This window comes from Rhynchophorus ferrugineus, unplaced genomic scaffold (assembly GCF_030347505.1).
Source record: "Rhynchophorus ferrugineus isolate W39M unplaced genomic scaffold, kcgeb_rfMv2 rfM1, whole genome shotgun sequence".
Taxonomy (NCBI): Eukaryota; Metazoa; Arthropoda; class Insecta; order Coleoptera; family Curculionidae; genus Rhynchophorus; species Rhynchophorus ferrugineus.
In genome coordinates, this window is record NW_027472580.1 from 13765948 (window position 1) to 13887843 (window position 121896).

The 121896-nt window shown below is 31.7% G+C and overlaps 1 protein-coding gene and 1 non-coding gene across 3 annotated transcripts; one reads left to right on the forward strand and one right to left on the reverse strand.

Moving 5' to 3' along the window:
• Positions 1–40355: 40355 nt before the first annotated feature.
• LOC143195344 (uncharacterized) lies at positions 40356–113178 on the reverse strand. Of its 2 annotated transcripts, none has more exons than XM_076403621.1 (5): positions 113015–113178; positions 104666–105529; positions 75176–75376; positions 41279–41461; positions 40356–41220 (listed from the first exon to the last, which is right to left on the reverse strand). In XM_076403621.1, the coding sequence occupies exons 2-5, from the start codon at positions 105030–105032 to the stop codon at positions 40544–40546; spliced, it is 1428 nt and encodes a 475-aa protein (XP_076259736.1). In that variant the 5' UTR covers positions 105033–105529; positions 113015–113178; the 3' UTR covers positions 40356–40543. The 2 variants fall into 2 exon arrangements, with proteins under 2 accessions (XP_076259736.1, XP_076258939.1); XM_076402824.1 differs by having other exon boundaries at positions 104660–105529.
• On the forward strand, positions 81968–82074 carry LOC143189389 (U6 spliceosomal RNA). Its single transcript, XR_013003848.1, has one exon. It is a non-coding gene; the product is annotated as a U6 spliceosomal RNA (small nuclear RNA).
• Positions 113179–121896: the final 8718 nt, after the last annotated feature.

The following is a 121896-nucleotide window of genomic DNA, read 5'->3' on the forward strand; positions in this document are numbered from 1 at the left end:
CTTTCGTTTGACATTGCTAATAATAAAAGCCAATAAATTTCTTGGTTACTGAACCGCATGCGCTCAACTGCAATTACAATTCGATTCACTCATATCACATCATATTTGACGTTACTTTTAACTTGATTTCCACATAATGGAATCAATATATCCATAAAAAAATGCTTATATTTGTATGAAATATAAATCGTGGTAATAAAAAAGATAATTAAACGGTCAGTGATATATATATAGAGGGAGAGAGAGAAAATAATTAGGAAATTTGTTTTATTTATTTTTAAGTAAAAATGTTGAATGCTGATAAAAAATACGTATCACTATTATTAGACCCCGACTCAGTTATTTTCTCTATATACAGGAATATTTAATATGCAATGCCTAGACTTCTATAAGAGTAGTAGTTAATCCCACTAAAAGACGTAAAGGCAAACACTCCAAACCATCAGCCAAAAAAAGTCTCAATGGAGCACATCTCTTATAATTGGAATAAAATTACCTAATATAACTAATTTGTACATGTCAATAATGTCGTAATATTGCTGGAGGCTTTGAATTATCAGGGATATAAATAGCAGTTTATTGAAGATTTTAATATGGTTATAGAATTTTAAGTAGAATTTTTAATAAAACTATAATGTGAAATTGCAAAATATATCGTTGTTTATAGGATAGTAGAGCAGACGCTCACACCTTCTTCACTGATAATGGTGCTATGAACTGAATTTTGGACCAATTGATGTACTTAAATAAAATGTACTAATTCCGCCCTCTCACAACAAGTTATAGCTTATAAAATGTATAAAAAAAATTGTAAAAAAAAACATGAAATAGTTTTTCATTTTTTAATTTTTTTTTCTAAATTTGTCAGAAGCAAGGTTTTACTGGAATTTTTGTTAACCCAATTAAAACACTAGCATTACGTGTCCCAAATTTCCAAAATTACTTACTAGTACTGAATAAAAAAATTGGAATGGTTTCCTAGGAATAATATCGAAATATTTAGAGAGTACTCATTTGAAAATACTGAAAGCTAATTGATAATTTATAAGAAAACTAAAATTATGGTTTGCAGAATGTCTCTTAAAGTACATATGCAGCATGATCATCTAAAAGAAAAACATATATATAGCTCCCATATGTCTTCTCAGAAGAACATTTCCATCAAAAATGTAAGTTTATTGAGAAAATGTACTTATTTGCTTCGATTTCTCAACAATGGATTTGTTAAATATATTTGTAAATAACTATCCACAATATGTTAAGTTTAACGAGCAACGGTTGGTTCAGCAACACCAATAACCTAGTAAACTAATTAGAATTTTAGTGGACAGTCCTCAGGTAGTCCTACATAATTTAAGATCTCTTTAATTCTATTGAGTTCCCGCAAAGACATAATGCTTCTTCCTCCATGCAAAGAACAAAAAAACTTTAAACACACTAGATTCAGTAAACAACACTCTTGAAAATAATAGATATAAAGTAATATCTTGTATTGCTTTATTAATGCTTTCTATGGGTTAATCTAGGGGTTACACTTAATTAAACTCTGATTTATATAATATATTTTAACCTGGTCACACGAATATCAGAAAATAAATAAAGAAAAACAAAAATTACGTAAGACACCGAAAATGTTAAAAATAAGCCTTTGATCTATTATGCCTTTTTGATTTTTCATGGTTTGTTGAATTCCGGGAGGATAAAATATATGGTCAGTATTATTACTCTCCAATTTCTCTGGATATTTTCTCTCACATTAGCCATACAGGGCTTTTAAAACCTCGATCTTATTGTACTGAATGTTGTAACAAGTTACAGTGAAAGCTGTGACCGAACCGTGTGTCCATTTCTCACACACAGTTTTTAACCCGTATATTTATTATACACTTAGTATATACCCTTTATCACACTCACAGGGAACCTTATAGATACCTGTGTACTTTGCGAAACTTCTTTAGCTTTAGCTAATTGGATAATATTTTTATTTTTATCCCTTAAACTGTATCTATTTTGAGGAACGACATGTCTGAAATAATTTAAGTTTCTTCTAAAAGGAATATAGTTAGGATGTGATGGAAACCCATGATAGAAATTCAGAACTGATAATTTTAGTACTGTCATCATGATATTCTAGTTTGTGAATCCATGGTGAATTTGCCTTTTCTTGATGTTGCAAATTTAGTACAGTCAGGAATTAATTAAGTATATCTGTTCAATGCTTCTTAAAGGCATGCGTCCGCGCATCTATATTTAATCTAACCGAATCAGTACGTCAATTGTGCTAAATCACAACAAAAATTATTTCTCATATGGATACCTAACAATTACACAAATTATCTCTTATGTTTAAACTTGATAAAAATTATGACTGTTTTAAATGAATTAGCTCTTAAATTGCTGCCTTGCATACCATATTTTCTGGATCTGGCCTTAAGCAACTAGCGCTTTTCTTACAGTGAATAAAAACTTGCTCTAAAAATGCTCAATATTTTCCTTTGTGTGGAAAAATAAATTACTTCCTGCTTTTCTTAGTTCAAGACTTGTGGTATACGCAAATAATACGACGTGGAGTACATAAGAATCAAATGATATTTATGTAAATCTCAACAAAGGAAACCTAAAGCCAGATCTAATGTTAAAAAATAGTCGAAAATTCCCCAACCAGTCTCCCCCATTTATTCCCACCTATCTCATTATCAAAATCGGGTTTGCAGTTGGGCCGTGAAAATGAGGCGGGGTAGAGGGGAGCGAGGGTGAAGGCGCCCGTCGGACACCCATGTGCGAATCTAATTTGCTTAGTGTGTCGACGTTCATTTGTTCAAATTACGCAGAGGCTACCGTTCCGTTCCCAGCAGGCCAGGCCGAGGCGCGACCTTCATTTGTTACGAGACGCCGGTGCACGATTGGTCATGGCCGACTGCGTCAAGTAGCGTCATGTTAGACGAACAGAAGAGACCCCAAATTCGGAATTAATGATTGCTTTTATTGAAACTTCAATTTCTTGATTAGAATTCGGTAGTAGTCGGATCCTCGCCCTTTTGTTTTTCGGGCTGCTTGATGTAAATTATTTCCCTTCGTAATTCGGAGAGATCGGAAGAACACGAAAAATAAATACGAATCAACAGCTTTCAAATGTTTATAGCTTAATTTCATTCACGTATGTACAAACTATAAACCAATATTTTACACATGTGCAGAAAACTAAAGTGTGGTAAAATAAATCTAAAAATGTTCCAACTGAAATTGATCAATAGAGTCAATAAAAATAATAATGTCACTGAACTGTAAAAGTCCTCCATTACTTTTCATTGAAAGCTACCGCAGAGTAATATATAATAAGATATATATTATATGAGGTGTAACCACTCATACATTAGACTACTTTTATGATTTGAAGACCCAAAATCCTCTGATATATTTTAACATAAGCGACGCCTTATTGATCAATCTTTTGGAGAAAACAGATTTCAGTTTCACAGCTCCATAGGTCTTTGTGAAAGTTTTTTTAGATTATTAATATCAAGAAATGAAAGTTCATTTGTTTTGTTCTTATTTCGATATATATATATATATATATTATATACCATCCCATCTCAATTTAAACAGAATGATATATATACAGTAGGAAAATGAGAAATAAAAACCGGCTTTTAACGTTGAACTTGTAATGTTTTTCAATAGATGTACCTGGAATAAGAATATTTGTTGTCTTGATGCTTTAGAGTCGTATCGTTCGTTTTGAGCTTACAGTTCCGTAATCTTCTTTTTCTTATTTGACCATCGTAATTGTCATTTTTGCTAACATTTTTTCAACAACAATAAACTATCTCTTATGAATAAATGTTTAACATAGCATTACTTATTGTTTTATTGCTTATCACCTGTAAAACAATAAACGATAATTAATATATCAATTGTATATTAGAAATTATTTATATATTTAAGCAATTGTTAACTAAAATACAATAGTAACATTGAAAAACAATGTTGAAAATGATAATTAGGCATATATTGAAAAGCATATTAATATAAGGAAAAATGAAGGATTATATTGGTTCTTTTTAGTTTATATTTTCATATTTTAAGGTTAGAGCATGCTTACTCAAAAATTATAAAAGAAAACGATGACTTTCAGGTAAAACATGACAATTAAAAAGTCCCCGGCCTACCATAATAAACCACATTTTTTTGGCAAAATTAGTTTTTATTTATTCAACATAATTCCCTTCAAGGGTGATACACTGATTATAGCGACCTTCCAACTTTTCGATACCATTTTTGTAGTACGATTTGTCCTTTGCTTTAAAATAAGTCTCAGTTTAGGTGATCACCTATTCATTCGCGGAAAATTTCTTCCCAGCGAGCATTCTTTTAACATCTGAAAACAGGAAATAGTCGCTGGGGGCCAGATCTGGAGAATACCGTAAATGAAGAAACAATTCGAAACCCACTTCATGGATTTTTGCCACCTGTGACACGATGCATTTTCTTGGTGAAGCAGAACTGTTTTTCTTCAAATGTGGCCGTTTTTCGGCGATTTCGTCCTTCAAGCGTCCAATAACGTAATAGTCGCTGTTGATGGTCCTTCCTTTTTCAAGGTAGTCAATGAAAATTATTCCATGCGCATAACAGAATACAGACGCCAAAACCTTGCTAGCCGACTATTGTGTTTTCCCACGCTTTGGAGCGGGTTCATCGTGCGCAGTGTCGGAGTAAAATGATGGAGCCATATTTCATCCATTGTCACAAATCGACCCAAAAACTCGGGTTTAATACGCTTGATCATCTTCAAGCACTGCTTCGAATCATCAACACGTCGTTGTTTCTCGTCAAAGGTCTCATACCCAAATATTCGTGAATGATATGATGTACACGTTCAGTTGATATCTCTAGAGTGTTTGCTATTTTATTCAATTTTAATTTATGGTCATTCAAAATCATTCCGTGGATTTTTGTAATGTTTTCATCAGTAACAACCTCTTTTGGGCGTCCATTGCCTTCACCGCCTTCGGTGCTCATTTCACCACGTCTAAAACTTAGCGTACCAACACTTGATGGTTGATTTTCCTGGAACGGTGTCCGTAAACTCGGAATCAAGCCAAGTTTTTGCTTCAACTGTATTTTTTCCCTTCAAAACGCAATATTTTATCAACACGCAAAGTTCCTTTTTATCCATTTTTTTCACAATAACAAAAGTTGCTTCACTCAAAATTTTATAATTCACAAACTAATGATCCGACGGCTATAAAATTTATACACGCATCTTCTGGGGGTTAAGACTAACTAAAAACATATGTATATAATTCTAGTAGCGCCATCTACCTATATATCTATTTCTATCTATATATATTTATATCTATTGACTTGTTAAATCTATGACGGTGTCACTTTCATGAAATGACACATGCGTCAAATCATAACGCTACATATTTAAACTTGGATACACCTGATATATAAATAATTTTTTTTCTCATTTAGAAAAATTTCTTTTGTAAAAAGAAAATTAGTACATTGTTCGAGGCACATTTGCGGCCGTCACATTCACACAGCCACACACCCAACTTCTAGCAACGTTATTTTAGTAAACCGAATCTGGTGGATTTAATTGACCTTCTCGGGTCTGCAGATTGGCGTCCGTCGGCGGCCATGTTCCCGTCCGGTTCGACCGCTGAGAATGTGCCGGACCGACGCTGGTCAGCCGCACGCAGAACCGTATCGGTCACATTCTGGCCAGCGGCGCGGTTCCCCGGCCAACAACTTCAGAAGTGGGACATTTGTTACTTGAAAATTTGATTTTCCGCATTATCGACCGCCGCGATGAGACTGGCGCCCGATTACTTCGGAATTTATGGGCCCGATGGAGTTGCCGAAGACGGTGCGAGACGGAAGGGATGGTCAGGCGGCCGTGGCGGTTCTTAATTTTCCGAATGACCGACATTCGAAATTGCAGCTTTATTTTATTACGACCACTAAGAACGGGAATTAAATCGTGCAGTGCTATCTATTGGCCTCATGAGACCTAACCAAGATTTGTGCTATTAGATGCGAAGGTTTCAATATATGTCAACCAATCTGTCAGTCATTACCATAGAATAATATATAGAGTGTTAACTCAATACATATAATTTCAGAATTTATTTGTGTGGTATATATATATATATATATATATATATATATATATATATATATATATATATATATATATATATATACTAGCGACCCGCCCCAGCTTCGCACGGGTGCAATGCTGATACTAAATTAAATATACTACAGAAAAAATATGAACGTTGTATATAAAAACATAGCGGCCCGCTCCGACTTTGCACGGACATAAAATATATATGCCTATGTCACTCAATGAAAACATGATTAAAATCGATCCAGTATTTTTGGTTCATTCATTACTGCCCTTGGCCTGCACGCATTAAATTTGGAGTAAAACAATTCCTCTTCCCCTATACTTACTATGAAGATTTCCTGCTATCTTTGGAATATCTAAATTCATACAAGTTTTATTACATTACACATTTTTAAACGCAAATTTTAAATTTGCAATATCTCCGAAAATATTTATTTAATTTACATGCTGTAAGGAACCATATTGATCTATATTAATTGCACACTGTATTTAAGGTACTTAATTCGATAAGGATTAATGCCGTATTGCTTAAAATAGCTTCGTAAATAAGCCATTTTCTCACGTAAAAAGTAAACAATAAAAATGGTTAATGTGGGTTATCCCTAAAAGGTAAACATATACCATCGCGGACTTTTTTGTAGACCTTTTTATGGTGTACAATACTGTAGTACGTTAATTTGATCTAACTCGTAGGGTTAGGCAGCGTTTTTGCTAATTGCTAAATAAGCCTAAAAAAATAGGTTAATTTACGACATCACGTTAGAAACCTCTAAAATTAGCAATGTTGCCTTAGTATATTATGCATGTATTATACATATAAACCTTCCTCTTGAATCACTCTATCTACTGAAAAAAACCGCATCAAAATCCGTTGCATAATTTTAAAGATTTAAGCGCACATAGGGATATAGGGACAGAAAAGGCGACTTTGTTTTATACTATGTAGTGATATATATATTTGTATTAATTACTAAATTATCTATAATGCATTTTTCCGTTTTTGTATTCTTTTAGTGGTATTAAATTTAAATCAGATGTATTAGAGTTTCTATATTTTTTTTCCTTCATACTGAAAGCAGTCTAGGTATGTGTCTGTTAAAATTTTATTTACTTGTTCAACAAAAAAATGTATTAAGGCCATTTAAAATTATTTTTACCATATTATTTTGAAAATTGTGGAACGGATGATATAAAATATAGGAAAATATATTGGCTAATTGGAAGAAAATGAAAATTATCAGTACATAATAATTTATTATTGTATAAGAAAATGCTGAAACCTATATGGACATACAGACTTCGATTATGGGGACGTTCTACCAAGAGTAGCATAAAGAAAATAAAAATTTTTCAGAACAAAGGCCTGAGAAGTATTGTGGGCGCATCCAAATACTACAGGACTGACTACCTACCTTCAGATGTCCACACTCAGCCAAGAAATCAAGAGAATTGCAAGACGGCATGAGAAAATACTCCATTCTCATGAGAATATTGAAGTATTGCAACTTTTGGATACCACCAGAGCAGGACACAGGCTCAAAAGAATCAAACCATCTGATCTTATGTAGTGCTGTATAGTGCACATAACAACATATACACCAGTAACATGTATAGACATTATTTCATCAGAGACTGAGATAGAGCCGATGGGTTCTCCTAGTTATATACCTGGATTTTAATTATCATAAAGGCAAACTGTAGGTTAGTCGGAAACGACTAGTAACAATTTAATAATTAAATAATAATAAAAATATGATATACGTCAGAATGGAAATAATATACCAACAAGTAATACTTTAAAGAACAGCAACAAAACACTAAAATGTATGATATATATCAATATTACTGCTGTGCCCTTATTATGGTAAAATCGAGAGGTTCAATCAAAGAGACAGCTTAGAGATATTAACAATATAGTAAAACAATCATGAGATGCTATCTAGTCTATAAAATCAGTCTCCACTTGTTGGCGTACAAACTGAATTATTTTATTTTGTACTAATGCATTTCTTTTGAACATACATGTTGAATAATTAATTTTTATAACTCCACGTATGGGGTCAAAAAAATTTCACCTATCTCGGTTAAGTAGCCTTAAGCCAAAATATTAATGATAAGTATCTTAATTAATATGTACAAATTAATTATTGCTATCGCCATATATAGGCACGTTTTGGGTTTAAAATGTGTGTAATATTTTCACAATATTTTCTGTAGTATTTTTGTTAAAGCAATATATATATATATATATATATATATATATATATAATTATTTATATGCTCTATATAAATAATTGTATACATATAATGTAAAGACATTGCTAAATCTATCTTATAGTTAATCTAATTAAGCTAATATAAAAATTGGCTTTATAAACAAGCTGAAACAAACAAACGTTTTGTATAAATAAGCTAATCAAATGCCTTTGTAGGGCAATTCAAACAAACCAACCAAATAATTATGTCAGTGTCGGCATTGATGACACTGTGGAAAACATTTCGTCGGTTTCGATTATTTAAGTTAAAACTCTGTATAATACTCCATGATCATTACTAATCAAAGAATAGTCAGACTAAGAATGTCTTACCTGTGTAAATTTGCAGCCAATTTTATATATACTATATATATATATATATAACGTTCAAAATGGCATATTCCCTCCTTTTCAACATTTATAATTGTACAAAAAGGTTCAAATCATAGGATTTAACGATTAATTTAAGTCTTATTATTTCCTTCAAACATTTATTATTTCAACATTAATCCACCTTTATGGAGCCCATACAAAAATATATTGTAATATTGCTCTGTCACATCCTTGCAACTTAGCCAAAGAAATTATTTTGGTATCAATAAAAGTGTCTCCTAACAGCTAAAAAAGATTAAAGAAAAACCCAAATCTCAAAATAAAATTGATTCCATAATTTGGATAAGATCTAAAAAGAAAGAAAACAAAAGATATCTAATATTTGGCAAAGGAAATGGTAGTTTGACAATATAAGGTAAAATCGAACCCCCCGAATATATTACTTAGTAAGATACGTATATATAATATTAACACCGTATCAAAAAATGTTGTTTTCAGATAATTTAAAAAATATATTTAGGGTTTATATATATATTATATAAATATTAAAGATAAAAAAATTAAATATAAAGGAAAAAAATCATTAATATTACCAAATAAACTTAAAACCAGTAAATTTAGCATGATTTCGGGTCTTGTTTTCGTATTTTCACTGTTAAATTAACAATCAGCCAGTTGAAAAGATGGACAAAACATGGCTCAAGATCGATGAGGAACTTCTTCATCAATCAGATTGATAACAAGAGGAAGTGACGTAGCCCGCACCTCTTGCGTCGCTAACAAAGAGCCTTGTTGATGGATGATTCGCCGCTTTTCATTGTTGATAACGTGATAAATCTCCCTTTGCTCCTTTAACCTTTAACGATTTCCCCGAATTTGCCGCGTAACTTTGGCAACATATTAAGAAGTTTCAGTGCATAAATACAGAATGGGAGTGCTATGTAAAATGTTTGTATTTGTAAAACAACCAAATTGGCCATAAGACCTTTATTTAATTAATTTAAGATTGTTATATTATTATTAAAGAACTTATTACTTTCTAATATGATGAATATATAGTCTCTTCAAAACTGTAGTGACGCACATCATCAATATATGCTTGTCGAAAGTGATACGTTCAATTCGTACTACAGTCTAACAATATTTTCCATCTCATTTTATTCTATTTAAAAAGAGATTGAATACCGTTAGAAAAGTTCGAACATGTAACCGAAAGAGCCTGAAAAAGTTGCCCGTTTGTCAAACGTCGGAAAAATTCTTCAAAATATCATTATTACAGGTTATAAACCAGCAAACGCTCTTTTAATGCTTTATTTTAATGAATTTCAAATCGTCGCGGTTTTTATTGAAAATATATTTTGTGCGTTGCAAAATATGTTGAAATATGCAAAAAATATATATAACCCTAAATTCATCAAAAAATAAAACAGTGTTTATGCAAAACAGGTGACGAATCAACATCAGCTTGATGTTAGCTGTATTAGCTGTATCAGAAATCAAATATACGAAATGTATAAAAACAGTAAGTAGTTTTTTCAATCGAAACATAATTTAACACAACTATTTCAGAGAAAATTGTTTGAAATGTTTAGGGATGTATTATATGTGTTTTAAAGGTAACCCACGAAGGGGTGTAATGGAACTTCCAGAGATTGCTTTCAAATGAATACAATTTTTTAAAACTATATAATAAAATCAAGGAAGAATTATTACATTAATTTGTGTATTTAGGTGAGGTATGAATATTTCAGAACGGTACCTGGTAACTCATAGCAAGATGATAATAAATATAGTGTAGAGACAACCATTCATGGAAAAGGGTAAACGATAAAAAATAATTTATTGCAGACATGTAGTTCTTCACGCTGGAAACAGGAATGGTTTTATTCCCGGTGCAGAATTAGTATTTTCCTCTAAGTTCACGGGTGACCACCATGGAGAAATGAACCATAACTTGTTTTTGCAGTAGCTAAAAATTAGCTTTTAAAGAACTTGGAGGAACCATTAGTTATTGTTATGTACAATGCACTATATCATAGTACACTGGTGAAGAATATTCCAACAAGTGCATCAACAAAGGGTGTAATTAAGGAATGGTTAAAGTACACAAAATAAGTTTCGAAGAATCATTCAAATTATTACTCCGTAAATATATATGTAATGTTTAATTGCATTCTATGTAATTTATTTTTTTAGGAATAAAACTGAGAAAAGATACATGGTAGATCAGATTTCTGAACGTTATGGCTAGAGAGTATTACGTCTTCCTCCCTATCATTGCATATTTAATCTAACTGAGTTGATCTGGGGCAATATACATTCAGGTCGAGGAGGATATTCAAACCAGAACTGTATGAATTAATAGAAAAGTAACACAAATTATTTTATGAGTTGTTAGAATTTAATGTGTTAATATATATTGTTTTCTGAGAATTCAAAAACAAAAAGCACTAGGATGGACTACTAGGACAGGAAGCACTAGGACTCCATGATGGAAATTGTGGTACATAGACAATAAAAATATTTTTCAGACATTACGCCTCCAATCTTAGATCAATGCCTGGTCTGACAGACTAATATTCCAAAAATCAAAAATTTATTAATTGTTAAAATTGAGAATTAATGATGATTTATCATAAATTCACCATTAGTACTTTATATTAATAACTAGAATTTTAAATAACATTAAACTAAAGTAAAAATAAACAGACGAAATATGAAAATTAATTATGTTTATAATTATCAGGAAAAGTATAAGTAATTTATAGTAATCTTCTTTCAGAAATCAGTTTATTTCAAATCGCTAAAATTAAAAGGAGAGCTGAGGAAGGTCCGCAGTGTATCATACCAGAAAATCGTGTGTAACAACAGTCAATCTGATTTGCCTCATTACGAATCTGTGAAAGGATGCTAAAATCAACAAACTGCATCTTTATAAATCGTCACATGACGGTCGACTTCAAAGAACGAGAAAATTCATCTTAACTTAGTTTTTTTTAAGAAAAGCTAGTTTTTTGATGAGACATCTAATTTTTTGGTTCTGCTGCTAAATTTATCACCGTAAAATGTTGGATGGGTTTTATACACGGTTGACGAAGTTAAAAATCATATCTTAGCCTACGAAAAATGTGTGTTGCTTTAAATGAACGCTAATATGGCACTTACGATATTCGGTGAGGTCCATACTGTTTGATTAATTAATTTTTAAAGAGACAACGTAAGTAACGTTTGTTGAGAAACAAAGAAACTATTTAATAAGATTATAAAACTCTCCATCCTCCCTTAACGGTTGCTTCAGAAAAGTTTCGGCATAAATTTAACAACATATTAAAAGATTTCGGCATATAAATATAAAAACGGATGACCTTATTTGCCGAACGCTCGTAAAACCTTGAAAATTAAATAGCCAAGTCTTTGGTATACGTTTGATTTGTGGTGAAAAACACATTAATCTGGGCTGCGGAAGAGTTGAGGAAAATGGTAGAAAAAAATAACGTTTCGCCGCGCCGTAATCTAATAATCGAACTGGAAACGCCGGGTCTTATATCAAGCAATGGACACACAGCAATTTGCTAATGGAATTTGTTTCTGTTATTTTCTTTTCCCCGGTTTTCTTAACTAGCATTAATCGCATTAGAGGATCCGAGCTGTTTTCTCCTTCGAACGGAGGAAGTTGTCGAAGAAAACTGAAGCGAAATAAAATGTCCTCCATATATTAGTAAATTATTACAAAGTATTGACGATAATTTAAATTTTTAATTTATAGCTAAATTTAACCAATAAAAACTTTAAAAAACTTAAAAACATGTAATTATAACTTAAGATTGCGGGTTGCATCACATCGAGTATAGCCATTAGACTGAAAGTATATTTATTTATCACCAAAGTCCAACAATGAATTGTGAACTAAAGGAAAATATTACTTTTTTAAACCAAAGCAATTGATATACTCTTTTAAAATTTACGGAAAGACCAAGATCAACTTGGATCAACGAAATTGAATGCACCCATAACAAAATTCTACAATTAAATACCAATGCTTATCAATGCGTAACCAATGAAGAACTACACGACGATCTCGAAATCAAGTTATCCATTATTTTGCACACTGGACAACACGTAGGAAATCAGAAGATTGAAGCCAACCAAACCACATAAACTTGAAGTAGTATATAAGTGTATTATTATCTTAAGCTTAATTCGTATTTTTGGAAATACATACTGATAAATTAACCCCGTACTTGATTTTGTATTAATACAAGTACAACAGACCAGTACTAATAAATTAATTTGTAAAGTAAGGTTGTATTAAGCATATCTAATGGAATATGCAATTGTAATTGTATCTAATGTTATTGTAATTGTATCTAATATAAGATGTAATAGATAACCTAAGGATTATTCAAGAAAAATAGTTTTTTCTTTGCTCTGGCCTAAAACCATGCGGTAGAATGCATGACACATACCTGGTCGCGGAGACTTGCCCTGGAGTGACAAATTGGACCGGGTTATGTAGGACTGACTCTGGGCTTACCAAGACACCAAACCAAAACCGCCTCACAGTTGACTCCTGTGGATTGCTACTGCTACTGTATTAAATTTGTGGATATGGCACCCGCTAATCGGGAAGCCGTTATTGGGTACGAGGACCCGGCGAAATAACAGATAGTGAAAATAACTATTGATTCGCGAACTTGAGTTAAAACATGACTGGATACTGCTGCATTGGGGCAAAAGTTATAAATACAGCAACGGATTAAGTCGTTTCAGCCTGGAAAAGGGAGACGTTAGCTCCCAGCATGTCGACCAGCTTACGAACAAACACGTTTTCAGAAGAACTTGAGGTGAGCTGTTGTTTGTAGAATGATTGAGATATGAAGTGCTTAATTTCTGAAGTGTCAATTTCCATGGAGCGTTTAGGATTCTCCTGAGAAGCTTATATTCTCCTGAGAAGCTTTACTTTCTCCTGGTTGGGTTTAACAAACTTGAAGTAGACATAAGATCCGTAGAGGAGTACGGATCGAATTAACACGTTGTAAAATACACATTTGTTGGAGATGGGTAGTCTGCTAGAAGGGCAGATCAGAGAATATAGCAGATTTGCTAACCCCAAACCTTTCTGAATTGCTTTCTGGATTTGAGAGTTCCAACCCAGCCGTCGGTCGAAGTGGAGGCCTAGGTACGTGACGTTATCCAGCCATGGAATTATTGTTGTGTCGATCGGAAGTTCCGAGTCGCACAGTGTGTAACGCTTCTTATTGCAAATAATAGCCTGGGTTTTCAGGGGGTTGACTTGAAACCTCCAGAATTTGAACCACTGGACCGCATCATCGAGCTGCTTCTATAAACGTTCTTGAATTGTAGCTTCGAACCTGAAGGCCGTGAAGGAAGCAGTGTCGTCAGTGTTAAATAAGGCTGAGGCCAGCCGGGAAAAAAAGGTATTAATGCATTTAAAATCGATAAGAGATGTCTAATTGCGAGAATAATTTAGTAGCAAAAAATTAAATATTTTTGGATCGTGTGACTAATTATTAAAGTTAAGCAAATCATATATGTGACCTGGAGGACAATAAGACCAGATGTGTGTGATATAAATATCACGTTATCAAATTATTATTGGTATAATGAACTAAACAAATATAATCATATCACCGTCACTTAATACCATCTGAAATATCTATGTGACGATTGTGGTTGTAGAAACTTGTAAGGAAACAAGAATTTGAGCAAACACGGTATAATTAAATTTTTCACTAACTATGAACGACCTTTTGCTTGTACCCGGAGATAATTTCACTTGATATTGCTTTGCTGGATTACTAGTTATTCTAACTATTGCAAAAGAGTTTAACTAAAATAACACATAGCATCGATGCGTAATACTTCACTGAAAGTCGTGGAGAATAATTAAAACAAATTACTACTTTGTTCACTCATTACGAATAGCATTCAATAAGATGAAAATGTATGTTTTCTGTGAGATACGGGAAACACTAGACCGAAGTCTGGTGGTGAAGATGAATGTAATGGCAACAATTTATGTTTTAATTTGCTGATACTCCTGATGGCGTTGTAGGTTATTTAAATCGGTACAATATCTTCATGAGATATTATATTTTTATTCCTTAAATTTGGTCTTTTCTCATACATTTTTATAGCTTACTGTAGTAAAACTTGTTTATTTAATCTAGTTGGATTATTGGAAGTGCCCAAGGTTAATCCACTATAATGAGAAAATGCACACTGACATTAATTTAAAAAATATGAGAATGACCCACGCACAAAAATGATGTGCAAAGCCGTAAAGTGTTCTATATTTATTCGCCGAGAGTTAAGAGCTCTCATCAAGATTTTAGAGATTATTAGAGAGCGACCATCTAGAACTTTCCTTCTCTTATCAGAATAACACTTAAATGGTGCCTTAATTACATGGTACAACTCTAATGTTTACTATACATAAAACGTTAACTTGTCCTAATGATTCTATGAGCTCCCTCTAGGGTTTAGTTTTATTCCATATCACTTATTTTCTGGATTTAACCATTTGAAAATTATTATTATTTTGTAATTCTAATATCGTTTCTTTGGATAAGCCTTTGAATATTTTATGTGCTATTATAATACCAAATCACAATTAGAAAAATCATATCCAAATCATTATTTAGAAATCTCATAATTCACATACTATATTTTTATTCATAGATCTTTAATATTTTAGCTTTTCAATAAATAGTGATGGCGTATTACACATGTAGAACAACTATATTTGACCAACACCCTGAGTTCACCAACACTGGGTATATCGACTCTGCATCAATATACTACACAGTTGTAGGTTTATTAGTTAGACCCCGAATGTCCCGAAAGTGTATTCTTGGAGCAGTCACCAATAGTATTCACCACTTTCTGCATGCGCGTTAGTTTTAGTTTTGTAATTCTCCTACAATAACAATAGCCGCTTGTCAGATAGTATATTATGCTGTTTCAAACATTTGAACTTAATCGTTGTTATAATGAAGAAACGTTTTCAATTCTTGGATAACAGCTTCACTTTTGATCACTAAATGTATTCTTGGGGCAGTTACCAATAGTGTTCGTCTCTTTCTGAAATCCAAAGCCTCATTCATTCATTTACAATTAATTTGCTTGACACAATAAAACTGAGTGATTCTGTAGTGCTGCCGGGATCCAGGAAGCAGCAGCATTCTATTGGGACCTATTAGGAGCACTGTTACCACTACTAGATGCAGATCATCAATTCTTACAATATTTTTTAAAGGCAATTCGAATGCTTCCAATCCAACGGTGAAGTGTACTATTCTCCAGAATTTGCAATCGTTTCTTCATCAAAACAACACTTTAATCAAAATGTTTAAAATAGCGTTGAATCGAATGTCGTCCATCAGTCATAATATCGTCATCAGACATCAGAACGATGGTTTAATTTACCAACAATTGACGAAATGACTATCTTTATTATCCTAGAAAATTTGCGAGATTTAGATTTAAATCTTCAATATGCAATAAAATCGCTAATAATATATATAAAACTAATAAATAGATAGATGTGTCCACTGTATGTTATAAAATTAGAAATATCTGAACATTTCTACAAAATAGTGGGTATTCGATTCGTTAAAAACATCGATTAAAGGCTTTTACTTCATTTAACCATAACCATCATCCCCATAATCTCCATTCTTTTCCTTCGTTCCTACTATTATCTCAACCCCTTTCACTAACCCTTTACTTCAGATGATCGCTACATAATGGAAAACGTGTTCCGTTCAGAACTAAACACTTTAAATAATTATTATTCCATTCCGAATCCCATTTAGGTAAATTAAAAAAAAGGGCGAGCCGAAGATTTTTTCTCGGCTTTGTTTCTGTTCGTTTATCGGTTGAAAGGAAAGGGTTGGTCTGTGTCTTAGCGGCAATTAATGCTTTAATTCTATTCCGTTAGATTTCGAGGCAATGAAGAGAAAATGGGAAGAATTGGTGGAAATATATCTACAGTTTAATAACATATACAATAGTTTCAGTTAAAATATGATTGAACCTACGTATTCTAGTTTTTTATGATTTAATAAATTTATTTCCAGGTATTTTGAGATTTCCAAATTTGACACTTTTGGTATTTTTGTCATATTTCATAGTAGAGAAAACAAGAATTTAAGGTAAGTTAATCTTTTGACATTTCATCTGTTTCTTTCTCTCGGGCAGCACCCAGCCTATCTGGCTTTAGGCAGAGGTTGCGCTTAGCAGTGCGCATTCTATCTGTGCAGGTAAAAATACTCAATTTTTATATTAATTAGGAATGGATAATTTTTATGAATTTTGATAGGCCTAACGAAAATATTTAACTAATTGCCAGACATTTCTTAGATTGTCTATAATGTGCCAGTTTTTTATTTATAAAAAACTTTATTTCAGTATGGCTGTAATTTTTATAAGATCTTATTTAATTATCAATATACATAAAATTAATTTTCCAGACAATAATTCTATTGTTACGTAACAAGGAAAACTGATTAAGGCCCGAAAAATAAAATAGATATGTTGAAAGAGTGCTGTCAGTAGAGGTGTTCGGCAGTTAAAAAAAATATCGATATTTTAAATAATATCGATATATCAATTAAGTATACTGAATTTACTTTTATTTAATATACTTAGATTTAAGTACCAATTTAAAAAGTTTATCAAAAATAATTACATAATTTAATAATAATACACTGTCATAATATAGTTAACCACAATCTGCGCAAACAGTGGGGTTCGTCCTTCAAAAAATGCTTATTCCTCAACCTGAAGTGGCTGGTTCTCGCTCTTGTGATACACTAATGATATATATTTTGTTATAGACTCTAAAGATATCAACTGAAAGTGTACATCATATCATTTACGAATATTTGGGTATGAAAAGGCTCTGTGCAACTACGACGAGTTGATGATTCGAAGCAGTATTTGACGATGATCAAGCGTAATAAACCCGAGTTTTTGCGTCGATATATTTGCGTTTCACTCCGAAGTCTAATCGACAGTTATCCGAGGGGACTGCACACGATGAACCTGCTCCAAAACGCAACAATCGGCTGACAAGGTTATAGCGTCTGTATTTGCGACTCAACGCGTAGCGTTATTGGACCGTTTGAAGGACGAAATCGACGAAAAACGGCCGCATTTGAAGATAAAGACAGTGCTGCTTCACCAAGACAATGTACCGTGTCACAAGTCAGTGAAAACGCTGGCAAAAATCCATGAATTGGGCTTCTGAATTTCTTCCTCATCCACTGTATTCTCCAGATATTGCCCCCAGCGAATATTTCGTGTTCTCAGATCTCAAAAAAATACACGTTAGGAAGAAAATTTTGTCGAATGGATTGGTGATCGCCGAAACTGAGGCCTATTTGACAGGGGGTTGACTTGAAACCTCCAGAATTTGAACCACTGGACCGCATCATCGAGCTGCTTCTGTAAACGTTCTTGAATTGTAGCCTCGAACCTGGAGGCCGTAAAGGAAGTGGTGTCGTCAGTGATAAATAAGGCTGAGGCTAGCCGGGAAAAAAGGTGTTGATGCATTTAAAATCAATAAGAGATATCTAATTGCGAGAATAATTTAGTAGCAAAAATTTAAATATTTTTGGATCGTATGACTAATTATTAAAGTTAAGCAAATCATATATGTGACTTGGAGGACAGTAAGACCAGATGTGTGTGATTTAAAGTTATTATAGGTATAATGAACTAATCAAAAGTAATCGTATCACCGCCACTTAATACCATCAGAAATATCTATGTGATGATTGTGGTTGTGGAAACCTATAAGGAAACAAAAATTTGAGCAAACACAGTATAATTAAATTTTTCACTAACTATGAACGACCTGTTGCTTGTGCCCGGAGATAATTTCACTTGATATTGCTTCGCTGGATTACTAGTTATTCTAAATATTGCAAGAGAGTTTAACTAAAATAACACAGCATGGAAGTGTAATACATCAATGAAAGCCTTGGAGAATAATTAAAACAAATTACTATTTTGTTCACTCATTACGAAAAGCATTCAATAAGATGAAAATGTATGCTTTTTGTGAGATACGGGAAACGCTAGACCTAAGTCTGGTGGTGAGGATGAATGTAATGATAATAATTTATTTTTTAATTTGCTGATATTCCTGATGGCGTTGTAGGTTATTTAAATCGGTACATTATCTTCATGAGATATTATATTTTTATTCCATAAATTTGGTCTTTTCTCATACATTTTTATAGCTTACTGTAGTAAAACTTGTTTATTTAATCTAGTTGGATTATTGGAAGTGCCCAAGGTTAATCCACTATAATGAGAAAATGCACACTGACATTAATTTAAAAAATATGAGAATGACCCACGCACAAAAATGATGTGCAAAGCCGTAAAGTGTTCTATATTTATTCGCCGAGAGTTAAGAGCTCTCATCAAGATTTTAGAGATTATTAGAGAGCGACCATCTAGAACTTTCCTTCTCTTATCAGAATAACACTTAAATGGTGCCTTAATTACATGGTACAACTCTAATGTTTACTATACATAAAACGTTAACTTGTCCTAATGATTCTATGAGCTCCCTCTAGGGTTTAGTTTTATTCCATATCACTTATTTTCTGGATTTAACCATTTGAAAATTATTATTATTTTGTAATTCTAATATCGTTTCTAATATCTATCTAATATTTTAAATAATATCGATATATCAATTAAGTATACTGAATTTACTTTTATTTAATATACTTAGATTTAAGTACCAATTTAAAAAGTTTATCAAAAATAATTACATAATTTAATAATAATACACTGTCATAATATAGTTAACCACAATCTGCGCAAACAGTGGGGTTCGTCCTTCAAAAAATGCTTATTCCTCAACCTGAAGTGGCTGGTTCTCGCTCTTGTGATACACTAATGATATATATTTTGTTATAGACTCTAAAGATATCAACTGAAAGTGTACATCATATCATTTACGAATATTTGGGTATGAAAAGGCTCTGTGCAACTACAACGAGTTGATGATTCGAAGCAGTATTTGACGATGATCAAGCGTAATAAACCCGAGTTTTTGCGTCGATATATTTGCGTTTCACTCCGAAGTCTAATCGACAGTTATCCGAGGGGACTGCACACGATGAACCTGCTCCAAAACGCAACAATCGGCTGACAAGGTTATAGCGTCTGTATTTGCGACTCAACGCGTAGTGTTATTGGACCGTTTGAAGGAAGAAATCGACGAAAAACGGCCGCATTTGAAGACAAAGACAGTGCTGCTTCACCAAGACAATGTACCGTGTCACAAGTCAGTGAAAACGCTGGCAAAAATCCATGAATTGGGCTTCTGAATTTCTTCCTCATCCACCGTATTCTCCAGATATTGCCCCCAGCGAATATTTTGTGTTCTCAGATCTCAAAAGAATGGTCGTTAGGAAGAAATTTTCGTCAAATGGATTGGTGATCGCCGAAACTGAGGCCTATTTTGAAACAAAAGACAAATCGTACTACAAAAGTGGTATCGAAAAGTTGGAGGTTCGCTATAATCCTTGAAGGGGATTATGTTGAATAAGAAACACTAATTTTGCCAAAAAAATGTGTTTTACTATGGTAGGCGGTGATTTTTTAATCGACTTGTTAACTACAGTATTTTCAAATATTTGGGAAGAAATGGTTAGAGTAATTTCAACTGATTTATTGGCACAATATTTTGTTCCGCGCTACCTCTAGGAATCTTTCACTTTCAATGGGTTATGTTCCGTTGGTATTATGTTTAATGAGCGCTATTTTCTAAGCATATTCTCTTTATTTCCAATTCCTTTCGAACGCAATTGTGAGATACCAAAACGACTAATATCACTTTCGATTACTCGCCCTACTATTTCTCTATTACAACATTTTTGTGATATATATTATTTTATTTATAATGTATCTTCAGTCTCTAAAGTGTTATGTATCCAGTATATGTGCAGAAATAAAAAACAAGACCATATTTTTAAAATAGATGTACATATTAACTTGTAAAAACTGATTTTATGTAAACAGATTCAAAGGATATTACGATCATGCTCTTATACAAGTTAAACTATTAAAATTATGCTATAGATATTAATATTACTCGAATTTATTGAACAATCTAACATTGTTAAGTGCAAATATAAGTATTTATTGGACCATACTTGGTCCGCATCTCCTCCTGATCGATTCCGTTCGCTCGTCGTCAGATTACAGACGGAGAGGCAGGCCACCGAACAAGATTTTTACCTTTTCGACCTAACGAACTGCCTCGCCGACCGGAAACGGCTGTCGAAAGTTAAAATTAGAGGGCCCTAATAAGACGCGGCCGCTTCACAAGTTCGGTCCCGTCCGGGACTGTCTCCCGTCCCCCCATCGACCCACCGTTCGTCGGCGCCCTAATTGTGAATCCGGCGGGGGTTGCGCGCCACCGTTCATTGTGTGTCACCTTGGAGATCATCTTCGCAGGCAAAAGGTTGCCATAGAGGACGGAGCTGGCCGGAAAGCGAACTCACCTCGACCGGAAAATATCAATTTATTTCGAGTGTGGCCCGATGGGATTGATATTAAACCGGGGGGCAACTGGATGTAGGCCGTTTTAACGCCATTTAATGGAAAAAAGTGCTAATGAATGAGATAAATTGATGTAGATATGTGCCGGGTACTATTATTAGAACCGGAGTAGGTGTTGGAATTTATTCGTAGCGTTTTTTATTGTTTTAAATGAAACTGAAAAAATATTGTTAAAAAATTTTTACGCATTGGCATACAGTACACAAACAAACAAATATTATGATTATATTTTTGCTTTCAAAGAATATTTAGACATCGATAGAATTATTAGAATACAAAGACATCCAATGGTACCAATGATATTGGAGATGAAAGTCTACTCCTCACTGTCTACTCCAGAGCTCCTTGGCGATTTTGCTTGCCAAATGCTTGATGATACTCTGGTACTACTCAAACTAAGGAAATTTTGACTGTGTTTATAGACATATTATCATCTTGGAGTATGGAAATGTTTGTCCGCTGTATATTAGTAATGGTAGTATTGAAGATATCGAGATATTCATTCGTAGTAATCCGGTCAGTGATGAGAATGAGAGAAGCAGGTGAATCATTACGCAAGCTTAGTCAATAATATGATTCTAGGAAACAAGCATTCTGGATCCTAGACTACTTCTGGAGTTCCCCATATATAAACACAACTGTTTAGAGGAAATAGTGTACGTTATTTCAACGGACTATGTCATGTTCGTAAAATCATCAAGTGCCTACGTATTATCATCGCTGCTACACTTATTTAGTTACTTAGTGTTGGCTTCGTCGTAAAGGATTTCTCAATTGCAGCGCTTTCATGAGTATTACTTCTTATTGTCTAAACTGAAACTATGAAAATATTAAGCACTTGCACGTATTCTAATAATATTTTCATTTTGAAATAAATATTTATTGAGAAAAACGGGTGCAGCATACCAGGTTTCATATAAATATGGTTCGTTATCAGTAGTATTATGATAAAAATTTATTTTAAAAAAATATTCGCCATATTTTAGTAGACGTTGCTCTAATTTCTACTTCTCCTGCCGCCAACCAATTGAGGAAGCATCTTTGACTTCATAGTCGCTCCAGAAGCGTTTGCCACTAAAGTGTTCCTATAACTTGGAGAAAACAATTATAATCAAGACAATCAGAAGTGATAATAAGTGAAGACAGGTGAGTGTAACATGACTATTCACACAACTCACCAGAGTTTTGTTAATATTGTATAATAACTGTCAAAATATTGCTGTTCCAGGTTTTTGTAAATCAAACAGCAGTATCCTCTTACGATGGCAATAATTATGTCAGCATTTTTTTGAACTTCTTTGTGACTTGTAGCCTTAAATCAAGCCTGTAAATTTTTGTTTCGCTTGAACAGTGAATAATGATGTTACTGTTGTTTTTGTAGCAAAACATTAGTTGATTTGATTATTTGAAACATTTGCAGTAATAGTTTTATTTAGTTTTAGCAGCTCACTACATAACGCCTTCCTGGTTCTACAAAATTCGAAGCAATACTTTATGAATATGAACTGTCTACTTCGATGTCGATATGGATTACTCCCGGGCCAATCCATAACTTCGTTCGCTTGAGATTATCGTATTAGATTCACATTTGATTGCCATTTTTACCTGAAAGGCAATGAAACTACGATGTTCCTTCTTTTTCCCTACCTTTCTTCGTGAAAGTATCATTGTTCGTAATAACAAATATTACAGTGTTACAAAATAACAAGTAACAACACTTTGCGGGCAATTAATCCATATCATTGGTATAGGTCTATATTAGTTACTAAAATTGTCAGAAGTATTATGTAAGTAGTGTACACAGAGATATCTTATAAATAACTATTTAAAAGCAGGTTTAACATTCAGTACAATGGAACAAAATTGCTAATGCAGGAGATCAAATACTTTGAATCAGTAATAGAGGAAGCAAATTGTCCAGGCTGCAAAAACTTTTACCTCTCAGATAGTTCGTGTGGAAAAAAAGAAATATTCTAATTGAGACTAGAATCTGTCTCTTTTAAATGTTTGTCTTGGCTCGGACACTTGGACACTGTTACAGTCATCCTCAAAATTGTAGTAGAAATGAAGTAATTCTTTAATGACGTGCCAATCGAGCACAGTTGAGGAAAAAATTCAAAAATATCTGTAGTGAAATCGACACTGGATGGAACACCCAGCATACAACTCTTCTATGGACATCACATTGGATACCAAAATCCTGCTGCACCAACAACGAATATTGGTTAAGAAGTAGATATTTTTGGCGAGCGCTGACTAAGGATTAATGATGGTAATGATGGTGAAATCTTTTAATTGTTTTTAGGTCATTTGTTTAATAAGAAATATGTTATACTTAATATTATTATATTTCTACACATTCCCCTAAAAACAAACGTAAATAAAAAAAAGGTAACAAAGCAGAGCCCGTTGCTTAAGAAATCAACACAAATCACAGAGTAGACAGAGTAGACAAATCTTGAAGTCAGAGTAGACCTACAGTGTGCAACTATGAGGTTACACATAGAAATTCGATATGAACATAATACAAAGTTACTTAAAAAGATTCACCGCCTTTAGCCAATGCTATATTAAAAATTAAAACATCCACAAAAGTCTATAGATACTAGCGATCAGGTTTATTTCAAAAACTTAAAAATGTCGAATTACTATGACTAGTTGACATTAGTGGACTTGCCTTGATGTAAGAAATAAAGTGATAACACTAAGTCTCAAAGTCCCAACGTAAGTATCCTTTTATTGATTGAAATAATTTTGAATAATTTTTTCTAAATAAATGTTATATTTATAGAAATAATTTGGTGTGTCAATTGCGCAAAAAACATATTTGTCGGTATAATCCATTATTTCAACTAAGATTATGAAAATACATCTACAGTATATTAGCCACCAGCTAGAGGTCAATTAATTAATGGTGTTTGTCCATCAAGAATAGTAGCATACAATGGAGTCACTGAAAACAATTGGAATTATATTTTAGTCGTTATATGTTTTAGTAATAACATATATTGCAGGTGAAGTATCCGCTAAACATATTGAGACACATGTGGCATAAAGATGAAATTTGTTTAAAAAAATTGACAAAAGCTGAAGAGAAAAAAATCAAAGGTCAATTGGCTGCAGGCGTAACTATTGAGCGGATTTTGCTGTTTGAATGCTGTAGTAGTGAGGAATAATACTCTTAAAACTATAAATGTGCTGAAAAGAGTTGATTTAAATCGCATCATAAAAACATATAATATTAAATGTCAAAAGCACCCTAATGATCTAACGGCTACTGCTCTCAAGGTAGAAGAGCGAAAAAAAGAGGGATGAAAACAAGCCTTTCTTTTTAAAATAAAATAGGTAATAAGTTCATGTTTCATACAATGATGTGTTGACTAATAATTTAATTCCTTTTAGAAATTAGATACAACTAAAAAGATACGTAAATAGTTATTCTAATAAACAAACTGAAAATAACTTAAGTGTTAGTAATTATATGTTATAATATTTTTAATGTCATTATATATTCAAGGCTAGCGGTCATTAATTTGTAGAACTAATAGTGTCTTGCAGACAAAAAAATGGTATATCCAATATTGATGCTTGGGGCGATTTCAGTGAACGGAATCAGGATTTAGATAATCTTGTGCAGGTTACTACAAAATTTTACATTAATATTTGTTAAATACCAATAAAATTTTACATTTGAATATGTATTTTTATCATTGTTATTTAATTATTTACTTTTGAACTTCTACCCTTGTAGTCTCTGAAATGCGTATATATCATTATTTACTTATAATAACAATCAAGTCTACATACATATTACTTTAACATACTTCCATTCATGTTTACAATTTGACAAATTTATTGGTCCTCAAGTCTTTTATAATACATTTATTTATGTCATTGCTGAAAACAATGGAGTAGTTATATACTACCCTAATTATTGAACTATATCAATGCTTATAAGTCAAAAACTCTATTAAATATATTTATATAAAATGAGATTTAGATGTTACCTTTGCCACAACATTCAAAGTCATTATTTTGATTTTAAATTATAATACATTTACTTGTGTTTAATTCTACCAATTTAGTCAATATCAATATATTATTTGTACAAATGAATTAGTTCATAACTGATATAACGACAAGATAACTTCAAATATTCCTCAAAAATTTTTCATCAACGTTATTCAATAAAATTTTGATATTTTTTAATAAAAAGTCAACCAAGCAAGTAGTGAAATTAAAAATGCCCTTCACTCCTTCTTCAAACATGATTAATATTCAAGACGAATCTAATACCTACTAGTAAACATCAAAATTCAGAAAACATGAATAATGAACATGGAAAAAAATAATAGAACAGCAGACAACTTTTATTATTATAAAAATACCCTTAGAAATACACTTTTCGAATGCACCGTTGTAAATGCCGACCATATTGAAGAAAAATAAACTATAATATAATTAACTGTTAATTATAATGAATTATAATTAAAAGAAAAATAGAATTAGATAAATACACTATCGCAACTGAAAAAAAATTCCGATTCTACCCGATTATACACAATAATGATTGCTGTAATATATGTAAATTTTAAGGAATGAAAAAATAGACTTTGAAGTTTGCAGTCATATTTAGATAATTTAACTAATAATTATCTCGCGACGTCGACTTGATTTTTCTGGAATAATTTTGTGTCACTTCTGCGTCATTATGTTACAACGTAAGAAATATTTATAAAAACAAAATAAAACATTTCGAAATAATTAGGCCGTTCACTCGACGAACCCCATAAAACGTTCTTTGTGTACTTAATTAGCAGGCAGAAAGCCAAAAGGGCATAATAACAATAATAATATAAATCAATAGTTATGAGTGGGGACAGGGGGAGGGGGCTGACTTCAAGAACCAGCAGGCGGTGGCGGCGGCGGTGGCAGTAGATATTAGCGGCAGGAATTCGGGGTCTCAGCTACGAGGTGTTCATTAGAGGCTAATTAAGACGCAGGTTATTACCCCGCAGAGGCAGCTTTTGACGTCTATTAAAGGGACTTATTCAACGTTTTCGGCGGCTTTCAATTGCTCTCCGGTAAGGAGTTTCAGTCTTTCTCTCTCGGTGAAAGGCGTTTTCATCAGCTCCGGTTAATTTTCCATCTGACGCTAACTCATTTTAAAATATCGAATTGGCCGTGTTCGCTGCCCATAAATAACGAACGGCGAAATTTTGTTTTAATTAATTACTGTTTTTAATTATGGTTTACACTCTGTATTTTATCATTTGTACCGCTTAATGTGAACACCAAACCACAGTCCCGGGTATTAAGTCTGCCAACCAGCAGATGACCAAATATCACAGAAAATATCCTTAGCCTATACTTGATCTACTTAATCAATGATCACTAATTATGCTTTAAAGATCTTCTCCAAGTTTTCTATAAATGACCAACTATTATATTATATACTAGCGACCCGCCCCGGCTTCGCATGGGTGCAATGTTGATACTAAATTAAATACACTACAGAAAAAATATGAACGTTGTATATAAAAACATAGCGGCCCGCTCCGACTTTGCACGGGCATAAAATATATATGCCTATGTCACTCAATGAAAACATGATTAAAATCGATCCAGTATTTTTGGTTCATTCATTACTGCCCTTGGCCTGCACGCATTAAATTTGGAGTAAAACAATTCCTCTTCCCCTATACTTACTATGAAGATTTCCTGCTATCTTTGGAATATCTAAATTCATACAATTTTTATTACATTACACATTTTTAAACGCAAATTTTAAATTTGTAATATCTCCGAAAATATTTGTTTAATTTACATGCTGTAAGGAACCATATTGATCTATATTAATTGCACACTGTATTTAAGGTACTTAATTCGATAAGGATTAATGCCGTATTGCTTAAAATAGCTTCGTAAATAAGCCATTTTCTCACGTAAAAAGTAAACAATAAAAATGGTTAATGTGGGTTATCCCTAAAAGGTAAACATATACCATCGCGGACTTTTTTGTAGACCTTTTTATGGTGTACAATACTGTAGTACATTAATTTGATCTAACTCGTAGGGTTAGGCAGCGTTTTTGCTAATTGCTAAATAAGCCTAAAAAAATAGGTTAATTTACGACATCACGTTAGAAACCTCTAAAATTAGCAATGTTGCCTTAGTATATTATGCATGTATTATACATATGCACCTTCCCCTTGAATCACTCTATCTATTGAAAAAAACCGCATCAAAATCCGTTGCGTAGTTTTAAAGATTTAAGCGCACATAAGGATATAGGGACAGAAAAGGCGACTTTGTTTTATACTATGTAATGATTAACAATTTTACATACATTCATAATGTTCACCATTGAATAAATAAATAATGAATGTTCAACATTGAATAATAAAACTAATATTTGTGAATTTTATTCAATTTTATTTTACTTCATTCAAATTATAATTACAAGCGGAAAAATGTATCTTAACTAATTTTCCTTTGAAGTCATTATTTCACCATCTCGACTATTTAATATGAAATCCAAATTAAAGTTCTGCTGGCGGATGACCACCTATCACAAAGGATATAACCCAGCCTGGCTACTGCCTCAACTGCAAAAATTTTTTGTCGGATTTTAATAACTGTTAACAGAAGATGTTGTTTGTTGAAAGATGAAATTGTTTTGGTTTGTAGATATTGGAGATATGTGTTCTAAATATCCCTATTAATGCTCAGTTTGTAGAAGTTTGGAGATAGTGCTAGCCAGGGAAGATATTTGGTGAGTTGGTTTTTCGGTTTGCCTGATGACGATTACTCTGATGCTCCTCAAGCCAAGACTAAACTTTTTTTCTCTGTGTATAGATGCATCAGCATAGTAGTGTTTGGCAACAACATGATAGTCATAGGATGCTGCAAAAAAACTAAATTATAACAAAAGTATGCTTGATTATAGGAAACCGGCGATCCAGATCGTAAGCTTCTTAGAGGGGTTCTCCATACATAAAGCCGTTGTAACTGCTTGCAGAAAAAAAACTAAACTATGACCCCCAATTCTTCCGACCGTCAAGTATCGAAGATTTATGATCGTTACACCACTTACTTGGCTCAGAATTCTTTTAATTCGTTATAACGTATTCCACAATTACAACCCTTCCGTGAATATTAGCTTTTTAGAGCTCCCGTCATACTGATTTTGAATTTTCTGAGAGTTCAGCTGTTACTTTTGCCGCAATAGCTTTAAGATATTCTATATATTAATATTTTGAATGCTGTAATTTACTGTTGATACTGTCGCCCGTAAACCTGTTGAGCTGTTTTCATCACAGATAGTCTTACTCACTGAATATCCACGATTTGCCCTCTTTCGAAGTCTAAGAGATCACACATTTCTTGTTTTAATCGTTGCAGAAGCGTATATTTTACTGAAATATAACCTACCAGACGGCGTGTAAACTGAGCGTTACATACTTGTCGCATTATTTATCCAGAGGCAGTGTTGGTAATAAGCAACAAAATATACTATATTGCATAGGGTACATATATCCATACATATTTTCAATATAAACAATTATAAATACAAATTAAAAAACATCTATAATAGATTAATTTTTCGCATATTGCTTCAAAATTAGTAAAAACATTAATAAAAAAATTAATTGACTTCGAGTATTATACTTTTAAGACGGCTGTTAGGTATATTCATAATTTCACTCTGAGACTTTCCCATCACTATTTTAGATAATATGCTTCCTGCAATTTCTATTTGTTTCTCCACATAGTGATATTCAAAACAAAACTGTTTAATCAACATAGGGTGACCAATGTACCATAACTTAAAAATGAAGGCAGATAATAATTACTTAGACACCTGGACTATGTTTATAAGTAATTTTAGTTGAGAAATTTCATTACGAATGAGAAAAAACAGAGTAGCATTAGTGCCACTATTATCTAAAAATTATATATCGAACAAAAATAAATAATGCAACATCTTACCAAATTTGACATATCAGTTTGTAAGAAAATTGCTTATTACTGGTTCAATAAATCTGCAAGTAATAATATAAGCTCGAATACAATAATAAAGATATTATTTTTTTCAATCACTTCTGCTTCTGTTATTTTTAAAATGCCTTGTTCCCTTGTTTTGATGTTTTAACACTCGTGTTGACTGATAATTTATGATAACTTATCCATTGTTAAAACCTTGATATTTGCTTTACTTATCATCAATCTTGTCCTGAAATTTGTTTTGCCTGTCCAGTACTGGTTTGATTGTAAAGCATTTTCCACGGACGGAGAAAATGGCATTTACCGTTCAGTTAATGGGCCATGTCGTCTCAGCTGTAGGACTGCAGTACTTTCGCTTTTCTAACACTCTGTCACACTTCTCTCACTCGCTATCACACACTGTGGCATCAACAACAGTGTAATGTTTGAGTTTTCAATAACCTTATTTCAATAACAAAATACAGAATAGCAATTATTCAAATCATAAAATTACATATAAACTATCTCAAAGACGACTGCTATTGTCAAAAAATTGCAAGTAATAGATGCAAGTTTCACGACGGTCACTTCCTGAACCAATTTAAAAGAGAAAAAGAGGACCGGTAATAAATTACGGCCGGTCCTTTTTCCCCTTTTTTATCGTCCGTATTATATTAAACGGAAACCGAATCCCATGGACAAGGCAAGGATCGGACCCAATCGATAAAAAGTCGTCAAAAGAACTACTTGATATTAAACTGACCGTAGCCGAGAGGCCATCGAATCAGAGAAAAAGAGACGGAACGCTTGGTTCTCACCCGAACAAGATAAAGACGAAACTATCCGAGCGGACTGGCCTTTCCGAGTGGCCGTAAGATAAAATCGTAAAATTTATTGATGACGATGAAGATTATCAGCAGTTATACGTTGTTTCTTGGTTATTTCTGTGTTTCCGGAAAATTGCAGACCCTTATCGGTGACCCTCTCGAAAATTTATGGTCAAGAAAGTTTCAGCCAATTTATGAAACTATTTTCTAGCTTTATGCTTCTCGTGCTTTATATCAGATATTAAAATATAGTTTTTTTATAATATACAAGAAATATTGGTTTCTATTTTTATTTTCTAAACCAACTTGAAGCGATTTTGCTCTGGTAATAAATCCTCTACAAATAAACAAATTTAGTACCATAAAATAGTTGCTAAAATCATTGTTTCCACATTAACAGATTTTTAGTTTCAGTTCATTTCATAAGCTACTCATTAAATGACTAATTTTGTCAATTTTTAATTCTAATTTCTGGATAGGCTTCTATTTGTAACACAAAAATATTGCTTTCAAATTTTTGCTATAAAGTTACTTAAAAATTCTTGACTCTTGCAATCTGACTTTTACAAATAAGAAATTTAGTATTATCAAACAATTACCATTCTCATTGGTTTCACATTAACATATTACTCACTCCAATCATATTTATCAAATTATCATTAAGTGAAAATTGTTTTTGATTTTTTGTTATAGTTTCTGGTTACATATTTTTAACTATATGTGAAGAATATGTGATAATTAGATTGTATTGGAGATCCAAAATTCTTATAGCAAAATCAAAACACAGAGAATTATTTTGTCGCTTTGATGGGTATCGTGATTTCGCGACTATACAATAGTACAGTGATAATATATAGGGGGCAGGCATAAACTGTATAATATATATATATATATATATATATATTATAAATTAATAAATAAATAAAATTAGTAATACAAGCAGGGGGCTAAAAGTATAAATAGTATATATATGCTACAATTTAAAAGTGAATACAAATACAGGACTACAAACACAACCATAACGAAGTAGAGGTTCTATCCAGACAGCATATCAGCACCCATACCGAAGTGGTAATGGTTATATGGTCAGTAACATTAAACGTAGGCTAGATTTTATTGAGAAAATCGATTTCTCGCGGAAATCCGAGCAGTATGTATGTATATTCTCCTGTCAACCATTTCTAGAATGTTGGAGCCCAAACTTAGTTCTAATCTGGATGAGCCGTGGACAGTCGGTCAGCATGTGGTAGACTGAAATAAGGACATGGCGACAAAACTCACAGTGAGCAGGCGGGCTCGAAGTCATCAACTCACCGTCTGACAAACGACAGTGGTCCAATCTCAGTCGATTCAAAGCTGATGATGGTGACGAAAGGAAGGAACTCGAAGAGGGTAGAAAATAATCAGCTTTAACCTCAAAGAGCCTATTGTGGTTGGCGTCGTGGGCCCAACAACGTTATACCTCGTTATTTATGAAACAAGAAACGAATGGGATAAGGTCAGTATGAACACAAATATACATGATGCGGAGGGGAGAGTAGATTTAGCCGCACTGTCCGCGCACTCTTTTCCCAGTATACTAACGTGAGGAGGGACCCACGGCAAACTTGTCATGATCATGCATTCAGATAGAGGGTACGGATGATTGACAGTGATTCGGTGACCAGGGGACGGTTGAACTTGTTCCAGGAAACTTTCGAGAGCATTTCGGGAGTCGGTCAGGATTAGCCATTCTTTGAAGAATTGTGTTGTGATGTAGAATAAAGCCTTGAATATCGTGAAGAGTTCAGCGGTCAATATTGAAACCTGTTCCATCCATATTCCATGGAGCCATCGATATATATGTGCTTACGGCCAGGGTAAGAGTGGAGAAGATCACCGAACTTGGACCGAATAAAGTAAAGGCAATGTTTTCTTTAATAAAATTGACATAAAGATATGTTTATGAAGGGGGTAGTGAAGGTCTAAGGGGTCCAAGAAAAAATGGGATAGTTGACAAGTTGGGGATACAACAATCCTATTCCAGCCCTTGAAAGAAGATTAGATGAGAGAGCAATTAGATGAGAGATGCGAGTGAGGTAATTAGGGATAAAACGGTCCACAGAGGATTTAATTAGAGCTGACATAAAGTTATTTTCACAGGAATAGCAACTAATAATATACATTTTATCAAAATAATTCTATTACGTCTTTAAGTTTCCTCTGTTATATTTGTATGGATATTACTATATAGTATATAGACAATATTTTGTCAATTGATGAGTATGGTATAATCTCCATATGGGTTTTTGTTATATGTAACTGAATATTTACAAATTACATATCACTTACCAATATGTGTGACTTTCAATAGAGATCTTGCTTGCAGCATCTGCAACTGATCCTGACATGACATAACCATCGAAATATGACAGCATCTGATATATTTAAAATAATTTAAAATTAATTTACCATCGTTGTAATCTGCATCCTACTAAATAAGCTTGACAATCAACTTCAAATCAAAAGTGATTATATATTTTAAAATCTGTTATCCTACTTTACGGTATATTATACTACATAATCGCAAATAATTGCAAAATGTATTACAGAATAGTTGTCTCAAACTATAACATCTTTAATGTACTTTTCAAATTCTTCTTAACGAAATAATTGTGGATTAACTTAAAAACTAAATAAATATGGCAAGAAGTCAATTTATAAAAACAAAACGAACACATATATTAATCCGTTAAATAATTAACAGCTCTTATATTTTTTACAATTATATTTACATAGATTTTGTCAGCATAATTATTAATAATGAACGAACAGTTGTTCAATAGCCTCAACACTCTTAGATTTGCTTGGCCCAATTCCAGATATGAACTCCCTTCAGAACCGAAATATCCATTCGTCCTCCTACTTTTTGATGCAGCACCATGAACGAACACCATCCCTGATGATGAAACGATGTACAAAATAGTGAAATTGAAAATGGCTTATTTTCATTACTGTTAATGCAACATTCATTATTATTATTGGCATTTTCAATTTTTCCATTGTTTTCAATTAATTGCTTCAATATTATTGACATCTTAAACCTAAACTTTGGTTCTATTCTTACGAAAGTTAGTTGGTTAAGAATTCAATAATGAGGAATAGACGGTGCTTCAAATTTATTGAAAAACCTATTAGGATTATAAATTGGTTTTAAAGGTGTTTTAATTTCAATATTTGTTGCTATTGTGTTATCCCTTTATAACTGCAATCTTATCTCATAGGCATTCTACATATTCCATCTGGAAAGAACCATGTATATTTTGAGACTATCCACGAATTGATCCATTGTTTAGTATCTTCACAAGACGTGAATCGCTACTCAAGCAGATCACGACCCATATGTCGGAACAAGTAGTAATTGGAAGAAGCAAGGGCTGCAGAACACGGCGGATGGTGTAACACTTCCCATTTTAATGTTTCCAAGTATAATTTCACCGATTTTGCTATATGTGGTCGAGCTGAAGGTCACGTTGAAGAAAAACATGATTGCGTCTTTGCTCATATTCCGGCCGTTTTCCGCACAGTACTCAGCTGAAATGCATCAATTATAGTCGATACCAATCCCCATTGATGATTTCATCGAGCAATGCTTTCAAATCGCCGTCTTACTTATTTTTAACTAGACAGAATGCTCTTTGCCTTTGTTGTCAATATTACTACATTTATAACGTCGAAACCAGCATTAACATGTTGAAGTCGATGAAGCAGGGTTACCTTGAAGATTACACAGAAATCAGTGACCTTCAGCCGCCTTTTTCTTCAAACTGAAGTAAAAAAGTTAAACTTTTCTACTTCTTCAGGCTTCAACATGTAATTGGCTATAAACATCTTTTGTAAATACTTTAAAATTAATTTATAAGCCCGACAGAATATAGCAAAATGTTAGTAAACTACATAAACTCTAACAATAATACTGTCTTAATCTATAACTTTTCTTATATTTAGCTGTTCTAATTTAAGACAATTCCATTTAGTTAAAAGTTAGAAAAAAGTATCAACAAAAATGTTGGATCTACTTGCAAACCGTTTTTCGATAATTATTTTAATTTCAATTAGTATATTTCAATTAGTGATTACAATTTCAACCGCTTTATTACAAAAACATCATTGTACAGTGAATTACTAATTCAGGCACAAAATTTAATTAGGCATAGCTTTTTAGACGGCACAAAAGCTATTCTAATCTGAAAGAAAGAATATTTGGTGCGAGTTCTGTAAGTGCTCATAAGTAATAAATGTAAATGTGTTCTTAAGTAAGGATAGTCCAACTATTTCTGTGTGGCTATCGCTAGACTCGAACCTAATTTGGTTTCGACAGGATAGCGCCTCATCTCACCTCTCGTCAGTCATTTATGGAGATTCACTGGTCAACCAAGAACTATTAACTGCAATCAGAACACTTATATATTTAAGAATAAATTCAATTAAATATAAAAATTGTAACTAAAATATATAGTATTTTCAAAATTAAAAAAATATAACAGAAAAAGAATAAAATAGTTTCACTAAATGAAAATTTTACATCACTGTTCATTTCCAAAATGTAAATTAAATGAGCAATGTTGCCAGACCCTCGCCTCCATAAACAAGGAGTCAAACATGCGACTAAAAGAAAGAACAGCGACAGGATATAGCTTCTCAGCAGGATATTTAAGCTGCACGCACCATTTAAGAATTTAAAAATCTGTCTCTATTTAAATTTTTACTGCGTGATTGTATTTCTTTTAAGAGGGGAGAAACAGCCATTCATTCATGTTAAGGGTCAAGTGGACCGAGACAAAAATACATTCGTAATGGCTCCGGCTTGCGTCTCCCGAACGTTTTCTGTTCCTCTTTGTTTTTTTCCTTTAATTTTTTCAAGGGTTGGAGCTCGATTATGATGACATTTTTGAGAAAATAAATAGAATACCGATAATGAAAAGACAAATAAATGGTTATCATAAACTACATAATTATGGCATATTACAAACATTAAAGAATAAATAAGTTATATTTTAATATTTTAGTCGCTTTAGCGGATGTCTTCAAAACAATACGGTGTTAATATAAAGGGGACAAGGGCAGACGTAAAGTGAAGATGTAAATTAATAAACAAAATAAATCTAATAACACAAAGAGAAAATCAACAGAAATTCAAGTCAGCAAACGCTACTGTGACAAAGTAGCCCTCTGGACAGCACACACCAGCACCCATACCGAAGTGGTAATTTTTATTTTGCCAGCAAAAAAATTATCTCAGCAATGGCTAGATTTTAAGAAGAAATGAAGCATGGATTTTTCGTAGAAATCCAAGGAGTATATCGTTATTTCCTGTTGTTAAGGAATTCCTAAAGTTGTGCAGCCCATGTATAGCCCTAATCCTATCTCTAATATATCTATATCTATCTTTCTAATCTAATCTTTCTGATCCTTCTCCCTAATTCGGGAGAATCGAGAACCGTCACCCAATATATGGTAGAATTAATGGCAAAGTGACAAAATTCACAGTGAGCAGGCGAGCTCACTGTGAAGAAAGATATACACAGGTAGCAACAGAAGAAACTAAGACAAATGGAGTGATATCAAAATGACTAGACAAGACACTGCAACGATAAACACTGGAACTAAACATAGAAGGTAATGCTCTCTAACGAAAATGAAATAGGTTACTTGGATATAAAATTGTTGATTAGGTAGATTAGTTTTCCTAAGGGTTTACATTAAAAAACAGTTCTAGAAATCGACATTGTAGGTGGTATGGAAAATAGTTAAATAAAAATATAATAAAACAAAACCCTAACCTACAAACTATTTTGACTGTATAATTAACTCTAGTTTAAAACATTAGATAATATTCATTCGATGTCAAAAGAAATTATTTGTAATAACATTTTTTTTAATAATTCTATTTAGATTAAAATGATGTTATATGCCAACTTTATATTAATATAATTTAATATAAATTACTTTAATAAATGAAATTGTGCTAAATAAATAAACATTTTCCTGGAAATTATAACAAACCTGTATATTTTTCGAATATCCAAACATTTTATTCAGTATTTTCATCCACATTATTATTCAGTGATGTCTCTGACCAGCCAAATTCAAAGTTATTATGAAGGGTCCACACACCAGCACCCATACCGAAGTGGTAATGGTTATTATGCCAGCAAAAAAATTATCTCAGCAAAGGCTAGATTTCAAGAAGAAATGAAGAATGGATTTTTCGTAGAAATCGGAGGAGTATATCGTTATTTTCTGTTGTTAAGGAATTCCTAAAGTTGTGCAGCCCATTTATAGCCCTAATCCTCTCTCTAATATATCTATATCTATTTTTTTAATCTAATCTTTCTGATTCTTCTCCCTAATCCGGGAGAATCGATAACCGTCACCCAATATAAGGTAGAATTAATGGCAAGGTGACAAAACTCACAGTGAGAAGGCGGGCACTGTGAAGAAAGATATACACAGGTAGCAACAGAAGAAACTAAGACAAATGGAGTGATATCAAAATGACTAGACAAGACACTGCAACGATAAACACTAGAACTAAACATAAAAGGCTCTCTGTGCTCTCTAATGAAAATGAAATAGGTTACTTGGATATAAAATTGTTGATTAGGTAGATTAGTTCTCCAAAGGGTTTACATGAAAAAACAGTCCTAGAAATCGACATCGTAGGTGGTATGGAAAATAGTTAAATAAAAATATAATAAAACAAAACCCTAACCTACAAATTACTTTGACTGTATAATTAACTCTAGTTTAAAACATTAGAGAATATATTCATTCGATTTTAAAAGAAATTATTTGTAATACCATTTTTTTAATAATTCTATTTAGATTAAAATGATGTTATATGCCAACTTTATATTAATATAATTTAATATAAATTACTTTAATAAATGAAATTGTGCTAAATAAATAAACTTTTCCTGGAAATTATAACAAACCTGTATATTTTTCGAATATCCAAACATTTTATTCAGTATTTTCATCCACATTATTATTCAGTGATGTCTCTGACCAGCCAAATTCAAAGTTATTATGAAGGGTCCACCTGACATGGCTAGTTGGATAACTACTTCCGATTCGTTTAGGTCCTTTTCACCCGTTTTACAAGGCTTACAACGGAAGCAACTATCCCCATGGCTTGTATTGAATTGACAATTCTTTCCGCTGTTTTGCCTTAATTATTATATTCTGATTATTGAAAATTTTGAAACAATTTCTAAAGTACATTAAGAAGTTGGCATAGAACTTTAACAAATTTTATGTATATAGTTCTTTCAATGGAGGTTTTCTTAAATTCATTCTATTAAAAAATAATTTTTAATTTTTAATCTGGCCTTAATATAAACTTAGCTAAAATAAATTCCTTAACCTTATCTTAAAAAAATTAATATAATTTAAATAATTGTAACGTCTAAATTTGACTGAAAATTGGCAATCCATATTTGAGAATGAAAATTAGCATAAAGTATAAAATGTAGTGATATCATATTTTTGGATATTTACTGGTATTAAGGGTGTAAGCAGTTGCCAGTAAGAATACTCGAGGAGATACTATCAATACTTAACACGTGAAACAAGAACATTAATGCACTCCAGTTTGATATTGACAAATTTATAACATTGTGCATCCTTTAGATTAATATATTAAGTCTTAAACAACATAGGAACTAACTCCTAGCTCATTTTGAACATTTTCTGACTTTGCTGCTTAAAAATGTAATGTTATTATCGAGACAGGTAATAATAGAATGGACTATATTAAGAGCATTGTCTTAATGAGATATCTTTCCAAAGTTGTTAACTATATGTATATTTTAATAATTCAGTCGGACGAAGATAAGTCTGTTGAATAAGGTGTATGTTGAGTACATGATGTCTTGATGGAGAATAATGTCTTTAGTTTATAAAATAAAATGTTTCATTTAATAATTACACCGAGCTGATGCAGCTGGTTAATTTAATTGAATTAGACTTATTATTTTTCTAAATTGAAAGACATTTGATTTCTAAGCTATAACTAGCATCAAATCCAAACTGCAGCGTTGGCATTTATTAGCAATAATATATTCAAAATAGCAGTGAACTCACATCATCAAGACGTATAAAGTGTTGCCTATTGCAGTTTGTAAATTCACTTTAACATTAGACAATATATTCCTTGTCATTTTGTTCTAATTAAAAGGAGACAGGATGCTGTCTCATGCGTCCGAACATGTAACCGAATCAGCCTACAAAAGTCATCCAGATGTCAAATGTCTTCAAAATTCTTCAAAACATTAGTGATAATAATTGCAGGTTATAAATCGGCAAGCGCTTTGGCGCGTTGCTTGTTTTTATGAATTTCAAATCGCTGCTTATTGTTACTCTGATTGAAAATGCTGAAGCCAGTAAATAGTCACTCAGAAACAGATTACGTCACTAGTCAATTACTTCGAACAGAATGGGAGTCCCTTCTTACCAGCGAGCTGCGTTAAAGAGATAAAAATTATTATATATATATATATATATATATATATATATATATATATATATATATATATATATATATATACTATATTATATATATATATATATATGTATTATTTATAATTATTATAATATATTTAATAGTCGCTGGGGCTAACAGCGGTACTAAATTTAGTACTAAAATCTGTCAAAAAAAAGGAAAAACAACATAATATTGGATTCCCGAAAAGAAGGCTCTACTAGAGATTAAATTTATAAAATGTATAAAGACAGTAAGTACTTTTAATGTTAGTTTTTTCAATATAAACGTAATTTAATGCAGTTATTTCAGAGATAACTGTTACTCTAGAAAGTATCCATAGAAAATGTAGGGATATGCAGATCTTTGAGGGAAGTAAGTCATCCCTTTATACACTGTTAAAATGTAAAAATTCTTAAACATAGTATTTAAATAATTTAAAGGTTTAAAACGAAAAGGTTTAAGAAAATATAATTTTTAAAAGCATATAATAAAATTAAGGAAGATTTCTTGTTTAAATTTGTGTATAGACAGATATTTTAAAATGGAACATTAGGCTGTCCTTGCAAAATGCTAATAAGTAGTGTAAAGACAACAAAAGTTGATGGAAAAAGGTAAAAGAATAAGATTTGATTTCCCTTGATATTTTATTTTTCGTGCTATAAACAGAAGTGTTTTTATCCTTAAATAATATGTCTGGTTAGTGTTTTCCTACGGCACTTCAATGAAGAAATGAAGTACAAGTTGTGGTTATTTTGTAAATATATGTTGTGTTATTTGAGAATGTTTAATTGCCTATTTAATTGCCGCGTTTACTTGTTTAGAAATTGACTGAAAAAAGATATACAGTAGATCAGATGGCTGAACAATATGGCCACGGAGTATAACGTATCCCCTATAACCTCATATTCAATAACATCGAATTGTTATAGAGACTGCTAAAGAACAAAACCAATAGACAAGCATATAGAAAGAGATATAGAAAACTGTTTGTATCAGGAAGCTAAATCTGATATAATGAAAACTAACTGTTTTTCATATATGGGAAATAAATTAGCAAGAACAAAGTGATTAAATATAATTTTACCAAAAAAAAAATGTTCAAAAGTAGCAAAAGAAGCAACACAGTGAAATTTTACTTGACAAGGAAATATTGCAACGAAGGAAACAAAAACTAAACACAAAACAGTAAATATCCTCGCTAATGAAGGCAAAATACACTACTTGCATATACAATTATTAACTAGATGGATAAGGCCTTCAGTAGATACCACAGGTGGTTTGGAAAAGAGTTTAATGTAAATATAATAAAACAACTTTAACCTACAAACTACTGTGGCAGTATAAATAATTATAGTTTAATTCATTCAATAATATATGCATCAGATGTACTATAATATTAAAATAAATTATATTATATAAATTGGTTTTATGTTATTATATATCAAAGCCAAAATAGACGGAGAGTTAAAGTTAAATGCGGCAACATTGCAAAGTTTTGGCGTCATGACATGTGAATTCACTGCTCTTTTAGATAGACTTTAATTGCTATTCAATAAAAAATCTACATTATATTAAAAAATATTGGGAAAGCAATTAAAAAAGTAACAATACAACAGGTTATAAACAAAAAACAGTTTGTTAGTTTAAAAACAATTTTATTTACAAAAAGTAGGATTCAACCATAAATAACAAATATCTACTATGAAAAGGTAACCGAAGATTTTCAAATTTTATTTACATAACACTTATTCGTACATTCATATTTACAAGTACAAGGTAAACGTGGGTTTGTTTTTTGATATTTTTTTCCTTACATTGAGTTAATAAATTTAAATTACGTAGAGTATTATTAAGGTTCTGGTAGCTAGTACGGTCTCCAGACATCAGAGGCTCGACTCGAGTTGCTCCTGAGACTTTTACTACCTTCCTTCTGGCCAGCACCGAAATCGTCCTTTTGCCGCACCAGAGTTATTGCCGCTTTTCGTCCTTTTAAACTTAAATTTACTCCTTCTCCACCACTTTTACTACTTTCTTTTTCTGGTGGACTCAAACGATCATTTTCCTTTTCCGTGTCGTTTTCCTCTTTCTCCTTTTCATGCACATCCGTCACGTCGACTTTCTCACTCGAACTGTCGGGATTTTGTGATGTCGAATCTTCTGGAGGTGATAATATTGATGGTACAAGGGCTGGATGCCGTAGGTTCATCCAATTCCAATCATTCGGGTAAAACTGAGAGTAAAACCATTGGCTAGGTGGTGGTAAAAGAGGAGCATTCAAGAACAAACTGGCAGCAAGGGCATTATTGAACAACTGTTGCTGATTGTTCTGATTTGATGGCGGCGGTACTCCAGGAAAAGCCGATGGTGGATGTGGACTTGGCGTCGGGGATGCCGTTACTGATATGTCATCTTCTTGAGGTGATTTGGAACTTTCTGCAGTCGTCAGCAGACCCACCTGAGTCGGAGAACTCTTTGGCGATGTGGTGCTGTGAGCTGAGTTACAATTTATTGATATGGGACCCAGGGAAGTCGATGATGGTTCTACAAAAAGAGTATCGTAAGACCTTGTTTGAATTTGAAGCTTGTTAGATCAACTTACCGCTAGCTATTCTAGGTGAAGTATTAACTGGACGGTCCAGAGCGGCGAACATGTGTGATGAAAAATGAGGCGGATGATGGTGTGGGTGAGGTATTAGAGGTCCGTGGGGATATGGATGTCTACCTCCCAGTAAGGCCCATTCGTGAGGATGACCTGGAAGACCAGCCAGGTGATGAGCAATACCTAGAATAAAAATAAATTGGTTATCAAAAATTCATTAGAAATAAGTATAATTAGAGATTAGATATTCTATAAAAGTTTTTAAACTATTTGCTATATATTTTATACTAGCGACCCGCCCCGGCTTCGCACGGGTGCAATGCTGATACTAAATTAAATACACTACAGAAAAAATATGAACGTTGTATATAAAAACATAGAGGCCCGCTCCGACTTTGCACGGGCATAAAATATATATGCCTATGTCACTCAATGAAAACATGATTAAAATCGATCCAGTATTTTTGGTTCATTCATTTCTGCCCTTGGCCTGCACGCATTAAATTTGGAGTAAAACAATTCCTCTTCCCCTATACTTACTATGAAGATTTCCTGCTATCTTTGGAATATCTAAATTCATACAATTTTTATTACATTACACATTTTTAAACGCAAATTTCAAATTTGTAATATCTCCGAAAATATTTGTTTAATTTACATGCTGTAAGGAACCATATTGATCTATATTAATTGCACACTGTATTTAAGGTACTTAATTCGATAAGGATTAATGCCGTATTGCTTAAAATAGCTTCGTAAATAAGCCATTTTCTCACGTAAAAAGTAAACAATAAAAATGGTTAATGTGGGTTATCCCTAAAAGATAAACATATACCATCGCGGACTTTTTTGTAGACCTTTTTATGGTGTACAATACTGTAGTACATTAATTTGATCTAACTCGTAGGGTTAGGCAGCGTTTTTGCTAATTGCTAAATAAGCCTAAAAAAATAGGTTAATTTACGACATCACGTTAGAAACCTCTAAAATTAGCAATGTTGCCTTAGTATATTATGCATGTATTATACATATAAACCTTCCTCTTGAATCACTCTATCTATTGAAAAAAACCGCATCAAAATCCGTTGGGTAGCTTTAAAGATTTAAGCGCACATAGGGATATAGGGACAGAAAAGGCGACTTTGTTTTATACTATGTAGTGATATGTCATCGATTTTTGTTAAAAAGAAAAAATTTTATGTGTTTTAATATCGAAAAATTACTAAAACCCGTCAATTTAATGTGTATTCTATTTGTACGTAAAGTGTGCAGAAAATAAATTTACAGGACTTTACTGATTCAATATGTATTGTAATTTATATTGTATTTATATGTATTTGTAAACACCATGTATTCTTAATTTATGTTCGTATAGATGTTACAATCATATATTTATTGCTAATAACTGACTAAATAATTTTTAAGAATTGACCATTGGAAATATATTATATATTATATATTATATATATATATATATATATATATATATATATATATATATATATATATATGAATATATATGTTTAAGAAATAAATTCAATGAGTAAAATAAGCAAGAATCTTAGGAAAATCATAGAGAGGTACAATTATCATTAGTTGGTAAAATTATAGATAGAACTAATAATGATAATTTAAGTATATAGTTTTTTAGAATATAATGATCTGTTTTTATACAAACCCACTCATAAAATAATAGTTTGATGGTTAAGCGTTTTTAATATTAATACATATTCACTTCATATAATTTCATATAAAATATAAATATGTTATTGGAAGAAAATTTTCAATAATTTCTTGATTGGTTTTGATATAAAGCTCCCACAAATTCAGAGAAATACAATGTGTCAATTTACAAAAAATAGATCACAAAATCCTTTAAAGGAAACTCTTCAGCAGAATTTTCATCAATGTGATATCAGCAAACATTTTTAAGTCAATTTCATAATGTACTATAGTAGTCTTTCTCTGATATTTAGACTTTGGACTATCGATGATACTACATTTATGAATGAATGATTTTGGTATTATAAGGTCAACCATCAAGGATTGGTATGACAAGTTTAGATATGGTGAAATGAGCACCGAAGACGGTGAACGCAGTGGACGCCCAGAAGAGGTTGTTACCGACCAAAATATTAAAAAATCTATGGCAAAAATCCATGAATTGGGTTTGGAATTGCTTCATCATCTACCGCATTCTCCAGATCTGGCACCAGCAACGATTTTCTGTTTTCAGATCTCAAGAAAATGCTCGCTGAGAAGAAATTTTCCTCGAATGAAGAGGTGATCTACGAAACTAATTCCTATTTTAAAGCAAAGGTCAAATCGTACTTCAAAATGGTATCGAAAAGTTTCAGAGTCGCTATAATCAGTGTATTACCCTCGAAAGGAATTATGTTGAATAAAAAAAAACTAATTTTGCCAAAAAATGTGTTTTAGTACGGTGGGCCGGCGACTTTTCAATTGACCTGTTACGTAAAACCAGCTGCAACCAAATTTTCACAATAACTAGTTGTTCTGACCCATAGCAATATTATTCCATAGGAAAATAGTTCATTCATAAAACTTTGGACTGTATTATTTAAATAATGAAAATAACTAATTTTATGCTTACAACAAAAATGTAGTAATTCTTATTCGGTCGATACGAAACCTTTCCCCGTTTGGTCGTAATTTGCGATTCAGTATTCGGTTTCTCCAGCTTTGGTCGTCCCCATGCCGTCGTTCTACGGTTACCGGGTCTCACCTATCGGTGCCCTCCGTAGACCTCGGGTCGAATTTACGTGCATTTTAACGCCCCAAGTACAATTACGAGCCGTTTGTTTCCGTTGCATCGTAATTAATCGATTCAGAAAGGGCTCGGCGATTCGAGACGAAACGAAACGAAACCGGGGGAGTACGGAATGGATTTAGCCGGTATTTTGCATTATTTAGGATTCGCGAAATTCGGTCTTAACCAGCTGTTGAAATGACTCCTCTAGCGATATTCGTCGGTGGAATAAATTTAATTTAGATAGGTGAAGAAATTTTGCTGTTTTAAAAATAGCAAAACAAAAAATAAACTCAATGAAAGCGACATATTGAACACCTATAACTCAGCAACGATGATTAAAGTTAAATAAGATGAAACTTACCCAATATTAAATTAAACAAAAGTAGGTGTACCTGAAGACAGTGTTATGGGTTCTGTTCTTTACCTATTCTTTACATATAAGATACCACAAATAGATAATGCTATTGGAGACAACAGCAAAGAAGCAACCAGAAAACTGTAATACGGAAATAATAATATAAATAAGTACTACCCACACATGGAGAAAAATGTCATCGACAATAAATCTGTGCAGATTGAATTCACCTGGGCAACCAAACTGTCCATATGCCTATAAATGGGATCTAGTGATTGCCCTTGGTTCGAAATTCGACCACAATTTATAAAGGTAATCGTATTTCTCTAATAACAGAACACAGGGAATAGTTTAAAAATAATGTGTTACTAAAATTTTTTTTCACAGTATATTTTATATAAGATCAGAAATGTAGTTGATATATATAATTAATTAAAATAACAAATATCTGTATATTAGTACATATTAAACTGACAATCTTAAGAACTAACCTTCACTAACCGTTTTTAAATAACATTTAATTAAATCTGATTCTCATTAAGTTTCATTAATCAACTAAGCATTATAACAAAGCATGATATATAAGATTATTTTCAGAACAACTTCAGAGCATCAAATATAAGTATACATCATATTTCTTTATTTTTACATTATAAAAATAAATATAGAATAATAAATAAATGCTTTAAAATGTTTACTATAGAACTATGTCTTATAAAAAGGTAAAGAAAACATAAAACAGAAAGCAAGTTGTTGACCGAAAGATTGATTTTGTGAAATGATCCATTAAGTCTAGTTCAGGTTAATGTTGTTGCAATGATCTGTTGCCTAATACCTAATACTCTAGAGTAGTAAATGCCCTAATATTAAATTAATTAAATTTTGAAAAATTTAGTAGCACCATAGTTATCATCAATTAGTTTAATAATAATATTTAATTAATGCATTAAAAGTAAATTTTATAGCATCTTTAAAACGAACCATATAAATTAAATTTAAAGCCAATTGAACTTTCCCTGAAAGATAACACCACACATTACATTAACACTAAAATTATCTAGCATATGTCTAATACGACTGCTTCTGAGAAACCAGATTCGATCTCTTCCTTTTTGAACTTGTCGCACTTGATAATTTCTACGTTAACAATTTCGAAATGCTCTTTTCCAAAAAAGGCCAACAATCCCCAAAAATAACCCACGAATTTATCTACATCTTTGTTGGTCTAAGTAAGAAAATGTTCTACTAGATTTAGTAAAATAAACCGTATTAAAAAAACATTTATCTCTATAAATATCTTGCATCTTTTATCTTGTATCTTGCATCATTTATTAAATGACTTGAAATTATTTATTAAATGATTTTGAAAGCTTCTTCAGCCTGATAACTTTGGGTTTATAGAAAAATGTGATCTAGAATAACTTTCGAGGATTCACTTGCTCTATTTATTATTTAAATTATTATCTTATATAGGGCCAACCATGGTGACTTATTACTAAATTATATGATTATTTTGTTCATCTAGATATACTAGTAATCTTTTCATGTGTTTTTGTACAAATAGACATACAACTGGTGTTTTGAATATATGTTTTTGCTGTTAATTCTTCCGTATAGTAATTTGTCAATAAGGAATCAGTATGATTTTTTATTTTAGTTAATATTCACTTGCTACTTTATTTCAAAAATATTATTAACATTTGATCTCAGCCCTATTTAAAGGTTATACTCATCCAACAAGTTTACACACTAATTTAATGCCAATTATCAATTGATATTTATTGAGAATCTATATTATAAATTATTCAGTTTTATTGTGAACTTTTACTTTCTTTTTAAAATTTAATATAGAATTTCATTCATTATATTTAGGCATAGCAACATATCCAGAATAAATACAGTATTATATAATAATTACTGTTATGAATATTATCCGTCAGATAGCCAAATCCAAAAGCACGTCTCAATAAAACTAGGGTGCCTGGAACTATACAAGAAGCTCCTACAGAAAAGTCATGTCCATACCCACACCGACTAAGGGACACTTCATAGAGGAATATGCATTTCAGCAAATATTAATAATTGCTAACTCCTCCAGACAGATGATCATATAGCCCGTTCCATAAAACAGCGAACGCCGATAGCAATTTGAAAAGATGTTGAATTCGTTTTAAACTCGGAGCATTTTCTTTCTCATTTTATTCTAAGTAAAAAAAGATAGAGTATTGTCTGATGTGTTGGAAAATGTAACCCTAAAAGTCTATAAAAGCCTATTTTAGTGGCATTGGTCGACCCTGCTGCCAAATGTCGACAAAATTCTTCAAAGTACTAATGATAATAATTAGAGGTTATAAACCGTTGTCTCCAATCAGTTATTTCGAGCAGGAACGAGATACTGGAGGCGCCCACTTATCTGTAAAATATATTAGTAACCTAAAGAGTAATAATATATTTAATATTAGGTTGGTGCGGTTTTATTGGAAATATTTTTGGGGTGTTGCAGCTGCAGTTAATATCAATGTGGTCTAAAATTACTCAAAAAATTAAAAACAACATAATGTTGAATTCACCGAAACAAAGGAGTCCCCATACAAAAGGAGAACAAACCAAGATTACCCTGATGTTGATCTCTATTTGAGATCAAATTTATTAAGGTATAAAATCAGTATATAGTTTTCTCAATTTAAATATAATTTAATACAGTTATTTCAAAGAAAACTGTTAGTCTGGAAAGTATGTATTTAAAACTTAGTAAGTTGATGTAAACCATCCCTATGAAAACTATTAGGAAAAATATACCGGATCTGTAAGGCCCCGACCCGTCTGATCGGAAAAATAAATGTGTATTTACTTTGGTTTGATAATTAGCTGTTAAATAAATTCCGAGAAACACCAGTTACTGTTATGAAGGAATGGTTATCGAAGAATAAGCAGTAGTTTGAGTTTTGAAGATACTATGTTAAACAGTGAAATATTTTAAAATGTTACGCGATAAATATAAGGGAAATATTTAGATGTGTTTTATATAATTTATTTTTTCAAAAGAGACCTAAAAAAGATACAGCGCATATTAAATAGTTGAATACTACACCCACAGTATGTTACAACTTAGCTATTGACTTGAATAACAATTAAAAAAAGTGACAGGATGTGAAAATATTATCCAATACTGACGATTAACAAGACGGGATAATTAGAGTAGAAACAACTAAAGATGTGTGTATAATTAATATAGAATAACTGCAGCTAGAGTAACTACCATAATACGCATAGCATACAAGATTTATATGCATAGATATGACACGACCCTAACCTACAAATGACTCATAGATGGCGCTACTAGAATTAAATTCATATGTCCAATCCATTCTAGTTATCCCTAACCCTCAAAAGATGCGTGTATAAATTTGATAGCAGTCGGATCATGAGTTTATGAACTATAGCATTTTGAGTAAAGCAATTTTTGTTATTGTTAAAAAATGGATAACTGAAATTACGCATGTTGATAAAATATTGCCTTTTGAAATAAAAAAAAACAGTTGAAGCAAAAACTTGGCTAGTGCTAAATTTAGACTTGGTGAAATGAGCACAGAAGACGGTGAACGCAGTGGACGCCTAAAAGAGGTTTTTACCGACGAAAACATTTAAAAAATCCACAAAACGATTTTGAATCACCCTACAATGAAACTGAATGAAATAGCAGACTCCATAAAGATATCAACTGAACGTGTACATCATATCATTCACGAATATTTGGGTATGAGAAAGCTCTATGCAAAGTTGGCGCTGCGCGAGCTCACTTTTAACCAAAAACAACGACGAATTGATGATTTGGAGCAGTGTTTGAAGATGATCAAGCGTAATAAACCCCAGTTTTTGCATCGATATGAGACAAAGGATGAAACATGGCTCCATCATTTCACTCCGAACTCCAATCGACAGTCATCCGAATGGACTGCACACGATGAACCCGCTCCAAAGTGTGGGAATACGCAATAGTCAGCTGGCAAGGTTATCGCGCTGTATTTGGGATGCGCACGGAATAATTTTCATTCACTACCTTGAAAAAGCAGGACCATCAGAAGCGACTATTACGTAGCGTTATTGGGCCGTTTGAGGGACAAAATCGCCGAAAAAACGACCGCATTTGTAGAAAAAGAAAGTTCTGCTTCACCAAGACAATGCACCGTATTACAAGTCAGTGAAAACGATGGCAAAAATCCATGAATTGGGCTTCGAATTGCTTCCTCGTTCACCGTATTCTCCATCTCTGTCCCCCAGCGGCTATTTGCTGTTCTCAGATCTAAAAATAATGCTCGCTGGGAAGAAATTTTCGTCGAATGAAGAGGTGATCGCCGAAACTCAGGCCTATTTTGAAGCAAAGGACAAATCGTACTACAAAAATGGTATTGAAAAGTTGAAAAAATATGTGTTTTACCATGGTAAGCCGGGGACTTTTCATATGTCATGTTATATATTATATTTTATAACATTCAATCAATTCATTCTCACAACATAATGGCATTGACTAATTTCAACGTATTTAATAAAGTATTTTGTTATATAATGCACTTTCGACGCATAGATAAATATAGAGGTGAATTAAACAGTAATATTCACATCTTTACTCTCGCACTTACTAACACGCAAAATAGTGAAAACAAAAAATAAAACAACTCCAAATTTATTACGGAATAAGTACCCCCTCCCCTTTCCATCCCCCAACCCCCTTCTTCCCGCCCATCGTTCCTCGCGCGATACCATCTCTTTTCCCGTTACGCGTCTCGTCTCAATCCTGCGAACCCTTTCCCGTACAAAGCGAATTCCTCGCCTGTAAAAATAATTAATAGCTCCCCCTGACCGTCCCAACGCCCCGGTCGACGGTCCCCCCGCTCCCACACTGGTCGGTCCGGTGCGCCTGTTGACCTTTTTTCCTGGCCGACGGCACCGGTTCACGAAACGACCTCGGCTAAGATGCCCCATTGGTTAGGGTGGGGAGAGCCGCAACGTCATTGGAGGGCCGCAGGACTACGACGTTAAAATTCTCCGTCAAGATCTATGCGGAAACTCCGGAGGTCTGTAGTACGGGCTCATATGTTATACTGAAGGCAAAAGTCTAACTGTGTTATTCTGAGATCTTTATTAACATGAGGCATTCACTATTTTTACAGATATTAAAATGAGCTTTATACATTAAAACTGGGGTGTAATTTCATTGAAATAGCGGCAAATACCAACTAGATAAACACATTTTAAAAAGAATATTAACAATCATAAAAAAGCTTCATATGTTGGCGATTTGTTAGTTCCCACCTAGGACACAAGACAAAGTAGAAAGCAGTAGATACACAAAAATCACAAGATATTTGATAAAATGAGATCCAAGATTGGATCGTTTATTCCGCCAAGAATGATGCAATATTATTTAAACATTTAGGAAATGTAACAGTAAGGAAATTATTGTTAAGTGTTGAAAAATCAATAGTTAATTTAATACTTGTAATTACTGTGGTTTTAAATTGTAAAAAATAAATTACATGATTTTGTTCGCGTTTATTTTAATATGTATACTAATGTGAAATATCGATTTCAAAACTATTTTATTCATATATTCTATACTTCCATATTGTATATATACATTGTTACACATTGCCATAATGTTCAGTAGTGCAGTAATTTAGACTTAGCAATACTTGGTTGATCATTGAAACTTAATAGAAATTAGATCTATTTACATTAACTTTCATTATTTTAATCTATAAATGTCTATTATTTTAATTAATTAAATTTATATCAAATACATTTCTGATCTTATATTGAAAATGCGGCGAATACAAGTTTTAATAACATATTATTTTTACATTATTCATTCTACTGTATTATAAAAGAAACATTATTAATTTAACATTGCGAGTACACATTAGTATTTTTCATCATATATCCATTAATCACTTAGATTAAGTAAGTTAAATTTGCAATGTGACTCACCATTTTTTGAAGTAACACCAAGAAATATGTATTAATGAGGAAAAACCTGTCGGGAAAACAATTTGCCAGAAAAAAAACAGTACTTATCTTGTTTGTTAAAGACAATTTACTATCAATATATCTATGGTTAACAACTTTTCACGTATATTAATGGCCATAACAACTTACATCCATTTAGCGCATCAAAATCAAGAGCATCCCGAAGTAATCAAAACAGAATCAGGTACCATTTTAAATATCAACCTGTTAAGCTTACATGTCAGTTTAAATGAATATAGTAATACGAAACAGATCCATTAATCAATTTGTCCAATATAAGTCTTTAATTTCTCATACCTGTGATAGTACATTTTCAATCAAGCCAAATTCAACATCATTGATTTACTCAGTTAAAATTATTGCCCTTTGAAAACGGAGATTCAAAAGAAGTTTGACACTTCAGTTCCACGTGAATTAAGACCAAAAATTCTAACCATTGCGATTGAATCGGGTGGATAAAAGAACAACCATCGTCGCTGTTATAGATATAAGCATGGGAGGAAAATTATATCGATGTCTCGTAAAACGTGGTTTTAATTTAGCATAATTCTAATCGCACTTATCCAATGAAGCCATGCTATAGCCTGTTTTAAAGGTAACAGTCTATCGAATATTCTATATCATATATAAAATATCTTCGAACTTACAGTTTTTTCACCTATCATACTGATAACAAATTTTGATTAAAATAATCAGTTATGTTAGATTCAATTAGACAAGAAATATATTACTGCAGGAAAAAATGTAATTCACCGCTAGGAGCAAATACTGATATTTATCCATCTCCGTTACTTTATATAGTAATTAACATAGATACCTATGTTCTTGGACTAAAAACGAAACTACTCATTTTCCTTATCCCTAGGTTCGTAGCTCGGAAGTAGCGGAGCTCTCAAGTTATTGTTTGCAGGAAATATGAGGATTAGGCTGACAAAGATGCCGTCCTACCTCCAGGAAGTAAGCGGATCATATGTTATGTTTTTGTTACGTTGTCTGCATAGTAATAAAGAGCTTACGGAATATTATACGGCAATTACTCAGTCTTCGGGTTAAAGTATTTCCAAATTGAATAAAACACTAAAGGGCTAGGTTCCCTCTTGTTTTATTTACATTTATTGTCTAGATATATGTAAATGCTTCATTCTCGTCCTCCTTATTAATTTATTCACTTTTGATTTTCTCAGGTAGTTTTATTTGCAATTTTCTATCGTAATAACACTTTCGTTTTATTATCTGTTCAAGAATTTTCTATATTTTCTCTTTCATTTAAACACCACAGCCACGCAAATGGAAATATATTATCGTTACTGCAATTTTTAAACCTGGTCATTATTAAAAATTTTGTACTGTATTGATACTGAGTTCTAAATATAAAGAATGTGGTGAATATACATGGTATCTATAACTCAATTTACTTATCATTGTTCCGCTTTTTTTAACAAATACAAAAATGTCTCTGATACAACAAGATATGGAAGGATCAATTAGAATTTCTAGAGGTGTTCGAAATAATTACTGTATACTGTGTTATTTAATTTATTTTTTTACAGGGTGAGCCTATGTTTTAGATTATCTTTTATTACCGATATGATATATTAAATTAATTTTTAGTAACAGTTATGGTTGAGTGACAAATATCATTCCAATTGTATTTAAACGCAACCAAATATTATTTTCACCTTCTCTGATTATGTGTACAATGAATTATCACAAATATTACAAACTAATAATATTACCAAAACTAGCATTTATTGATTTGTTTACCCTATTGGCATTTCAGTAAGTAGAGAAACATTATATGTTATATTAGAACGAAGCGATATAACTAACAAAATATTATAAGAATAATTCAATAAATATATAGTATAAATTTAAATCGCGTTATTACAGACAACGTTAAATAAAAAACCTTCAAGACCAAAGAAGTACAGGAAATATTAAGCCAAACCTTGTTTATAATATTAATGGTTCAAATAAAATCAAAAGAAATTTTATGTAGACAAAATAAGATTGCATATGTGATTGGAAAAATAGATATGTCGGAAATATCAAGAGAAATTATTAGGCAAAACTAATTGAAGTGTACAAAACTATTTACAGGTCAAACCTATCATTCGGTTGTGGGGCGTTAGTGTTGTCAAAGAGAGATAAATGTAAGAGTCGAGCTCCAGATATGAAATCCTCAGAAGAATCAAGGGTAACAAAGATGGTCAGAATGAAAAATAAATAAATTAGAAAAGACCTCAATATTGGATCAGTAGAAAAGTACACAGAAAAGAGACTATTCAGTTGGTGGGGACACTTACATGGAGAGTCACATGAAGAACACAATATAGGTAATGAGAAAATCATGGGATGACCGAAGCCATCCTAGAATGAATGTCAGAAAAATACTTCAGAGAGAAGATCGTTGCTTCACTTTGTAGTGCTTATTTAATGTTTTTTCTTATTATATATTATTATTTTATCTTTACTTTATTTGAAAATTTGACATTTTATAATGTTCTAATTTTATAATGAGCTAAATAGTTCAATTTTCAATATTATTATTTAATTTCTTTTTCTATAAACTTACAGTATATTGTAGATAAAGATCATCTGATTCGTTTTCACTATGTCGAAGGTCATTGATATCATAGCCTGTCCCTATTATTTTATGATGACGTGTCGAAAGCTGATAAAATTAAAAAACCTAACTGTTTCTTTTGAACCATTATATTCTGAAGATTTAGCTTAATATGTTTGGGGGAAAGCGAATGTATTAGAAGAAAGAAAGGAAAGCTAATACCAAATTATCCATAAATAAAAAAGAATTTTTCTGTTGGTGTTAGTTTAGCATAACAGCATTTTGATTTTCATAATGCTTCGTCATTACCACTTTACAAAACAAATAATTCTGTGAGATATGTTAGTTATATTGGAACGTTTGTTACTTAACTTTTAAAAAACCTGGTTTTTTCTATTTCTCCACCTTCCTTTCGGGTATCCCGCTTTAGTTGGTGTTAACAATGTTCTTCGGATTTTTTATCCGCCTTATAGATTTAGAGCACAAGTTGATTGCCGAGGTAATTAGAGCTCCAGTGACATTTATCTTAGCGGGGCAAAATAAGCTTCGCTCGTCCAAAAGCGATTATTCAAACCCTTTTTAATGGAACGGTCTAATGCCACCCCGGCATTAAAGGGGGTTACTAGCGTTTCCTTGCCAGTGCTGAAAGATTTGCTTAGCTGCCTTAATAGGTCGTATTCTGTGAAACGATTTTAGTGTTACTGATATAAAAATTAGACGCAGGTCGCAGAGATTCTTTGGCTTTTTTAAGCAATAGACCTCATTTTTAATGAATCAAGGATAGATTGAAATAAAACTAGACAAGTATTGTATGGTAGTATTCAATTCAAACTTATGATAATTCTACTCCATAACCAAGTTTTTGGTTTTGATGTCAACGGTTTAGGTGCCGATTTTGAAGTTCATCAGAAAGAACGGCGTTATAAATTAGTGCTTCGCAGTAATATTTACGAAATATATGTATTAGAATTAGTTGGTTTTAATATTGATTATATAACAATTATTATTTAACATTAATATGAATTGAATTAAAATTGAATTTGGTAACGTCTTTGAAACAGATTGAAGAGTAAGTTACTCCCAGTAAGTTAAAACGGTTATTGTTTTGAAGTGGTAATTGAAATTTTTCCTACTATTTTACTTAGAGGTTCATACGTCACTGCCAAATGCGCACTCCTAGTATTTTATATAATCACTACTTATTGATCCAAAACCTAGCCTAAACTATCAAGAAACTTTCATGTGCCTAAATAGTTTGTAAATCGACTATTTCCAGATGATTGCATGCGAAGGAAAAGTTAAAAAGAGGGGAAAGAGCTACCACAGTAATTAACTGAAAATATTATTTCGAACCCTTTTGATATCGCCGATTGATAACTTGATTTTGCAGTGGATCACAACAATCTCTATCTATGGATCTACTAAAATAATCTCTAGAGCAAAAAGATATAGATTAACTCAAAAGAACTATATGCAACGGATACTATATATGCCATTTGTGGCTCTATTTAACTACATTACTATGTTATTTATGGTATTATTATTAATTACATAGAAGTTTAACTATTAATAATAAATATATTAGAATTTAAATATTGAAGTGATTCTTTGTTATCTGATCATATTGAACCACTAGATTGCAGCACTGTCGTCAATTGGTGTAGGCCACATCTTAACAAATATTACCTTTTAAAAATTATTTTAAATAATTGTTTCACAAAACAAAAAACATTCAGAATAATTCTACATAAAAACAATTGAAACATAAATATAAAGTATGTGGATGTGTTGGGATCAGCTATATCTATTGATAAATATAAGAAGTATCAATGTAAAAAATGTTAAATCCTATAGTTTTTATACATATACATACAATCCTATATTTTTGTACATAAAAATAACTGTTTTTCTGTTAGTGTTATTCAACTATTCAGTGTATACAGACTGCAATAGTGGAAGGCTCAAAATTGCCTTTTCCGTTAGTCATTTCCTTTGTTATTAAGTTTGAAAAATTCTGCTACCAAAGTACTTCAAATACTTTTAGAAAAATATAGTAATACTGCTTCATTATATCCCAGTTGTTGGGTTTACTTTCAACGATTTAAAAGGGTTTATTTAGATGTAAAGGAATCAATTTTTTAGAACTTAAGAATTAACGGCATTCCTTGTTGATTGATCAAGTTATAACAAGACGGCAACGTCACGCATGGTGGCTGCACCACGTCCTTGTAATGACTGTCAGTTGACGACGACGCATCAACTATCATTTTAAACTTCTTTCTGCGCTGTAGCTATACTTCGAAACATATGACAATGCAGAGACAATGTTGCAAAGTCAATTCGTAGTGAGTTTGTTACATTTGTGGGTGCTATATGTTCGGTAAATGTGGAAATGATGCAAGAGTATACTCATTATTTTCAGTGACAACGTTATGGAGAGAACACAAAAATCATGTAGATGATTGCTACTTTTACTCGATGAATGTCGTCGATATGATCTGATATTCGAAAACTAACAGCTGATGCAAGGTTTACAAAGTGCTTAACACCTGATGAAGCCTAACAAGATTTTAGTTCCAATATATCTCGAAATATATTTTCTACATTCAATTCTTGATTATTTCCGACAAAACTTGGGCGATATAAGCAGACGAGCAAAGAGAGCGGCTACACTAAGATAGAGAAAATCCAAAAGCTATACAATCCTAATACGTGAAACCCATCCCAAGCAGGCTTACTTCAACTCAAACTTGTTTATTCAATAATTGACCGTTAATAGTAAAAATTGGTAAAATAATGAATTTATTGAATATTTCGCTAACTAGAACCAATTTTAAAAAACTGACTGCTGATCTGCATTCAAACCTCCCAATTTACTCTACAAACAGCTTCTGGTTTCTCAGATCCAAAACCGTGTATACTTTATTAGTGTTATTATATTTAAGAGAATATTTCAAAAAATTAATTATTTTATTATAACCAAAAACATTCAGCAATTTTTTTATATATGTTTTAAAGTCTCCTTTTGCCAACTAGGAGTTTATCTGGATGGGATCTACAGTTTAACGTGAGCTCCCAAACATTAAGCATACCGACTGGCGAGTGACTAACTTAGAAATCATCCCAGAAGACGTCCGGTCTTACCCAGCCTGGTTACTGGCGTGACTGGGATCATTTTCCTTGTCGGATTTTACTCAATCACAAATATACATTTTCGAAAATACCCCAGCAGGATTTGATCCAGCGACTGTCGCAACAGTAGATGGACCTTCCTGTAGCCTTTACCACTACGCCACCAAGCCGGTTATTCAGCAAAATTGTACACAGCGAAAGAACTTTAATATTAGTAATAAATCCAACAATAACAAAAAAATATAAAACAAGATAAATATATTTTTAAAATATTCAAACCACTGACTCCCGCATGATTTTCAAAAAGAAATAAATCATAAATTTATTCAAATGTTAGGGAATTTCCAAACTTTAAGGCAAAAAAACTCATACGCTAATTAACTACATCAACCGAAAGGAACAAACTCACCCTACGTCGAAACCTAAACAACATCGCCTCTTATAAAAAGGTACGGCCCGTCTTAAACGAAAAGGAAAACATCTTCCCCGTATCAGATACGGAAAAATTGTCCGACAAACTTTTCCCGAAAAGTCCGAGATAATTTCCAGTTCGAAGTTTTTTCCCTCTCTCTCCTACCCGTTCCCGTCTTCGACCGTTGTAAACGGATGTTTTTTATGCCCTCCGAGCTTATCTTTAAGGGCCACTTTAATTGTGACCGGGATCTTCTAAATTTTCCTGGCTCCCTCGCCTTCGAAATTGACGTATTTATTTTATACTAAGCCCCTTTTTTCTTTTCAATTAGGTACCTTTTCCTCGGATTCTATCAGAAATTTAATATTTATTTTCGAGAGCGGAAGAAAAAACGGAAACACTCTGCTCATTAGGTCGATTTTTTCGATAAATACGCCGTGTTTTCGGTGTTTAAAAGGACGAAGCGCCATCTGTCGGGAATGCGGTATGATAGAATCAGCGCGGTAGTCGGAGGAAGGGTTAAACTTGCTGGAAACAATGGCGCTGAGAGTGCGAAACAAGATCCCTATCTGTGTGGATCGATTGCATATGAGAGAGAACGTTCATTTACAGTTATATATGAACCGGGATAACGCACTAGTTTGAATACGTTAGCACAAACTACATACGTATTACGAAAATTAACAAGGCGTTAACATAAGTTATTTAAATTGCAACCACACAAATGAAATTAACTGATATTATGATTAAAAATACTTAAGAAACGTATATAGCACGTAGAGATTAAAATGATCCGGGTGAGTTCATTTGACGAATTGAATAAAATATTCAGGAGCCATCTAGAGCTTGTAATATTCATACGTTACAGAAAATTTTAAAGTTTTATAACCTGTGAGTTAATTAAAATATCAACTTATATATCTAAGTTTACTTTATTTATAAAAATAATTACACAGGTCTGCAAAAAAATCTGTTTGAGCATTTTCAACTGATTCTTATGTATTTTCCTATGCAGAAAATGAAAATAATATAGAAAAATTCATTGTCACATATCGACGCAAAAACTCGGGTTCATTATGCTTGATAATCTTCAAACACTGCTCCGAATCATCAACTCGTCGTTGTTTTTGGTCAAAAGTGATTTCGCTCACTCAAAACAGAGCTTTCTCATACCCAAATAATTTAGACCATGGTATATTTGGTATTTCATTCAATTTCAATTTACGATCATTCACAATCTTTTTGTAGATATTTTAATGTTTTTGTCGGTAACAACCTCTTATGGGTCCATTATATTCACCGTCTTCGGTGCTCGTTTCACCACGTCTAAACTTAGCATACCAATGCTTGATGGTTGATTTCACTGGGACAGTGTCCGGAAACTCGGCATCAAGCCAAATTTTTGCTTGAACTGTAATTTTCCCTTCAAAAAGCAGTATTTAATCAACACGCGAAATTCCTGTTTATCCAATTTTCTCACAATAACAAAAGTTGCTTCACTCAAAAAGCTATAATTCACAAACTAATGATCCGACAGCTGTCAAATTTATACACGCATCTTTTGAGGGTTAGGGTTAACTGAAAAATTTGGATTTAATTCTATTAGCGCCATCTATGTGTCAGGACGAGGACTCGTCAATTGACCTGTTAATAGTACAATATAAATCAAGCCACCAGTCAATCTAAAATATCATATATTGAATTAAACAAGCGATAATCAAAGGGCACCATGTCTAGTTAGTAAGCTAAATATGCAAGATCTTGGTGGTTGGTGATTTAATATCTAAGATATCAATTTGCAAAATAAAATTATCGTGTAAAGAAAATGTAAATGCATAGAAAATAATAAATGGGTACAGATGGTATATAATTGGTAGCATAAGATTCATAAAGTCATGAATTAATTTTAATATATAGATATAATTAAATAAAGAGAAATTGGTATCAATCGAGATCAATATCAATCGTAGAAAGACTAACACCTGTGTATATATTTTCTGCTTTTGGATTAATATATTTGGTTTTAGATAGCAAGTCCCCTTTTCTACATATAACATGCCAATTTTTGCAACTTTCCGTTGCTTTAATTCACCGCAAATGTTTTTATATAATTTTAATATAATATAATTAATTGAAATTTTTTAAATTTTCTAAAAATAAAAGTGGAAATCGTTATTCTCAATTACCCTAATATATAATAAATATTATAGAATTAGTTAAAATGTGGCATTTTAATGCATTCTGATCATTTCTTCATTTTAAAAAGGCATTTATTGAAAAATTATCTATCTGGCAATATATTGACACTCTGTTAAAAGAAATATATCGCTTTGCAAAAAGCTTCTTCAGAATTTCGAAACTGACTCTATGTCTGGTAAATACTACGGATGCTGGAGAACTAAAACTTCCAGTGACCAAGCGTCAATGGGGAAGCGTTAGTAACTTTTAAGTTTTTAACACTTGGTTCATAAAAATCTGCAGTAATGATTTAAGTCTTCTTTTAGCAGCTAGTAATACACTACTTCTGGATATTCCCACCATATGCACAGCAAAATTTTATGACAAAAAATATATCGCTTCGATGTCGATATGGATGGACTTGGACTAACTTATGACTATTTATGCTAGGGATTGTCATAGCAGATCCACTATTCATCGCTCGTCATTACTCGCCACAAAAAAAAAACAGATTTTCTTGCCTGAAAAGCAAAGAAACCACAATGTTCATACGGTTCAAAATTTTATTGTCAGCAAATTCGTAGGTACGCATTTTCCTTCATATTGAACGTTTTTAATCACATCTAAATATCCGTAAAAAGCTTATTCATTATTTACTAAAGTGTATAAAAATTCTTCGACAGTTTGAATTGGGTTTTCGTCCAATAATTCACCATTTCATTATCTTCTAAATTGTTTGATTCACCAGATCGTACTTTATCTTTGACATCAAAATAACCGTTGAATAAAATCATTGAAACTAATACCGACAATTTATATATGACAGAGTAGAATAACCATATGTCCTTTTAGAGTTTCATGTCTAACGTCTTCACACCAAATAACTTAATAATTAATCTATTTTTTATTTAGAGAAATGTCAATACACTCAAATTATTAGGTTAGGTAGTTTAATAATTCGTACATTGATACTTCGGATTTTCACCATATATAACTTCTAGTGCTATTAATCTACTAATAAAAATTGCTAAATTTTAGCGACCACTAAAACCATTCAGGCTATTACATCTATATTATATTCAAAGGTTGGCAACGGCGGATTGGTGCCATGCGTTTCCCGGCTATAAAAGACCACCACGACGACGTATCTCTCTGTTTTTCTCTACCTCTTGTAATAGTACCACTTCCATAGCGTTTCCGTACTTCGTTAACCTAACCTAATGTCCTGTCCAACCTCCCGTCGAACTTATGTAGTAATTAACATCGAAATAGACATGTTTTTATTCAACCAGTGTTTCGTATTCCCGTACGAATTCCTTCCCCAAAAATAATAGTGAGTGTTCCGATGAACAATCATGTCGACAGCCACACAATCCGACCGAGAAGACGAGCATTCCTACAAATGGTGACCCCGACGTGATCGAAGTGCCTTACGGATCAAAATGACCAACAGGATCCACGTGCCCGATACGTTTATAGAGGGATAAGCACGAGAAACTCATCACTATCACATGCTCGACGTTACCTCACGAGACGAGCGCGATGGACGAAGACCACAATAGCTCATCATGCATGCCATCAACGCATGAACACCCTTGCAGCACAAAACGGGACACATAAGGTACCACACTTATAGGTACCCTAAAACAAATCGTAACGCCTCAAGACGAACTATGTCCTGCTACTTCTTCGATGGCAGCTGATCCCGAAAAATTCCTAAGGTTAGATACCAATCTCATAAGCAGTCCCTGGACGATTGAATTGAGGGTGTGCTCAGGAACTAGCACCATATGGAGGTATATTCCACAGTAGCTCCACTAGGAGGAGAGAGATGTAGCGAGCGCTACAACAATTTTGGCCTCCACTATTAAATCTATATTAAGTTCAAAGTTTGGCAACGCCTGGTGGATTGGTATCATGCGGTTCTCAGCTATGAAAGACCACCACGACGACGTCTTTCTCTCTTTTTCTCTATCCCTTGTAATAGTACCACTTTCATAGCACTTCCGTACTTCCTTAACCTAACCTAATATCCTGTCCATACTCCCGTCGAACCCATGTGGTATTTAAAATCGAAATATACGTATTTATTCAGCCGAGGTTTTCTGTTCCCTTGCGAATTTCTTCCACAAATATAGTAGTGAGTGTTCCGATAAACAATCCCTTCGTCAGCCACACATTCTTACGGACAAAATGAACATCCCTACAAAATAACATCAGCTACTTTTGCAACTACATATACCTCAAATAATAATCAAAAAGCTTTACATTCTTTAAAAAATCTATTGAAGCTGCTTCGAAGTTTTGAAGTTACAAGTAAAGAAAATACTGAAAAAATGCCCTTCCTGAAAATCACTGAATGCTTCTTTTACAAATTAATATAATAAAATGGTTATTTATATAAAATAGCCTCCATTTGCAACAGACACGTCAGAGCCACCCATTGACAGAATAAATGTATTTATATTTACAATATAAGCATCAAAATGAGATTGTAACATAATAATATGACAAAATTTAACCATATAAATCATTGAAAATATAAATAACTATAACTTTCATATTCATCATACATCTATTTTTATATACATCTATATGAAATTTATAATCAAATTTAATCGGAAAAAAGGCAAGAATACAATACCAATAATTAATAGAATATTTAAAAGACGAAATCAATTTAGCAAAACCAAAAAAAAATTAGGCAAGACCCAAAATTGTCTTGAAAATACGTATTTTGTTAATGTACTTATACCAATAAAAAGTACAAGACGTTGACGTCACATCTTATACTAATCTTGGGGGGTTGTTAAAAGATCTCTCCAATTAAACCACCCACCTACGGAATTCAATTTACTTTTACAACTCGCATGGCTTAAGTCATAAAACGTTTATTCTCGATTAGTAAAATAGTTCAGAAACTGAAATAAAGCTTATTAAAACGTCTCCCATAAACTCTCAGATAGATGAGATTTGATACCCATATACATTCAACCGACTCTTATTTCGAATCCAACAACCCAATTACGAATTAAATTCGTTGGTATATTTTACATTTTCTTTCTTTCTATATTTTATTTTTCTTTCTTGATAGGTTTCTGTTGTAATTTGTTAACGCATAAAAATGTATTGAGGGATAAAACACAGTAAATAATGATATTATAATACTTTATTATCCTAATATGATTTCATCAGTTGAAAAAAGTATTACGTCACAAATTCTCCTTTTCACAAACGCGATAAAATTACTCCAAACAATTTTTTTTGGAAATAAGCCTACTGAATGACTAAATTAAAAACTGTCATAAAACCACATGATCTTATGCAGTCTGAATACTATCGGTACTGAAACTGAACGTTTCTTATTGAATTTTATACTCTTATTATTTTAACCTCACAACTAGTGTAATAACACTGATCAATATTTTTTGGAAATATAGTAAGCAATTTCGATCTATGAAGAATAAATTGGTGGTCACGACTTATCCTGATGACTTAGCTTTACACTCACACAATGATTCATAACAATAAACGCCGATATGATACGAAAATTTGTTGGAAAAATTCATCTGTGGAATGACATTTCATATATCAATCATTCCAAAACTTTTGAATTTATATATATGCAGGCAAAAGAACAAATAACACCTAAGTTAAATATGCTAGATTAATATAAATTTATGATATAGCGTTTCAACTTAAAGCAAATGTTACACATTACATAATTTCTAAAAAAAATTCAAAGGAAACTGCTAGTCCATCTAGTATTCATAGAAATCTTAATGCAGCTCTTTAAGTGATGTAAGCCATCCCCTCCTACAATGTTAAGAGACATAGGAAATAGGAAGGGCCACTACCACGCCGAAATGAATCATAACTTGTTTAATTCTGGTCTAAAAATCAGTAGTCAAAATACCTGAAGGAACTATCAGCAATTGTTGTGTACGCACCTTACAGCTCACTGGTGGAGAAAATCCGAACCAGTACATGGACAAAGGCTATATTGAAATGAAATGGTATACAAAACATAAATTATGTTTTCAATAGACTATGCTGAGAAGTAAACTATATGAAATTTTTGCTCGGCATATAAACATATTTAGTTGCGTGTTTTGTAATTTACGCTTTTAGAAATAATACTGAAAAATTAGACGGCTGAAAAAATATGATCTTAAACTATCAAAGTTAAGTTCATATGGGGTGTGACAAAGAAATATTACAATAGACATAGAGGTCGAATTAGCAAGAACTATTTGGATATGTTGAAAAAAGCATTGTCTGCAATAACAACTTCGATTTGATTGAATTACATCAGACTCACAGCAGAAGAAATTGACAAATGGTGGAACTTAGAACAAGTATTAGATGGATTGCAAAATAGTAGCTCAGTTATTTACCATAACAGTTATTTAGAAATTGGCAGTAATTGAAATAAATACTTCCGGGATATATGATTATGATGCAATGTTGACAAATTCCAAGACAGGGTGATGAGAGTGGTAATAATTGTATATAATTAATACAGGATATACTGTAATAATAATACAGATAATACAATTGTGGAAAATCGTGTTATAAAGTGTGATATATTCGTATGCATAGATGTGAATAGAATGTAGAAAGTGTTTTGTAGGTATGGCAGAATTATTATAAAGAATTCAGTGATTAAATACAATTTTATCAATAAATATATACAGACGTAGTAAAAGAAGAAGGTAATAAAACATTCAGTGACAATTAACAGAAAATATAGATGGATGAGATATAGAGGTAAAATTTTTAATTAAGTGGACTAAGCCTCCAGAAGATACCACCACAGTAAAAGACGCGCCTAGAGCTCTACCTACAAACTATAGTGGCTTTACAATTAGATGTAGTATAATGTGAAAATAAATTATATTTTATTACAATATCTTATTCATATTAGAATTTTGTTATATGTTAATGCAAAATCAATGCGTCAAAATTGATGCGTCAACATTATGATTTTAAACGGACTATATAATCTATTTCACTACATAGTATAAAACAAAGTCGCCTTTTCTGTCCCTATATCCCTATGTGCGCTTAAATCTTTAAAACTACGCAACGGATTTTGATGCGGTTTTTTTCAATAGATAGAGTGATTCAAGAGGAAGGTTTATATGTATAATACATGCATAATATACTAAGGCAACATTGCTAATTTTAGAGGTTTCTAACGTGATGTCGTAAATTAACCTATTTTTTTAGGCTTATTTAGCAATTAGCAAAAACGCTGCCTAACCCTACGAGTTAGATCAAATTAATGTACTACAGTATTGTACACCATAAAAAGGTCTACAAAAAAGTCCGCGATGGTATATGTTTATCTTTTAGGGATAACCCACATTAACCATTTTTATTGTTTACTTTTTACGTGAGAAAATGGCTTATTTACGAAGCTATTTTAAGCAATACGGCATTAATCCTTATCGAATTAAGTATCTTAAATACAGTGTGCAATTAATATAGATCAATATGGTTCCTTACAGCGTGTAAATTAAACAAATATTTTCGGAGATATTACAAATTTAAAATTTGCGTTTAAAAATGTGTAATGTAATAAAAATTGTATGAATTTAGATATTCCAAAGATAGCAGGAAATCTTCATAGTAAGTATAGGGGAAGAGGAATTGTTTTACTCCAAATTTAATGCGTGCAGGCCAAGGGCAGTAATGAATGAACCAAAAATACTGGATCGATTTTAATCATGTTTTCATTGAGTGACATAGGCATATATATTTTAAGTCGGAGCGGGCCGCTATGTTTTTATATACAACGTTCATATTTTTTCTGTAGTGTATTTAATTTAGTATCAGCATTGCACCCGTGCGAAGCCGGGGCGGGTCGCTAGTTTAATATAAAAAGCTTTTTGAACATCTAGACCAGAATAACCTCTTAAGAGACCTCAGGACCACGCAATATAGAACATATGAAACATACCGCTTCGATTTACAACGACACGCTGAACATTTCTAAACTAATTCCAATCGTACGTTAAGAGCCGACCTAAGTGTCCATTCATTGCCGTGTCGTCAAATTAACAGATGGAAATATTTTTTAATTAAACCTTAGTGGCAGCGAGTCCGCAAAGCCCAAACGTCCATCGGTACTATCGTATTTCACCGAGGCGCGCTATCACAACGCCCGGAACCAAAAAGCGACCGACGGAAACAACGACCCCGTTAAACAAAGACCGTCGACTAGGAAAAAAAACAACAGAGACGGATTATCGGAAAAAATGTTTTTACTTTAACATGCACGGCCAGTAATACCCGACTAGAATTAAATAACGTTTTATTTTCAAGCGTAGAATGTTTTATTTTTGGCGTTCAAACATAATTGAAAAGTGCACAGGGAAATAAAGTCGGTTTATTTAGCCAAGTTGGCTGGTGAATATTTTCCGTTTTTGCGTTTTATTTGGGATGGGGTTTTGGCGGAGGGCGTTCGCAATGGTGGCTCGTGGCGGGGTGGATGGAGGGGGTTCAGGTGAAGTGTGAGAGCGGAGGCGGGCGGGCGTCGACGGGAGGTCCATGGTGCATTATTCTATTTAATCTCAACCTAAGCGGATTGTTCATCAGATTTCGTTTGCCACGGTAAAAACTACCTCCGATACAATGTAGAGTATCAACAAGACTTCGATCAACGATACCGCTCGGAATATGTTTTATTTAGGAGACGGTTAAACATATTTTCTATGGTAAATATCTCTTAACATACTCTAGTTTATATAAGTTAGTTTCAAAGGACAGACAACATAATATGAACAACTGACATATACACAATATTTATTTATTAATAAGGCGTTGAAACAACTTTTGCTTTTAAAACAGCTGCAATTATTTGTCGATTAAATTCGTAACATCTGAATGATTTCTAATGGAATGCTATTCGATTATTGTACTAAAACAACTGTCAATTACTTCAGTGACGTTGGAGATAGAAATCTATTCCTAACTTTCTGCTCCAAAACTTCCAATAGTGGTAGGGGTTCAATTATACTAAGGTCTAACGATTGTGTTGGCCAGGAAACAGATTTCATGATTTTCTGTTGACAATGTTCGACAGCAATGTATTACTCATAGTAAGAACTTCGTTATTAAAGATGTCGAGATATTAATTTGCAGCAAAGCGACCGGTGATCTGAACAAGAGGACCTACTAGGTATCACGATATTTCCAAATCAAAAGGGAACCTATGCCATAATTAAACGTATGAAGCAGGCAGATCAGACCATAGTATGATTCTGGGTTTCTCCACACGTATACCTGGCAGCTTGTAGAAAAAAATGTAAACGACAGTTCATCTGACCATACTACATTCATCCATTTCATTCTTTGATCAACAAGCGACCGGGTTGCATTTTGATTCTTTCGCAGCTTAGCTTCGGCTTCGCAATTGCGGCTGTTCCAATAATATTAGGGCGCACCATGCTATTATTAACAGCTATTATGCTATTATTAATCATATTATTAACATGCTATTATGAAACAGTATTACTCAACTGAATAGTGAATCTATATTCTACGTACTAATACTATTCGCCGATGATACAGTCATTATCGAGGATATTGTCGCTCGTCAACAATGTTTAAGAAACAATATAAACAATAAAACAAAACAATATCTAAGGGATCACTCATTTCACCGATAGTTTCTTTTCTTTTAACTATCGCAGAGACTAAGCATATAATACACTAAAGTATAATCCATACGATTGGCATGTAATCTGGAGAATAAAAACACGCCGCATTATTTACACCATAAGAAATGTGAAGATGTTCTATATGTTATAGTCTATTCAAAATAATAGTGAACTCACATCATCAAGATGTATAATGTATTGCCTATTGCAGCTTGTAAATTCGTTTTTGTACCTGACCATATATTCCTTGACATTTTGTTCTAGTTAAAAAAGACACAATGATGCTTCGAAATATGTAATCGAATCAGCCTGCAAAAGTAGTCCAGTTGTCGAAGGTCTACAAAATTCTTCAAAATATTAGTGATTAAATTTTAGATTTTATATATCAGCAAACGTTGTTTTGGCGCGTTGCTTATTTTTAAAAATTCAAATCATAATACAAATTCATTCAAATAGCTGGCAATTGTTACTCTGATTGAAAATACCGAAGCCAATTAATAGTAACATAGAAACAGATCAAGTCTCTAGTTAATAACTTCGAACGAGCTAATAGTGATGTAAGAATTGGTACTATTAAATATTTAAAGTTACTGGAGTGTTTATTGTAAATATTTTATGTTTAAATGAATGAAATATTCCAAATGATTATTTGGTAGATATAAATAAAATATTTATATATTTATGTCGTGTTTTGTATTATTTATTTATGTAGATATAGACCTGAAAAAAATACACTTTAAATCAGATGATTGAAGAATATGGCCACAGAGTCTAACGTCTTCTTCCCTATCACTGCGTAGAGAATCACATCTAATTATTATGGGATGTGATAAAGAACTAATAGAATAGGCATGCAGGTCAAGAAAGAACTGTTTAGATATATGGATACTAGGATGGTTTATAATAACAACCTTCGTTTAACTTAATTGTTAATTAAATTTAGATTGGAAATTAAAAATGCAGCTGTACCCATTTAATATTAACAGTTACCAAGAAAGGGTGACGAGAGTGGAAACAACTATAGATTAACATATTATAGGGTGTGAACGATTTATATGAATTTATATATGTGTAATTATTTAGAATGTACATGAGCATTTTGTTAAAATGTTTGAAGATGGAATTAACACTAACTATCTTGCAGATATAACAAGTACATCAGGGAGAAAGTACGCAGTGATTAAATATAGTTTCACCAAGAAAAATGACAAAGGTAGTAATAAAAGAAACATAATGATATTAGAATGACTAGAAACGATAGGAAACAATAAAAAGGTAAATGCGTTCTAATGAAAGTAAGATACATCACGTGGGTATAGAATTATTAATTAAGCAGATTAAGCATCTAGGGAATACCATAGGTGGTTTGAAAAGAGTTTAACGTAGATATAACAAAACAATCCTAGCCTACAAACTATTGCGGCTGTAAAATTAATTGTAGTTTAAATTTTTAGATAATATATGCATTAGATGTACTATAATATTAAAATAATGTATATTTTATAAAATGTTCGTTTCATTATTTTATTTACATTAATATATTGTTATATATAAAAGCCAAAATAAACTAACAGTCAAAGTTGATGAGGCAACATTGCGACGACTTGAATTTACAAATTGACATGATGACGTAGGTTCATTTCTACTTTGAATATATTATAAAATACATGGTGTTCATATTATTTGGTATGTCAACTGTATATGAAGCTCGATGACATAATCCCCAGACTTAACATTACTCGTATAGTCGATAATATTATTTCAGGCAACTTATTTACACAAAATATATAATATATATAAAACGAGATCAAAAGTGCACTACCGAAACAAAGTTTGACTTATTTTTCTGCCTCTAGGTGGAAAGATATATAAAACCAATGTAAACGAGAAATTTGACATAGTGAATTGTCTAAAATAATGCTGAAGGAAAAACATTTTATTTATCCGATTGAATATATATTGGGTTTTTGAAAACATGTTATTAATTAGTCATTTTCCGTGTTATTTCCAAGAACATTTCAATATTTTCTCTAGCATTGCTTAGAATTTCTAGTATTTTTTTATTATGTTGAATATATTTGGTTTATATGCCATACTCTGTTTTAGGATATGGCGATTCGAATGCATTCGATAGAATGCATAATTTTTCAAGGTATCTTTTATATGTTAAAAAGCTTAAAGAGTCAAATAAGAACAATTAGGTTCATAGTTTGTATTTTAAACGAGCTGGCTCTAAAGCCAAATGAGAAAGACCATTGTTAGCAGATGCAGTTCTAACTTGTAATTTAAATACTAAGTCCTTTATACAGGAAGTAAAAAAACGAAAATGTAGATATAAGTCCCAAATTGCCATCTACAAAAGTCATTTTGTTTATATTAATGGAACACGAATCTGCAAAATATCAAGCGAGTAAGATCTTTTTTTAAACAGTTAAATACAGCTTCTTTTAACACTTCGATTCAGAAGCTCGAAATTTTCTGTTCTATACCAAAATTATATACAAAATTTAAAATAAAATCCTTAGTAATATCTTATACCAGAAAATACTCCTAGTTTTTATAATAATTGTTTGTTTCTGGGAAATAGAAAAATCAATAAACAAAGTTAAACAATAGACAAGTTTACTTTTTCTCAACGTTGAATAGAAATATTTATCAAAATTACATAAATTACTAATGAGCAACAATGGAAAATAACTTTTAAAAAAAATAAAATCTATACACAAAACTGTCCAATAACAAAGGCTCGAGTTAATATTAAAACAACCTTCAAATGAATTAACAGTATTCTTTAAATACAGTTTAAAATACTAATAATATTTGGAAATAGAGTAGAGTATAACAGCAGCTGTAATAAAGCTGCTAACTACTACATCCACTTGTCTATCGCTGAGATACTTATTCTATTAATGAAGAGCCTTAATTAGCAATTACTTCAAGTCTCTGCAAGAACGTTCGAGATAAAGATCCTCCCTAACATGGAAAATTTATATGCTCATCAATTACGTTTTAATTATATACCAAGGTGTACACGTCAATATTACCACTGTTATTTTAGGAAGCCAAACTACGGTTCGGGATTATTCTTTTATTCAACTTCATATAGATTATATTGATTTTGTATTTTTTTATTATAATGGAAATTATCTCAGTTATATTAGGTACGGTATTTAATTTTAAATGATTTTATTTTGAAGCAACTACTTATTATAATTGTCTACTGTTTTTAGTGGCATTCTTTCTGTTTTTTATGTTCAAACAAATTACTATGTCAGCTTTATAGGAAGGTACTGTGATATACTGTGATAAAAGACTCAATATAGGTAAAAAATTTATCCTAACATAGCTGAACCAAATTCTAGAATAATAAGAACCGTCTGTTTCTTTTTTGCATACAAGATATTTCGATTTTCAAAATCAACTTTTGATAAAATTTGATGTTAGGTAAAGAAAAAGAAAAAAGAAAAAATATTCTTACTTAAGGACTGTTATTAATTGATATGGTTCTAGAGACATTGTATATAATTGTGCTAGAGGAAATTCTAAAGATTGTTAAGATTTTTATGTAAATTTTAGTAGTATTGTCTTCTGTTTAATTTCAGGTTTCATTAGTAAACGCATTTCTTAACAAAACACTAACGGAATATTGCAGGTAATAAATAGGTTAATTTGTGGAATAGAACATAATAGAGAAAACTTGCATATAATTGTAATTTCTTATTTCTTGGTGAGTTGAAATGAAAGCCATAGAGGGAAACTAAAGATACAAAGATTTCTGCAACGGTTGGATCGAAAAACGAAATAAATAAGCAAAGAACAATGCTATATTATTTAAAAATTTTGGTAAAGAAATTATTCTTTCAATCAGCCTAATAATTCAGTATTTATTGTTTTTGTATGAGTGATGTATGAGAAATATGTATAAAAGATAAATACTAAATGAGTACATAAATGAAGTAATGAAAATATGCAGGAGTTAAAATGAAACTAACTATTCCAAAACTGTTTTATTCATATATTATGTTCCAACATAAAAACTGGTATTACTTCATTTATTATTCTATACTTCATAGAAAAATCATATAATAATATTACTTATGAAAATTTGTTATAATGTGCAATGGCGTAGTAATTTACACTTATTAATACTTTGTTGATTATTGGAAGCAATTTTGAAAATGTTAGAGAGTGATATATTTATTGTTTTAATTAATGTTATGTACCTGATCTCATTTTGAAAATACTGTGAAAACAAGTTTTGGTAACATATTACCTTAAAATTAGTCTCAAGAAACATGATTAATTACAGCGCAATCACTAGTTATTATAATAGTAATAAATTAAATTAAAATCTTTTTATATAAAAAATTGTTAAAAAGTGTTCCAGAAAATAACATTCAATATATTATGTATACCTACATGTGTTACTAATACGAAATTGATTTTATAGGGAAATGGGCGCTTGGGATATTTTGTGATTTAAAATTTTGCCGACGGGTAAAAAAGAGACCGTTTTATAAAATTGGTAAATTAGGTTGGAATTTTTGTGAAAATTGTTAAACGAATTTGCGTCCGCGTGCTGAACCCAGTTAAAGTCGGACATAATTTAATAACTTTTTGCACAAAAGGCGAAATAAACAAACCGTTAAAAATAGACAAGCTCGTAATAAGCCCTCACAGCTAGGTCTGATTTTTTTATCTCGATTTGCATGAGTAATTCTTTTAATTGTTAATTTATTGTCCACTTTTTAATGCCTGATTATTATTGAATACCGAAATTTATCAAATATATACCTAATATTTATGATTTATATTTTAACCCATTTCAAAAAAGGATGTATGTTCGCTTGTATATATTTTTTAATGTATGTTCGCCGAAAATTCTTCTTTTATTGGAAAGATTGAACTTTCAGGGAGGTTCCATTAGAACCAAGCCAGGATCTGTTGAAGAGAAATCGAAAGGAAACCGTCACATTTCAAATACACGTACAATATTGTCACATATATTTTATCTAAAATAATCAGATATTTGGGTATAATGTTATTGCTAAACTGATGTGACGAAAAATCAGAAGTAGTTCGGTGTAAAAGCCGTTGTGTTTCCTTTTTAAGCAACTTTGTTGCTAACTGTTTCTGTGGTGTAATGGTTAGAACGTTAAGACCACACGCGGTGGTCGCGGGTTCAATTACTGACAGGGCAGTAATTTTTCTGTTCTAGTTTGCTTAGAATATTAATATTAATGTTGGTTCAATTTTTTTTCTAAATATTTTATAGAGTCTTATGGTTTTCCTAGATATTTAACCTATTTATAATAAGCTATGCATCATTAACCTGGACACTAATCATACCCACTAACCAGTGATCACCTTAAAAACCAACACGAAAGACTCTGACCATGAATCACCATGGCTAGTGATCTACTACGCTGATCTATTTTATCTTGAACTTTTTTATCTCAGCTTACCTGTCGCAACAGTCCTTTGTTAAATAAAACGAAGAATTCGAACAGTGTTTACCAACGAATGTATATTACATGTTTCAACAGTACTTTTCGTCGGGCTATGTAAAAATAAACTTTCTTCGACACTCTTTTCTTCGGTGTTTGTACAAATTACTGTCAGACTGTCTTCTCGTTGTGGATGCACAGTGTTTTATCGTTGAAGCCCCCTCGGGTTCTTGGTGGTGGTGGACAAGGCTGGTCCAAGAAACCCTTTTCTGTAGCCCGATTCGCTGAGAATATCTGGGTGGGATTCTTCCAGCTAGGAACTTCTCATGCTGATAAACCGTGCGGCTTTCGGGCTCTTAAAGAATTCGCAAAAGTTTCACGATTTCGGGTCTTCTTGATATTTATGGTTAGGCGCCATAAAGAGTCCTCTACCAGGTCTGACATCCGACACATTTCATCTAGCCTCGGTACCTGAATCCTCGTTATCCGAAACACTCGACAACGAGCTGATGGGAATCATCCTTGTTGAACACGTCTGTTCTGTTTACTTGGTATTCTTTTGCCTGTCTATATTCACTAGACGTTTAATATACTGCGAACGTTATGTTTTTATCAGGTCATAATTCTTTTCCATGTCATATATATTAAAAAATTCAGTTAAAAGGTCTAACAATAGAAGCGAAAGAATTCTACAATTAGGGTAACTTACATTTTACAAGGCTGTCCCAACCATTCATAATAAATTTTCATCGCAACAAGTACATTAAAATTTATTAATTTAATTATAATATTGATTTAATAATAATCGGTTATGGATTAAAGGTAATATATAATTTTAAAATTTTCTTAGTGTTAGATACACTGGTATGTATCTTACTGAAATAAATATTGTTCATAATCAAAAAAATTCAAAAGCACCAGGCTATAGCATCATGAAACAGACAACTGAACCGAACTAATAACCGAACAATTGCTGAAACATCTACAAATAAAAGCAACCATAAAAAGGCAATTATAAAACTAACCAACTTTATTAACAGGTGCTTGTTTTGTTTGTTAAAATTATTGAAGTTTATGATTCCGAAGCGTAGAAAATCACTAAATGAAGTAAGATCTTATTGACTAATTTAACTGCTACCAGTAATATCCAAACTACTTAAAAACCTCCGGTTAAAAGGTTCAAACCAATCAGAGATAAATATAATACCTGCATATTATTTTCACTTCAGTGGTTTGATGAACAAACATTCAAAATTGACCGGGAACATATAATCGCAGACGTTGAAAGACTGCAAGCCCTCGATAAAACAGACACATGTATTCTTAAGATATTACCAAAGTAATTCACTGAATTTCTACATCTCAGCCAGAATGTTTAGAGATAAAGAAAAAGAAGTTGGCTCTTAAGTGTTTTGTTTTCTGTTCTTTACCTAATATATGTACATATTAAATTCACATAAAACAAAACATCAACGTCATTTAATTATTTTCAATGATGCTGATTATTTGTTAGCAAAACAAGTAATGTCCTTAAGTCCTATGTCGGTAGTCCTATGACTGAATGTCCTTGAAGAATGGCCTTGGTCCCAATGAGAGTATCTTGAATGGAAATAAGTACCTTGAGATGAATCTTCGAGGAATGAAAAAATTCGTTGGAATGAGCATACCCAAAAGAAAGGAAAATAACTGAAATTTTAAAAAAATATATTGTTTATTTGGAAGATAATCTAAATTATCCATATATAATAAGTTGCTATATAATAGTAACTATATGGACCTATAAAATTCCTTCATGATTACATTTTACCAAAAGTAATATCAACATAATTCAAGTATTTCAAAATTCCTGAGAAGAACGGACACGAAGACCTTCGAATTCCAAATGATACAGAAAAACAGGTTAGCAACAATACATGGGGAAAGAAAGATAGCGAAACTTTTGGATAACACTGAACTAGAAGGAAGGCTGGGGAGAACCAAGCCGTGTGGTCTTATGTAGTTGTGTACTGAAGTACTCTAAATCGTAAAACCTCTGAAAATTGCTATTAACTTTTATATTATTTTATTAGAAATTAAGTAAAGGCCACTGGGCCTTCCTATATAACTATATATTTTTTAGTCACTGTTGTAACAAATTGTAAGTTAGTCGACAACTACAAGTTAACCAGTAATAATATATTAATATATAAAAAACATATAATGAAAAAATTTATTTACTGTATCCTAATTGGTATCTATAATTCATCTACCTATACAACAAAAAACTCGACAAATAAAGTAGAATATCTCGAGGAAGTACTTCCAATGTACCTTTAATTGATTTAATATTTAAGTTTATTAATTGCTTTCTAGCTCAATATTCAGTTTAATATAATTAGTTAGTTTAATATATTGTAATTATTGCTGCAATAGCTCCATCAAGAATAACCCTTGCAGTATTGTCGATGTTGATTTTGATGTTAATTGTTAACACTTTATTCATACTGAATTATTAAAATTGATGTACTATTTATCACTATAGCAAAGTTTGAAATAAAACGACTTCTATAGTTTGATCATAATTTCATTTTATATGATTTGCATTTTCTTTTCTTTTTTCTGAATCACTTATATGACTTATACAGATTAAAGTTATAAATATAAAAATTAATAGAAATATTTTGGGTCCCTTCGGGATAATCTTAACCCAACAAATTTCTCATATACGCTTTTTTGCTTCTAATAGCCTACTCGACGAAGTCTTAATTAATTTCCGCAAACGAATTACAGTTTTTAGCGATACTTTTAGCATCATGAGAAGTATGAGTTATTATATAAATATATCATGTTTTTGATACTGTTATGCTTTAACAATTAAAATATATCAACAATAATATTGAGTAATACCTCCTTTGTACGTTTTATGTATCATAATTTTATACATTTAAAGTTGTATTTTTAACTTAATATAGTCTAAAAATATCTAACTAATGCAAATAATAAATTACATTACTTTTTAGTCAAGTTTAAATTTGTTCGAGAATTCCGATTTTAAATTGGAATATGCTACATATTTATTTAAAAACAACGGAATAATAGAGCAGATAATACAAAAAGATATACAGCAATATCAGAATCGATAATATTTACCAGAAAATTTCCATATGCATGTATACATGCCTATAATTGTAGTAAGAGTATTTATGACGTCAATTTATGTTCAATATTCATATTGTGCTTTACCAGAAGGTTTATAATCTAAAATAATAATTCGAAAAAACATATATAACATAAAATAACAAAACTTTAAATCTTCATTTAATTGTTTTTAGTGATGCTGATGATGACCGAATGTCCTTACCTGATAATTTGAAAGGTAAGCTACCCGTTAATGGGTCGGGATGGAATGGCCTTGGTCCGAATGGGAAATGATGAAATCCAGCCTGACGTGTCTTGGAGCGTGGCTCTCTTGGTCCGTCTACTGTGACTTTTATGGCTTTGTTATATGTTGCTACTTGAGGTGGGCTCGTTGATACGATGATGGTAAGGGTAAAACTTTTTCCTGTAATAAATAATATCTCATTAGTAAAATAAAAGATTTTACATCATGTTATCGCAAACTAAATTTTGAAAAATATAATAAACCAATGAAATTAATTTGTCATTATAAGCTCAATCCCATATAAATTATTATATAATTAGAGTACAAGTAATAGAAACAAATATGAAAATGACAAAAAAATGCACTGCAAAAAATATTGCTGATAGAGTTTTATATATTAACCGTGTTAACGTAAGTTTGTTCTGCAATTTGTTTAAATAAACTGAAAACAACACCAACATGTTAGATTCAGAATTAAAACATGTGTATTTTATATCAGATTTAATTGAGAATAACAACCTATAAAGCAGAATTTGTTCGGTAGTATTATCTGTGATTCCAAATTAATTCCAACAAGTCGCCAAACTTTTTTCTTTATCCTAAAATGACTGGAATCCGTGTTATCGCTAAAGAATTAAAAAACATTGATACACAAATAGTTATAAGACTAAACCAAAAAATTTGAACCTATAAAATGCACACTAAATGTACAAGAGAAAAATATAAATATAACTAACCAAGGAAAACCAAATTACTTGGTCTTTCATGTGAAATGCAGAAACGGTTAATTAAAATACCAGGAAGGCAACAATAACAAAACACCACAACTTATAGTTAATAATATTACTCAAAACACAGTATCAACTTTAAAATATACAACCTCTGGAAAATCGATTTATTATCACGGAGTAACCAATATTTTTAGATGTTGCTAACGCTTTCGATAAAGGTTGGCATAAAAGTTTAAAGTTTCATGTTTCTTTCTCCCTCACTAATATTCAAAACATCACAAAATCGGCCGATACCTCAAATAAAGAAGATATCTACTCTAACTTCCGAAAAATATAAGCAGATAAGTCATAGAAAAGTGTATTGGATCCCGTACTTTATCTGCTGAACAAGTCTTGATATTACATATGCAGATGACACTGAACACCTAGCAATTAGAAATTACAATAGAAATAGTTATAATGCTGGACAACAAAATCGCATATCGATATGAATCAAAATATGTCAGCGCATATTTATTTTACCAACAATGGATTCAAGCATAAGCTATATAAGTAGTCCATCAACAAGTAAGCCCGTACCGAAATACAGCCAAATATATTGACATGACTCTTCATGTTAAACTCAGGTGGAAGAGACATTTTAAGGAAAATATGTTACAAATTCAAGCTAACATACAAAAATGCACTGGTTACAGTATAAATATTCAGCCTTGTCAGAATATAATACGCTTTTACTTTAACAACAAGTCTTGAAACCAGCGTGGTATTATGAAACTTGTGGTCTTCAACACTGAAGTTATACCCGCCAAAGCAAGAGAAATATTATACAAAGATTTCAAAATAAGGTACTGCGAGATATTATGGACTTGAAGACCAGACTGATAATCGGGCAAGGTCTGGAGAGTACGACAGGTGCAATAATATGATCCATCCAAGTGCTTACAATGTTCCTTAAACCGGTTTAGCTTTATGAGACAGCACGTTATCGTGCGGTAAAATCACTTTACCGTATCTTTGATTCCATTATTGATATTTCTCGATCAAAGCATGGTTCAAATTGATCATTTCTTGTCGGTAAGGATCAATATTACCTGTTTCATCAGATTTTAATTGCTCGTAATATAAGACGCCACTCTAATCTCGCAAACACAGAGACTTGCGATCGAAAGCGATTAGCCCTTGGAGAAGATCAACCGGCTTCGCCAAATAATAAAGTAACTTTTTAATACTGTTTTTGTAGTACGATTTGTCCTTTGCTTCAAAATAGGCCTCAGTTTCGGCGATCACTTCTTCATACGACGAATCGAAGAACTCCAGATCTGGAGAAAACGGTGGACGGAAAGCAATTCGAAGCCCAATTCATGGATTCTTGCCATCGTTTTCACTGACTTGTGACACGGTGCCTTGCCTTGGAGAAGCAGCACTTCTTTTCTTCAAATGCGGCCGTTTTTCGGAGATTTCGACCTTCAAACTGTCTAATAACGCTATGTAATAGTCGCTGTTGATGATCCTTCCTTTTTCGATCTAGTTAATGAAAATTATTCCATGCGCATCCCTAAATACAGACGCCATAACCTTGCCAGCCGACTGTTGCGTTTTCCTACGCTTTGGAGCGGGTTCACCGTGTGCAGTCCACTAGGATGACTGTCGATGGGCCTTCGGAGTGAAATAATGGAGTTATGATTCATCCATTGTCATATATCGATGCAAAAACTCGGGTTTATTACGCTTGATCATCTTCAAACACTGCTCCGAATCATCAACTCCTCATTGTTTTTAGTTAAAGGTGAGCTCGCGCGGCACCCACTTTACACAGAGCTTTGTCATACCCATATATTCGTGAATGATATGATGTACACATTAGATGATATCTTTAGAGCGTCTGCTATTTTATTCAATTTCGGTCATTCAAATTCGACTTGTGGATTTTTTAAATGTTTTCGTCGCTAACAAGCACTTTTGGGCGTCCACTGTGTTCACCGCCTTCAGTGCTCATTTCGCCACGTTTAAATTTAGTATACCAATCCTTCATGGTTAATTTTACTGGGGCAGTGTCCGGAAATTCGGCATCGAGCCAACTATTTGCTTGATCATCTTCAAATACTTCTAACCCTCAACTCATCGTTGTTCTTGGTCAAAAGTGAGTTTGCGCGGCACCCACTTTGCACAAACCTTTTTCATATCCAAATATTCGTGAGTGATATGTTGTACACGTTCAGTTGATATCTTTAGAGTGTCTGCTATTTCATTCAATTTCAATTTACGGTCATTCAAAATAATTTTGTGGATTTTTTTAATGTTTTCGTAAACGGTGTAAAAACCTCTTTTGGGCGTCCACTGCGTTCATCGTCTTCGGTGCTCATTTCACCACTTCTAAACTTAGCATACCCATCCTTGGTGGTTGATTTTCCTGGAGCAGTATCCAGAAAGTCGACATCAAGCTAAGTTTTTGCTTCAACTGTATTTTTTCAATTCAAAAAGCAATATTTTTGCAACACGCAAAATTCCCTTTCATCCATTTTTTTCACAACAACAAAAGTTGCTTCACTCAATATGCTATAATTCACAAACTAATGATCCGACAGCTGTCAAATTTTTACACGCGCCTTTTAAGGGTTAGGGCTAACTAAAAACATATGGATTTAATTCTAGTAGCGCCATCTGTGTGTCAGGCCGAGGACTTTTTAATCGGCCTGTTATGTGTCAAATCATAACATTGCACACTTAAGTCTAGCCTCCTCTGTTAGAAAAGCCATTAAAGGCTTTCCGGTACTCCTGGTAGCTTATTTTTAATTTACACTCAATTATTGTTATTTTAAACCTAATACGTTTCATAACTAAATTTACTACATTTAGAATATTGTGTAAGATTTTGTTTGGTCAGAAATTGATTATCGTTCAAATCGAGAACAGAAATAAATAAAACGGATGTAAAATCACCTTCTCGCGTCATACATTATCGGATTTGCAACAATTATTAATCACACCATTCGAATTCTCACAAAAGATCCGTGTTTGCCGCGCTATCGAAACAAAATGACACTATTCCGTCGCTAATCAAAGATCTATTTAATAAATCTCTTAGATCGAGAAGGGACGCGTTGCCGTTGGCGATGTCTTTTCGGCGTGGAAGTCCGACGATCGGCGACCCGATCGCCTCGTTACGGTCCGGCTTTTAATGCGACAAAATACGAGCGGATCGCCGATAAATCAGGGATTTGTTAACTCTCAGGTATAACTCATAGATTAGAGATCGAGGCGAGCTCGAAAGCAAACAACTTAAATAGTAGTGTTTGCTTAGCAATGTTGGATTTTAATTAAGGCCGATTGCATACCGGCCACCGTATTTTATGCGGTGTAAAGGCCGCGGCCGCGAGATTTATAGGCGGTGGGCTTTCTGCGCGGCCAGACGGTTGGGGTTACGATATTCGTCGGTGCCGTCTATTATCGGATGTTGATTTATCGATACCAATTTGTATCAGTTTCGACTTTTCATTGCTAATAACTAAATTTCTAACTTGTTTATCACGTGTTCTTCTTACCGTTACAAATTCTCTAGTCATTTAGAAACTAAGCTGTTGTAATATATAATATTAGTACCTCATTAAACATCTTAAAACTATACTTTTATATGAATAATAAACATATATGTTCGTTTGTCTTGCTAAAACTCGACTTGGCTAATTTTTTATTATTTTTAAAGGTTCAGCGAAGGTTTATGAGAAAATATGTAATAACTGGGAGGCATATAGCATAAAGTATATGTAGAGGTTTTACCTAAATAGGCGAAATCGAGGAAGTGTTTTGCGTGGTCCAACCAATGCTGGCCCTGAGACCACTATTTTCAATGGTTCATTTTAATTTCCTTACAAAAGCATTTGATTGGCCAATGTATATAACCCGATTGTTTGTTTCTATGGTTTGCTTAGGATTTCCATTCCGCCATTTCTGTGTGTCTGACATTGAGTACGATCAGCATTTTTAATTATAAATCTACCTATATTAAGGATGTGTATATGACTCAACATTGCTTTACCTGGTAAGTGTACATAGTGTATATAGAGAATTTGTATTCATATATATTGTTATTCATAGGAATACAACAGAAGAAATCATGAAAATATTAGCCACCCTTTAAAACCAAAATGTCTCCAAATTGGGCGGTGGCAAAATTACATTGAAGTTAAATGTGATTATACTACATGAATAGTTTATGGTACCTGTTAAAAAGTTGCTTGTAAAGTGCCATCAATTAAAAACTTAATTAATTTGGAAAGATTATTTTATTTGAAACAAATCTATACTGATTAAGATACTTATAAATAATATTTTGGATTAAGGTTTCTAAATGGCGATAACCTTTTCAACAAAGATGTTAAAAATACATCAATGCAAAATGAAATTATAAAATTTGTAGATCAACAAGATGAGCTTGATTTTATAGACTGATTGATGATTTTCAGAGGTCGTTTTATTATATTGTTAATAGATCATTAAGCTGTCTCTTTAACTTCTCGATTTTACCATAATAAGAGCTCAGTAGTAATTTTAATATATATCATACATTTTAATTTTTGTCGCCATCATACAATTAACGGTTTTAATTATCCGTTCCACATTATTTCAAATTTAATTGGATTTTGATGCGGTTTTTTTCAGTAGATAGAGTGATTCAAGAGGAAGGTTTATATGTATAATACATGCATAATATACTAAGGCAACATTGCTAATTTTAGAGGTTTCTAACGTGATGTCGTAAATTAACCTATTTTTTTAGGCTTATTTAGCAATTAGCAAAAACGCTGCCTAACCCTACGAGTTAGATCAAATTAATGTACTACAGTATTGTACACCTTAAAAAGGTCTACAAAAAAGTCCGCGATGGTATATGTTTATCTTTTAGGGATAACCCACATTAACCATTTTTATTGTTTACTTTTTACGTGAGAAAATGGCTTATTTACGAAGCTATTTTAAGCAATACGGCATTAATCCTTATCGAATTAAGTACCTTAAATACAGTGTGCAATTAATATAGATCAATATGGTTCCTTACAGCATGTAAATTAAACAAATATTTTCGGAAATATTATAAATTTAAAATTTGCGTTTAAAAATATGTAATGTAATAAAAATTGTATGAATTTAGATATTCCAAAGATAGCAGGAAATCTTCATAGTAAGTATAGGGGAAGAGGAATTGTTTTACTCCAAATTTAATGCGTGCAGGCCAAGGGCAGTAATGAATGAACCAAAAATACTGGATCGATTTTAATCATGTTTTCATTGAGTGACATAGGCATATATATTTTATGCCCGTGCAAAGTCGGAGCGGGCCGCTATGTTTTTATATACAACGTTCATATCTTTTCTGTAGTGTATTTAATTTAGTATCAGCATTGCACCCGTGCGAAGCCGGGGCGGGTCGCTAGTGGTTATATAAACCAGCCATTGAAATTCAGCGAAATGACGTTTTCAGCGCTTTCCTGCTGAGACCACGCAAAACAATTCTGAAATTATTTGTATTAAGTTAACACTTTCTATGTTACTCTAGAGAATATAGTAAATAACACAATTTTGTTTTCGTATTCAAAATGTGACTGTCACTGTCACCAATACTTTCACTGTCATACAGAATCAACAGTTTCGGTTGGTTGTTATATATTTATGGGTGCGATCAGAAACTTAATAATATTTTGACCGAAAGTATTGAGAACTGACTGATAATGTATATAATGTATAAAACAATCAAGATAATTTCCCAGAACTAATACAATACTTCACCGCGATATAACATGTATTTCATAGAAATAAACGTATTATTTTAAGGTGCAACGATTCGGAAACGTAAAGTGCCACATATATGCCAAATATGATATAAATATGTGCTAAAGGCAATTCGTATTCTAAATACAGTCGAGTGACCATTAACCAAGAATAGAGTTGAAATAAGTAGATACTGCTTTTGGTGAAGCATACTATTTTATACCAAAAATATACTTAAGTCGTTATCCAAAAACTAAAAAGTATTCTTCTTCAAGTACTCGCTTCGACGGCACATATACTAAAATTTGAACGATACTAAGAAGATTTGCATGGCCGCTGCGCAAGGATGACACGTAAAAGTGTGAAGCTTTCCACATTTTTATTGGAAGCATTCAGCACTAGTCCAGTTGAAAACTTACAGTGCGAGGCAGAGATTCCATCAGTCGAGTCACGGTGTGAGCTCCTGCTACTAAATTATGCAAGTTCCCTCAAATTCCATCCAGAATTGAACCAGTTCACTACTTTTTTCCCATGGAAAACAGACTGGATCAATATAAAGAAAATGCACATACGCTCTTCATCAGTCTTCCAGAATATATGCAATCGAATGATGATTATGCTTACGATCCCAGATGCAAACGGTAGAATCACTTCTATACCACCATGGCAGTTCTCAAAGATACAAACAAAATTCTCTATGAAGGCTCTACATAAGGAAACAACTAGTCCCTTGGCAATAAAATGGTTTTTCCGGCAGATAATTGAAGAATACTATCCTAATCATCTTATCATCTACACATGGTTCAAAACGAGAAAACTTTGTTGGTGCCGCTAACTCTTCTAGCCTACTTGAAAGAAACCTTTGGTTTACATCACTACCTAGCGTTTTCTCTGCGGAGCTGCTGGCTATCTATATGACTCTATCTGCCTCGGAAGAATCATTGATATATTAGCGGATCGATACAAATTGTTAATTGTTCGATTGATCGATACAAAATGAGTTCCCTAAAGAGCCTAAGATCGGTCTAAGCCACCCTCTGGTCACATGCATTAGAGAGCTACAGACCAAGCTACAATATAGGGGAACAAGAATCACCTTTATAGGCAGTTAACCCAACTGGATTGGGACCTTCTCACAAACAATAACAAATTATGGGAAATTAAGAAAATCTCAATAATAATCAGTAGGTATAAGTCAAGTATCCTCGCACGACTACCGATAGGGCACTGTAAATTAACTCCTGAATATTTGTTGAAGATACGAAGCCCACCCCAGTGTGATTTATGCCAGACTTAGCTTAGCGTTAGACACATTCTTTTGGATTATCAGAAATTTGATTATCTGAGGAGACAACTAAAAATATTAAAGAACGTTGGAGCAATTGACCCAACCTGAGCAGCTGAAACTGCTGATTAGCTACCTGAAGACAGCAGACCTGCTTCAGCATTTGCAAGATTAATTAAATAAATCAAGAAAATTAATGATTTTAAATATTTTATTATGTAACTTATATAGGCTGTTAATGTTACTATAGCACTTAATGTCTCATAACACATTGTAATCCACCCTAAATAGAACAAGGGGCTGACGGGTTAAATAAACAAATAATTAAATATTCTTCATCAAAACGAATTAGTCAAAATGTTTAAAATAGCTTTAGATCAGATGCCACCTACTAGTCATACAGTCATATTTTAGTCATTGAACCTGACAAAACGATGATCGGTGAGCAGATAAGGCCATTTAATTCACTTATAATGGACGAACTGGCTGTTATTATTGTCGAAGAAATTCTGCAAGACGTATTATGGATGATAAAAATTCACCAGACGTTCTAGTACATAATATAGGTTCATTTCTACCTGAAATATTACATGCATTTTCTATTATTTCATTTTGTTTTATCGCTACTGCTATATTTGTTGATTAAGACTGTTACATAAATGAGTAAAGAAACATATCATTTATCAAATATTTTAATATAACTTGGAATTCAACGTCTTCCTGTATGTTTGCTTCATCAATTATTTCAGTATAAACAACTTCAATTTATCGACATGCCGAGTTTTCGAATTAATATAAAGATTGTTAGTTGAGGCAAAAAATTATTATCAGTTTACAACAGTTTAAAGACGCCTTTTTACCAACTAGTTCCATGGAATCATAGTCTTCGAACCATGGTCCATGGCCTTCGACATCAAGCTTACCGCCAGCTTAGTAATCGTTCTTAAAAATATCCGGACTTAACAGCAATACAATCAGCTAAATGACATTTTAAAATATTTACTATAGTACCATTTACTGCAGTACCATTTACAGCATTTACGTTTATTGCACCACTATTCAAAAAATTTGTTAATAATCAAAAGTATTAATATGCATATATAAGAAGTTATCTAAAATATAAAAATAATCTTCCAATAACTTAGATATTTAATATAAAAATGGTTTGGTTGGGTTCATTATGAGGTGCTTTGTAGTGATTGTAACTTATTAATTAAGCAACAATCATTACTAAGTTATAATTTGGCATGGCGAACTACACATTACAGTCTGTCAAATGTTTAAGAAACCATAAAAATTTACTTGGACTTGCTGAATAATATTTTTATTTATGCAAATACTGAAAAACTTGTCCTTTAAATAGATCCAAAGACTACTTGAAATTGTTCTATCTAGGTATGTCCTATCGTACTTAGAATTCTATTGCAATAAACAAGAGAGGGCTAATGAAATGAAGTCAAATTATTAAATATGTATAACAGATTCTATATTATATATGTTCAACCTAAATAAACTATTACTTTTATCAAATAAAGAATTTGAGTAAACAGTGAAAAATATCATTAAAATGCTTTAATAGAATGAACATTCTAATGACGGTATGAAATATGTACAGATGTGGTAAATAGTTACTATTGTAACCCTGAAAATTTAAATGTTAATATCCCCCCAATATTACATGTTTGCATGTATTTTCAACATAATTTCACATGGTAATCCTTTTTGAGGTCAGTTATAAATTTCTACAAATTATAAGCCTACTTTTATCGTATATTTCTACTGTAAGTTACCATAAGAAATTTACTATATTAGTAATCATATATATATATATATATATATATATATATATATATATATATATATATATATATATATATATATATATATATATATTGAAAATAGTTTCCTATTTTATTTATTTGTCTTTTTATCAAGTAATAATCAATGAAAGAGATATTGCACTATTTTTCGTAAAAATTTATCAATGTCGAACGTATTTTTTATGTCGATATTTTAACGGAGTCCCGCTAAAACGTCCCATGTCCATTTTTGTTTTAACGAAATTAATTTAAAAACGCTGCACTGGAAAACCGAAAATCGTTCTGCATTCGCCCGTTTCTGGTCAGTTTTTGTCATTATTAACTAATTCATATTTTCCCATTTCATTAATCACCTGATACGGCATTGAAAAAAGGAATAAATGAATAATCTGGAACGGCTCGGCCGGTCTGGTAAAGTATTGTTTATTGCAATTTGTGCAACTGTGCAAACGGATGCCTCCATAAATTAGAAAAATCGACAAAACGAGCGAAAATAAATAAAAAGAGGATCCGACGATCGGTTTTCACCGGAGGCGAAAGTTAATTTCGGCGTGGAATTTAATGTTAATCAATGAGAATGAATTATTGATTTTTATTGAGACTTATTGTTTGCGATAAAGCTTTTATTTTATTTCTATTTATTTCAAAATAATATCTCAGATTAGATCGCGACAAAACTTTAGCCACTTTTCATTACTACTATTAAGGGATTATTATGGTCTAAAAATTTGTTTGTTTTTTTTTCATATTTTAAAAGCCTGGCCTTTTGAAAATATTCCCTTAAGACGATTTATCTAAATTTGAATTATTTTCTTAAATTTGTGCGGTTTTTGTGACGCAGCGTTCAAAAAAATAAATAAATTTCTAGACTAGAACACCCATTAATAAAAAATAAAAGTTTAGCTTTAGATTCTATAATTAAAGATGATATTCGTGTTAATGTTTAGTTATCGGTTCTGTATAAAATTGTGCCACTCGATCAATATTTAACATTTCTAAACTTTTAGACTTCTAAAAGAATTTTATGAAAGTCGACAATACAGCCTTTCATTAATGAAAGCACGCTTCAAGGCATTTCAGGTTTCTATATACAATGACTATCTCGATAATAGTACATAAAAAACTCTCATTTTATGTAAAAATGCGTTAAAGCATTGAATTTATCAATTGTTTTTCATTTCATACACCTACCCTTAACTAATATTTTATTTTCATTTAATTTTCTTCTTCAAAACGTTCATAATTTCTTTGTTCTCATATTTCATCTGTCTCTTATAATTCTTGTTTATTATTGGAATTCTCTTAATTCCTTTCTTACTCCAGTTGCCCTATATACTGCACTTCTTGATGCTGGCGCGTCCTGCAATTATTTTGAAATTTATTTCTTTTACACTTTAATGTATGTATGCCCTTTAATTTATTTCGTTTCTATATATACAGGTTCTTTCTCTCCCTCTCTGTTGCTTCTATTAATTATTGCATTATATATTTTATGAAAGGGACTCATTTAATATATTGACGATGTTTCGATAAATATTCATCTTCAGGTCTTGCTTCCACTGCTTCTGGATGAAGTATTCTATTGACGTCCTAGGATGAAGCCATATGTAGTTAATTGCTAAGCAGGATTAAACAACTCATCTGAACATTCTTGTAGTTTTAATATGATTAAGAAGCAAGATGTTATGATATCAAAAACATGATATCATAATTTCTTGATTTAGAGCATTGTCACCAATTATACAATGGAATAAATAGCATAACAGAATGGCAGCAGATAGGTTTGAATATAGGTATTCGTCCAAAATAGATGGTTTAACATAGCCCCAGAAAATAATTTGAAACCTCTTAGACCATGTGTATTTTTTTGTAATTTTCATTAAATAAATTCCAAAATCTTCCATAGTCATATTCGTATTCAGATTATTTACTAAAGTTTTTTGCTCCTATTATTAATGAATTACTGAAAAGATTCACACGCAAGAAGTTCTTTATTATCTGGTTTAATAAGCAAAATATGTATTACATTATATAATTATTGTATTTGTTTGTATTATATTTGTCTGGAAGAAGGACATAGTTATTTAACCAAAATATACGCTCCAAAATAGCATAAGAAAACATCCCACAATGCTTCCTGAAAAAGCTTTAGTGTTTATAAACATTCAAACAACATGTACAATAACAAGGGCTATAAGAACAATTGACACAATATCCTCCCAATTTATTAATTGGTCATAAATTGGCCTTGACTACAAAAAACTGTGCACAAACTGACTAAAGATATAATCTGTAATTATAGTCACTCAATCTGGATACCAATACTTTCAATAATTCAAACTAGCGTATAGCATCAAATCCATCCCATAATTATTTTTGAAAAAAATATAGAAACAGTTTTATAATCTATAAGCATCATCAAACATAAGAGCTATAAGAACTGAGGAAACGTGTGTAATGATAGTGAAACAACGGCATCAGCTATTAAATCACTCAGTCCAAATACCAATACTTCAAATAATGCAGCTAATATTTGAAACAACTTCTGGACTATATTTCTCTAAGAATCTGAAAGAATGAATTGAAATAATTTGAATTTCAGTCGATAAATATAATTTTTTAATTCCCATTGATTTCAAGATATTGTAACATTTAAAAAAAACAAGTTTTAATGTTTATAACCATTCAAACAACATTGACAATAAAAAGGGCTATAAGAACAACTGACACAATATCCTCCCAGTTTATTAATGGGTCAAAAATTGGTGTTGGTAGAAAAAACTGGGCATTAACTGACTAAAATGTAATCTGTAATGGTAGCCAAACAATGGCATAAACAGTAAGTCACTAAATCTGGATACCAATACGTTAGATATTGAAGCTAACATTCAAAATCAGCTCAATAATTTCAAAAAATCCACACCAAAACAACTCGGTTATGTTAAATAAAACTTTCAACCGTTAACACGAACAATAAACAACACCTCGAATAACACACAGCCCACTCACCATTTATATCATATTATCGGCTTTTGTTTTGATTGATTTCTCATTTCTGCTGGTTACCGGTGCATTCCGCACCGCCCGAATGTTTTCCCCGTTTCTGGTGGAAAAAAAACTGACTGTCGGATTTAGTTTTTATTTATTACCGCTTGTTTTGGCGATTTTTCTAATTTATGGAGGTGTTCGCTTGCGTTGTTGCACAAATTGCAATAAACAAAACCTATCCGAAGCCGTCCGTTTCGGGTTTGTTTGTTTATTCCTTTTTCCGGTACTGAATCAAGCGATTAATGAAATAGGCAAAATATGAATTAGCTAATAATGACGGCGCGCCAACCAGATATAAACCGAACAAAATACGAATGGGTTGTGGATTGTGCTCTCAATTTACATTTTTTAATTTAACGTAGATTGCATGTCTATACTAGTGCTATTTATCTTAAAAATTTCGAATATCTTTTGAGAAATCAGTGGCCAATAACATAATTTAATGCTAATTCGTGTAAGACTGTAACTATATCAACAGTCCATTTAAAATAATAGTGAACTCACGTCATCAAGATATTTATTGCGTCACCTGCCGCACATTATAATTTCGTTTTAGACAGACAATATTTTGCTGTCTATGCTGTCTGATAAACAGAGTATCCAATATGTCTAAGAGAACTTCCTGATATTGCCATTAAAAGAATACAAATATAAATGCATATTATAAAATCAAGGAGGATTTATTATTTCAATACAATCTAGATACACATTAGATGAGACATAAGATTTCAGAATGGTACCAACGATCACTCAATGCAAGATAATAATAAACATAGCCATAAGACAACAAAAGTTAATGGAAAAATGTAAACGTTGGAATTACAATTGATTAGGTTTTATAAGTCTTAACATTTGTTATTAAATATAGATATATATAACGCCTTCGATTTGGATGAACTCAATCAGACACATTGAAAAATATATTATGAACATATGTTATATATTGGATATTAACAGCTTAGTTGTTCACTTGAGTGAAACTTTCTCAATATTTTTTTATTAATCTCCTCCTTATAATTATATGATTTCAGTTATATAATTTAACTATCCTAACATGTAGAAAATCTCTTCATTAAGTGATCTACTGTACAACTTATAATCTAAATCTTATTCTAGATGCTATTCTAACTTATTTTAAAGACTATCCTAGTTTATGCTAAAAACTATTCTAACTTATTCTGGAGATTATTAAATTTCGCTCTATGCATCTATCAGTCAGTTCGTATGGTAGTTTGCGTTTGAGCCTACGCACTTCACTGTCATCGTGCACATTTAAGTGTTTGGCGAGTGCATTGAGATGCACTAATAGTCTCTCAGAGTACCTCGCTCTAACACTCCGAATCACACTTGTTTTATGGTGTCTTAACATATATTAATAATTCATCACAGATATATTCTTCTTCATGCTGGAAACAGGAATGTTTAATAACGCCTTCTGTTTGGGTGAATTCGATCAGACACATTAAAAAATATATTATGAATATATGTTATATAGATTGGATATTAACAGCTTACTTGCTTACTTGAGTGAAACTTTCTGAATATAAGATTATGATTCAATGGTGAGAATTTCTAAGGCAGGGTGATGAGTGAGAAAACAACTAAAGGTGAGTACATAATTAATATTATCGTATATTCATGTAGTAAATCTATAGGAAATCCCTTTGTGCAGTATGTAAGATTTATGTGCACAGATATATGTGTAATTGTTCAGAATATAAATGAGCATTTGGTCAAAATGTGTAATGAGAAAGCAAAATTAACTGTTTTGCAGATATGACAAATGCAAGAAAGGTAGTAATAGATAAACAAAGAAAAAATACAGTGATCTCAAAAGGACTTTACAAGGAAAAGCTGAGCGTAAAAGGTGAATATGTTCCCTATTGAAAATAAAACAGATTACTTGGATATACAATTGTTAACTAAGAGGATTAGGCTACCAAGGGATACCATTACATAAAAAAAGGCCTAGAATTCAAAATCATAGGTAGTATGGAAAATAATTCAATGTAAATACAATTAATATACAACCTTGACCTGTGATACAACTGTGATAATTAATTGTAGTTTTAAGTCCTTCGATAACATATATACTAAATGTAGTATAATGTTAAAATAAATTATATCTAACATCAGCAATTTTATCTCATTATTTCATTTATGTCATACGTATATCAACTAGGGACTCGTAATTTTCAAAATGAAATTCTGGCAACATTGTACCGTAAAATGCTATCTAACAATTTAAGAATATGGAGATAAATCATTAAACTTTATATTTAAGATTTATGGTATGTTTAGAGGAAAAACAATTAAGAATAGTATGAATTTTAAGGTTCTTAAGATTTTTCTGATTATTGTTAAATAATATTAATTGTACGCAACTATGTTTATTCTAATGAAGTTATAAGTTTTGAAAACAACTATGGGATGGTATATGACAGGTGTCGTAAAGAAATATTCAGGAGCATTAAACTAGTTTTATAACATGTCCAGAAAACAATAAAAGCATCACCGCTAACCTCCCCTTTTTCCAGGCTGCAACGACGTCATCCGTCGCTGCAGTTATAACTTTTGCCCCCATACGACAGCACCCAGTCGATTGTTAATTCAATTCCCACGATCTATCCTTATCGCGAATCTATAGTTACTTTCAATATCTGTTCTTTCGCCGGGTCCTCGTGCCCAATAACGACTGATCGGTTAGCGGGTAATATATCCTCAAATTTAATGCAGTAACAGTAGCGATCCACAGGGATCAACTGTCCAACTTGTTACTCCAGGGCAAGTCTCCGTGATAAAGTCTGCTTCATGCATTCCACCATATGGTTTTAGGCCAGAACAAAAAAACCATTCAAAAAATAAGTTCGATTTTACTCCAAATATTATCTAGATAATAACACGAGATAAAAACTGAACAGAATTTTAGGATATTCAATTATATATGAGTTCTAAACTCATGTAATTGAGTACATTATAAAAAACAAAACAGCTTGAACAGTTCTGTCAATTATTGCGAAACTCCAAATGCTAGCAAACCAATTTTCAATTTTCAATCTACTATATTCTCTAGAATTAGCATGCATCAATTATTTGCATTTTCTATTTCTAGATCTGAATAAATAATTTTACGAATAATGAGTAATGAAACACGAAATAATTGTTTGTCAATGACTTGAATAATAGTTTGTAAAAGTTTTAAAAATTAGAGTGAAATACGACTGTGCTGATAATGTAATTATATTTTACACCTATAAATATCTTTTTAAATAGTTAAAAGAAATAAATCTCTAACTTGTATATTACATTTCCTACAGTTTTAAACTACTAAATTATATATTAAATAATTAAATGATTGATGACTACAATAGATCTTAGACAATAACACCTAAAAAAAACCTGCTAATGAACTTAAAACACTCTAAAAACTTACTAAATCTTTCGCACCAGTTTCACTCCCCTTTTAGGAACTTAATCAGAAAACATTTAAAAGTCACTTAGGCCGAAATCAACTGCAACACCCTAGCGGTAATATGGACCTGAAGGAGTAGATTGCTCAGTCCTCTGCTACTGACAACTTTGACAAATGATTGCTAAAATACTATTAGATTAAAATTTAAGTCCCTCTGGCTATTATTCATATTATATCGACGAATTGAAAGAAACTTTTATTAACAGAAATTCTACGCGATTGCGTTATAACCTTTTCAATATTCCCGTTATTACCTCACCGATATCTTAAAAGAAAATTACAGTCGCGATATTAAAATGTAAAATCCGTGGATTCTCGCAAAGATAAAAGATTTTCTTTGTTTAGTTTGTGTATGAAATGGAATATATTAATAATACATCTGTAATTTATTTGAATTAATAGCAATGACAGTTCACTACTTTATATATAAGTTACGAAAAATAAATAAATTTGATAAATTTCCATATTTGCAATCAGTTAAATCAGCATTAGATTATATTAGTTTTTTTAAACATTTTCCAACTCTTTGTGAAATCTGCAATAAAATAAGAGCACCAACAATTGATTTTTGAGATGATGACATGATTAACAACTGACTAGCAGCATAAGCAATATTTTCGCTGAGTTTTAGTCTCTTCCTTACCAACTAGTGTTTGTTTGGACTGAATCTGCTGTTTAAAATGAGTTCGGAACCACGGTCCCCCACGTAAACCTACCGATTGTCGAGTGACCAAATTAGAGACCATCTCAGAAATAATCCGGTCTCACTCAACCTGGTAGCATGATTAGGATGTTATCCTCATCGGATTTGGTACCATAAATAATCAAATATAAATTTGCAACCATCCCCAAAAGGATTCGAACTCACGACTATCCCAACACTAGGAAAACTGGCCTATCGTCATGACCAAGCCAATCAAGCTGGCAAATTCAAAAAATTAGAAGGGTTTTTGCATTATGCTTTACGTATGTATTTTGTGAATGAATCTTCACTCTACTACCATTAACTTGAATTAAAATAAGAGGCTGGTGAAACTAAGATGATCATTTTCTTACAAGGCAACCCTTAATGAACAGTAAAAAATATTATCTCGTGGTTTTAACTAAACTTAACTATATAAACAAAAGGTATAATCAAAAAAAATTACTACAAGCTAGTCTCATACAACTGTTGAAGAAAGAAGAAAATTTCATTTTAAAACAGGGCTAACTTTTATGCCTAAGCACCGATGTATTTACAATAATTAATATAAATATGATTAGACGGTTTAAGAAAAAGAATTATCTGAATAACATGGAGTATGTCAAGAATCAATGTAGCTTCATACAAGAGTTGTTGAGAGCCTTTTTCTCATTGATAGGATTGAACTGTTAAAAAAACACTATCAAATAAAACTTCATAATTAATATTCTTAAGAATATAATTCATAAGAATAATTTTCAAGCAGAATGAAATAAAATATTATGAAAAAAATGTATACTACTTTAAAGTGAATGGATTATTACTGTTAGTAGAAATTAGAACAAATGTTTCGTGAATAGAATTTGACAACATTAAACAATAATATTATTAGATCATTTATTACCGTAACTGAATTAAATTATAATATTTGTAGTTTTTTAGACCTCTTTCTATGAAAATCACATAAATTTCCGTATAGTCTTCGTCAACTTCAATACATTTAGTCCAACTACTGTTTATATTTAATACTTCATGTTCAGTCTTTTAAACAATATATTATGTAGCTCCATTGTCTCATTTTAGACATCTCACGTCTACAACTGTTATATGTATCTCAGAACTAAGTATCACATACCATCTAGCTTTCTCATTAAAAACTTAATATTATTGAATAAAACATCCTTCAGAACAGTTTGTAATTTGTGTTGTTAATGATAGATCATAAGATTAAACTCGGACGAAAAAATTAAATTAACTAGTGGATATTTTCCTATGAAGCTTTTTCTCTCCAGGTTGATTCAGTGCAGACGATTGGTGTGGCCGCTGTGGTAATTGATGGATGGAGAGTTTCTCAAAACAATCAGCTTAAAAGGCTCTACATTAACCTTTGCTCAATGACAAAACTCAATTTCACTTGTCTTAAACCAATCGTCGTGGAAATAATTATTACCTACAATGAATGTTTGAATGATCACAGAGTAGATAATGTAGAAAATGATATATCCATTACGGATTAGTCGCATTATTTTTTAAAAAAAGACTTGAAATGAGTAAAATAAATTTAAAGTAGTTACTGAAATGAAGTAAAAAACAGTTAACTGATGATAGATAAAAGAAATATTGGAGGTTATGGAGAGCTTGGTAAATATAGTGGAACAATGAAATAATATTCCTGAAATAAAATCAGATGCAGCATTCAATTGTTACAATAGGTTAATTTATTCAAAACACGAATATATTATAAAAACGTTTAAACAATTATTAAAAACTACAAGAGAATTATCGCAATCAATATAATGTTATTCTAAGGTTAATAAATAAATACGATAAAATATTTTTGTAAAGTATTTGTTTTTTATGTAGTATATTACAAAAAATATTGATTCTTAATAATTTTTTCAACTAAAGTATATTAATCAACTAGTCATACAATAGAAAAACTGGTAGAGATCTCATATTTTCAAATTAACTATTAGATAGTCTTTATCGTATAGCAGCGTCCGTCGGCAACTTCTAAAGCAATAAATCAGATACTAACTGGGAACTTTTCATTACCAACAATCAATAACAGTGTCTTTGGGTCTATATTTTTCTCCATAGGATTCATTTTTCAAAGTTTTGTTATTACTAGCCATTACAAATGCCAAATTTACAATGTAATTCCATAAGTTTATAAAGCAGTAAAAGATAATCCAAAACTGAACTTTGTTTAATTAGATATCATTTATATTAGAAACTTTTAGCTCGTAATACAACATACTTTGCTGATTTCACCATATGCAGAGCAAGATTTTATGGACATGAATAGTTCGTTTCGGTGTCTATAAGGATAACTCTCATGACTAAACCATGACATTTTGCTCTTATATTTGTCGTAGTAGATCTCTATTTCACTCTATTTTCACATTGTCATTATATTAAGTAATAGGTCACAGAAAACTATTCATCTTTGCTTGGAAAGAAGCGAAGGAAATGGTAGCTGAAAAACGTAAATTACAAAAAAAAATGGCAACAAAACAGAGTAGTTTAAACAATATAACCCAAAGACTGAAAAGAGAAATACTGGAAATAAAAAACAAAACCATAAATGATTATCTCAAATAAATTTAACACATGATAAAGAAACTGATTACTCACTCTGGAAAGTCACAAAATATATAAAGCGCTCATGTTTACACAGTCCACCTATAAGAGACCTATGTGGGAATTGGGCACGTGACAATCGCCAAAAAGCAGAAACATTTGCCGAATATCTAGAAAAAACTTTCAAACCAATCGAAATTAATATTGAACATAATTTGCCGGACATAGAAGCTGAAAATTCGATGGTCGAAATAGTCACGCCGAAAGAGTTAATCAAAGTTTTTAAAACTGATATTAACCCCAGGAAATCACCAGGCTACGATTTAATAACAGCAGAATTACTGCAAAAACTACCAAGAAATGGAATTATAAAACTCATCAATTTGATCAATACAACATTTAGATTAAAACATGTCCCAGACATTTGGAAGATGGCGGAAATTATAATGATCCCAAAACGAAATAAAATCCTATAGACCTATATCAGTGCTGCCCGCAATATCTAAGGTTTTCGAAAAACTCCTGTTGAAAAGAATAAAACTGATCATAGAGAGAAAAAACTTATTACCAACACACCAGTTTGGATTTATTAACAAGCACTCAACAATTGACCAGGTCCACAGAATAACAGATGTTATTGAAAAAGCCTACGAAAGTCAAAAAGTATGCTCAGCTATATTCTTAGAAGTAGTACAAGCCTTCGATAAAGTTTGGCATGAAGGCCTTTTTACAAACTACAGTAAATGCTACCAAAATAACACACCGAACTATTAAAATCATACATTACAACCAGAAAGTTTAGAGTAAAACAAGAAGAAGCTTACTATACAATAAAAGAAGCTAAAGCAGGTGTACCACAAGGAAGTATACTGGGACCAATGCTTTATCTACTTTACACTTGTGATATACCACAAATGGAAAATATCACAATGGCTATATTTACCGATGATACTGTGATTATAGCTGTGAGAGACAAAAATGAAGAAGCCTCACGAAAATTATAACAGGCAAGTGACAATGTAAATAATTGGACACAAACTTGGAAAATAAGAATTAATGCAAGTAAATCTGTACATGTGCAGTTCACCTATAAACAGACACCATACAAGCACCAATAACATTAAATAACACTATGATTCCATATAGCAACAACGCTAAATATCTCGGAATGAATCTCGATGCAAAACTTCGCTGGAAGGAAAAAAAGAAAAGAAAAGAAAAGAAATGGAATTGAAATATAGGGAAATGTACTGGCTAATTGGAAGAAAATCACAATTATCAGTACATAATTAATTGCTATTATATAAGCAAATATTGAAGCCTATATGGATATACGGAGTTCAATTATGGGGATATTCTGCAAAGAGTAACATAAATGAAATACAAATTTTTCAGAACAAAGTCCTGGGAGGTATTGTGGGTGCACCCAAATACTATAGGACTAATTACCTACATCGAGACTTTCAGATACCCACAGTTAGTCAAGAAATCAAGAAAATTGAGATTTTCTTCTGAGAAGATTGATTTCCTCACATGAGGAAAGACTCCATTCTCACACGAATATTAAAATATTACAACTATTGGATACCACCAGAACAGGACACAGACTCAAAAGAATCAAACCATCTGATCTTCTGTAGTATTGTGTAGTGAGGTGCATATATTTAAAAAATCAGCAGTGACATGTATAAACAGTATTTCACCAGAGACTGAGTTAGGGCCGATGGGTTATATACCTAGATTTAAGTTAGCATAAAGACAAATTGTAGGTTAGACGAAAACGACTAGTAACAATGTATTAATTAAATAATAAAAAACAAACCTTTGCTTGTCAGTTCTATTCTTTAACATTCACATCAAAATTGCTATTTCATTTTATTTTTATTTAAGTCGTTGACACCAAAATCGACAAATGGATTACGTAGCACCACAATTTTCAAAAACTATTGGACGAACCTCGGCAACAGATTTCTTCAACTAAGAACAAAATTGAAATTGATTGAATTGAATTGCAAATTTGGGGATGCCATAACTATTACCTATATTCACTGAATAATACGATAACACTTATTGGAAAAAAATTTCTGAAAAAAATGTTAAAACAATCCAATTTAAGAGTTGGTTTAGTTTAGGTTGAATACCATTTCTTCAAATTGATTCATAAGAATTTCACGAATAGCTATCGATGACCAATATACATACAATCACCTAGAAAAAAATATGAGAATGAGAATTTTATTCAAATTAGTTAGACAATACATTTCAATCACTATGGTAACCTTACGAATCGATCGGATTCAAAAATTAGATAAACACAGTAACTTGGATGAATGCTGGAGCTAAAATTCTAAATATTATATTTCAAATAATAATTATTTCAAATAGAAATATATAGGATAATGTATAAAAGTTTTTAGATGCCGCTTAACTAAAACAACTATATCTATATCTGTATTCTATTCTTGAAGGATTAACCTTTGAAACTAGGAAAAAATCGATTTTTCCACATTTATGGATCGGAATACTCCTTTTAAACAAGCTGCAACCTTGCAAGAAATCAGTTATTATTTCATCACAAACAATATTTGCAGATTTATAAGTTTTATTTAAAATAACTGAATATATTTTTCCTAAGTTCCTACTTTTAAAAGTTAAGATTAAACCTTTAAATCCAGGTATAAACTCAAGCTTACCTGAACGTTCATCACAATTAAGAAATTAAACCAATATATCGTACGAAACTTGAAAATCCTAAAACTTGAGCAAAACATCAGATAAACAGTTTCACCGCAATATATTGACCAGCTCGCCAGATTAAGTTGCCACTTTCGAACCCAAAAGTTCTACCCTTCGATTTAATTGGAATAAATTAACTTTGAACCTTAAATAAAAGCGAAATATTAGGTCCATATAATTGGATTTTGTTTAGTAATTGAAAATATCGCACCGTTGTGTCAGAACTGATGAGAATTTAGCGGAATTATGGCAAGTTCTTTCATTAATTAGTTTTTTGCTACAATTTAACCACTAGGTATGTATGATAATTTTATAGTTTAATGGATCCACTATTCCTGGGTTATCTTTAGCTGAAAAAAAAAACGAGATAGTAAATATTGTGAAAACTATCGAGGTGTAAATCCCCTTTCAATTACCGGGAAAGTGTTTATGAAAATTATACAAATGGGACTTCATAGAAAAACCGCGAGGAGCAGACTGGAATTGAAGCAAAATGCAGTTATGTATTAGATGTAGAAAAATGTAGAAAATGTGAGATTATCGTTTTCACTAATTTTCTACAACTGATGATTGTGATGATTATTCCATTAGCTACGAAAGTTCGAAGTTATGTTGATCATCATCTAAACCTAACTTACCAATATACATCAGCAAGAATTAAGCCTATTATTTATAAAATTATTGGGACAATATAGACCTCCTTTATTCACCATTTTTTCTATAGATGCTCCTCTAAATCTATATATTTTCAATTTTTTTTCATTGTATAAATGCAGGTTATTGTTTAGTATATCAACATCAGTAAATTTTACATTTTTGTTCTTTTTCATTAACATTTATTGCCTGATCTATTGTGGATAGCCCAATATAGAAATGCACTTGAAAGAGATGGAATGTAAAAAATCCTTTATTCCCAAGCAACATTTTATGCAAGCAAAAGCTCTTGAAGCTTGTCAATTCGATTTATTAATTCGGCAATAGATGTCACTTTGTTTTTCTCTATTATTAATAATAAGTACCGGTTGTTACAATAGCAGCCGATACGTCAATATTGATTCACAATCAATATTGACGTATAATTATCAATTGTTGAAACACAGTGGTACAATTACAAGATGCCTGAAGTAGTACAACAATTAGAAAACATGTCTAAAGCTTCTAATTGTATTCACCGACAACCTGTACTTTTTATTGCACTTTTTCAGTATTAAGAATAATTATCGCTTTCTTACATGCTGACAGTATCACTTTCGATAGCCAAATATGTATAAGTAATATGTAAAGTAATACTTTACTGATTTTACTATTTAATGATTTATATGACGAAGAAAAATCAAAATTGCAACATATTCCATAAGATAACCTGTATATATAGTCTATATATATAACGATTAATCCTATATGATGTTCTCGTTAGAAGTTTTTTAACCAGAATATAGAAAAAATTAAGAGCTTAAAGAAATTAAAACAAAACAACGGCAACGCATTAGAAATGCGCCAGAAACAAAAGCGAAATATCGTGTTACATATAGAGCAAAAACAGAAAAAGAACAGTTAAAATATCCGTAAAAAGCTTTTTTCGTTTCACAAACATTATTATATATCTTGCAGTAGCATTTTTGTTAGTTGCCAAATATCGTATGTACTTATAAACTATTTAGGTTTATAATTTTAAGTAATATGAAGTTATACAGAATAAAATATGTTTGAAAATGTGAAGTTGATAAAAGGAAAACCTAATAACATGTATTTTATTATATTCAATTCAAGACAAACTAAAATCGTAAGTCATAAGAAGTCAATTATCTTCTATTAATTATCTGAACTTTCTTTCAATAATGTATATGATACATGGCTGCTACGAAAATACTTAAATAAATATATTATTTCATTTATCTGTTGAAAAATTAAAGTAAAATAATATAAGAATGATTAATAAACTTTTGTTACTAGGTTTTGTCAAATACTAGAGAATCTATAATATAAAGAAAAATGGAAGTAAAATATTATTTCGTGGGTATTTTGTTTTAACAACATCCAAACATTAAAACACAGAAGACCTTCCCACACATTAAGACAAAACGTAAACCTTTCTGAAAATATCAATAACAAAATACAAAAGATACTGATAACAAGAAAAATATAAATAGACACTAAGTAGGTAAAACCTTGTAACTTCATAAAACTTTTAATTCATATTTTCAATTCAATTCAATTTGTGGGCTTTGATTAAGATTCAGGAAAACTAAATAATTGACAACTCGAGTATATAAAAATAAGTTATAAGTATACTTCAAAGAATATTTTAAATAGAACGAGAATATAACACAGAATTATCTCAAAAAGAGAAATAGCGGAAGTTTTCATAGTAACAAAATTCGAGTATACATACTACAAATGTTCTTTCTATAAAATGTATCTATGCGTGGTCAAAGGAAGATATGCAGAGAGTAATATTCAGTAAAATTTCCTTCACTTTCCACGTACTCATCCCAAAAATCTTCTTTTTTATTTCATAAATCATCGTAAGAAAAAGCGATGCTGTAAAGTATAAATGGATTTCAGAGTCAAAAAGCGGGCTTTATCACTACTGTATACATGAGATAGACAAAATAATATGAATACCTGACATGTAGACACTATTTATTTATTAATAAGGCCACTATACGTTTCTCAAAACAGCGACTATTCTTCGATGAATAGATTCGCAGACTGTCTAGATATTTTCCAATGGGATGTTGTCCCATTCTTGTACCAAAGCATCCGCCAGTTGCTTCAATGATGTTGGAGATGAAAATCTACTTCTCACGCCGATTATGCTTACCAGGGAAGATAGATCATCTCAGATCCTCATAGAAGATAGATGATATACTGAGACTCAATGACTGAGTTATGGGTACATTATTTTCTTGGAATAAAAACGATGATCTGACCATATTAAATTCTTCCAATCATCAACTGTCCAGGTTTTACGATCATTGCACCACTATTTTGGTAGCTTAGCATTAGTTTTTGTTAAAATACGTCCCGCGATCGCAACCCTTCCATGAATATTAGCTCTATACAGCTCCTGCCATACTTTTTTGGCCTAAATAATATTATTCAAGTGAGGGTTCAGTTCCGCTGTTACTTTTACTGCGGTAGTTAAATGTTGCCTACAGTTCCTCTTCGTTGATAATATGTTAACATGTTTTGCTCTCTGGCTTTCTCGATATCTAAACTGACCAATAGAAACTTATTTACACGGAAATAGTGTCGACAACATGCAACACTATATAGCATGGTATTCATATTATTTTTGCTATCCCTTGTAATATATGCAAATATACTTTAGAAATAAAGCTGAAAAATTAAAACCAATTCAAAATATTATTTCATCATTATCCATTCTTAATAAATGTAAAAATTGAGTATTTTTAACTGTATAGATACGATACGCACTGAGAGAGTGAAAAAAAACTCTTAAACCATTACAAACGATAATTGTTTTAAATTTTAATTTTTTTTAATTAAAATGGCCATATACGATAAACCAAACAAAATTTATTTATATAATAGTATATAATTCAGTATCAATCAATATTTAATAGAAAAGTAATATTAATTAGTTAAGAAGAAAATAATGAATGTCCAGCCCAAATTGCAAAAAAAAAACATGTTTCATTTCAATTTTCATCCAGTACGAATACACCACTTCGAATTTAATAAAACAGAAAACGAAGAAGAAACGGAAACGTTACAATCGAAAAAAGATTAAGACATAAAAGGCGCAAAGCCTACAAAACCGAGCAATATGAATATTTCCATTTGTAATTTTGTTCTTTTACGGGCCGGCGGAGCAACCAGGGACTCGTGTATATTTGGGGAGCCGCAAAATCATTCCAAAAGCATTAAAATTTTTATAGAAACCTCCAAAGTCCCTCTGGTAATCCGCGAACTCGTGTTTTATACATCATACTGCTCTTTTTTTCAAGCTAAATCTACCGGTTATGCATAATACAATGTTAACTGGCAGAGTACCGTACATTCAAAATAATTGTTTTCGAACAATCAGCGAAAAAATGGGGAAAGTATTTTTGGGAACGGTTTTAATGAATTTGTGCAAAATTTAGGAATCTTACAAAACTCTTAACTATAAGACAGTATTTAGTCTAATAGATTTTAAAAGTTTTGGTGACTGGAGCTTAATGTGTAAGCTGCGAAAACTTGGCCATACCTTCAACAATTTGTGAAACAGAGTGATTGAGGTATGATCAACTTGTAGCTCATCTTTATTATACTACTATCGCATATTAGCCTCTAAACTCTTACCTAAATAATTACATATATCGATGGCCAGAAAGGTGTTCGAATACTCGAGATTCTTGACAATGAAATGAACTCTTTGGTCTCTTAACCCCATCACCAAATAAATTTGTATTCTTTACGCTTCTTTATTTAATTGATAGATTTATATTGTAACTTGAGGTCTGGCCACATTGGCATTTATTTGAGACTATATGATATATGTAAGGTTAAGAAATGCAAAACAAAAAGTAGGAGCTCTCCTCTAGAGAACCATTGGAAGTAATACGACATCAATTAATTAATGCGTTAAAATTTATGGTGTAGCTGGGTAGAAACATGTACCAGAAAACGTAAATAAAGCTATGATACCTATAAATATTAGTTTTAAAATAAAAACCGACTTCGTTGGAAAAATCCTTTGAGTATATTTTGGAACTAATGGTAATGGTAAATAGCGCTTCAGTGAAATAAATAATATAATCTTCTTATAGTTATAGTTAATAAGTTGGCATTAATATTTTTGCTGCATAGTTAAATGTGGACGAACACGGTTCCTCATAGTGGGGACATGAGGTCTTTCAGTTTAATCCATGAGGAAATAGTGGGAAAACTGACAGTGCCCTAATAACTACATTAAACTATATGTACCAATTTTCTAAAGATATAGAACGAGAAAACGAAAAAATATTCCTTGATGCAACAAAGCTTATTATCTTCCTCCAAAAGATCCAAGGTTCCACTCAAGCTACGCTATCTATTTTATAATCTGCAGATGGACAAAAATATTTGCAATATAATTTTTGACTATATTAATTGGTCATTGATATCTATATATATATATATATATATATATATATATATATATATATATATATATATATATATATATATATATATATATATATATACAATATACATATACATACATATACATACATATATATATATATACATAACAAGTAGAATAATAAAATTAAAGGACTGCTTAAAGAGCTTATTGTGAACCCTTATACACATCACCTACTGTTTAACAATCTGAATTACTCACCTATTATTTAATACTAAGCTGTTGTATAGATCAGAAACTAAATGATAATCTAAAGGTACTATTTGTGGTTAAATGCTTATGTCTATCAATTTAAATATTTTTAGCGGAATATTTATAGCAAGTATGTAGATCTGGTACTACTATTGTTACAAATTAACTAATCATCAAAATCGGAAACTGATCTTATAATCTCTATATTTTGCATCAGTATTAGGTTTTAAATGGCTTTCTCGCCAACTTATGATGTTACCAAATATATAGCTTACATGTTTCTAAGCGCAGTACTAACCACACTAATAACAATTTTTTGCAATAACAATTTTCAATACACAATTTTTTTTGATCAAGATGGCTTACAATGTAGTTAATTTAATAGGTATGATAGATTTTCTTCTGGAAAAAAAGGCCGAAAAAAAGTTATTTATACAAAAATCGAAAGCATGAATCGCCGAACATGACACGTTTATATATTATATGGTATTTAATGTTTTTATATAAATATGGTAATCAAAATTTTTTTTTCATTTCATGAACCATGGGAATATTTCGGCATCACCTTATGGTACTGTTAATAAAAGAAAAACATTTAAATAAAGCTTAACATTAACAAGCATTGAATATTCTTATACGGTTATGCATGTTTGAAGACTATAATACTTTGTAAATTCTAATTATAACTAAAACTTATATAATATAAAATTATTAATGTTATATAAAAGTAACTAATTTATGAAAGGACAACATAAGTAATAACGTGGATTGTTGTCGAACATTAACAACAATGTTTTTCAGAAATAGTTATTTTCTTTCACTGATTATCACTTGTGCTCTTCAGTCAACAAACATAGACGAAAGTTTATTTTTAAACAATTTTAGACATACAAAGGTCTTGATTTTCTTATTTTTACCGAAAATTTTAAACTTTATTACAATATAACTAGAGATATAACACTGAATATCGTCCAAAGTTACATAATAAAGTAGAATATAATTGACCATTTTTATGATTAATAATGACGAGGTTGATATATCAGAAGGAGTACGTAGAAAAAATAATAAGTGTAAGGAAGATGCGAAAATTCGGAATAAATAGTCCAAAATATGAATATAAAATAGAAATAACATATAACAAAATGTAATAATATAAAAATAATATAGTAATAAAGGGCATGACTAATCACATATATATGTATGTAGAAATTTGCTCAAGGTATAAAAGAAATTTGGACTAAAACATTTGTCATTAGATATCATCAGGTTTTTCAAAGAAACAGCGAATACTGACATATTTATATTATTTAAAAAAATTAAATTTTTAATTTTTTGTATAACGCAATTAAAACAAATCTTATATAATATATTACTATTTATGTTATATAAAAGTAACTATTTTATGAAAGGCCAACATAATTAATAACGTGAATTTAATTAACTTTATTCACTGATTATCAGTTGTGATATTTAATTAACAAATAGGAACAAAAAGTTATTTTTAAACAATTCTAAAGATGTAAATAGTTCGCGACCTTCCTATTGTTACCGAAAGTTTGATATTTTATTATCGTGCAATGTTACTTAATAAAGTAGAATACATCATGAAGACATTAATATTTTAGGAGTAGAATTTTTAGAAAATTATAATAACAATTATAATTGAACAATAGTAACATTTTTCGACCTTTGGTTTCTTGAGTCATCTATAGAAACTAATAGTGAAAAATAATATAATTAGCTAAACAACAAGTTACCCACCGATTATCAGTTGTGATATTTAATTAGCAAAAAGAGGCAAGAATGTATTCTTTAATCATTCTAGACATGGAAATAGTTCTTAATTTTCATTCCATTTTAACATCCAAAGTCGCTTAATAAAGTCAAATATGATTAACCAATATTATGGTGAAAACGAAAAGAGTGATATTTCAGAAGCAGAATGTACATGAATAATAGACATACAAAAGAGATGCGAAAACAAAGAATAAAAATAGATATAAATTAGTCTTACCCTTACCTCTTCCACTTCTTCCGACGAACCGCAGATCGTTGAACTTCGCCACCTGGTTCTTCATGATGGCGGTGGCGTTCCTCAGCTCGGCACAATAGTTCTCGTCGTTGCCCGCCCTCACGGTCACCACCGTCCCGTCGCCGACTTCGCCCAGGGCCACCACCTTGAAGGCGACCGGTAACGTCTTGTTCGACCTCCAGTGCGGCGGCAACACGGTGCACACCACGTGCGGACTCCCCGTGCGCACCAACTCGCCGGGATGCTCGGCCAACAGGCCGTCGATGGTCCTCTCCGCCAACATCTCCGCGGTCAGGTTGGTGTAGTTGCGGTCATAGTGGCCGGTGGTGGAGCTGACCTCGCCCGCCAGATGCATCGCGAACGACGTGTGTTCAATGGTGGAGCGGCGCCGCCGACATAGCGATCGCGCGATTTTTCCAAGTGGGAAATGACTGGACCGAGGCGGACGCGCAACGTGATGAAAAATCACGCGTTGCTGTGGCGGTGGACGTGGACCGCAGCTGATGGAAAAGTGCGCACCGATTCCACCATCCTCTGCGTTCTTCCTCGCAGCCGTTTGGTTTTTCTGGTGACGCTGTCGCTGTCGCTGTCGCTCTCCCACCCGTTCGATCGCCGATTTTGTTTTTTAATTAGACCGTTTCGGACGCGGTGCCCGTCGTTTCCCGTCCGCGTCTCCCGTACGCTACGTGTTGCCGCTTTTGTTGCCGCGCTTAATCCCGACAATTAGCCGTTTCGTTTACGACCGGTCCGGATTAAAAGTCAATTTTCGTCGTGGCGGCGCGTCGATTCTTCGAGAGCAGTTGTTGTCCCGCGCGGGTGTCGAACCGTTGACCCTCCGTCTCTGCGATTAACCTGAAACCAAAAAAATGTTCGATTTTAAATCACGCAATAACATAAATTTGATATCGACCAGCACCCACAAAAGAAATGGAATCGAGACAATTAATCTCTATCTACACTAGAATGTATCCTTCTTTTCTATCTTAGAGATGCTAAAGTTTAGCTATGTCTTTAATTTTCCTCAGCATCCTGTAAATTTCCGACCTTGTTATGATACATGATTATTTTTGCACTCACTGTATGTAGAATAAAAAAAAGATAAGGCTTTAACGGAACTCCAAATATAATATTTGTTATGCTCAGTTGAACCCGTATATGATATGACACATATATATATATATATATATATATATGTCATATATGTCATATCATATACGGGTTCAACTCTGTACTAACAGTAATTTCGAATCGTCAATATTGATGAATTTAGTGCGCTAGAACTTACTTTGCTTTTATAATTAACAATACCATCTGAAGAACAATAATCGCACTGAGGACCAACGAGATACCGAATATGATAATAGTCGTATTGGATATCACAAATGCGGTCGAAAGTGACAGGAAACGAGATAGATATGCTTAGAATACAACGAGTTCATATACATCAAACACAATAACAGCACAAGCAATTTTCTCCTGCGATCCTTTAGATCTGGTGCTAACAAATCAGTTACAATTGATCAATATTGAAAAATGCCTTTCAAATACAGCGGTGGAAAAATAAAATTTCCCCAATTGGTCCCACCACTATATCAATTAGAATCAGTAGTTTCTGAGATGTGAAATAATTCTAAACACTTCTTAGTTAACCTTCAAAATATAATCATTGTTTCTAAGTGACATCATTTGGCGCAACACTTATTATTTATCTAAAAAGGTTTCTCGTAACATTCATATTTCTATCATAACTTAACCAGTCATCCATACATTTAAATCATAAAAAATTAAAATACTTATAACTGACATAATTAGTTATATGTATTTTCATATAACAAATCAGTTTCTATCATAAATCCAATAAGAATATCTATTTTCTCTTTTTTATAACAAAAATTTTATTATTTATCACTTAATAATTGCATGATCCAGAATAATCAAACTAATATTTATTTAGAATTGGAATATTTGGTACAAACCAAGAAATAAACTTATGAAAGCACATTAAATACTGAAAAGAAAAGAATATAAATAAATTATTCCTATACAATCTTCAGCGAGAAATTCCTTTTTAATTAAAAGTTACTATATAAATAAAGTTTTAAAATAGTACAAAATCATGATACCTAGTAAATTTAATACTCCAAAAGTATAACCAAATGCATCATCTGAAATGGAAAAAAAATCTAATTATGTAAATATGTGGTTCCAATTCTTTTGGAGCTGAAAGATGGAAACCGTTTTGCCCGTAAGATGAATTACCCTTCTTGATGTAAGAGAAATATAGATCATTTAACATCCATTAATCCAACTAATCATTTATCAATTGTAAAGTAAATTAACTTACACTTTCACACTTTTATTTTTGATATCTATCGTTTCCAAAATTGACCAAATCTATGCAAGACACTTTAATATATAAATAATAAATAATTTACCTGCAAACTCAAATAATAGCAGGTGATTTAAAGTCTAAGGGCATATGCTTAGATTCATGAACATGAAACAAACATGAGGCTATTTTTTAACGTAATAATATCTTCATGCAAATTGGACCGTTTCCTTTCAATTTTATTTCAACTCGCATTTTTAATTTCCATCTAACACATTTGAAGAAACTTATTCATGTGCAATATGAAACTAAAAATGTCAAAGAAAATAATGGACTTTTTTATTTTTATGATGATGGTTCTCCTCGCCAAATTTTGCACTCTAGTGTTATGGACAATAACGAACATATATTTACAGCCATGGCCCAGCAGAATTCAAACTCGCGACTATTACAACTGCCATACGTCTTATCACCTTGACCATTGCATCAGCCAAGTTTTTCATGGATGTGGTATTATATCTATTACACTCAATTTTCCATCAATTTATTTATTTAGGAAAATGGCATTATCTATGTCATTTATAATAAGACCCTGGGAATTAATTTCAATATTCCGATTTTTTAAAATATTATCCCTGTATCTATGTCAAATTAACTAAATTAAAATACATGAGGTTAAATAAAAACCATAAAATAATATGAAAGGAAATTTTTCTAGGGTTTCTTGGATTATTACATTCCTACTGTGCCTGCATATCAGCAACGGTAAACACCATCCGAAGACATATTTTGAAAACGACTAACCTGCATTATCAAACTTTATGAGATATTATTTTGCCAATCGCTCGTTAATCATGTCAAACATATGCCGCCAACGTCTAAGACAAGTGTTGCAAAATGTTCCTTTATAGCGTAATTAGTTTTTTTATGACACCTCGTTTCCCCTCGGCTCAGTTCACCCTTCGTTTGGAAGACGGAGGGGAGACCAACTTACGCCCTACACTGCTCAACATCAGCGTTTAGTACGTTGATAAAAATTCCGAAATAATTGTTTCTCAACCCTGAAGGCAGAGGAATATTGAAACAACAAGCCAAATCTTGAAAGAGAAAACAATTATAATCTTCACAGTAAAACAATGAAATAATTATTTTGAAAATTAAAAACTAAACAAAACATAAAGATTTCAAAATAAAAAAGAAAAGACCTCTAAAAATAAAATAAAAATACTAACCAAGCCAACTAAAAAGTAATACTATTTTGAACGCTATATCAAAATAAAAATGATTTGAAAATTGGATTTAACCACCAAGAGCTCTTAGTACAACTTTTAATATTTTAAATCTATATTATGTTTTAAGTTTATGAAATATTTATTTTTATTTTTTATAAAATTTGAACCGATTTAATATATAAGGAACTCATTAAAAAAAAACAAAAAGAAAAATGTAATCAAACTTAGATTTTTAACACAAGAAAATGTTTTAAAATAAAATATGTACATAACAATGGTTATAATAACTAAATAAAAATAAACAAAACCTTATTTAAGCTATCTGCTACACGCATTTTATATTCTACTATATAAACACAATTTAGCTTGATACTTACCTAAACCTATTTGTCCATTTACAATATTATTTTAACTACTACCAACTGGTCACTTTGATGTCAAAACAAGTAACAAATTAGATTTGTTTTGTTCGAATTAAATTTTGTGAATTAAATTTTGTGTATATATCACAAACCTATAGTATTATTTTTATATTGTTTGGGCTAGACACCGACTTCAAAGTGATAGTTAAAAGGACGGTAGTAGTAGGAGATAGTTGGAAGTAGTTAAAATAATAGGGAGGGTTTCCTTCGACTTGGTTCCGATGGGATCAACTCGGAGAATTTTGAAAATCGTTCCACAATTCAAGAAATCAGTGAATATACATAAAAAATATACGGTCGGGCGTATAACCTCCTCCTTTTTTTGAAGTCGGTTAATAAAGAGTAATTTGGTTTATAATATATATTTGGACAAAATATATATTAATATATTTGGTTTATAAGTATTACAGTCTTCGATATTAGTACTAACAAACCAACCATATTATTAAATTTACCATTAATTAAAAGTTATACAATAAAAAATACTTATACCGTAAGTAATATATCAAAATGATAATCTATATAAACAAAAATTATTTTCCGAATACACAAACATGTCTAACTTCAGAACCACTGCATAAAATTGGAAAATTCTTTTCTGTTATGTTCGTTGTTCTCAGAACAAGGTTTGTACAAAAAAAGAGAGAAAAACTTTCGCAAAAGCCATGAAAAGCCACAAAATATGATGAGTGTAAAGCAGAAAACAGTTGACAAAACATTGACAGATTAGAATTTTTTTAATTGACTTATCAATAACAATAATTCGTCAATCCGTACAAAGTAAGGAGCCACATTTAAATCAATAGCAAAATACAGCTTACGAGATTACAAATAAAAAAATAAATAATAGCAATGGAGGAATTTTTCTCCTAGGTACATCCGACGGAAGATACTCCATTTTTTAGGTTTGTTAATTTCATATAAAATTTAATGTAAACTTTTTTATGGATTATGAATGCCATCCCAAAATAGCTGTTTGTCCTTTAATCAAAACCATTCATCGAGATATTTTCTAAATTCTTTGAAATTGGCAAAGTGCTGCTCTACAAACGCATGTCCCATTGATGCGAAAAGTTAATAGTCGGATGGTGCAAGATCTGGAGAGTACGGTCAGTGCGATAATATGTCACATCCATAAGCTTTCTTGACTGGTGTTGCTATATAAGACGGCGCATTATCATGCTGTAAAATCACTTTAATGTGTCTTGCAAATTGATTATTTATTATTGGTAGTGATCATTATTAACTATTTTACCAGGTTTCAACAGTTCCTAACACACCACACCACTTTGGTCCCATCAGACACAGCCTTGTTTTGCGACTAGAACGCTTTGGCCTTGAAGTCGATCGACTAGTTTTGCCAGATAATAACAATGATTCGTTGTGCTTAGGGTTTCCAAATAAATGCACATTTCATCACACGCCACTATTCGATGCAGAAATGATTTCCGATCATAACTTTAAAGCCGCATTTTTTTCACAGACGATTTCTCGGTTTCCCATTTGGCTGTCTTCAAACTGTTTCTGTCCACCAGAATGTTCTGCGCAAGACAAACATCAAAATCACCACTTTAGAATTTATTGTTCACTCAATTAAATTTCAAAATAATGTGAAATCCCAATAAAAGATTAAAATATAACAAGAAAACAAAGTAATATATATAACGACTAGTAAATAACCAATTTCCACTTGAAGCAGTATATAAACCAAAGTGCAAGATCACAAGCCCTACAAAATATTTGACAAGCCTAGCACGTCCTGGTCCAGTTAGTTATCGAAGGGGGATGGGAAATCAGCTGATTTATGACTCACCCCATCGTCTACCCCGTGTTAACAATTCACAAAAACGACGGGTCCTCGTCTTTTTAATAATAGCCTCCTTCCGACGGCATTATATCAATTAATTTACGGACGATAATTGGGGCGCATAATTTATAAAAATTAAAATCTAACGCGCGTAAAATGAAATAGTTGTATCGAGAATAATCAGAAATATGCTGCGAAATAATAATTAATCGAAATATCAAAAATTGTCAGGAGCAAAAAAATAATTATTAAATTAGTATCTCGAACGTATCAATAATTGAATATGCAATAAATATTATTTCAATAGGTTATATTAAATAATTGGACCAAATAAATTTACCACAACCCAATGGATTTCATAAATTTTAATATAATATTAACAAAAAAATTAATAAATGGTTATTAATTTTGTATAAAATTAATCACCTTTTTTTGCTAATATGAACAAAATAATAATTCACTATTATTAAAAACAAATTTTTTGCTACAATATACTGCCTATTACAAAATAATTTCGTTGAAGTCAAAATTCCAATATTATATATATATATATATATATATATATATATATATATATATATATATATATATATATACATATATAAATATATTATAAAGAATCAAAACAAAAAACCTAGAATCAGAATATACAAAAATATGACAAAATTAAATCTAATACTAGCAATGTGATATAAAATAATAGTAAACAAAAGCAACAAATTAAACGCGAAGCAAAATCATTAAAAATGAGTATCAAATGTATAATATGATATTTTATTAATATAAATATGAGTTAATTTTATGTAACTATAGAGATCAATGGTACGTTCTGTTCAAGTATCTAGCTGCAGGGTATATACAATTTAAAAGTATTAAACAATAACTACAAAAATATGCTTGAACTCCATACTATATAAAAAATAATCAAAAATTAAGACAACAGTAAAGAATTGTAAAAATAAAATTAAAAATTTTATATAAAAATGTAAATCACAACTCCAAAAATTACGACAAATAATTAATTTTAAATAAAATTTAACAAAATTGTTAAAATACTAAAAATATGATATAAAATAATAGTAAACTGAAAACATAAATAAAGGATAAAGTCATTAAGTATAGGTATTAAAATGATAACACAAGAATTTTGTAGATATAGATATGAGCTGATTTTATTTAAGTGTAAGATCAATAGTTTATTTTATTTTAATTTGACATAGCTCTTAATTTACTCGTTCAACAGAAAGTGACATCATAATAAAAATAAGATAGAAATTCTTTCATAATAAATGAGAACCATAAAATAAAATGTTATGACAAATAATATATTTTTAATGAATTTTGCAAAATTGTTAAAATACTAAAACTAATACCAGCTAATATCAAATCAAGGGTAACATAAAATCATTAAAAATCAGTATTACAGATATATTATGATTTTTTATAGATTTAAATATAAGCTAATTTTATTTAAGTAGAGGGCCAACAAATTATGCTTTTTTGACTTAACACAGTACTTAATTGATTGCTACTTCAAATAGTGTAAAAATAAGATCAAAGATCTAACATAAAAAATGTGAATCACAACATCAAAAATTATAATATATAATTAAATTTAATTGAATAATAATAGAACCTAACATTAATAGTGAAATATAGAATAATAGTAAAAATATCAAATATAAGTATTAAATATAGTATGATTTTTTTATAAACAACAATATGATTCTCTTTTTTGATTTAGGTATAGGACGAATGGTTTATTTTACATTGACTTAATTCAGTACTTAATTCATTGCTACTCAGATATCTATTAAGTATCAAACGTATCATCAGCAAAAATATTACAGCAAGAAATTATAAAAATAAGATCAAAAATATTACATAAAAAACGTGAATTGTGACATAGAAAATTATGACAAACAATTAAACTAAATAAAATTTTACATATTTGGCAAAACACCAGAAAATAACACTAATAAAAGATTACAAAATAATAGCATATAATACAATAAATTAAAGGTGAATTACAATCATTAAAACTAATTATTAAATATATAAAATCAAAGTCAAATGAAAAGTAAAAAATAAATTAAGAATAAATAAAAATAAAATCTTACATAAGAAAATGTAGATCATAAAATCTAAAATTATGATATGTATTTAAATGTACATGAATTGTTACAAAATTGTTAAAATATTAAAACCAATGCTAACAATAAAACATAAAATGACAGATATAACAGTTTATTAAAAATATTTGTAATCAAGAAAAGCAAAACACAGTACTAAATTCGAACTCAGCACTATATAAAAAGGCCATATGCAAAAAATTATAAAAATAGAATAAAAATTTTAGATACAAAAATCAATATTATATATGAACAAGATATTATAAATAAGTCAGGTTAGATTTAAGTAGAATTACATTACTTACAAAAAAAATGTAAGTGTTAATGTTAAAAATATTTAAATTAACTCCCTATGATTTTTTTTATTTTTTGTTTGTCCTTATTTTCTTTGATGGATAAAAAATACTATACGCACCTATAGAGAGGACCTCGTAGAACACTTAGAGGCACTAGCCGACCACCTCACGTGGACCACCACCGAAGAACAACATCGCCGATAAGGGAAGACCCAATTGAACAGAAAAAAAGTCGTAGTCGTCGGCGTCCTCAGCGTCGTCCACTAGCTCCCCGTGACGCGTTCTTTTCTGTCGCGAGATATTCTGACATTAAGAAAGAGTATAAAAGTAGCGAGACGAGGGGGACCGGATCCGTGGGTGGTTTAGGGGGGGCGGTTGGTGGGCGGGGCGTGTTGAGGTAGACCGCCGCCGCCGCCGCCGACGCCACCAACCAGGAAAGACGGCGGATTTTTGCCCTCAGACCAGCGTCGTTTCTTAGAGGTTTACCGAGGCCAGAGACGCAAGCGCGCAATACTAATAAAACGTCTTTTCGTCTTTTTTACGGCGCTCCGTCCTCGTCTGGTCCGCGGTGCCCGTCTCCGTCGTCGCCTTCTTCAAGAAAGTCCGTAGCTGCGTCCTTTTTCAGGCCCGCTTTTCTTGGTCGCGCCCTAATTCCCGGCATACTTGGGTGATGTAAAGGTGTTTTGATGATATATTTACGGCACAATTCGGGCTTCGCGGGGTACCGAGCGACGCAGGGTCGGATTTAACATATTTGTATTAATTATGCATTCGGTTAAGTCTTTGATTAATGTATCTCTACATCACGCATTAAATTCACTCAACTAGTACAAGTCTTATGAAGAGTTACCGCTTTATTTCTGACATATATAATTAAATTTATGTTCCTTCAAAACCCACACGATTTTTTGAAACATATCCTTTGTTTCCGCACTTATTTTTACGCTCAATACTATCCAAGTTTCCAAATTAAAATAGTTTATAAGAATAATCATTACTAGAAATCTGTACCTTTATATATCTTTAAATTATTCACATTATATAGTGCATGCATTTTCTTATAATATATTTTAAAGCTTTTTATAATATATAATATTATATTATATTTTTTATAACTATTTTATTCTCTCTAATAGGGTTTTCCCTCCATTCCAGAGGAAAGCTTGCTTGTTGGAGTGACTGGAATTCCTTATCAGATTTTTACAATGTTTCAACATAAAGTATATCCAATAAAATATTCCAACTGCAGGGCAGTGTCTTTGGCCCATTATTATATCGCCTGCATACATCTGATGAGACGGCAATTTTATCATCCCATGAAAATATAATATCAGCCGCAAGGAAGTTCCAAATTCATTTCAACAAAATCAATTTGTAGTTGAAAATATGACGTATTAAGGCGAATTTTCTTAATCTATTAGAAAGTCAACAGTCTGCCCGGGATCAATTATACTTATAACTTAATCTAAAGACTATTTTAACTTAGCTTATTAATCAGTTCGTATTGTAGTTTGCGTTTGAGCATACGCACATCACTGTCATCGCGCACATTTAACTGTTTGGCGAGTGCATTGGGATGCACTAATAGTCTTTCAGACTACTTCGCACCAACACTTCGAATGACACTCATTATGGGTTCTAAGGGATATCGCACTGAATCAGTTTGTTGGACACGTAATAAGGGGCATCGACTATGACTCGCAACACTTTATTCTGGAACCTCTGAAGGATATCTATATTAGATTTGCTAGTAGTACCCCACAGTTCAACACTATAGATCCAAATGGGCCTAACTATTGACTTATAGAGCATAATCTTGTTATCTAAAGATAATTTAGATTTACACCCTATCATGCAATACATTTGGTTTAGTTTAAGCCCAAGCTGTTTGCGTTTTGTCACTATATGTTACTTCCATGTCAAACGTCGATCAAAAGGTATTTCCAGATATTTAACGTTGTCTGCTTGCGGAAGTTCATGATTATTCAATTTTACTGAGGAACATGTTCTTCTATAAAAAGCGAATGTTACATGGGTAGATTTTGTCTGATTTTCCTTGATACGCCACGTTTTCAACCACAATTCAACTTTGTTAGGATGAAGTTGGAGGTTTCTTGTGGCTGATATTGGATCCTCATGTGATGATAAAACCGCTTGATCGTCAACATATGTTCACCAGTAGTGTTTCTTGAGGTCGGTAGGTCAGCTGTATGTAATAGATATAAGACCAAGAACCAAGAACACTTCCCAGCGGAACACCCGAATATATTGGGTGTAGGTCAGTGTATTCATCACCCTGTTTGACAATAAAATATATGTCTGTGATGTATCAAAGCGAATGAGACAAAATTTCCTCGGGTGATTTGTCCTCCTTTAAATCTTAATAGTCATGAGCTCCCGTTAGTAAATAACATTAAATATCTAAGAATGCAAGCATATATTAATAAAGCTTAAAAACTGAACCAGATATATTAGCTTATAGGGCGTAAATCCAAATTTACTTTGGATAATAAGGTATTGCTATACAGGTATTGTAATTCTTAGGCCTATATGAACGAACAGTCGCGTTGTGAGATTCGCTCTCGAATTTGTCTTGAAGAATATTACCTAAATGTGGTCTCCATCTCACATGGGAATTGAGGGTAATTAGAGAGCCGTTCATCTAGCGTGGGGAGGGAAGGATCGCTCTCGGAGAGTTTTCCTCATTGGAAAGACCTCAATTCGCATTATAACACACTTTATTAAAAACTGAATCAATTAAACTGGAATTTAATGGCAAATAATAAATTACGCAAAATATAAAAAAGATTTTACCAGGACCTTAATGTTCGGGATATTGGTAGGCGCTAGTATCTCCTCCAGACTTCGAGTAGGCCACTACAAATTGATTCACGAGTTTTTTCTTAAAGGAGAAAACCCACAATGCAAGAACCCACCCATTTGCAATAATTGCAGTTCCCCGCTAAGCATCAGACCTATCCTGGTCGAGTGCCATGGGTTCCTTGAGAGAATGAACCTTGAGAGGCTGATGAATTATCTGGCAGCCATTAAAGTAATCTAATTGATTAAGGCTATTAACATTTTATACTAATTTCTTTGTGTCAATATGTGTTAATGTATACATTTTAAACTGTTCACATTTTATGCTTTATACTCTTATTTGTTTTCAAAATATCTGTCTATATCTACACTTTGCATTCTACACTATCTTGCATTTGATTTATACAAAACCTTTGTATATGTTAACATTTTGTACTGTTTCTTACAGTATTTATACTGCCTATTGTAACACTAAATTGTACTGGGTCCTAAATAGCCCATGAGGCCGACGGGTCTTTAATAAATAAATAAAGAAATAATAAAAATCGAACTTGTCTTGCCTTTAATGCTTGAAAATTTAGAGGTTCCAAATGAAAGTGCTACCTGTCATTGTCGAAGCCCCATATTTTGCCAGTAACAGCTTAGTTCAGAGAAATATGGCCCTGAATAACCATGACGAGTGTGATACAACGTTTCAGTGTAAAATATTCTGAAAAAGTGTCATTATATCTTAATGTACTCGCCAAAAATTGAAATGTGGGCATTTACTACCATCTGACCTTATTAATAGACATAATTATTTTTATAATAACATAAAATAGTAAATAAATTAAGTGTCATACTTGTTTATGACTTTGTACAGGAGATCACTTATTCAAGATATCTTTTACATTCAATAGTAAAATAAATCCCCTCAAATAATCAAATACTTACCACAGCTCGACCACCAAATAGAAGACGTCGAATATACTGCCAAAATACTGAGAACAGATTTGATCTTCTCATTTTATCCTAGTTGAAAAGCGATAATGATGACACGCATTGATTGAGTGTCTGTGGATACCTGTGGCTTATTTCTTAACTTTTGTGTATTAGATTAACTATTCTTTGGCTCATGAACAAATTTTTTAATTGTATTAGTTTTTTGAAATAACACTTAAATAAATATATACACATTACATTACATTTATAAGCTAAAAAATAGAGCAACGTCATCAGATAGTAGCAGCATGACCAACAAAAATAATTCTCGGTTAGTTAATGCAAGGAGTTGTGCGTATTTTTAGACAAAGTTGATTCGAATTTAAATCATTTAAAATTGACCACAAAAAATCAAAGATTTTATTAATTAACTATTTAAATCGTTTATGAAGCAAAGTCTAAAAATTAGAACATTTCAAGAACTATGTTACTCCGGAAAGTCATTATTTTTCAGCGGAAACGCTTGTGATGCTTTTGCTGAAAAATAAAAATATTAATTTTTTATTGGCAGCAGATATAACATTGAATATTTCACTATCATTGTTATCGTCGAGATCGAAATAACACATACTTATATGCCCATTTTGTTTACACATTCCTATATATTTTTAATATAGATTTATAATTATATTTTTTTCTATAAAATCAGATATAAGTTCTGAGAATTTATTCCTATATACAATTATAAACAAGTTATACTAAAGTTATCCCAAATTGCGTATTTTTATATAGGTTAAAATATTTTAAAATTAAGGTAGAAGAATCATAAATGCCATTATAAAAATACATTAATACCCATTGGTTATTTCTTACATTTGCAAATAACTTGTAGGTTGTATTAATGCTCCGACATCCAAATTGCAGTCGACAAGTAGACAATAATTACAATTATATTTTTTCTATAGTATTACATATTAAAGGATTCAAATATATTAGTTTCCATTAATTAAACACTAGCACTAAATATAAAAATTACAACTTTTGTTCCAATTTTCTGAAAAAAATATTTTTTAAGTATTAATTGTAATTTTATAATGATTTTAAAGGAACCTTTTAATCATTATAATTAAAAAATGTTATTCGTTAAGTATTACTACTATTATTTTTTTTATTTAAAAATTCACTCTACATCTTACAATATAATTTTAATTGAAAAATGATTTTGTTGGCTTAAACTTAAGTTCAAATGTTTTTATTAATATAGAAATTAATACAGTAAATTATTGAAAGGTATTCACATATTTAATGTTCTATTTATCATAAAAATTTTAACAAATATTAAAGTATCAAAATCAAAATACAAGAACCAACCTACAAATTATGATAAATATGATTTCTGATAAAAATAATTTAAAGAAAATGTTCTTCTAGTATTTTGTACTTATATATTGATATTAAACCGAAATATTATAAATTATCAATGAAAAATGTTATTTCTTTAATATTATTACTGTTTTTTATTTTAATTTAGAAACTTATTTTATGTTAAGGCTACTCTTGTAATCACAATGGAGAATGATATGAAACAGATGATTAGTAAAATTCCTGTTTTCATTCATGAATTCCACAGAGGACCTTCCTCTGGAACTTCTTTCTGTTTGCAATTACTATTCTTAGTCATCCTATTTTTATACATATTTTAGAGTTTCCTTTTTACCAACTAGGGTTAAACTGGACTGAATACACTGTTTAAGTTAGGCTCGGAACCACGGTCTTCTGCATTAAGCCTACCGATAGGCGAGTGATCAACTTGGGTATCATGCCAGAAGACAACCTGTCCTACCGAGCCTGGTTACTCGCGTGACTGGGACCATTTTTCTACAGAGGGCCACCCTGTCGCCTTTAATGCTGCGGCATCATCAGATTGTAAAATAAAATAGATAGTTTTTAATTATTATTTATCTCCTGTCGATATTTTCATGATAACACCTAACTTAATGAGATCCTTGAACTCTACAATAAACCCTAAATCACTCTTTACTTCAGAAGTTATCAATACGACGAGATTTTCTTCCTGTCGCGAGCCCTTTCCTATCCGAAACTGAAACATATTAGAATGGAGGCGCGTTCTCACCTCGGCAAAAGGCTGTCCCCAGGAAAAGGGGTTAAAAGGAAACAAAAGAGCTTTTAAGTCGGGATTAAAATAGGGAAAGGATTAAAGTCGAAAAAGGATAACAGCAACAACGCAAGGCTTTAAGAATAAGGACTACAATATCAGGATCGGAATAGGTTTCTAGTGTAATATAATTATTAACATAATGAAAAAGTAAAATGTAAATATATCTTATCAATAATTATATTTCTTAAAAATATTGTAATTAAATTTATTTAACATAATTTACTGGCATATGATAAACTTTTATTTTTTATGATGAAAGTTCGGACATCAAAAATGTATAATATTTGTTGTCACACTATATTTTTAATAACATATTTTAGAGTTTATTTAATTTTGTATTAAACAAAATAACAATATTGTGATTTTCGGTTTTAATATGTCAAAATAAATTGTTAAAGCAACATTACTAATAACAACTATTACTAATATATCATTCCTTAATGGAAAAGATATACTTTTACACAAAATGAAAATTTCATTAAATAAGGCAGAATTAATACCAAGGATTTCAATATTATACATGTCGGTCGCAAATTATATATATATATATATATATATATATAATCATAGAATAATCATCTTACTGACTCTAGTAGCCAGGATACACCAATTCATATATTAATTAATTACATATATATTATATCAATTACTTACATGTCATGTAGTATAAATTAAGGATGATCAGAGAGGTCTGAGGTCCATAGTCAAACAATATTTAAGCTCACTGCATTAATTTAAAATAATTATTAATACTATTAAATTATTAATATTAATTAAGAACATCCTGCTAAGCCGAAAACGTTTGAAGATGCGGAATTTCAAAAGTCATTGGATGAAGAGCTAACCCAATGTCAAAAACAATTTTCAGAGAAGCTTAATGTGAACCGAATCATAATTTGTCAGGAAGGATCCAAAAGATGGGTGCCACATGAATTGAATAACAGGTACTTAGAAATTGAAAACATAGTCAGTGGAATGATGTTCCAAAGGTATCACCCAGGTCAAATCGGTTTGGTAGCCACACTATGTTCTATGTGGAGATCTAGTTAAACTGATGAAAGCCGGAGAAGCAATTGATACTGATGGCTACCGACAACAGATGATCATTTTGAACTGTTTATTGATCGAATATCTTCCTCAATATGCTCAAGAATATGACGGGGTGACTTTGCAGCATGACAACAGACTGCCTGTTAGAGCCAAACAAAAAGTTTTGAAATCACTTGGATGGAAATTTTTATCGCAGCCGCCGTACTCTCCAGACTCGGCTCCATCCCACTGCTACCTTTTCACATGGGTTACGTGCTTGCAGGGCTACTTATTGTCGATTTCAAAGAAGCTAAAATCAGCTCGATAAATTGTTAAATTCAAAGGAGTAACGCTCCTTTGGAATTGAATTACATTCGAAATGCAAAATGTATCAAATGAAATGGCCAACTCTATTTTCCAGAAGAAGTTCATGTGGAAGCCTCACTGACAAGCTTCACTTTTCATTATGTGTCACTTCGTCGAAGAGTGAACAAACAAATTTTCAGTACGTCTGAATGTTTGAATTTGTACCGAGTAAATCGCATTTGCGGAAAATTTTATTTTTTACTTCAATTTCAAGAAAGAGAAATCGACGAAGCCATCGAATGCTATGTGAGCTTATGACAACCGTGCTCCATCAACAGAAAAGGTCAAATATTTCAGCGTTAAAAGTGGTGATTTTAACACCGAAAGCAAATAGCGTTCTAGAGAGTCAAAAAAATTTTAAGACGAGAATCTGAAGCCATTACGCGATGAAGCCATCAAAAGAGGCCGTAATAATGAATGCATTTGAGCCGAAGACTAACAAGAAATGGTCGAAATCCCAACAAAGACAACAATGATTTTGTACTCTTGCCTTTCGGACAATCACAGTTATAAAAGGTCACAAACATAATATTTTTCAGCATGACAACGCTCGATGACATGCTGAAAATCTGGCTAAAGCATACTTGGAAACATTAAAAGGGGAGGTCTACCCCAGCCGCCGTATTCTTCAGACCTTACTCCTTCTTATAACTATTTGTTCTAACATATGACTTGTTTGAGAAGCGCTTTCTTATGAAGATACTAAACCATAGGTCCATTCATGGGATATCCTTAAAAAATACATCGTTTTTTCAAGATGAAATCACAAAATTATCTGAAAAATAGAAAAAAAGCGACTGTCGATGGACAATACTTTGAATAAAAGGCATTGTACTGATTTTTCAAAATAAAGCTTCAAGCATTAAAAAATCATTTAAAACTAATTTATAGGCCTAATTTTACCTGATTCATAAAATTCAACCTAAATTTTCTATACAAAATCTACAAGAAAGCGGTAAATCTAAGATATCAGATATTCTAAATACCGCCCTGATATCGCCCTTCCGACATTTTTCTACGGCGACGCGAGTTGTCGCTTAAAGGGTGAACCTCGTACAATAGGGTGAGATATTATGTGACAAATTGCACATCATTGAAATGACGAAAGGATCGGTTCTGTATAAACTACGCGAGGGCGCCAAGAAAAGAGGTGCAAAATAGAGTATTTAGCGGGATGAAAGGGTCGGTTGTTGTAGACAGTTTTCACTTACCGACTTGTTTAAATGGCGCGTGAAGTATACGCGCAAAGAATTAATTCTAAATGGAAATAATCTCCTGAATGCTGTTATCTTAACATTAGGAAAAGCTTTCTATCAATATACTTAATATATTCTCAATCATATTATCTGTTTCGCATAGCCAACTTAAATATACAAATAAATTAGAAATAAATCATTGACAAAGTAATATTTTTAATTTTAAATTTATTAAACAAATTTAAATAAGAATAAAGAGAATTTTTCATCAATTTTTTTGATATACAATATAATGTTACACTCTGTTTCATTCACATAGTGGGCAATAACATAGTAAGTAATAAATAATAACAAAAATATAAATTAAAAATAAAAACTAAAAGGTGTTGTTACTATAATTTAATCAGACCTGTGGAAAGAAAAAGTGCATACCATATCATATCAAAATATTTACGTAAATAGAATTCACAATTTGTAATTTTGAAGTTTA

Excerpts from the sequence above, each read along its gene's own strand:
- LOC143195344 (XM_076402824.1), bottom strand. The coding sequence starts at position 105,032 with ATGCATCTGGCGGGCGAGGTCAGCTCCACCACCGGCCACTATGACCGC. Across the intron at positions 75,377-104,659 it reads AAGAAGTGGAAGAGGTAAGG|GAAAAAGTTTTACCCTTACC; the intron begins GTAAGACTAATT and ends TATTTATTACAG. Across the intron at positions 41,221-41,278 it reads TTCACCTAGAATAGCTAGCG|AACCATCATCGACTTCCCTG; the intron begins GTAAGTTGATCT and ends CTCTTTTTGTAG.